A 114,195-nucleotide genomic window follows, 5' to 3' on the forward strand; every position below is an offset into this window, starting at 1 on the left:
CTCCAAGAGTGCTCTGTTTACTACTTCCCCCCGATCATTGGTCCAAGGTCTTTGTTTTTCCTCAGCACCCGAAGGTTCTGGTTGTAGACGAGGAATGTTGTTATCATCACCATCAACGTTGGCGTGGTCATCGTCGTCGTTGTCGACTGGTTGACCCCCGACTTGTGCATTGTTGTGTGTTGTGCAATGATGATTCCACATCAGACGTCTGTTGGGGAATGTTTCCCCACAGAGGCGACATTTAATTCCTATTTTATTGGGAGACGACTTGCAAACACGGGAATGCACACTTAAACCCCGTTTTTGTGCAAACCTTTTCCCACAGTCTGTGCATGTGTGAGTCGGGGGGTTGTGGGTGGTGTTGCACAGACTCGTGTGAGCGTTAAAATTGTTTTTTGAGGTGAAAGTCAAACCACACGAGTTACACTTAAAAACGCTGATTTTAAGTGTGGGAGCGGGATTCACACAACCGCTATTCACATGAGTATCCAATCCTCGATAATTATCAAACCTTAAATGACACTTTACACATTCAAAGAAACGTTTCTCGCGCCGACTGCATCGTCTGTAACGTTTATTAAACTCACTACGACGCTTCACCCAGTCATTGCATAATTTGCATCTGATTAATACGATCGATCTAACACTACTACTATCTTCTTCTTTCGAAGTGGTTGCCATAGCAACTGGTGGTGTGTTTTTTTTCCCTTCTTGCATTACGCCTCATCCGGCTTCGGGATGTCAGCAAATGCATTGATGTGGGTAATGAGCTTCATCGCGTCCTCTGCTGCGAAACACACTCCATTATCTCTCTGGTAAACGTCACCCCTCGGGCTGGTGAATTTCCTCACATCTACATACCAGTAGCTGTTTAGCTTACTGTACGCTATCTTAAACCACGGGTGTTTTGATAGCTTGAAGCCTTTGATCAGTCCGGCGCGATTCCGCTTCCTATACTTCTTCTTCAACTTGCTCAGCTCTCTTTTCACGCGGCCAACCCTTGATATCAACTGTAATAATAATAGAAATGAATGAGATCAATAGTAACAGTTTATGAGGATATAGTAAGAACCGCTCTATTCACACACCATATCTCGGCTTCATCCCACCACTTCACGTATATCTCTATAGTAGTGTCTAAGTGAATTGGTTTATAACACCCACCGTTAGAGAGGGAAATAACCCCATTGTTAGATAAATGGGTTGAAGGTTAACACGGTTTATGGAGGAAATAATAACAACCACTCTATTCACACAACATATCTCAACTACGCCTCACCACTTCATGTATATCTATAGTAGTGTCTAAGTGAGTGGATATAACAACCCAGTGTAAGAGCGGGAAATTAACTGTGGTTTATCGTGGCGTTTCATTGTAAATTATAGTGCCTAAGTAAACAATATAGTCCCATCGTTAGAGAAAATGGAATTGAAGAAAGGTTAACCCGGTTTATGGGATAAATGTTCCACACCCTTTCGATTACTACAACATCAACAAAACCTTTCCGTGACGTTCTGGGGCATTTTCAACCTCTTCGGTTCTTCATGTGAATTTCTTTTACTCACCCGCACGTAGTGGGAGTCCACTTTTATCTTCAGAGCCGTCAAAACGGTACCTTTGATGGTGACCCACTCGTCTAATTTTGGATTGACGACGACGTGGACATCATCATCATCACCCTCCTCCTCGCTGTTTAGCGAGTGATAGTCGGTGTTGTCGTCGTCGTTCAACACAGAAACAGTATCATTGGAATCTTCTGAATCGGGTTGAACATTTACGTTTTCACAACCCCACGGGGTTTCATCCCCCCTCATTTCCTTTGTGTTGATTCCGTCATTTGGCTTGGGTTGGGGTGTTCGTTTCACCGCGTTGGGGCTTTCATTGCTGCTTATTTCCTCAATAACCATAAAATCATCCATCTTGGATTGTGTTGTTCTTCGTTTCGCGAGGGGTAGCGCATCGCTCTCGGCATCTTGCGATCTCTTCTCGGCTCTTTTAGTGGAAGTAGTTGAGACGTCCATGCTAATGATTTAATAGATGTGTGACTTCGGTAGATAAACAACCACGTGTAGTCTGTCTCTCTCTCTCTCTCTCTCTCTCTCTCTCTCTCTCTCTCTCTCTCTCTCTCTCTCTCTCTCTCTCTCTCTCTCTCTCTCTCTCTCACACACACACATCACCACCGTGGAATACCTATATATATATATATGAGTGGTCGAATACCATGACACCGCAGTTCTTATTCATTGATTTTATTGGAGTGTTTGTGTGCTCGAGATATATTCGCATGTATCCACAACAACCCAATTCTTATTCATCGGAGTTTTATTGGTGTGTTTGTGTCACAAAAATATATACAAGTGTAATCATGACATCGCGGTTTTTATTCAACTCTGTTTTAATGGGTGTATGTGTGTCACCTATATATTCGTATATGTAACCATAACACCGCTGTTTTTATTCAGCTCTGTTTTAATGGTTGTATATGTAACCATGACACTGCTGATCTTATCCTTTGAGGATTTTTATTGGGGTGTTTGAGTCACCTATAATGTATAATGCACTCACAACACCGTATTTCTTCTTCCGTTAATTTCTAATTGATGTGCAGGTACCCGCACCAGTGGTTTGATGGGTAACATGATGTGTATCGCAAGCAATCACCACTGACCAGTTGGTTTATTTTACGAGAGGAGCAAGATAGATACTTGGTCCCACAACCCATCAACACGGTTGATTTAATACTAGGTCCAGCCCAAGTCCAGTTTGTGATTGTTACAAGTCTGAATGTTTTGTTTAGGAGGGTGAGTGGATACAGAGGGTTAGGTCGTGCGTAATCAATCTCTCACACAAACACACACACACACATACACATACAAACACAACACCCCCGGACGAAAGCCGAAGAAGCTCCCATCACGAGATTCAACTCTGAAACCCCACCATGAACTCCACAACCAAACCACCAACCACCCAAAAAAAAAGATCGCTCTGTTTGTGTGGTGAAACCAAGGGACGCCTACGGCCACATCATCGGGGTGTCAAGAGAGAGGTGAGAGAGAGAGAATGGTGCGCCGCATACCGTGAGAGAAAGACTGTTATTATCATAGTTGGAATTACCGTGCTGATTGTGCGGTGCATACCACATTTCTATCATTCGCGTGTTCCATTATTCCACAGACAGGATGACATGACCGCGGATCAGTGGGTGGGTGGAGGGGGAAGGGACCAACAACAACCACTAGAGGAAAATAGGTAAGTATAAAAACGTTCATTTCATCACCAATTATCCACCGCAAAGTAGTTCGTGTGATATTATGTTATATTCGGGTCGATCAACCACATCATTCTGTTATCCCACAGGTCGGGGGTGAATACCCAACCCACTCGGGATGGTACTCAAAGAGGGAGAGGCGCCCTAACAAGAACAGATCGACAACCCCTAGGTAGAGGGAGGTCGTCGTTGGTACAGATCGTTTTAGGGAGAAATGGGTAAGTATTAAAACGTTCATTCTTCATAATCAATAACTCGAAGTGAGTAGCGGAGTTTGCGGTTGTTATAACATTACTTATTGTGTTACAAATGTAAAATAACCATTGAGCTACCTTCGTTGATCAAATGGGGGGCGTGGTTGTGTCGCGTTTGAGTAAATCATATCACCACGTCACACACACACACACACACACACACACACACACATAAAACCCAGGGTGAGCAACCACCTCGACACAAAATCACCCAGAACCTTGCTGCAGAACATGTCGTCCGACAGTCTCGTGAAGTCAGTTATCGCTATAGAGGGGTTGATAGAGAGTGGAAAATCCACACTCCTACGATGTTTAACAGAATGTACTACTAAAGAGCAGCTCAGGGATACGGTTTGACTCCAATCAAAAATCAAACTCAGTCGCCCTTCAGTTGCATATTATGGACTCGTTTGTGAAACAAATGTCAAAGGTTTCTCTGAATAAATACAACACGGTTTTAATGGACAGAGGACTACACTCTTCTGACATTTTCATCAACGCAAATCGTGATTTTGGAAACTTGTCAAGTTTTTCCTCCACCTATCTACTGAGTCAGCTATCTCAGCTCACGGAAACGTGGAAGGAGTGGAAGTGTCGGTATATATTTTTTATTGACACAGAGATATCTTTATGTAAGGCACCCAAGACTCGATTCCTGTAAGACAATTATGTTGGTATAAGTTCGTTTTTTATTACGGGTGGTTTGATTAAACACACCAACAATACAGCGATGATGGTGGTGATTACGATTCTTACCTTTAAACGGTAGTAGTAGTTGTATCATCGAATTCCATTCCTGAGTTTAGCGGGTGATGCGACTTTGGTTTTATTATACATACATAACACATCCAGTCGGTAGAATTGCGTTGATAACATATAGCTGTGGTTACGCCGACAAAGTGACCACCACCATCTTGCGTCTGTAACATAGCGCTGTTTATTGTGTGATTACAATCATTCCTGCGAAAACGAAGTATTTTCAACATTATCGCGGACTTCTTCGTACATATGGTAAGATTCATTAAACCCGGTGTCATCCCATTCCATATTATCAGATAAAGAACCCCGATCGTGAGTAAATGCGTCAAACCCGGATCGTAGCTCGCTCACGTTTGGTAATTGTTGTCTCATATGGATATACCTGATTTTACTTTTCATACGACGAATAGAAATAAATATCAGAGTCTGACTTAAAGACAAAATCACTAACACGACCATATAAATAGTTAAGTTATACATATTGACTCCATTGCTGTGTGGTGTTGGTGGGGTATGTGTACCTGGTGCATTATATGACCGTTTTATCATTATGCTTTCCTTCGATGTTGGAGGAGCTGAATGATGATGGTTTGAGGGTGAATATATCTAGGGCTGAAGTAACCGTTCCTGCGATGTAGTGGGTGTTGATAGACACGTTGATGCGGCCGGCGGTGAACATAGCAGTAATAACACCAGTTGGGATGGAATTTGTAACTGGAAGCATAAAATCATCATCATCATATATAATATATATATATCATGAGATAGATATATATACACTATACGAACTTAATTCGGAAACTCAATAAACTCGATATTAACCGTCGACGAGTGCTTCGGTGGTGCTTGTGAGCCGGTCGTTGATAGTGGTGGTGTGGGTGTGCTCTTTATCGGTGGTGTCTTCAGTTTGCCTTCGGTGTGAGTCTGTTAAGAAATTGATACGAGTAAACAACAGTCACGGTTGGTTGAATATCGTCATACAACATCACATAATAATAATAAACAATCACCATCACATAATAAACAAACAATACCAACCAGATGGAATGTGGGAAGAATCAACACCGGTTTCAGTGGTTGAGGCAGAGTGTGTGAGTCTTGTTGAATGGGGGGATGAAGAGACCACTGTTGTCGTGAATGGTGATGGTGAAGTAGTCTTCCTCCGCGGAGATGAGCGTAAGTCCGTTGTCTGTGAATAAATTAATATTATCTGATATGATGTATCCACCATTAAGACAGGATCGAATCATGAACATCGAGGTGCGTTAATAATCATAAACACTCACCGATTGACACACAGCTCTGTGAAGGATGTTGATGGTGATGGATGGTGGTCTCACAATTCCTTCACAAGTGACGTGAGTATCCGAGAGCTCCACATATCTCAACCTGGGGTAGGCTCGGATGTCAATCCTCAACGGGGAATCCCATCCTTGACCCCTCATGCGCACAACCGCGGGGTGGTATCCACCCACCAGGTTGCGGGATCCGGTGCCGAAGCTCCCCATGAAAATCCGATGACGGATCACACATCGTTTAGGAACGTCCAGCGATTTTGTGAGCACAACGCTCAAAACCAAAACAACAATAACAATTAATGAGTCCATAAGTGAGGTGGGTGTGTAATGGAGAGGTGACCAGTGGTAAGTGGGTCAATGGTCCGCGGCAGATAACGGTGCGGGGTCGTGACCCGAGTCCAGTTCATTAGTTACGTCATTATCACCTCTCTAATTGGTCATTAGACCTCACGGTGATCTCATTACGGGTGTATCCTGCATTCATTGGTTGATGCTGTTCTTATATCATTCTTTATGTGTTGGTGTAATGTGAGAGTGGTGGAAATGATATGTTATTCAGATGCGTATTTGTTCTTTAATGTTTGGTGATCATCTAGAGGTTGAATGGTTTGGTGGAACAATAGATCATACTGTAGGATATCTTGTGATAACATTGACACTAACGCCGATAATATTGCTTACCTATATATATACTATTTGCGGTGAATACACGTCGACCACGTCTCTAAGTGATGCGGTGTGTTGGTGAAACGACGCACGAGAGTGGAAATATTGTTACGCCTAAATTCACAACATGGAAAGACTGGATCAGTATCAATGGATAAAACGAGAGTGCGAATGTAGGAACAGTGTGGTATTTACGACTAAATTCAACTCCGCTTCGAGGCGTCTTGTAGGTGGGATTTTACATTGAGCGATATAATAAAAATATAAACCACTTGATAATTATTGTGTTCGCACATTCGCGTTCGTCGAACAGATCGGGGTTAACATCAGTAGATGAAACGAGTGCGCGAACGAAGGGACACAATGGTTGAAGGAACAGCGTGTTGTGTACGACTCAATTCAACTTCACTTCGACGCGTCTTGTTTGGAAGGAATATAGATTGAGTGATATATGAGACACTTAACTAAACCCTCGGTCGCGTAAACGAAACTCAATTATATAACTCACGATATAACTATATTTCGGCATCGCCAATATAATGTTAAATGTGCGGCTATATAACCACCGGTATACGTCCCCAATTCGTCAAACACAGTACTGTTATCCCCTAAACATGTATGCATGGTGATTATAAGTTAACACATTAAACAAGAACAGTAGAAAATTTGTTCTTGTTGAATTCCTTAATTTCCATCAGAGATGTTGCTACAACGGCGTGAGGCAAGCACACATTGCAAGGGTAATTGTATTTTCGAGTCTTGCAGTTGAACGTATGAGAAAGGACTACACGCCTTATAAATATAAAGAATGACGAAGTACAAAAGCTGCAGCGTTTTTTTGCAAATACGAGTGAATGCCACATGCATATGGATGTTTTCCCCGTCTCCACTTCTTGCACGATAATTCGTGAACATATTTTACGGATACTTCAGTGACTATTTAAGTTTCAGATCGTTGGTACATGTTTCCGCCGACTGTGGTAACATTTCGTCCACTTCAAAATGGAAGTCCTTTACATGGTGTACCGACTGCATTTGTAGATTCGCACCCAATAGTAAAGAGAGATACTTTTAACCACTAGGCTACCCAACCGCCTCTGTTCAACAGTAGTATGGTTTCATTCAAATCTTCAAAGTGGCACAGAACAGTGTATGCGAAAAGCTCCGAAAATGAATATGTGTAGGAAATATTACCACAAAGATGAAAGTCAACTTCTTGCATAATGTGTTTATATGGGTTCACATAACAAATATCACACAGCTGCTGTGTTATTGTTACCGTCATTTCCACGGGTTGTAGGGAAACCTTTCAAAAATAATATAATTAACAGGTGATCATCTCACCACACATTAGCAAATATATCTTGTTCAACGGCTCGGTATCTTTCTTAAGAGAAAGGGTTGTGCAACATTTCAAGGCAGTTATGCGTTATTGTTGCTAAAAGAAGATGCGGTCAGATAGCCTTGGCGTTAAAAGCATCTCTCGTTACGGTTCGACTCTATAAATGCAGTTTCCGGAATATTACAACGTAAACCTGTACCAACGATATCAAACGTAAGAATTTTCCAGGCATTTCTCACATACTGTTCTGAGTTATCGTGAAGCATTGCATTTTGGGATATTTCTTAATACAAGAATTCATGCCTACAGAGATTGGTTGCTTGGTCGGTTGTTTAACGCCGCACTCAGACATTTTCAAGCTATATGGCGGAGGTCTGTAAATAATTGAGTCTGATCCAGACAATTCAGTAATCGACATTATGAGCATCGTCCCACGCAATTGGGATACGATGGCATGTGTCAAACAAGTCAGCGATCCTAACCGTCCGATCCCGTTAGTCGCCTCATACGACCAGTCCTGAAGACCAACTTACACCGGCAGTATTCGAGCTATATCGTGTGTAACACAACAAAATTAGTCAGACACAATTAGTTATAAACAATAGAACCTGTCATCAACTGACAGTAAAACAACGAGAGGGTCAGGGATATAGTTATACTATGACCAGAAATGATTGCAAATTTTAGGAATATGTTCAACTGGATTTTTAGTATAAACAACCTTGACCAGCTATCAAGTGCTTGGTTTCATTCAAGAGAGACAACTCCGTTAATCCTTTTTCATTAGTTTGTGAAGAGTTACCCCCCTTTGTTTACTTGCTAGCAGACGACATTTTCAGTGGTCCTCAGTATGGATGATTTAGAGAACAGGAAGCTCATTATAGAGTATTAAAACAAGGACTTCAGATCAGCTAAAGTGATTTCAAGTAGAACAGGCATCCCTTTGTTTTGAAAAATATTGCAAATGTATATGGCATTGAGCAGCAGGGAGGCACAGGTAGGCCCAGAAAATTGACTGTCGGTGACAGGGGGCGGCTTGGTATTCTTGTATAACAAACGAAGGAGTTTAGAAAACTTAAGGCTGGATATGACTGATAGAGGAACTGTGGATGTCTGTTAGGAGACAATTTGAACTGAGCTGCATGCAATGGGTTGGCAGAAAAGTCGAGGAATTCCACCACCGATCATGAAACCTGAACAAAAGGAGCGAAGGTTGAACTGGTGTTTACAGCATTGAAATTTTAACTGGGACAATGTGATTTTCTCAGATGAAAGTTCTGTGTGGCTGTGTCCTAATACACTTAAATTCTAGACCAAACAAACTGAAAAACCTTTCTATCAGCGCCCAAAGTAGAGTATTAAAACAAGGACATCAGATCAGCTAAAGTGATTTAAAGTAGAACAGGCATCCTTTGTTTTGAAAAATATTGCAAATGGATATGACATTGAGCAGCAGGGAGGCACAGGTAGGCCCAGAAAACGCCCCTCTGTGTATTTAAAGGGAATATGAACAGTGAGCGGTACACAGATATTCTCGAGGGACATTTACTTCCACCTGCTCACGTGTTCTATGGAAGTTTTTTGATTTTCCAGCAGGACAACGACCCAAAACATCGTTCAAAGCATTCACAGGCCTGGTTTCGGACCCAAAATATGACATTATTAGATTGGCCAAGCTAATTGTATGTTGACCTAAATCCAATAGAAAATGTTTTGGGACTCATAAAGGAAAGTGTCAATAAGAAAAATCTGACAAATATTGCTGAAATGGAAATGGTCCGATATTGGGACAGCATGGACCACGTCTTTTTTGATCAGTAGTATGCCCCGCCGCATTGAAGCCTGCATTGCTGACCATGGTGACTTGACAAAATACTAAATGTTCACGTGTGTTTGAATCTGAAGTTATGTTATGTTAATATTCACATTTAATACGTGAGTAATAAGTGATTTTTTTTTTTATAAATTACAATCTTAAATTCTCAATAATTTCTGGTTGTACTGTATAAAACTGAGTATGTACGCAGTAAGCAGTAAGTCTTATGTTAAATATAGCTTTTCACAACGATGCATTACTTACTGTATTATCGATCAACAGCAGCCAGAGTTCATTACAGCATAGCTGTGATATGATACTAGAATGATTCTGTTGTGACGTTGTGTCTGAGCAGAAGTCTTCTATTTATAGTGCCAGTATTGCGACTGTCGTTGACGTTTGGTATTGTAATGTCAGCATTGCGACTGGCGTACACGATTGGTATTGTAATGTAAGCATTGTCATTGGCGTATGAGTTTAGTATTGTAATGTTAGTATTGTAACTGACGTTGACGTTTGGTGTTGAAATGTTAGAATTGCGACTTTTTAAAGCGAAACTGTTCACATGACTACAAATAACACAGTGTCACCTTGGCCACGTTGACATTTTGGGCTCAACTGATTGTGAGTTCGAATCAAAACCCGATTATTACATTGTTGGTATCATATCCCAGATCGTGGGTATCATGGGAGTGTAAAAATTTTGCAGGAACTCACCCGCTGTCACCGATGAGCTTTAAAGATCCAATCATATAATTTCCAACACTAAAGCACCGTGGGTGTCCTGTGTAAATGTCTTAAACCTGGGTCAACGTGGACCGCAGTCCAGACTATGGGAGGGACCATGAGCTACTCCAAAGCGAACACCAAAACGCTAAATGTATATGGCGAAAGATGTACATTGAAAATGTAGCCAGCCAGCAAGTACATTTAATGTTATATTTATCTGCAGTCTTAGTATCCGATATATGCACTTGAAGAAGCAAATTACTCACGGTTACATTACATTTAATATATAGTTCAAAGGTCAAATGAACTGGAGCTCGCGTCTCCCGGAGTAGGTAACGTCGATCTGGAACACTGTCACTGCTGTAATCTCTAGTCTCGGTCTGACAAGACTGACTAGCTTCTTGAGACTCTGGAACACTGTCACTGCTGTAATCTCTAGTCTCGGTCTGACAAGGCTGACTAGCCTCTTGAGACTCTGGAACACTGTCACTGCTGTAATCTCTAGTCTCTGTCTGACAAGGCTGACTAGCTTCTTGAGACTTTGGTATGTTGACTGGCCTTTCTTTTTCAGCTAACATTGTAACTGCCGGATTCTGACAAGTTACAATTTGATCCGCATGTCTCCTCCATACTGTTTGAGGAGCCACTTGTACCTCATATGACACTCGACCAGTTTTTCTCACAGCGCTACCTGGTACCCACTTTTCTCCTACTCGATAGTTCCTTGCTAGAACTGCTTATTCTATCTCGAACTTCTGTCTTCCCTCTGTCGTCTATCTGCCTCTGTTGTTTATCTTCCACTGTAGTAACGATTGACGGCTTCAACAAGTCAAGTCATGACCTTAGTCGACGTCTCATTATAACTACTTCTTGCGCTTTTGTCGTGGTGTGAGGTGTGTTTCGGTACATCATTAGAAACGTACACACCATTTATCGTGGTGTGAGGTGTGTTTCGGAACATCATTATAAACGTACACACCATTTATCGTGGTGTGAGGTGTGTTGAAGTTGATCATCCATAAAGTTGTGTCATCTCCAGCCATATCGTGACTTAAAAGGGTCATTTTTCAATAATATATAATGTTATATCTTAAAATGTGTCTGCCAAGGACACTTTAAGAACTAGAATATCTCAGTTAGGGATTTTATAAATAGCTTGTAAGTAAGAAGTATATACTATTTAAGACATTACAGTATAAAAACAGACAACAGACCAGCAACAACTGAAGGTAGCTCATCATACCAGGGACCATGGAGACTTACGGAGCCTTTGCTATCTGCATGGATCCTAGCTGGACTTACACCATCCCTTCAGCCACTGGTGTTTGTAGGGAAATTTAGACATTATTTAAAAGAACAAGTGCTCTACGATTAAAACTTTGTAGGTCGAAACTGACTTTCAAAGTTTTGGGGCTTAGGAAACGAAATTAAAATATCTGCAAGAAAGGGTTTCCTATCTGTATATTAACAGTTAAATATGATTGCTTCACTGTGCATATATAGTGTCAGGAGAAAACGTGATCTAGTCCATGTATTTTGATACAAAATATTATACTCACAATGTGTCTATATTTCTGTACTTGAAGCCCATCCATTTCTTTGGTCAGTCTCTTTACGCAACTCTATGTACTAATTCTGGAACAAATCAAAGAACATATATAAAGTGTCGAACGACGATAAATTCGTATTTCGATAGATATAATATTTCTGGGGTTATATATGTAAATATGTAAAATAATGATTTTGTTGCATCTTTGACAAAATTATTTCTATCGACAATAAAAAATTCCCTCCCGCATATCCTAACGATAAATGGAATGAAATCTATATTCATTTGGACGTTTCATACATGATTGACCCAATAAATACAACAAATAAAAATGTCGTCACTCCGACGCTGCTTACCAGCCGCAGTTTTTGGGTCCGGTGTGCATGAGTAACTAAATCAGCCATGTTGACTCAAATTACAGTGAGCTTAACATTGTTTACATGCAATCTTCACGTTCCTTGTTCATCTGCGTTTCCGTTGTAAGACACTTATGTACTTTGTCTGGGTATACAGATCCACTCTGTGGGTGTTTATTGTACGCAGCAATTTAGAATATGAACTGTAAATATGACATATATGTTGTATGAATATTTTTGTTGACGTCCTGTGTCCACCATTTGATAACCGACGTAACACACGCTATATCCGGAGTAGTGACTTATCAGATAATTCAATGTGACTCAATGCTAAGGTCAAAATGTAACACTCTGTAAGTTTTATTGCTGCATTCTGATTATGTTACACCGCTTGAATAAAGGTACACTTACTAAGCTATGAATTCCGAGCATTACAATATCATTATAGCGAGAAATTATTCGTATTTTCCTCATGCATTTCACATATTTTGTAGGTATACCTCTAAAGTATGACAAAGGCAGTGTCAGTCTCGACAAAGTCCACATCAACACAGAAGGAGACCTGGCCAACAGGAAGTCGGACACCGCAGAAGAGAGGAGACTGAAGAAGTACAAGGGCACATGCACCACTGCCCCCCTCCCCCCATGATGGCTGTCCCCAGTACTGGGAGATAGAGAACAGGGTCAGTGTGGTCAGACTACTCCCAGGGAACGATCTCATCCTGGAGGTTGGAGTATGTAGGGAGGAGGAGAGGGACGTACATCATTGTATAGATAAACGTCCTTACTCCTACTGTATGAACGTTACCCACCTTACTAAGCACATCGGGTTATGCAACAGTATCTGGAAGGAAGGGAAGTGTGTGCTTCATCTGCCTGACCCTCTCCCCAACACAGCAGGGGGCACCACACACACTACATTACGGTGTTGTCTATGATGGCGCCAGGAAGAAGATCGTCTTCATTGACGAAGAGGAGAAGAAAGTCATGTCGACGTTAGACAATGTAGACTGTAGTGAACCACTGTGGCCGATGTTCGGGATGTATAACGCCCATCTCCTCACTGTCAGCATGAGACTTGTAGTGGGCAGTGACATCAACATGACGGAGGAGAAGAAAGCGATGATTGTCAAGTCACTGTCGTGATGGTGACACTGATGGTGATTTGAACTCACAGACATTCGAATTGAATTCTACCAAGGAATACTTCATAACTTGATAATATCTTCTCTTTGAAAAAGGACGTTTACAATGATAACGTACATGGCATCGCCATGTATTTACATACACCTCTGTCAAAGTGTACTATTTACACAACACAAAGCCAATAGTAGCTACTACATCCAGTGTGTATAATTATGAAATATGAAATGCATGATTCTAATTCAACTTAGTATGTAACACGAGTTCTGATTGGTCAATGCTATAAATTTCCGACCGTATAATCAGCATATACGGTCGCAGTTTGAAAACCGATTCACTAAAACCTCCCTATCCAGCTAAATGGGTGGAATGTGTGTTAAAAAAGACAAAACAGTATCATAAATTTAATTTTAAGTTAAAACAACTTACTGGCAAAGGACTGTTGACCCAACACTGTTAGATCATGAAACAAGATTTATGACGTCACTATGACGTCCTTTCATAACAGAACTGATAATTGCTCGTAGTTGAGGAATCAGCGGGCCGCTTATTTCTGATAACTAGAGAATGGTTTCATCATAATTCCGTCCTTTTTATCTACAACACTATGATTTATTCATCAGATTTAGACAGTGTGCACATAATTAACGTGTTGAAGTTTGAATAGGGAACTACTTTTTCTAGCAATGGTGTAAGTTCAAGGAGTGATGTGATTAACCTTTGACCTAGAGGAACTTTGACCTGGTTTAAATAATGAAAAAAACAGTGTAAAACGAGTTGAATTAGAATTTGGATAACTGTACTGTGTTTTGACGAATAGGGGACATATACCGGTGGTTATATAGCCGCAAATTTAACGTTATATCGGCTCCGATTCAGCGTCGCCGATATAACTAAATTTCGGCGTCGCCAATATAATGTTAAATTGAATATGTTAGGAAATATCACCACAAAGATGAAAGTAAACTTCTTGCGTTATGTGTTTATATGGGTTCACATATCAAATATCACACAGCTCCTTTGTTATTGTTACCGTCATTTCCACGGGTTGGAAGGTAACCTTTCAAACATAATATAATTAATAGGTTATCATCTCATCAAATATATCTTGTTTAAATGTTTGGTATCATTCTAAAGAGAAAGGGTTGTGCAACATTTCAAGGCAGTTATGCGTTATTGTTGCTAAAAGAAGAGGCGGTCAGATAGCCTTGGCGTTAAAAGCATCTCTCGTTACGGTTCGACTCTATAAATGCAGTTGCCGGAATATTACAACCTAAACCTGTACCAACGATATCAAACGTAAAAAATTTCCGAGCATTTTTATACACTGTTCTGAGTTACCCTCAAGCTTTGAATAAAATCAAACAACTGTCTGACTTTTGCATTTTGGGATATTTCTTAACGCCGAAATCTGCCATTTTTCAGATATATGTCGGAGGTCTGTAAATAATTGAGTCTCAACCAGACAATCCAGTGATCAACACTATGAGCATCGTTCCGACCAATTGGGATATACGATGGCATATGTGAAGAAATGTCAGCGAGTCTGACCACCCGATGCCGTTAGTCGCCTCATACGACCAGCATGGCTTCTGAAGACCAGTTCACACCGGCAGTATTCGAGTCACATCGTGACTAACACAACAACATTAATCATACATTATAAACAATAGAACCTGTCAACAACAGACAATAAAATACGAGAGGGTCAAAGATATAGATATAAAACTGAGTATGTAAGCAGTAAGCAGTAAGTGTTATGTAAAATATGGCTATTCACAACGATGCATGGCTACCTGTGCTATCGATCATCCGCAGTTCATTTCAGCATAGCTGTGATATGATACTAGAATATTTCTGTTGTGACGTTGTGTCTGAGCAGAAGTCTTCTATTTATAATGTTGACTGGCGTTGACGTTTGGTATTGCAATGTTAGCATTGTAACTGACGTTGACGTTTGGTATTGTAATGTCAGTATTGAGACTGGCGTTGACGTTTAATGTTGTTATGTCAGTTTTGTAACTGGCGTTGACGTTTGGTGTTGTAATATCACTATTGTAACTGACGTTCACATTTGCTATTAAAATGTCAGTATTGTAACCGACGTTCACGTTTGGTATTGTAATATCAGTGTTGTAACTGACGTTCACGTTTGGTATTGTTTTGTAAGTTTTGTAACTGACGTTGACGTTTCGTATTGTAATGTCAGTATTGTAACTGACGTTCACGTCTGCTATTGCAATGTCAGTATTGTAACCGTCGTTCACGTTTGCTATTGTAATGCAGTATTGCAAGTGCCGTTCACGTTTGGTATTGTAATGTCAGTATTGTAACTGCCATTGACGTTTGGTATTGTAATGTCAGTATTGTGACTCACGTTGACGTTTGCTATTGTTATGCCAGTATTGTGACTGCCGTTGACGTTTGGTATTGTAATATCAGTATTGTAACTGACGTTGACGATTGGTATTGTAATGTCAGTATTGTAACTGCCGTTGACGTTTGGTTTTGTAATGTCAGTATTGTAACTGCCGTTGACGTTTGGTGTTGTAATGTCAATATTGTAAGTGCCGTTGACGTTTGCAATTGTAATGTGATTATTGTAACTGACGTTCACGTTTGGTATTGTAATGTCAATATTGTAACTAACGTTCACGTTTCTTGTGAAGTCAGTATTGTAACCGTTGTTCACGTTTCCTATTGTAATGTCAGTATTGTAACTGCCGTTCACGTTTTCTATTGTAATGTTAGTTTTGTAACTGACGTTGACGTTTGGTATTGTAATGTCAGTATTGTAAGCGCCGTTGACGTTTGGTATTGTAATGCCAGTATTGTAAGTGCCGTTGACGTTTGGTATTGTAATGCCAGTATTGTAAGTGCCGTTGACGTTTGGTATTGTAACGTCTGTTTTGTAACTGACGTTGACGTTTGGTATTGTAATGTCAGTATTGCAAGTGCCGTTGACGTTTGGTATTGTAATATCAGTATTGCAACTGCCATTGACGTTTGGTATTGTAATGTCAGTATTGTTACTGACGTTGACGTTTGGTATTGTTAAGTATTGTGACTGCCGTTGACGTTTGGTATTGTAATATCAGTACTGTAACTGACGTTGACGTTTGCTAGAGTAATGTCAGTATTGTAACTGCCGTTCACGCTTGCTATTGTAATGTCAGTATTGTAAGTGCCGTTCATGTTTGATATTGTAATGTCAGTATTGTGACGGCCGTTGACGTTTGGTATTGTAATGTCAGTATTGTAACTGACGTTCACGTTTGGTATTGTAATGTCAGTATTGTAACTAACGTTCACGTTTGGTATTGTAATGTCAGTATTATAACTGTTGTTCACGTTTGCTATTGTAATGTCAGTTTTGTAACTGCCGTTCACGTTTGGTATTGTAATGTCAGTATTGTAACTGACGTTGACGTTTGGTTTTGTAATGTCAGTATTGTAAGTGACGTTGACGTTTGGAAATGTAATGCCAGTATTGTAAGTGCCGTTGACGTTTGGTATTGTAATGTCAGTATTGTAAGCGCCGTTGACGTTTGGTATTGTAATGCCAGTATTGTAAGTGCCGTTGACGTTTGGTATTGTAATGCCAGTATTGTAAGTGCCGTTGACGTTTGGTATTGTAATGTCAGTATTGTCAATGACATTGACGTTTGGTATTGTTATGCCAGTATTGTGAGTGACGTTGACGTTTGGTATTGTTATGCCAGTATTGTGACTGCGGTTGAACTTTGGTATTGTAATATCAGCTTTATAACTGACGTTGACGTTTGGTATTGTAATGTGAGTATTGTAAGTGCCGTTGACGTTTCGTATTGAAATATCAGTATTGCAAGTGCCATTGACGTTTGGTGTTGTAATGTCAGTATTGTGACGGCCGTTGACGTTTGGTATTGTAAGTGTCATTGATGTTTGAGATTGTAATGTCAGTATTGTGACTGCCGTTGACGTTTGGTATTGTAATGCCTGTATTGTTAGTGTCGTTCACGTTTGGTATTGTAGTGTCAGTATTGTAACTGCCATTGACGTTTGGTATTGTAATGTCAGTATTGTGACTGACGTTGACGTTTGGTATTGTTATGTCGGTATTGTGAGTGCCGTTGACGTTTGGTTATTGTAATGTCAGTATTGTAACTGACGTTGACGTTTGGTATTGTATTGTCAGTATTGTAACTGACGTTGACGTTTTTTGGTATTGTAATGTCAGTATTTGTAACTGACGTTGACGTTTGGTATTGTAATGTCAGTATTGTAAGCGCCGTTGACGTTTGGTATTGTAATGCCAGTATTGTAAGTGCCGTTGACGTTTGGTATTGTAATGTCAGTATTGTAACTGACGTTCACGTCTGGTATTGTAATGTCAGTATTGTAACTGCTGTTGAGTCCCACAAGTTACAATTTGATCCGATGTCTCCCCCATACTATTTGAGGAGCAACCTGGCCCTCATATGACACTGGACCATTTTTCTCACAGCGCTTCCTGGTACCCACTTTTGTCCTTCCCGATAGTTCCTTTCTATAACTGCTTGTTCTATCTCGAACTTCCGTGTTCCCTCTGTCGTCTATCTGCCTCTGTCGTCTATCTGCCTCTGTTGAGCATCCTCCACTGTAGTAGTGATTGACGGATTTATCAAGTCAAGTCATGACCTTAGTCGACGTCACATCATAGCTACTGCTGGCGCTTTTGTCGTGGAGTGAGGTGTGTTTCGGTACATCATTAGAAACGTACACACCATTTGTCTTGGAGTGAGGTGTGTTTCGGTACATCATTAGAAACGTACATACCATTTGTCATGGTGTGAGGTGTGTTTCGGTACATCATTAGGAACGTACACACCATTTGTTTTGGAGTGATGTGTGTTTCGGTACATCATTAGAAACGTACACACCATTTGTCTTGGTGTGAGGTGTGTTTCGGTACATCATTAGAAACGTACACACCATTTATCTTGGTGTGAGATGTGTTTCGGTACACCATTAGAAACATACACGCCATTAGCGGAAACTCGAAATCTTTGTTCTGAAACCTAAAACCTTGTTTCAGTGTTTGCACAAATCGTTCAGCTGATCCGTTGCTGGCAGGAAGGTATAGCGCTGGTGTGATATGCTTGAAGCCGTTCATTATTTTACATGAATAACGTAAACTCGTGGGCAGCAAACAGAGGGCCATTATCACTGATCAGTTGATGTGGCAACCCGTACTTGCTGAAAATCTCACGCAAAACCGAAATGTTTTTTTATGCCATTGTAGAACCAATGATGGTAACTTCAGGCCACTTACTGAACGTATCGACGGCCACAAACAGCACCTTGATATGGTTGACGCCATCCTTCACTTTTTGTCGCAGCCCCCCTTTCTGCTTCTTTTGTCCTAGTTTGACTCATAGTGGAACAAAAGTGTATAAATAAACCAAAATTGCGTGATTGAGTTAAATGAATAGTCACTTCGGCAATATTTCAGCCATAATGTGACTTAAAAGCGTCATTTTTAAATAATTTATAAATGTTATAAATAAATTTCGTCTGTTAAGGACCGTTTTAGACTGACTGACTGAGTTTGGTTTTACGGCGCTTTTAGCAATATTCCAGCAACATCACGGTGGGACAATTTAAGAACTAGAATATCACAGTTAGAGATTTGAAACTAGCTTGTGACTAAACAGTATATACTGTTTAGGATATTACAACATAAAACAGGCTATAGATCACCAACAACTGAAGGCAGATCAGCAACAACTGAAGGCAGATCACCATACTAAGGACAATGGGAACTTGCTTTGTTACCTGCATGGACCCAAGCTGGATTTACACCATCCCTTCAGCCACTGGTGATTATAGTGAAATTTAGCCATTATTCAAAATAACAATTATTCTGCAATTAAAATGTTGTAGGTCGAAACTGATTTTCAAAATTTGGGGGCTTAGGAAACCAAAATTACAATATGTGAGAAAATAGTTGTCTTATCTGTAAATTTTGAGTTAAATATGATTGCTTCACTGTGCAGATATAGTGTCGGGAGAAACAAATGATTTATTCATTGAAAGAAGTATTTATTTTAATACAAAATATTATATCCACAATATTTCACCTCTTACTTGTAGTCCAACCATTTCTTTGGTCAGTCTCTTTACACAACTCATTGCACTAATTCTGGAACACATCAATGAACATTTATAAAATGTCGAATGAAAAGCGTTAATTTGTATTTCGACAGATCTGTGTTGTTAGTAAATTGTATACAGAGTTAGGGGTTAGAGAAAGAACACGTCTCCTCTCGTCCAAACGACAGATAGAGTGCTGTCCCTTTCTAAGTGTCCAAAATGGCTTCCCTTGTCACCGCAGCGCATATATCCTTCGCATCAAGGTATCACTACTGAATTAAAATGACGCTGACAGATCAGTGTAACGGATCATAGATACTAAGAGGCTATTACATGACAGTTTTCCTTTCGCCAGTCATATGAGTTCGAGAGTACCATATCAGCTCGACGGCCGAAGTCCAAGATTAGAACTCATACCTCCCCCATTTCTCGACGGACATCAACTCGAGAAGACAACGCAAGCGACGATACTCTAATAAAACTAGGCTCCGTCTATTACTGTTTCGAGTGTTTGAGTGTATTCATTCCGTACCAGCCTAGTAGCCAGGCAATACAGCTGATGTGGATTTTCGGCCTTGGGCTGATGTGTCTTATATGCATTTTCGGCCCGGGTGCTCAATATGGACATATGTTGACAGCCAGTATAGCATGTGCACAATGGTTCATATTATTGATAGGTATATGATAAATACAGATATTCACCGGCAGTACGCTTTCTTCCTCGTTGAATATCCAAAGCAAGTTATCGATGTTTTATTTGATCACTACTTACATGCTTCAACTCAAGTTAAACCACATACATGACACATGCAATACGAGGATTTACTCACCTGTGTGAAGTGTCCTCTGTCTCCCTCTTGTTGTTGTTAGCCAAATTGTTGGCTAAAGAAGAAAACAGCAGGATTTTAATTTTTTTTGACATTCGATGAGAACGGCTAACTGGTTGTGAGTAGAGTTTTCGCTCCTTGGTCGTTTCCCCTTAGATGACTGGACAGACTCCGTTTTGTGGGGAATGGAACCCGGGTTCTCGGCGTGACGCTTTAACCATTGAGCTACACCACCGCCCCAGATATAAAGTGCTACCTTTGCTACATACCCTTGAAGATCCAGGTCAGAGTCCTCAGAAACTCATGCTGAGACTAACGGGGTCGGGTGGTCAGCATAGCTGACTTGGTTGACACATGTCATCGTGTCCCAATTGCATAGATCGATGCTTATGTTGTTGATAACTGGATTGTCTGGTCCTGACTCGTTCATTTACAGACCGTCGCCATATAGCAGGAACATTGCTGAGTGTGGTGTAAAACTAAACTCACTCGCTCACCTTTGCTACAGCTATATTACAGGTGGAAAACATACAGGCGACGTCCGGAATCCGAGAATAGTATATACGTTACGAAAGGAATATTATCTTCACGAGAAAGTTAAAGATATGCATAAAAGACAATCATTAACGATTGACTGGGCATGACAGATTATCTATCCCGAGTTGTAATAATTACGTAATTACCGAACCTTGGTGAGAGAATTATATAATTAGTATAACTAGGGAAAGATAACCTGTCATTCCCCGTCACGAGTTGGTTACTGTTTTTATTACTCATATCGGTTTTCGATCAAAAAACGCTCAAATAGAAACAGCAGTTTCTCTCTAAGGAAATCCGCGAAATGGAGAACACCCATATCTCTACGCGTATGATGTGGCTTCATTTCCACGAATTTTATCGCATTACCACTATCTTAAACGGTTGTATTACGGGAGACTAAATAGTCACTTAGAAAAAAGTGCTATTCTCAACAAACGTAACTGTACAGTTTCTTAAACAATAACACATAGAATACATGTCACAAATCAGGTGAAGATAAGCAACGTTGGCCACAGAGAATCCTCGGATGAGTGACCGTGTTTGGCAGTTTGACTCCTGAGATTTCATACGACTATAATATCCTGCACCACAACGAAGCACACGTGGTTTCACCTTAGGCAAGTGCGTTTGTTCAAAAGTGCCGCAGTTCACCCAGCAGAAAATGAGTAACGGGTGGATAATATAATTTGTATCCTTCTCTCGAGGGTAATACAGTCTGATGTACGCCTCTTTGTAGCAGTGTCACCCGAGCCGGTAGGCGCACGGCATGCGTCATATTATGACGTCATTCGATTGTTAGCGCTTGTTAGCGGAGAGTTTGGCGGTTACCGTGGCAGCGGGTAATATTTTTTTCCAGTTGTCACCCTCCTGCGAGGGGTGACACGGAAACTTGTTAAAGCGTTATTTACCAATGAAATTAAAGTATTTTACATGAAGGTAAAGATAAGTCATGTTACTAGTCATGTCAGTTATCCGGGGTAATAATATCCACCATGTTGTATGCGGTACGAGCATATCCCTGAGGGGTGGGGTTCTGCACTACATCACTGGCCTCATTTTTATTCAAGATTATAAAAAGACTGAATGGAGAATGTCTGGTGATCGATAATAAAGCTTGACTGAACACGCTTATCTGTGTTTTTCAAACAGCGATACTAGGCCTTTGCTACAAGCAGCTGGAGTGTGTACTGCTACATATAAGTGTGCGTGTGTGGGAGAGAGTCTGAGTGTCAGTGTCTGTGAACAGTACAATAAACAGAGTGACATGCTGTTAGCGAGAAATAGAAATGTTTGCCAAGATATTGGCTAGAAAAGATTTTTCAAACTCGCTTTTGAGGTGTGACAGGTCAAACGTATTTCGGTTGCTTACAGCTAATCAGATAACAAGCAGCTGTGCAGCAAATCTTCCACTGGCTTCTGTTTCTGAGGCAACAGGTACAACTCTCCTACTTAAACGTTAAATAGAGTGAGTTCACGAAATTAAACAACTCTACTATTAGCTGAGACGGCTACTTGGGTTAGATGGATGATTTTTGGGTGATTAGATGAATGACTCAGAGAATGTGGGTTCGAAACTCGCATGGGACTCCCCAAACTAAAGTATTAGAATCTGTACTTTACTGAGAAAGTGTAATCCCCAATATAACATTACATTTGACCACTTTCTAAATGGCATTGTGTATTCATATTCATTACAGACTTGCACAAATAAACAGAAGATAATTTGGATAATGAAATATAAACTGATACATTTGAGGCATACTTCGTAAAAGAAATAGATATAACCATTAAAATAAACATACACACGTGCCACATCTAACAATTGCAATGAGATAACTGTCCAGCGTCATCACTGGAAGTGACGTACGTGTCAACGGTAGAGGGAGTGACCAGTCCAGGTAGGTGTGTTGTGTTTCGTCTCTCACTTTGCCTTCCTGTAAAATGGTAACTGTTTGATATTAAGGGTCAAATATAGTCTGATTATGTCACTATACTGCCATGGTGCTGAAATAGGCAGCTATACTTTCCTTTATGCAGCATATACCCTGGAAATAAGTGTTATATTACCACACAAATTCCTACTTTCGCTTTAGAACTAGGTCGGGCTTCATTCACGATAGCCATGATTCAGTATTGTTATCTTGTGGGAATGTGACACTCGACGGGCTGAGATACTGTCAAATCGTTCCTATCTTTCTTTTGTTATAGCTTAAAGTACAAGTCCTTCGTTATTCATCCAAACTACAACCCACCTTACCGCTGATACTATGTATACAGGTAAACCTCGTTCGTGCGGGATAACCTGAGATGGTTTGTGTAACGAGATATTCACCGATATTATATGTATTAAGATGACACATACTAGATAAAAGGTGACTTTTGCTTAGGTGATAAGTTTGCTCGCTGGGTTGTTATGGGCGAACTTTTTGTACCCAGGGGTGATAACTCTTTAGAAATTATTCAAGCGAGGGTCTAACGTCTCGCTGCTGATCTGGTGACCAACTCAATGTCGCTGCGTCAACTTGCGACAAGTAAAGACAGAGCCCAGTTCATTTCAAAACGACCGCTTGCAGCGAAACACGTTTAACATGTTTTGCAGTGATTGTTAATTCAGAGTGAGGGAGTATTTTTGCAGGTATTTGCCATGAGAGACGTATTTTGTTTTGCAGTATATAAGACTATAAAATCAATAACGTATCAGTCAAAAATTGAAGGCTATGCTGGTTGGTGTAATAGTAACACGATATGGAAATGTTTGTGTTGTGGCTACTGGTTGTGTGCAATGAGTATTGGGTAACATATGTTATATTTGGGATTACACTTTCTTAGTAAGGGGCATTGTTTGTTGTAACTTAACGGTTGTCTCTTCTGTGATATCTGAATATAAAATACATTATTTCGCTGATATCAGAGTGGTCATTTCATTATCGTTAGCATATTTTAGGAACATTATCAACGCCGTGATCAGACAACTCTAACTCCATCAAAGTGATCATCATCAAATCTAGGTCCTTCTATCATTACATTCACCATGTTGTCACCTTGCTATATATTTGTCAGATAAAATGATTAATCCAAGGACGGCTTTGTTATGGTGTGTTATAGTATGTTTATGTTCTTATATGTATGTCCGCGAAGTCGATGTTGTAGTGCAATAGACACTGAATGAATGTACGCTATTATTGTTTTGTACTGAATATGATGAAGACTGTCATGGGCAATGTTCATATTACAATGCACTGGATGGACGTATGTTGAATCGTACAGTTATGTGCAGTAAAGGATAACTTGACAAAGATCTATATGGATCACAACGTTGATCAAAAACATTTCTTTGGATGCTAATATGCTGTTTATTTCTTCCAGAATGGAAGACTTCCCCAAGTGTTCTGTCTGTCAGCAGCAGTATACCCTGAAAGGCGCCGCCCCCTACCTACTGCCCTGTCTACACGCTGTGTGTGAGACGTGTGTGACATCTGCAGCTGGTGGTGTGATATCATGCTCTACTTGTCAGAGGGAAGTCAACCTCACAGACACACACCTCCAGAAGGATACAGTGAGACAGAAAGAAATATTCCATCTGACGGTCAAACATCGCCCTACAGAGCTTATCTGTACACACGAAGATGATGGCAACCAGGCTGTGTGTTGGTGTCAGGACTGTGAAGAGTTACTCTGTGAATACTGCCAGAACATGCACAGCAACTTCAAAGTTACCAGAAGCCATGTAGTTCAAATTTTCGCCGACTTGCAACCGACTATCTCGACCGTTCCAAAATTTTGCAGCATCCATAAATATCACCCCCTGTATCTGTTTGATAAAAGCTGCAGGAAATTAATCTGTGCGAGATGCAGAATTCAAGATCATGCCGACCACGAAGTTGAGAAGGTTGATGTGGCTGCTGAAACTGTAACAAAGCAACTGGAATATCATAAGAATGAGCTATCAACGTTACAGACTCGCCACCAGGCATACATGCAGAGTATCAGGCAAGGAACCGAATCCACTGACGAAACACACAATTCTTTGAATGAAAATATTCGTCACATTTTCCAATCTTTGAGATCACAACTTGATCAAAGAGAGAAGGAACTTCTCTTCGATCTGGAAAATCATACGAAGGAGACAAAGGCAACACAGCATTCTCTTCTCACCGCCTGTGAAGAAGACAAGAAGGCCTGCACAAGGGTGTTAGACTACATCAATAATGTCGTCCACTATGCCTCAAAGTCAGACATCCTCGGCCTGGAGAGATATGTTGGGGAGATGACTCGGACCTGCTTGGACACTGCCGCGTCTCAAACATATGCAGTACCCTCAGCTGTCTTCAACACCAACAGTTTGTCAAAACTGAAAGCGACTCTATCAGGATTTGGTGCCATTTTGACGATGGATATGGACGGAAAATCGGAAATAATTGCTGGTAACCTAATCATTTCATCTCTAACGTTGGTTACAGTGTTTGTGTCTGTTAATGCAATATCCTGCCGCCTTTCTTCATGAATCTATATGATAATCACGTTATGGCTGACATACTGCCAGTGTGACTTAAGATCTTAATTTTATCTCACCCACTCATGAATCTATAATTGGAAATCCACTCGGTTAGGTGAAGACTTAGGATTTGTTCTTAAATATGTAGCGTTTGTAACATGCATAGAAACATAGTTCCACTGTCTATACATCTAAATCCTATTTGTGTTGTTTCAGACAGGGGTACTCAGACTGATGATGACTTTATGGCAGACGTGGAAATGAAACACAAAATGGTGAGTGAAGGAAGTTATAGTACATCATACTCAGGCTCACAAAGTGCCCAAGAGGCGACTAGTGGGTTCGGGCGGACTTGATTGACACATGTCACCAATCCATGTTTGCATGGATCGATAATCAGACCCATGAAGTTAGGGGTTAGAATCGGTCTTCAGCAATCCATGCTTGTCGTAAGAGCCAGCTAACGGGATCGAGTTGTCACGCTCATTTAATTAGTGGACACATGTCATCGTATCACAGTTGTGTAGATCGATGCTTATGTTGTTGATAACTGGATTATCTGATTATTTACATATCGTCGCCATACAACTGAAATACTGCTGAGTGTTAAACAACATACCAACCAAAAAATCCCCACCAAGATCGATGATCATGATGTTGATTACTGGATATCAAGAATCCTTATGTACAGAGCGTTGCAATATTGCTCAGTTGGGCTTTAGATAACAGGCAAACAAAGTTTATCACAAAGGAGACGTTATGATGCAATGCTTCTCAACAGTCATGGCTAGAATTATTCTTTCCATGAAACGTTTCGGGTATTTTTGCCAACATTGTATGAACAAGATGATAAATAACATGACGGAAATATACCATATGTCATATTATATCTTGCAGGACATGGAAGAACTAAAGACGAAAATCGATTCAGACGAAAAGCACATTGAAAGCCTTACAACGCTGACAGACAAGCTCAATTCAGAAATCGAAAGCTTGAAATCAGTATGTCCATTAATCTAATTATGGAATAATTTTGTCTCATTTATCTGCATGTTTCATACCTTTAGATATGTCAGCAACTAAAAGTATTTTAACTCTATAAACTAAAGGGCAAAAGAAAGCTGTCACCTAAATCAAAACTAGAAACAACGACATATTTGAGATTTATGTTAGTTACTTTCCAAGCAGAAATATTTCCATCACAATTTGACTGAATATTTATTTAATGCTAGTAATGCATTTGCCGCAATACATTTAGAAAACGACAACAGGAAAAAAAATAAAACAATACACAGATCATTCAAAAAGTACATGGATAGTCACATAATGAGTCAGGGTATACACACCTGTCGTCTATCGGCTAATTATGTCAGCAGGAATCCTGGTGAGGTGGTACACGCACTCTCAGCTGACGGTCGTGGTTTCAGAGATGTTCAATAGGGTTCATGTCATGAGTTCTGTTGTCGAATGAAGGGCACCACAAAAGACCAAACACTTCATCCCTGCATCGCTGGACATTCCGATCTCCTCGGGTGAATACCAGTCTCGTTGTTCTCTGGCCACAAATGCCATCCCATATTGTGACGCCCCCTCAATCAAACTTCTTATACGCAGTTTGGCGTCAGTCGCTCTCCTTTCAGTAAAAACTCTCGAACTCTGCCATCGTTTCTGAACCGACTGAATCGACTTTCATCTGTAAGGAGGGCTCTCTCTTATTGACGTCGCTTTCACCGACGTACATTGGTGACGGTGTAGACGGGTCAAGGCCATTCCACGGAAAGCCGTAGAAGGACTGTTCGTCTGCTGATGGTGTGTCTTATTGCTGTCCGTCCCTGATGTTGACTTCGCCGTCACGAATTGTTCCAAAGGTGGATCTGCCGGATATAGCGACCTTCGGCCTGTGTAGTGCCTCTTGGACTACCTGATCCTGGTCGGTATTGGATCTGGCCTGTTTGCTAGAAGCAGTCTATCAGTTTCCTGATGGTGGCCTGACTGCATTTGAAGGTTCTTACCAGTGGCGTTGTGAAGTCCCCATATTGGACATACCGATCGTCCTGTCTCGTTGCGCTTACATTAATCTTGGCATATTCATGGTGTTCCTTCGGGGCTACAGCATGCTGGCTCTGTCCAGCATCGATATTTATGCCACAATCATGCAGGTGCATGTGACACAATGACGTCTTTTACGTTTTGAAAAATGCACTGTCATAGAGCTGCATTGTCATAGAAGGCCTAGGGTCTAGCCGAATGTCTTCTGCTTCGGTTCAAAACTAAATTGTTTACACAATGTTTCACTTTCATTCATTTCCCAAATCTGTTTCATGACCTGTTGTGTGCATCTGAGTAAATTGTCACCACCTTGTTAAAGTCTCCGTTATGTAATCGTTCATAACTGCATTCTTTAATGCATGCAGACATGCCTTTGTTGGAAATAGTACCCTTGCGACAGAGACAACGGCAAGATATTTCTTGATCTCATGATATATGCATGTATGTTGTTCTTTCAGCGCATTGATGAGAAAGAAGCCATTGAGAAGAAGGATGCCAAAAGAATAGATCTATTGCTTGGTAAATTCATGTTTTCCTTCTGCTAAGGAGAAGGCTGAATATCAGATTCGAATACCGCTTGTCTAATCCACTGGGTCCCGAACATGATCTCAGTGCATCTTCATATCGAATGATTCTTTTGGCTTAAACTTATCAAGCATCACCTCACTAATGATATAACATCAAAAGTCCCTATGTCTCATAACACGTGTGTGGTGATGTGCCTATTGATGTTTCAGGTGTAGCCAGAGAATGTGGTGTTCACCTCCTGAAGCCAGGGGCTGTAGATAGATCTTTCATGCTGAAGTGTGAGTACATTTATCATGTATTCCTATTTACATATTTTGATGTTCAAACCTGTTCTTCCAAGTAATGTTAAAAGTGTACTAAAATATAAAGGCAGTGTCAAATGTTCATTCATGGGGATGGTGAAGGCTCACTCGCTTGGTTGCTGCATGTCATTCCTTCCCATTTGCATAGACCGACGCTCAAGGTATCAGTCACTGGATTGTCTGGCCCAAACTCGACTATCAACAGACTGCTGCCATATGTGCTAATACCGATGTGATGTTTAAAAACAAACTACATGTAGGTGGAGATCAAAGTAATCTGGCCTGTGGCGTTCAAACGGGTGTAGCATTAGTTGTACTCCACAATAAATCTCTGTTACTGTATCCTGATTTCGTCTCACTGAGGTAATCGACAGACACAGACCCAATCGTTTTCAATGAAACGATGTGAGCGTATTGGTCCACGTTTCACAATCAATATCATAGTAGAGTTTGCTTATTTATTTCATAGAATGGACGTAAAATTGACGACTTTGTAAATGGCGTAATGTATTCATAGTTTTCGGTCGTGGGAACCCTGACAATTTTCACTGGTCAGAGGGGTACACAATGCACGTGATCCAGGCAACCAGTTGTCAGACTTCCGTTTGTGTGAAAGTAGTGGAACCTGTACTTTACTGATAAAGTGTAGTTCTGGCTACAATGTTTTACTGACGTCTACCATTCCAGATATTTAGGATTTACAGTGACTATTATAAACTCTAACATATACATGTACTTAAACAAGGGACGGTAGGGTGGCCTACTAGTTAAAGCGTTCGCTCGCCACGCCGGAGACCCGGGTTCGATTCTCCACATGGTTCAATGTGTGAAGCCCATTTCTGTTGTCCCGCGACGTGATACTGCGATAAAATTGCTAAAAACATACTCACTCACTCACTCACTATGATTAAAAAGGTGACTACCAGGTGCCGGAGAGTCGCAACAGCTATGTGTATAGCTGTGAAACGCGACTGTGATGGGGTAGCCACTTCTTGACTACTTCATAACGTTGTCATTTTACCTTCCATCCCCGCAACGCCTTCAATACTGTCCGTCCGCCCGCCAAGAACTGATGCCTTCTGACGTTCAGATGGTGTACCATGGTCAGCCAAGTATGACTAAGGGCAATTCCAGATACAATTGCAACCTAAGATTGAATAAAAAATGGCAACCAGGAGCCTCTCTCTCTTTTTTTCTGTGTGTGTGTGTGTGTGTGTGTTTTGTAGAACTGCAATGACACACCAGTGTGATGAGGTAACAAAGCGTTTCGTTGATGATGCCTTAACATTTTTAAAACATTTAATTCTTCAGGTCTACAATGTATTTTCACAAAAGATAATTGCTCCTCCAGTAGTATATACAATGGGGGTTTTGGATCACTTTCAACAAAAGCCTCTGCAAAGCCTTATTTCACAAAGAAGGCTTTGGTCGGATCCTTAGCTCTTGCTACCATTACCCCTACTATTAAAAAGTTTGAGACGGCAGCGGGATACGAACGCCCAATGTTATACCTCACAACCCGCACCACTGAGCTACCGGGAACTTGGCTGAAGTATGTTGGTTTAACGGGTCTATCCTGGGATAGCTCCACTTGCCGCTATGCTGTGTTGACAGGAGGTAACATTGTGCCGTACGGTACGATCAATAATTCCTGTCTAACAAGCCCTCTACCTGGCCCATCCCTCAAGTAGTACAAGTTAGGCTCGTCTGCTTTCATGTCCACTTTATCTATGTTGTAAGTTTTGACTGACCATATAAGATTGGTGGCTCGCTTATGGCTATCACCCTCGTGTTCCCCTGGCTGGTATAGGTACCTCACTAGGGCCCTATATGGTATCTGTTTCTCATTCCCACGCAATGGAGCAGCCGACTCTGCCACTATTGATTTTAGTTTGATAGCGTCTGCCGGTTTCTTGCCGGTGAGACGGGTGGCTTCATGGTTGATTGCTGACACCACCTTGGGTAACCTAGCGACCCATTCAGTCGATCGCTTCCCCAGGGTGGTCATCTCCCTAGCATACTGATGTCCGAATAAGCGCTCAGCCAAAGTTCTATTGAATCTCTCAACTATGGCTTGGCTTCGATGGGCTCCAGCCATGCCACGCCTGACCTTTGTATCGTGTTTGTCTAACAGGTGTGACATGACATCCATGAACTCCCGCCCGGGGTCAACTTGCAGCTCTGTTGGCCACGTCAGCGGACTGCGTTTGTATATGCATTCGAATCCTCTGGCTACCTGGGCCGAATCTTTTGCAGTCAAGGGTTCGGCTTCCTTGTAGCGACTGGCTACGTCCACTACGGTTAAGGCATACTTGTACCTCTTGTCGTGAGGTAGGAACAGTAGGTCTGCCTGGTGAACGCTATTAGGTATGTTAATACCAAACTTCCTTCTAGGCACGTAGCATGGTGGCGGCAAATAAATCTGCCAAAGTGCTTGTTTTTCAAGCCACGCTTTGGCCTCCTCCGGGGGTACTCGCGCCATTTTAGCCAGTTTATGTACAGCGCTAGCTCCTTTCCAATACCCACGTGGGCTGGTTCCGTGACATGTCATATTTATATACCTATATTCTTGGTTCAATTTTCTCATGCCCGTACGCGTACGTGTTTATCCCATCAATAGCTATCCAACGTTTAGTGTCCATCGGCGACAGGGACGTCTTGTTTATAGTCAGTCTGTATATCCTATGGCCATCACTACTAAGTGTGTTCATTTTATGTCTAAAGGTACGGGTCTTGAACAGGGCTTCCTTGAATCTGGTGTGTTTGATGTGTTGTTTTACCACGTACTTCTTAACACCCTTAGCCTTCCGGATCTCACCATTGTCGGCTTTCAGTATGGAGTACATCTTAGGCCTCAAACCTATGTACTCGGCTATGGTCGTGCCAGCACACTCGTCCTTCATCTTACCTAGGACTTTTTTTATTTACCGTGCTGTGTATGGCATGGTCCTTGGGGTAGTCGCTGGTGTCGTACAAATCGAGGTGTTTTTTCATGTCCTCGTACACGTCCTCGGTTTGAATCTCCATCAGCAGGGAATCTGTATCAGTGTACAGCACTTCACACCTGTCGTCGTACTGTTTCTTAAGCTCGTTGTAGTAAAAGTCGTACATCAGGTGTTTGGATAAATCGAGGATGCTCATCTCCACGTAAACAGGCCGGTTGAATTTGATGTGGCTTTTCTTCATGTGTAGGGCAACTAGGTCATCGGTGAATATCTTGCTACGGTTGAATGCCGGACTGGCTATCAGTCTCCTGAGCTTGTCTTCCTCATTCGACCGAACCAGCTTCACGGTCACACGTTTCCTAAGGTTCTCCATAGTCTTACCAAACACCGAGTTGTTCATGAGCTTGTAGAGGTTCTTCTCAAAGTCACTGGTGGCCAGCTTTCGGAGGTCTGTGTTCATTCTGATGTAAGGCTCCATCCAGGGGCTCTGGTTGAAAACGAGCACCCTGTGTATTTTGGTCAGCCTCATACCCAACGACATGTACAGCTGTAGGTTGCGATAGTGAACGATGTACTTGGTCTTATTCATTAAGTTGGGCACGAGTTTTTCAACGTCGGCCAGCCGCCCACCTAACAAGTTATGTTGGTACTCAGACATCCAGTCTGGGTTAACCCTCATACGTTCGGGGGCCAGGGGTAGCTGTTGTGTGATGTGTAATGCCTTGGGGTATTCCAAGTCAACCTCGAGGATATAACCTTTGTTCGAATCTGGTGCGATGCTCATAACATCGACCTCGTGCGATTCCCATTCGAATCCCCTGTGGGTAGATACTGGCTCATGGCCCAGCCGTACAGGTTGTTGGCGTCGAGGTAGAGAATATGATTGGTTGGCTTGCTAGGGTCGTAGCCCTTCACGTATTGATTATTTGCTTTCACGTATCGTTTGGTTGCCATGGAAATCCCACCTCGCAAGCCTTTCTCAATGAATAGGTGCATGTCGTAATCTGTGAGCAATTCCAACTTAACTTCGGTCTTTTTAAGCAAGGCATCCCACGACAGACCTGGGCTGGTGTAATACCATGCGGGGTCGAGTTTATACTGCTTGAAACATGTCCGCCTAAACGTCTCAAACACGTCGGCTAACAGTAGTACATCTGTCCTCAAGTACAGGTCGTGGTAGTCACCCAGATTCTTACAACCCAGTTTATTCCATACGTTAATAGCTTGTGAGTAATCGTCTTGGGATATTTCCGAGTCTGTGAGATTGCTGTAAAATTCTCTGATGGGGGGTAGTCTGGTCTCGGCGAACTTGGCCCAACCATCCATGTACTCGTAGAGGTACACACCCTTCCTCATCAGCAGGGGTCTAGTCTCGGCGTCTGTGTATCGATCGGTAATAGGGAAGGTATCGTTGGCCTTGACCAGACTGTCGAGTGACGACAGGAGGAACTGAACCGAGTCGATGAACCTAAGGCCGTTTAAGCTGTAGGAAATGTATCTCTCCATGTTGTTGGGGATGCACGTTATATTGCCATCGATTTTCGCGATGGCCTGCATGATTAAGTGAGAGTCGTACCCTCTCAAGTTGTGAAAGACCACGGGGATGTTTATTGTCTTAGGGATGATTCTAAGCTTGAGGTTACACGCGCTGTGAGCGGCGCCTCTATACTTACCGGTTACGTGGCAGTGATCTCTCACTGAATCACCGTTAAGTGGTGAATCACACACGTGGCAGTTAGTGCTACAGGCGTGAGCTAGCCTGTCGGCTTGGGTCATACGCATGGGAGCGACTCTATACAGTGCATTCCTGATAATTTTTTCTTCCTCCCGCAAACACTTTAGAAACCTTTCAGCCGCGTCAGGACCCCTATACACTACCGGAGCTTTCGTTTCCCCATCACAACGGACGACTACGTATCCAAACCCCAGGCTTCATGCTCTTGTGTTTTCTGTGTGGTTGGGGTACCCCCAACAGCCTCAACAGGTTTGACCAAGGCTTCAAAGTCGGCGTATATGATATAAGGCACAGACATTTGGTTCTTGTGGTTACCGAATTTTAGGATATTATCACCTTTCTTAGGCATGTCGACTTGTATAGCCGTCTGCCCCACACCTTGGCAATCCTCCCGGTGGGATTCTAATAAATCAGCTCGTGTGAAGCCATGTAGGCACCGTCCGCAGAAGTGGGTCTTTTCTCTGTGTGCCGATTGGTCATACAACAGCCTGCTAAAGTGTTTTATCCATGCGTAGTGGTACTTGTCACCTCGCTGGATCATGAATATATTGATAACACGGTGGGGTCTCCCCAGTTGGGGTTTCCCCAACGATGGGCTGACTCTGTGCACAATTGTTGTGTTACCTTCGTTACCTTCGTGTCCAAAGACATTTATAGCTAGATTATTCTGTTTTTTCTATTTTAGTTATCTGGGATATGGGGGTTGGTTCATCTATACCATCCCAGTTGAGCCCATCGTCTTGGGGATAACTAGAAGGCCTGTTCGAATTAGTGTCAGCTGGAAACAAGGCTGACCTGATAGCTAACCTCAGGCAATCGTCTCCTCTATTCCTGACGTTGACCATGGCATGTTTTTTCCTATAGTAGGGGGGGGCAAGTCTAGGTATGACCCGCCTCTGAACGGCACGTAGTTAGCTATGTCTAGATAGACATTATCGATTTTATCTACAGCCCACCCGGACCCCAAGTGTGTGTAGCGTTCTAGGTATTCTCGTATCTGCTGAAAACTGGTATCGATTGATGCGTCTATGGTCTCTATATGGGTCACGACCTCTTGCCTACCTCTGAAGTAAGGCTGAACGTACTCAGTGACCTCTCCCCCCACCTGCTTATCGAGCGACATTTTCATTGTGATCTGAAATTTGATACTTCCCAGACTGTTTAGTTCCTGGTTTATTTTATCAGCTGTCAGAGGCTTGATATCTGTGATGTCTATATTCCTATCAACATGCATGCGCCAGCCTCTCAAATAGTTGACTACAGCGCGCTCAGTGCGCACGAACTGTAGGTCAATAGCTCTATTCTGCGGGTAATAGTTCTACAAGCTGTGGTTTCCTAAAAAACGAGAATACCCACCGAAACCCAAATCGCGAACCTCGGCTTTTAATTGTTTTACAGTGGGAGGTTTTGCTACGGGGGCATGTGATAACAATGCGATTAACCCGGCTCTCCCCAGGTTTGAATAACCCGTGAGCCCAAGCTGTTTTGCCTGGACTTTTAATTGTTTTACCGTGGGAGGGGCTTCTAAACCTAGTAATTTCAACAAGGCTGGCTTCCTCATTCGAGAATACCCGATTACACCTCTCTGCCTGGCGATCCGCTTAAGTACATCAACAGTAGCCATAGTTGCGTATACACCTAAGAAGATCAATCTCTAATTGGACCGCCGTAAAGGTAAAAAATATAATGAGGCGCTCATAAAATCACTAGATGGGCCGTTTCGACCCAGTACTCACACTGTTGGAAATAGTATTCCTTGAAGTTGTGCATGTATTCATATATACTTGAAAAACAATTTATCTGGTATTGAGTCGTGATGTCCCGCCCACATGTGAAGGGCCGAGTATACTTAACACCCTCCTTAATCCATGCCACTTCCAATATGACCTGAAATCTGAAGCGTCCCCATAAGTTCAGTTCATCTTTGAGTATGTTTTTGACCAGAGATTCGATGCCGGGTATACTTTCCCTGGGGTCAATTTCCACAAACATAGTTATACCTAGGTGTTCACAGTCTCTAATTGGGGGTTTATCTTGAGGAGGCGCCTACGTTCTTTTATGTAGGCCTTTTTATTCTTGTAGATGAGGTGATGTCTGACTACGTTCGCTCCGTGAGCTTTACATAGGCAGTAGTGCCCTTTAACCCCTATACCACACACAGAACACATGTAGTTAGGGCTTCCCATGTGGAAACAACAGTACCCCTTAGTCCTGCATCTCCTACCACAGGCTTCTTTCTTCCCCATAAGTATGTATTCGCATTTGTACGGAGCAGGCCTCATCTTTTGGTATACTTATACGAGTATTTAGTCTAATTGTTTTGCAACCAACGCAGTCGCTGCTATACCCAGAGCGATGAAGACCAGTTCACGGTCCATTTGCCCCTTGGATGGTGTGTAGTACTGAGCGAGTGTGGGTTTATTGAGTGGTTGCAACCGTTTACCAGTTAGTAGGTAGTATTCTCTCGCTGCGTCATCGACATCGTGGAATGTTTGAACGGCATGGCTCTCACGCCTGAGTTGTTCGTTAATGTAATCGATCCTCTGGAGGCGTTTTTTAGCGTACTCGGATTGTGCGGCCTGTAATTTCTCAATAGCGAGGTTATGTCGCTTCCTTTCTTCCTGTATTTCAGCCGCTTGTGACTCTCATAGTTTCGAGAAGAGGAAATTACTCCCGGAAAATGCTAGGGCATTTACTAACGCCCCACCAACCATCATGGCGATCGTAGCCATCCTATATTTACTTCATAATATTTTCAGGTAGTATCCCTTGTTTTACTAGGATGTCTTTTGTAGCCATCGCCATACCAAGGTTCATTATGAGCATACCCATATCCTGCAGGTTGAAATCTAGCTTGATAGTTGGTTGTTTAAGCACCATTTGGTCAACCGCACGTACCCTACGGCTAGACTGGCGACCACGGTGGAGTGGTATGCGTCGTTGACGAACGTTTTCCCCTCAGACATTATGTATATGATATAAAAATATTAAATTATAACATGATATGTGGGTCGACCTCTAATTGTGGGGGCTCCCTGTGAGGGTTTCCCTCACTGTGTCGTGTATATAACCATGAGATAGCCACGGCAGCAGTTACGCCTACAACCAACAATAGTCGAGCCGGGTGAGTCACCGTGATAATTTTATGTTGGTTACACCACCGTTTTTTACCGGCAGCTACTCTCTTAGGATTCTTCTGCCTGGTGACCTCCCTGGGGGTCTCCTCTGAAGGGGTCTGGGGTGGGGTTTCCCCCTGGAGGTTTCCTCCATCTCCTCCTGCACAGCATCCATCTATACTATTATTATTATTTTTCCTCTCAAATTGACAATGCTTTGCCGTGAGAATCGCCGCCGTCACCGGGGCTAACAACATACAATATTTGTGGTACAGCTCGCAGCTGATAGAGCTCAAGGCGTGTTCGATAAAAGGGTCTTTCTCGAGGTCCTCCCACAGGTAAAGTCGGCGCTCCGGGGGGATGGGAAGGAAGTACGACGCAATACCAGTGTATATCTGGGTCATAGCCGATCCTATTGTGTTTGTCATCTCTGCCACGAGCCGGGACTCGTATCTAGCGTACAGCTTATCGATTTCTTCGGCTGACATTTTGTGAAGTTTATCGGGAGTGTTGTCTCCAAAGTAATGTTTGGCTTTGCTGCCAACAGCGAACGCCACCAGTTTCTCTCGCTTGTCATCGTCCACTGGCACCAACAATTGTTCGAGCAGTTCATCACACTCCATCTTATAATGTGATAAGTAAGTTTTAGTTTTAATTATATAATATACGATACAGTTAAGTTGCACACGACAAACACTTCAAATACCATAGCTATAACTATAACTGATAAGTGCTAAACGCTAAGAGCTAAGTATTGCTTAGCTTTGCTAAGCTTTGCTAAGCATTTACTAAGCTTTGCTAAGCTTTTGCTAAGCATTGCTAAGCTAAAACACCCTATAAGCCACGGGTTGGTCGGTCTTGAGCACGAGCTTAGCGTGTTTAGTTTCAGCGAGCTGTTTCTTCACACGTTCCCTATCATTTTTGCTCATCACATCGTTCTCTCTCAAACACTCTTCGAACGAATCCCTGTCCTTGCAGTGAAATAAGGCCACCCATCGCGTCTGCTCCCTGAGGTCTTTCAACAACGAGTTGAACTTCTGCGTTAGCACCCAGACGCTGTGATTTGCATGCCGGCCAGAGAAGGCCAGGTACGATAGCACGTCTCTCTTTTTTGTTATCTCGCGATTAGCGCTGCAGTCGTCTAGTATGAACAACGTCGACTCCCCTTTAAATTTCTCGTGAAGAGCTTTCAACCAGTCCTGCAGGCGTGTTCCCGGGTCGACTTTGTGTACGTCCGGGTCCGTCATCACCCAAGGTCTTTCCGTGTACGTTTTATTCATGCTCAGAGTAGGGCACATGATAACGATGTTGTCGAACACATTCCTGTAGTACACCTCCAACATATCCAGCATGAAAACGGTCTTCCCACAGCCAGTCTGCCCACACACTATGGCGCAGTGTGGGTCGCGGGGTAAATCAGTAGGCAGTGGCCTAGTAGATGGCTTGCACGAATCTCCCATTGTCTATATTAAGTTGCGCGTCCATAATCACGTACAGATATAATTTCAACTTGCCCGCGGGTTGAGCCTTCTTGGTAATCTGGATAGTTATCCCCTCGCTACCGTTGTCTATGCAGGGACCGCTACCGTGTAGTTTATCGTCATCCGTGGATCGCATGTCCAACCATAGGGCGTACTTGGTTGTCAGGTATTCACCGATCTGCACGGAGGATAGGTCCAGGTCCTTGGTTATGTATGGGTGTTGTTTGATGGCTGGTAGCTTTTTTTATCTCATCCCACTGCTGGTATGCCCTCATACCATGACTGAACAGCTGGTTGGGCACGCCCTCTATGGTCACTTCCACCTTTTCAATCTCGGGGTTGAAAAACTTCTCGCTGTCCCTTCGAAACGGCTCGTAATCCTCCACGGGGACGACCAGGATGACTTTCAGCGATCGCGCCGGCACGTTCAGGTTGATATTCCACACAGTGTCGCTCTTATCTCGCACGACCGATCTATGCCTCAGTATACGATCGTACAGGATGGCCACCTTCCCCGAGTACTGGCTTTGAACCTGCCTGGCCAGCTCCGGGCTAGTGACCATGTCGAACTCCAGAGAGATGTTGTCTATGACGTAACTGGCCTCATCACCGTTCAGCGTACGCACTACTTTGCTGTAGTCGTTAAACGTGAGCTCGCATTCAAGCCTATCACCCAGCGTGGCCTGGTAAAACGGTGCGTGTCCCGTGAGCAACTCGAAGTCGAGCGGCACGCAGAACCTGTTCCCGTACGCTTGAGCGATGGCCTTTTCACCGTCCGTGATCTTGTCTAGCTGGTCTTGCGTGAAGCCATACCCCATGCGCAACCGGGTCGATTTGCTGATACCTTGGTACACGTCATTGACGCGTTCTCCCCTCGCTTTTCCAGAGGTCCCCATAGCAGTGAAACACGTCGCTGTCGTGGATGCTCAGCACTTCGTTACCGCTGATCTTGATGGTGGTTTTCTTGATGATGGCTCGACCTACGTTCCGCACTAGCTCACGTTTGTCGTTGGTGGAGGTCAACGTGAGGTTGAACGCCAGTCGAACCGTGCCTGGTACAATGAGGTCATTCTCGCCAAGTTTTCGGAATCTAACCAGCAGCGTTTGGTTTTGGCCTATCTTGCTGGGATTGTTGGTGATGGTCACCGACTGGCACACGGCTCTGACGCCTAGAGGCTCTCTTGATCTTCTGAAAGGATCTAGCTTCCTACCATACATTGTTATATAAATGAAATATATAAGTCTTAATATTAAATAATGGCTAAATACATACCTATGGATGATATGTGGGATGATAGTGCCCAGGCATTCGAGGATGACACCACATTCACGGAAGGCAACGAACTCGTGAAGCAGGCCGTCAACGGGTTTTACGATGGTTTAAAAGGGGATAAAAATTATGTAGAGCCGTGGGAGCGAGTCTATTCCAAGTTTTTTGTTGATGACAATGGCACGCTGCGACTGAGGGGTCGCCCGGAGATCGATCTCATGAATAAGCACACTAGAGAACCGCTTGCCTTATCAACACTCGCCATGGGAGTGACTTTATCTGCGATGAACTAGGCTTCATAGATTACGGTGGCGAAAGGCCTTAGCTTCCAAAGGAGGCCGTTCAAGATCTGCAAGACGTCAGGGGCGCCACATCGGACAAAGACATGACTGATAACATTGAAAAGCTGTTTGCCACCTACCATAACAAACCCTTACCCGGGTTCGAATTTACCGTTCGGGAACTACGGGGGCTGGACAAGGCCATGCAAACCATTCGCGGCCATCTCGTGAACAACACGGCCAAACTGGACGCGATAGACGACCACATCGCCCATGAAAAGGCCAAATTCGGTGAAACGGAGGACGAGTCTCTGAAAGCCACCATCGAGGAACGAATACGTAATTTGGAAGAGGAAAGGAAGACCCGGCTGGAAACGGCATCCTCCTTCCGAGACCAGCTTCGATCCCAGGTCAGCCGTGCTCGGGAAACCATCGATCGAGTCCTCTACCAGGACACCACGCTAGCTGACAGGATTCGGATACTGTTCCGGGAGCAAGGGATCACCATCGCCAGCATTCTGACAGCATTGGGCTTCATCATATCAACCCTCTAGGTGGCATTGACAGGGGGTACCCCCACGCCTGCCGGCACACCACCAAGTGGTGGGGGCGTCAAATCCTGGATAAAAAAAAACTAGGGGGGGCCCTGGCTAAACTCACTGGTAAGGCCGCCGAAGCCCTGCCCGGCATCCTGGGCAGCATCGTCTCGTGGCTGCTGAGCGCTCTGGCTAAAACTGCCACGTGGCTTAGTCAAAACCTGTGGACAGCCATTGTCGCCATGCCGGGTTTGGTGTACGTAGCGGCTAAGGAATTTTTAACCAAATAAGTCCCAAAGCTACCCCACCAACCACCAGGGCTGTTTTACGATCGATGTGCTGCTGTGGGGGTGACCCCACAGGGGGTGTGTGTTGAACCCTGGGTTCCGGGGATGGCGCCACTATACCCGTTTCACCGGTCATGGGTGGTGGGACGTGGGGGACCATTGACATCGAGGTTGACGCCCAACTTTTGGTCCACCATGGCTATGACTATTTCGTTGTTGTAGCCTACCACTTTTTTTTACTCTCAGTTGCATATCGCTCGGGGCCATGTACAGTCCCACGTCGAACACGTAGTCAACTTTCGACCTGGCGTATTCCAACACGTCTTGGTAGCGTTTGATGGCACTCGGGAGATCAACTGGAGAATTGATAGCATCCTCAACGTTAACAACGAACTGTTTCTGAGCGTCGTAAGCAGTCCCCTTACCGAGGATGTATGAACGCGTTTGCATCTGAGCCCCCAACAGCGCCCACACGTACGTTCGAATAGAGTCGTTCAACCTGATTACCCCGGCACGAGTAAACCCTTTCGACGTGTCCAACATCAACTTCCCCCAGTCATCCGCTGCCCCCTGCTCGAACCTCCAGACTCGGTAATCCTTGCTGTTGTTGAAAGCCATGTAACGGTCATCCCACTCGTTGGTTGTGAGGTGATGATACGACTTGTATCCCCATTCTTTCAACTTCTCGCTGGCCTCCACGAGATGCATGTTGTGAACGATGGGGATACCCAACCCGTGGTTCGGTCCCGGCAAACGCCAATCCGTCATCGGGTTTAGTTCGAATTCCTTGCAAATACGTTCGTAGGCCCGTCTATCGTACTTGTTGTTTACTGCGTTCCATGCGTTGTCCTGTGGGACCGGAGCGCTGATTTCTTTAAGGATACGCCTGACCTGGTAGTACACGTGGAACGTGAACACAGACTGACTCAGCGGTCCACGCCGAGTGTCGGTCAATGTCACACCACACCCCGTTGTAGCGCACCACACGGCGAAGTTGAGTTGATTCTGCCAAAACTGCATTGGGTTGTGAACTACATGAACTACCTTAGCGTTAGTCACCGAAAAGTTATACAGGCTGAACACATCTAAAAGCTGGGCGTTGAAATACATCCCATCAGCGACCGCGATCTTCATGGGCGAGAAATCTACGTCCAGTTTAGGGTAAAACACTCCAGGGGAGTAAGACACTCCTGGGGAATACATTTTAAAACTATATAATGAGTATATATACTCTAACATGCACATAACACTTCCAGGAATAACGAGCGGCGAGGCCGTTCAGCTGACGCACGCGATCGATAATACGTCGGGTCAACTCGAAGTCGCACTCTGCGATATCACCTACCTACCGCAATGGGCTAACATCAACGCCAGCAACAATAAGCTGTTCGACAGTGGAGCTCACAGCCAGATAACTGACGGCTACTACAGCGTGTGCTCGCTAAGCGACGAGGTCTTCAAACCCCTGGGAGCCGAACTCAAGATGAACGACTCAAACGGTACATTGGTGTTAATCAACAACGGAAGAAACTCCTTGAGACTCGGTCGAACATTGGCGAGGACACTAGGTATGTCGCCTGACGAGATAAAACCAACAACTACCGTCACAGGCACGAAGTTACCCGACCTAGTACCGTAACGAGAGCTGTACATTCATCTCGGCCAGGTGAGCACAACGTACAACATTCAAGGGGGTCACCCTTCCACTATACTGAGAGCAGTGCTGGTTAAAACGGAGAAATACAACGACGGTAGAACCAAGTCGTTTTCACCGCAGCAGTATAAGAGGTTGACTCAGGGCAACATACCTGAGCTGATAATATCGGTGTTAGATATAAATTATAATCCCGTCAATATAGGATACCTCAGCTTAACGCTTCACATAAAATGACCAGCGCACAAGGGCCCGGGGTGAAAAAATGCATCAATGTGGGGATCTCCGACCTCGGGGACACACGCGGATTCAACGCTCCCGGAGTAGATGGTAAATTGTATGCCTTGCAACTGAAAAACAACATTTACAAACGCGTTGAAGTCCCCTACGGTGCTCTGAGAGCAGTGCTGGTTAAAACGGAGAAATACAACGACGGTAGAACCAAGTCTTTTTCACCGCAGCAGTATAAGAGGTTGACTCAGGGCAACATACCTGAGCTGATAATATCGGTGTTAGATATAAATTATAATCCCGTCAATATAGGATACCTCAGCTTAACGCTTCACATAAAATGACCAGCGCACAAGGGCCCGGGGTGAAAAAATGCATCAATGTGGGGATCTCCGACCTCGGGGACACACGCGGATTCAACGCTCCCGGAGTAGATGGTAAATTGTATGCCTTGCAACTGAAAAACAACATTTACAAACGCGTTGAAGTCCCCTCCGGTGGAGCCCTAGGTGATATAGTAGATACCACAAGAGCGACAGTCAACACTCGGTACACCCTAGTCACCACCGGGGATGATAAATGGATAATATACCCATCGTTCGGGGTCAAACTGTTCGACTTAGACGATGTTGAGAGCACTACCGTCGCCCGAAACAAGCCATATACGCTCGTCTTCACCGAAGATGACAAGTGGGTGTTGTTACCCGATAAAGACGACTGGTTTCTTAATATTAGGCTCGGCTCCCCCTACGTGTTCACGGATAACAGAGACAACCACCTAAACAAAGTCGTGAACAACGGAACCCTACTCGTGGCTTACGTCCCGACTCAGAGACGTAGCATAATCATCAGCCCAGTCGCCAGTATGGCAGCCCACATGCTATCGAGTAAATCGGGAATGCAAAACGTGACATTGCAGTTGGTGTCTGAATTCGAAGGCGTGATCACCATCCTGGAGAGTCTAACGGCGAACTCAACACTGATCATGAAAGTCTACCTGGGGGAACCATCACAGGGTGATGTCGAGATCGTGAAGGTGATCAAACTCGGGTGGGCTAAACGACACCAGTATCACGTTTGCACAGTTTACGTACGGGTGGGTGTCGGCCCCAACACCAGTCTGCAGGGTGTCGTGGAAAACACGTGGAAAACACGATATCACTAACCAAGATCTTCCTACCCGACAACATACACTTCATGGGGGTGAAGTTAACCCCTGAACTATTATCAGAAAACCACTTGGAAACTATATCGTAATAGTATTATAGCAATGACCAGTCATCGTCCCAACACTACGCTTAACGATCTAGGGGACACGGAGGGATTCGACCAGCCTGGTGAGGAAGACACCTTATACATCCTGCACTTCAAAAACAACGTGTATAGGCGGGTGCCGTTATCAGATTTTAAAGAGCCTGAATGGTTAGTCAACTTAACCCTCACCTCACCTTACATCTCCTTGAAACAAAATGATGCTATCACCGAGATTAAGAACAACGGCATAATTATAGGATCGTTCGTTCCGGAATCTAGTGTACATATCTTACCAATACCAGACAACCGCGCAGGCAACATGTTAACTTCCAGTGGGAAGGTGAAGACAGAGATCAAATTACTCAGTTACCAAGAGAATCTTAGAACTGTCTTGGGAGACTTCACATTCATCATAGACGTCTTTCTCGGAGATATAAGTTTGACTAATAATTATATTCACATTATAGATGATATGATGATAGGTTGGGAAGCCAGGTGTAATAACAAACGTTGCCGTATTACTAAGGTATCGGGAAACGAACCTTTAGCAAGCCTTGATGGGGTTCGCCTCCTTAATGGAAGTAGAGCTAAGACCCCGCTTTTTTATGTGCAAATTAATCTAAGTATTATCGGCTTTAAGTACATTAATCAAAGGTTAAATGAAACCCAATTGAAATATCTTTTGTAATATATATATATTATAGGATGGGTCTATACCCAGTCGTAGAGGAAGTAGCGAAGACCCTGGAAACTGTAGACGGGTTCCGTTTGAGACAGTTATGTGATGTGAAACGCCAACTAGAACAAGACCGCAACACGCGTAAAGCACTATGTAAGAAGTACCATAGAGCTTTCAATATCGTGGACGGAGCTGATACTGCCCTTATGACAACCAGCATGGGGCTGGGGGCGGCAGGTGTTGGGTTGTTAGCTACCATCGTGGCAACCCCCGTAGTGCTAGGCATTGAAATAACAGCTGGGGTGGCAGGGGTGTTAGGGTTGGTGCTTAAGTTTGCATCACGCAGACTGCATCGTAAGGCATTGAAACACGACGAGATCAGGGTTCTGGCTGAAGCAAAGCTGAACTCAGTAAGTGAGCGTATATCCACGGCACTCACTGACAGTAAGATCTCCGAGGAGGAGTTTCGTTCAATCCTCTCTGAACTCACAAAATATAATAAAATGAAACAAGAGATTCGATCCAAGTCTCGTAAGTCTGCTATCAGTGAGGACGAGAAAAAAAAGTACATAGAACAAGGGGTGAAAAAAGCCCAGCAAGCCTTTATTACAAACACCAAAGAGATCATAGGAGATTCACATTAAACTGTTTCATCGAGGTCAACGCGGCATAGCGGCACAGTAGTGCCATAACGGCACGTTAGACGCAGCCCAGCTTTGGGTGATGCAATCTCAGGATAGACCCGTTAAACCAACATACTTCAGCCAAGTCCCCGGTAGCTCAGTGGTGCGAGTTGTGAGGTATAACATTGGGCTTTCGTATCCCACTGGCGTCTCAAACTTTTTTATAGTAGGGGTAATGGTAGCAAGAGCTAAGGGTCCGACCAAAGCCTTATTTGTGAAATAAGGCTTTGCAGAGGCTTTTGTTGAAAGTGATCCAAAACCCCCATTGTATATACTACTACTCCTGTGGATATTCATGATGTTGTTCTATTTAATACATGCATGTTGACAAGAAATATGAAATAGCGATGTCAAATAATGATTGGAGTTGCATCATTGACAACATTATTTCTATCAACAATCAAAAAGTCCCTTGCGCATATCTTTATGATTAATGGAATGAAATCCATATTCATGTGCACGTTTTATACATGATTGACCCAATAAATACAACAAATAAAAACGTCGTCACTCTGACGCTGCTGCTTACCAGCCGCAAAGTTTGTGTTTGGTGTGCATGGGTAACTAAATCAGCCATGTTGACTCAAATTACAGTGAGCTTAACATTGTTTACATGCAATCTTCACGTTCCTCGTTATACCGCGTTCGTCTGCGTTTCCGTTGTAAGACACTAATGAACTGTGTCTGGGTATACAGATCCACTCTCTGGGTGTTTATTGTGTGCAGCAATTTAGAATATGAACTGTAAATAGGAAATATATGTTGTATGAATATTTTTGTTGACGTCCTGTGTCCACCGTTTGATAACCGACGGAACACAAGCTATATCCGGAGTAGTGGCTTATCAGTTAATTCAATGTGACTCAGTGCTAAGGTCAAAATGCAACACTCAGTAGATTTTATTGCTGCATTCCGATTATGTTACACTGCTTGGATAAAGGTACATTTACTAAGCTGTGAATTCCAAACATTACAATATCATTACAGCGAGAGTTATTCATATAATTCTCATTCATTTCACATCCATATTTTGTAGGTGTACCTCTAAAGTATGACAAAGACAGAGTCAGTCTCGCCTACGTCCACATCAACACGGAAGGAGACCTGGTCAACAGGAAGTCGGACACCAGACCTGCAGGGAAGGGCAGACTGAAGAAGTACTCGGGCACATGCAGTACTGACCCCCTCCCCCAGGATGGTTGTCACCAGTACTGGGAGGTGGAGAACAGGGTCAGTCTGGACAAACCACTCCCAGAAAACTGGCTCATCCTGGAGGTTGGAGTATGTAGGCAGGAGCAGATGGACGTGCATCATTGTACAGGTTTACGTCCTTACTCCTACTGTATGAACGTTGCCCAGTGTACTACACACGGCGGGACATGCAGGAGGATATGGAAGGAGGGGCAGTATGTGCTTCATCTGCCTGACACTCTTCCCAACACAGCAGGGACATCACACACACTACATTACGGTGTTGTCTATGATGACGCCAGGAAGAAAATTGTCTTCATTGATGTGAAGGAGAAGAAAGTCATGTCGACGTTAGACAATGTAGACTTTAGTGAACCACTGTGGCCGATGTTCGGGGTGTATAACCGAAATTTCCTCACTGTCAGCATGAGACTTGTAGTGGGCAGCGACATCAACATGACGGAGGAGAAGAAAGCCATGATTGTCAAGGCTCTGTCGTGATGCTGACAGTGATGGTGATTTGAACTCACAGACACTCGAATTGAGTGCTTCTAAGGAATACTTCATAACTTGATAATATCTTCTCTATGAAGAAGGACGTTTACAATGATCACGTACATGGCATCGCCATGTATTTACATACATCTCTGTCAAAGTGTACTATTTACACAACACAAAGCCAGTAGTAGCTACTACATCCAGTGTGTATAATTATGAAATATGAAATACTTGATTCTAATTCAACTTAGTATGTAACACGAGTTCTGATTGGTCAATGCTATACAATTTCCGACCATATAATCAGCATATACGGTCGCAATTTGAAAACCGATTTACCAAAACCTGCCTATCCAGCTAAATGGGTTGAATGTGTGTTAAAAAAAGACAAAACAGTATCATAAATTTAATTTTAAGTTAAAACAACTTACTGGCAACGGGCTGTTGACCCAACACTGTTAGATCATGAAACAAGATTTATGACGTCACTATGACGTCATTCCACAACATAACTTATAATGGCCTGTAGTTGAGGAATCAGCGGGCCGCTCATTTCTGTTAGCGAGAGAGTGGTTTCATCATAATTCCGTCCTTTCTATCTACAACACTATGATTTATTCATCAGATTTAGACAGTGTGCACATAATAAACGTGTTGAAGTTTGAATAGGGAACTACTTTTTCTAGCGATGGTGTAAGTTCAAGAAGTGATTAACCTTTGACCTAGAGGAACTTAAATAATGAAAAAAACAGTGTAAAACGAGTTGAATTAGAATGGGGATAACTGTACTGTGTTTTGACGCATGGGGCACGTATACCGGTGGTTATATAGCCGCAAATTTTACGTTATGTCGGCTCTGCTTCAGGGTCGCCGATATAACTAAATTTCGGCGTTGCCAATATAATGTTAAATTTGCGGCTATATAACCACCGGTATACGTCCCCAATTCGTCAAACACAGTACAGTTATCCCCTAAATATGTATGCGTGGTGATTATAAGCTAACTCATTAAAAAAAAAACAGTAGAAAATTTGTTCTTGTTGAATTCCCTAATTCCCATCAGAGATGTTGCTACAATGGCGTGAGGCAAGCACACATTGCAAGGGTAATTGTTTTTTCGAGTCTTGCAGTTGAACGTATGAGAAAAGACTACACGCCTTACAAATATAATGAGTGACGAAGTACAAAAGCTGCAGCATTGTTTTGCAAATACGAGTGAATGCCACATGCACGTGGATGTCTTCCCCGTCTCCACTTCTTGCAAGATAATTCGGATACTTCAGTGACTATCGTTGGTACAAGTTTCAGATCGTTGGTACATGTTTCCACCGACTGTAGTAATATTTCGTCCATTTAAAAATGGAACTCCTTTATGGTGTACCCACTGCATTTGTAGATTGACGTTGACGTTGGTGTTGTAATGTCAGTATTGCGACTGGCGATGACGTTTAGTGTTCTTATGTCAGTTTTGTAACTGGCGTTGACGTTTGGTGTTGTTATGTCAGTTTTGTAACAGGCGTTGACGTTTGGTATTGCTATGTCAGTTTTGTAACTGACGTTGACATTTGGTGTTGTAATGTCAGTATTGTAACTGACGTTCACGTTTGGTATTGTAATGTTAGTATTGTGACTGCTGTTGACGTTTGGTATTGTAATGTCAGTATTGTAACTGACGTTCACGTTTGGTATTGTAATGTCACACTACAAAAATAAGTTTGTTTGAACACTGAAACTGAGAAGAAACGACATGGAAACCACCATTTCCAGTTGGTTTCCATGTAGTTTTCTATAGTTTCATTGTGGTTTCCATGAAAACTGAAACTGAAGTTTGCAACCATTTCCGGCTGGTTTCCAGTGCGTTTCATTACCAACTCCTCCAAGCCAGATCCAGCTAGTTTCCGTGTTTTCGTTTATTGTAGGTTTCAACCTGGTTTCCATGTTTTAGTTTGTTGTAGGTTTCAACCTGGTTTACACGGTTTAGTTAGTTGTAGGTTTCAACCTAGTTCCCAAGTTATAACCTAGTTTCCACTAAAACTGAAACTACATTTTGCAACAGTATCTGGATAGTATGCATGTCGGGACCTTGCCCACTCGTTAATGGGGGCTCCTGCTGGTGCTTAGTTTATTGTTGTTTCCAACCTAGCTCCCGGCTTATAACCTGGTTTCCATGAAACTGAATCTGTTGTGCTGGCCCATTACCCGCTCCTTCAGAAAAGAGGTTGTGTTTCATGCAACACAAATCAGGTATTTTATACAATTGCACAATGGTAAAACCGTCATGTCAGGATGACAAATAACAGAATAAAACACAAAGTCATGATAGCTTTATTTGTATTCAATAATTTGCTGATGAACAACTGATATTTGAAAGTTCACATCAATAAAAACTGAAATTTCAAAATGCATAAATAATAAAAAGCAATAAGGGAATACATAGCAGTGTGTATGGGATGTTTTCTTAAACTTATCAATGTAGATGAATCCATATTATTTGGTTTTCCAATTTGAGAAATGTTAACTCTTTCCCCAAGAGAGGAATAACTTTCTGTTTCTTCTCCGGACAGTCAATCGTTGTCCAGCTTCTGAAAAAGTTAGAAAACAATAAACATTCAGTACAAACAAGCATTCGTTAACACTATCGTTAGCTGGAGAAAGGAAAACTGTGCAATGTTCCTTAAGCTAAAGGAAATATAAACTGTAACCACTGTCCAATAAGCACGAAGTTCAATAAATCAAAACTGATCATTTGACCTGAAAAGTGACAAAAGTTCCAATCGCAGAAGAACTTAATGAGTAGAGAGACAAGCGAGAGATTGACGTATTCCCTTAGCCTGGGTTGGACATTTGATGACTGACAAAAAAGATTTTCTTTCAATAAATAACAGTTTTGACTTATATAGAAAACATTGACATTGAATTAATAACATTTCGTAGGAATGCACACTAAATTCATGCTATCATAGCCTATATTTCCGAGGAATTCTTATGTGAAAGCTATAACTGATTTTCTGAATGTTACATGCATTATGCTTTTATATTATATGTATAGAACTACGAATTATCAATTAATCTGAAAATAATGTGAAAAGAAATATTTGGGTTTTAAAAATAACAAAATAATTTGGGTTCATTCTGGCAGACAAGAAATTGAATGGGGTCATAGGCGGACCTCCATAACTAATATCTCATACTGCTATTGACAATGTGTTTGCAGCTACTATTTAGTGGGGTCTTGTTAATAAATTGTTAATTGATATGTGCAAGGTGAAATATGTCCGGACCAAAACATTATGTACATTGGAAAATATTTCCAGTTGGAAGCTACAAAAATAGTGGTTGTGTAATTTTTATGTATTTTTCTGATTCATAGGATTTACATTATTTGGATAATTGTATGTACATCATTTACTGAAGGGTTTGGATTACACATACCTGTTGCAGGTAAATATCAGTTAGTCATCTTCAGTTTTTCCAACACTGCCCCAATGGAATGCTGGAAATTAAGGGGAAAATCAGGAACTTTCGAAGTGATATTGTACTCTTGATAACAATAAGGCATGAAAATAGAAGAATAGATATCAATTTGCAAGGTGTAGATATGCTAATATCAAAAGAAGCAAAATTAACAAGTTCATATAATTTTAGGTTGACAATGTACATCAATTTATCCCCAACATATCCTATTAAACGTTCTATATATCCAACTTTCTTTGCAAACTGTTTTTGTGGATCTAACAAAATCCACATCTCTTCATTCAGAGTTAAATATCTTGACATTCAGATGATTAACTTAAATTTCCTCATACATCAGTAATCTATCCTGTACTGACTTGAAAACCTATAAATGCAAAATGACTCACTCTCCCCCACTGAATTGTTTTGAGTGGTACAAATATCAAAAGTAATTTTCAATAACAAACTTTAAAATAGAACTTCCAATCATTGGATTTCTTGCAATAATATTCGAATATTTCTAAATACGTTTGGAAGTTATCTTGAGTCGTGACATTGCTGGATATATTTGTGGTTCATATTCTTCTTGCAAAGACAATATTTCATATATTACGATAATGAACCATTTAGTCGTATGTTACCTGATCCAAATCACAATCGAGTTCTTGAGTTGACTAAGTAAAGGAAGCCATATCTCTTGCCAACATTTCGACACGCAAGTACTTATCGAGTTCCATCAAGTCTATAACTTTAAATACATATGTATTGTCCTAGCTACTTATGTACATTAAACGTTACACATAACATGAGCTATTGCTTAATTCAAGAAATGTACACTGTACCTGACATGGTCGTGGAATGTTCCCTTTCTCCCTCCGCGATCGACGACTGCTCCTTTTTTCAAGTTTTCACGTACCCGAGCCTCCAAAGATTCTAGCGTTAATTGCATTGCTATTTTCTTCATTCAGATAACATGGACAAGCGAAGGAATAATTCATTGTACTGGGTGACTTGTTGTGTTAAAAACGGTAGACACTTTGGCCCACTTTCAAAACAACTTCTCATGAGTTCAAGTGACAAAATGGCGGCAATTGTGTGTAGGGGCATTGTGGGTAATAACAAACACCTAATCCCTTTTCGATTGGAAGGTATGAAAACATTATCTGACCCAATTTGGTTGTGATTTCAAGACATAAAAGACGAAAATGACCACTTCAGTACATAAAAACATTGCTTTTATGAAATGTCACGAGTTCGCGCGTGCCCACGGATTACCGACTCATTACTTCTACAGCAATTCAATCTTGATAATAGGTGCCCGTTAAGACGAGACAACCCCACGGGAGCCGACACACAGGCCCCGACATACAAATGACATGACACTGATTGTTTGTCAAGTACTTGAACTCACTGTCAAAGCTTATACTAACTTTAAATGCTTTTAATGGTAAACATTACTCACAACCTCAATTCATAGTACAATTCCATGATATTCTAGTTATTGAGAAATCCGTAATGTATGTACCGGATTGACAATTGTTTGAATTACATTATACTAAACTTCCTGAATGCTTATACTCTTTCACATTCTAAAGCAGAAATAATTCAACCGAGTTTTCCCTCAAATTTCACTTTTTGACGTTTAAGCTTTTTCATTACTACAGTGAAAATTGTTACTCATCGTAGAATATCATCCATCTATTTAGATTTTCAAAATTCCCCATGATATGAAATGACGATAAATAATTGGTATTTAATAACAATTCAGATTGTAATAAATGATAAAATTTGATAACTGAGGATTGTTCATCTAAGCTTTTCAGACTTCACAGTTATTGTCGAACACAAGTGAAACACTTCATGAGTCATATATATCTAAATTATAACAGTATAGTGATTTGGTGTCCCACACACTCAACATCTTGTTCAACAAAAACAGGTAAATATAAAGTTGACCAATACGTCACCAACTATTTGGGGTAACCTTTCTTCTTGTTCATCTAAGCAATTTTACAAATTACGTACTCTTTCAAATGTAAATCTGCTGTTCCTTCCCCAGGCATATTCAATTTGAATTTTAAGACCTCATAATTATTCTACGCCATAACTGATAATGTAATATGACATGAAAGTAGTTTATCTTCAATAGTATTGTGGAAACCAACAAGAAACATATAACCTTGGTTCTTGTTCGTTTGAAATGCAAAAATCAAAGAATCCAAAATGTAGATGGAAACTTAGTCAGTTTCAGTGAATAACTGATTCCCCATTTACCCAGTATACGGATGGTTTCCAGATTTCAGGAAACCAAGTCATTTTTGTAGTGTCAGTATTGTAACCGTCGTTCACGTTTGCTATTGTAATGCCAGTATTGTAACTGCCTTTGACGTTTGGTATTGTAACTGCCGTTGACGTTTGGTATTGTAATGTCAGTATTGTGACTGACATTGGCGTTTGGTATTGTAATGTCAGTATTGTGACTGACGTTGACGTTTGGTATTGTAATATCAGTATTGTAACAGCCCTTGAAGTTTGGTATTGTAATGTTAGTATTGTGACTGACGTTGACGTTTGGTATTGTAATGTCAGTATTGTGACTGCCATTGATGTTGGTATTGTAATATCAGTATTGTAAGTGCTGTTGACGTTTGGTATTATAATGTCAGTATTGTGACTGACGTTGACGTTTGGTATTGTAATATCAGTATTGTAACTGCCATTGACGTTTGGTATTGTAATATCAGTATTGTAAGTGCTGTTGACGTTTGGTATTGTAATGTCAGTATTGTAAATGCTGTTGACGTTTGGTATTGTAACGTCAGTATTGTGAATGACGTTGACGTTTGGTATTGTAATATCAGTATTGTAACTGCCATTGACGTTTGGTATTGTAATATCAGTATTGTAAGTGCTGTTGACGTTTGGTATTGTAATGTCAGTATTGTAACTGCCATTGACGTTTGGTATTGTAATGCCAGTATTGTGACTGCCATTGACGTTTGGTATTGTAATATCACTATTGTAACTGCCATTGACGTTTGGTATTGTAACATCAGTATTGTAAGTGCTGTTGACGTTTGGTATTGTAATGTCAGTATTGTAACTGCCCTTGACGTTTGGTATTGTAATGTCAGTATTGTAACTGCCCTTGACGTTTGGTATTGTAATGTCAGTATTGTAACTGACGTTGACGTTTGCATTGTAATGTTAGTATTGTGACTGCCGTCGACGTTTGGAATTGTAATGTGATTATTGTAACTGACGTTCACGTTTGGTATGGTAATGTCAGTATTGTAACTAACGTTGACGTTTGGTATTGTAATGGCAGTATTGTGACTGACGTTGACGTTTGGTATTGTAATGTCAGTATTGTGACTGCCATTGATGTTGGTATTGTAATATCAGTATTGTAAGTGCTGTTGACGTTTGGTATTATAATGTCAGTATTGTGACTGACGTTGACGTTTGGTATTGTAATATCAGTATTGTAACTGCCATTGACGTTTGGTATTGTAATATCAGTATTGTAAGTGCTGTTGACGTTTGGTATTGTAATGTCAGTATTGTAAATGCTGTTGACGTTTGGTATTGTAACGTCAGTATTGTGAATGACGTTGACGTTTGGTATTGTAATATCAGTATTGTAACTGCCATTGACGTTTGGTATTGTAATATCAGTATTGTAAGTGCTGTTGACGTTTGGTATTGTAATGTCAGTATTGTAACTGCCATTGACGTTTGGTATTGTAATGCCAGTATTGTGACTGCCATTGACGTTTGGTATTGTAATATCAGTATTGTAACTGCCATTGACGTTTGGTATTGTAACATCAGTATTGTAAGTGCTGTTGACGTTTGGTATTGTAATGTCAGTATTGTGACTGCCATTGATGTTGGTATTGTAATGTCAGTAATGTAACTGCCATTGACGTTTGGTATTGTAATGCCAGTATTGTAACTGCCATTGACGTTTGGTATTGTAATATCAGTATTGTAACTGCCCTTGACGTTTGGTATTGTAACATCAGTATTCAGTATTATAAGTGCTGTTGACGTTTGGTATTGTAATGTCAGTATTGTAACTGCCCTTGACGTTTGGTATTGTAATATCAGTATTGTAAGTGCTGTTGACGTTTGGTATTGTAATGTCAGTATTGTAACTGCCGTTGACGTTTGGTATTGTAATGTCAGTATTGTGACTGCCCTTGACGTTTGGTATTGTAATATCAGTATTGTAACTGCCATTGACGTTTGGTATTGTAACATCAGTATTGTGCCGTTGACGTTTGGTATTGTAATGCCAGTATTTGACGTTTGGTATTGTAATGTCAGTATTGTAACTGCCATTGACGTTTGGTATTGTAATGTCAGTATTGTAACTGCCGTTGACGTTTGGTATTGTAATGTCAGTATTGTGACTGCCATTGACGTTTGGTATTGTAATATCAGTATTGTAACTGCCATTGACGTTTGGTATTGTAATATCAGTATTGTAACTGCCATTGACGTTTGGTATTGTAACATCAGTATTGTAAGTGCTGTTGACGTTTGGTATTGTAATGTCAGTATTGTAACCTGCCCTTGACGTTTGGTATTGTAATGTCAGTATTGTAACTGCCCTTGACGTTTGGTATTGTAATGTCAGTATTGTAACTGACGCTGACGTTGACGTTTGTAATGTTTGTAATGTTAGTATTGTGACTGCCGTCGACGTTTGGAATTGTAATGTGATTATTGTAACTGACGTTGACGTTTGGTATGGTAATGTCAGTATTGTAACTAACGTTGACGTTTGGTATTGTAATGTCAGTATTGTGACTGACGTTGACGTTTGGTATTGTAATGTCAGTATTGTGACTGCCATTGACGTTTGGCATTGTAATATCAGTATTGTGAAGTGCTGTTGACGTTTGTAATAAATGTCATTGTAACTGACGTTGACGTTTGGTATTGTAATGTCAGTATTGTAACTGCCGTTGACGTTTGGTATTGTAATGTCAGTATTGTAACTGCCATTGACGTTTGGTATTGTAATATCAGTATTGTAACTGACGTTGACGTTTGGTATTGTAATATCAGTATTGTAACTGCCATTGACGTTTGGTATTGTAATATCAGTATATTGTAAGTATATGAACGTGTTGACGTTTGGTATTGTAATGTGTAAGTGCTGTTGACGTTTGGTATTGTAATGTCAGTATTGTGACTGCCATTGACGTTTGGTATTGTAATATCAGTATTGTAACTGCCATTGACGTTTGGTATTGTAATATCAGTATTGTAACTGCTGTTGACGTTTGGTATTGTAATGTCAGTATTGTAACTGCCGTTGACGTTTGGTATTGTAATGTCAGTATTGTAACTGCCGTTGACGTTTGGTATTGTAATGTCAGTATTGTAACTGACGTTGACGTTTGGTATTGTAATGTCAGTATTGTAACTGCCGTTGACGTTTGGAATTGTAATATCAGTATTGTAACTGACGTTGACGTTTGGTATTGTAATGTCAGTATTGTAACGTTGAACGTTGACGTTTGGTATTGTAATGTCAGTATTGTATTGTGACTGACGTTGACGTTTGGTATTGTAAATCAGCATTGTAACTGCCATTGACGTTTGGTATTGTAATATCAGTATTGTAAGTGCTGTTGACGTTTGGTATTGTAATGTCAGTATTGTAACTGACGTTGACGTTTCAGTATTGTAATATCAGTATTTGTATTGTAACTGCCATTGACGTTTGGTATTGTAATATCAGTATTGTAACTGCTGTTGACGTTTGGTATTGTATTGTAACATCAGTATTGTAAGTGCTGTTGACGTTTGGTATTGTAATGTCAGTATTGTAACTGCCCTTGACGTTTGGTATTGTAATGTCAGTATTGTAACTGCCCTTGACGTTTGGTATTGTAATGTCAGTATTGTAAACGTTGACGTATTGACGTTTTGTAATTGTTGACGTTTGGTATTGTTAGTATTGTGACTGCCGTCGACGTTTGGAATTGTAATGTGATTATTGTAACTGACGTTGACGTTTGGTATTGTAATGTCAGTATTGTAACTAACGTTGACGTTTGGTATTGTAATGTCAGTATTGTGACTGACGTTGACGTTTGGTATTGTAATGTCAGTATTGTGACTGCCATTGACGTTGGTTGGTATTGTAATATCAGTATTGTAAGTGCTGTTGACGTTTGGTATTATAATGTCAGTATTGTGTGACGTTGACGTTGACGTTGACGTTTGGTATTGTAATATCAGTATTGTAACTGCCATTGACGTTTGGTATTGTAATATCAGTATTGTAAGTGCTGTTGACGTTTGGTATTGTAATGTCAGTATTGTTGGTATTGTAATGTTGACGTTTGGTATTGGTATTGTAACGTCAGTATTGTGACTGACGTTGACGTTTTGGTATTGTAATATCAGTATTGTAACTGCTGTTGACGTTTGGTATTGTAATATCAGTATTGTAACTGCTGTTGACGTTTGGTATTGTAATGTCAGTATTGTAACTGCCGTTGACGTTTGGTATTGTAATATCAGTATTGTGCCATTGCTGTTGACGTTTGGTATTGTAATATCAGTATTGTAACTGCTATTGACGTTTGGTATTGTAATGTCAGTATTGTGACTGCCATTGACGTTTGGTATTGTAATATCAGTATTGTAACTGCCATTGACGTTTGGTATTGTAATATCAGTATTGTAACTGCCCTTGACGTTTGGTATTGTAACATCAGTATTGTAAGTGCTGTTGACGTTTGGTATTGTAATGTCAGTATTGTAACTGCCCTTGACGTTTGGTATTGTAATGTCAGTATTGTAACTGCCCTTGACGTTTGGTATTGTAATGTCAGTATTGTAACTGACGTTTGACGTTTGGTATTGTAATGTCAGTATTGTAATGTGATTATTGTTGACGTTCACATTGTAATGTCAGTATTGTGACGTTGACGTTTGGACGTTTGTTAGTATTGTGAATGACGTTTGGTATTGTAATATCAATTGTAACCGACGTTCACGTTTGGTATTGTAATGTCAGTATTGTAACTGCTGTTGACGTTTGGTATTGTTATGCCAGTATTGTAACTGCCGTTGACGTTTGGTATTGTAATGATCAGTATTGTCTGCCATTGATATTTGGTATTGTAATGTCAGTCATTGACACTGACCATTGACGTTTGGTAGCGCTAATGGTCAGTTTTTCCTTCCTGATAGTTGACTCGAACTTCCGTATTCCCTCTGTCGTCTATCTGCCTCTGTTGAGCATCCTCCACTGTAGTAGTGATTGACGGATTTATCAAGTCAAGTCATAAACTTAGTCGACGTCCCATCATAGCTCCTGCTGGCGTTTTTGTCGTGGTGTGAGGTGTGTTTCGGTACACCATTAGAAACATACACACCATTTGTGGAAACTCGAAATCTTTGTTCTGAAACCTAAAACCTTGTTTCAGTGTTTGCACAATTCGTTCAGCTGATCCTTTGCTGGCAGGATGGTATAGCGCCGATGTGATATGCTTGAAGCCGTTCATTGACATGAATAGCGTAAACTCGTGGGCAGCAAACAGAGGGCCATTATCACTGATCAGTTGATGTGGCAACCCGTACTTGCTGAAAATCTCACGCAAAACCGTTTTTTTTTTAATATGCCGTTGTAGAACCAGTGATGGTAACTTCAGGCCACTTACTGAACGTATCGACGGCCACAAACAGCACCTTGATATGGTTGACGCCATCCTTCACTTTTTGTCGCAGCCCTCCTTTCTGCTTCTTTTGTCCTAGTTTGACTCATAGTGGAACAAAAGTGTATAAATACACCAAAATTGCGTGATTGAGTTAAATTAATATTCACTTCGGCAATATTTCAGCCATATTGTGACTTAAAAGCGTCATTTTTAAATAATTTATAAATGTTATAAATAGATTTTGTCTGTTAAGGACAGTTTAAGACTGACTGACTGAGTTTGGTTTTACGCCGCTTTTAGCAATATTCCAGCAACATCATGGCGGGACAGTTTAAGAACTAGAATACCACAGTTAGAGATTTGAAACTAGCTTGGGACTAAACAGTATATACTGTTTAGGATATTACAACATAAAACAGGCTATAGATGACCAACAACTGAAGGCAGATCACCATACTAAGGACAATGGGAACTTGCTTTGTTACCTGCATGGACCCAAGCTGGATTTACACCATCCCTTCAGCCACTGGTGATTATAGTGAAATTTAGCCATTATTCAAAATAACAAGTATTCTGCAATTAAAATGTTGTAGGTCGAAACTGATTTTCAAAATTTTGGGGCTTAGGAAACCAAAATTAAAATATGTGAAAAAATAGTTGTCTTATCTGTAAATTTACAGTTAAATATGATTGCTTCACTGTGCAGATATAGTGTCGGGAGAAACAAATGATTTATTCATTGAAAGAAGTATTTATTTTAATACAAAATATTATATCCACAATATTTCACCTCTTACTTGTAGTCCAACCATTTCTTTGGTCAGTCTCTTTACACAACTCATTGCACTAATTCTGGAACACATCAATGAATATTTATAAAATGTCAAATGAAAAGCGTTAATTTGTATTTCGACAGATCTGTGTTGTTAGTACATTGTATACCGAGTTAGGGATTAGAGAAAGAACACGTCTCCTCTCGTCCAAAATACAGATAGAGTGCTGTCCCTTTCTAAGTGTCCAAAATGGCTTCCCTTGTCACCGCAGCGCATATATCCTTCGCATCAAGGTATCACTACTGAATTAAAACGACGCTGACAGATCAGTGTAACGGATCATAGATACTAAGAGGCTATTACATGACAGTTTTCCTTTCGCCAGTGATATGAGTCCGAGAGTACCATATCAGCTCGACGGCCGAGGTCCCCGAGAGCTGATATGACGGGCGAAATGGAAACCGTCATATCAGAAGCTTTTCATCATATACCACATCTGTAAACATTGAAACAGTCAGAAAGGATCAAGAGCAGCTAAAACAACGCCGCCAAGATTAGAACACATACCTCCCCCTTTTCTTGATGGACATCAACTCGAGAAGACAACGCAAGCGACGTCACTCTAATAAAAATAGGCTCCGTTTATTACTGTTTCGAGTGTTTGAGTGTATTCATTCCGTACCAGCCTTGTAACCAGGCAATACAGCTGATGCGGATTTTCGGCCTTGGGCTGATGTGGCTTATATGCATTTTCGGCCCGGGTGCTCAATATGGACATATGTTGACAGCCAGTATAGCATGTGCACAATGGTTCATATTATTGATAGGTATTTGATAAATACAGATATTCACCCGCAGTACGCTTTCTTCCTCGTTGAATATCCAAAGCAAGTTATCGATGTTTTACTTGATCACTATTTACATGCTTCAAGTTAGCACACACATGACACATGCAATACGAGGATATACTCACCTGTGTGAAGTGTCCTCTGTCTCCCTCTTGTTGTTGTTAGCCAAATTGTTGGCTAAAGAAGAGGACAGCAGGATTTTAATTTTTTTTTTATATTCGATGAGAACGGCTAACTGGTTGTGAGTAGAGTTTTCGCTCCTTGGTCGTTTCCCCTTAGATGACTGGACAGACTCCGTTTTGTGGGGAATGGAACCCGGGTTCTCGGCGTGACGCTTTAACCATTGAGCTACACCACCGCCCCAGATATAAAGTGCTACCTTTGCTACATACCCTTGAAGATCCAGGTCAGAATTGATCCTCAGTAACTCATGCTGAGACTAACGGGGTCGGGTGGTCAGCATAGCTGACTTGGTTGACACATGTCATCGTGTCCCAATTGCATAGATCGATGCTTATGTTGTTGATCACTGGATTGTCTGGTCCAGACTCGTTCATTTACAGACCGTCGCCATATAGCAGGAACATTGCTGAGTGTGGCGTAAAACTAAACTCAATCACCTTTGCTACAGCTATATTACAGGTGGAAAACATACAGGCGACGTCCGGAATCTGAGAATAGTATACACATTACGAAAGGAATATTCTCGTCACAAGAAAGTTAAAGATATGCATAAAAGACAATCATTAACGATTGACTGGGCATGACAGATTATCTATCCCGAGTTGTAATAATTACGTAATTATCGAACCTTGGTGAGAGAATGACATAATTAGTATAACTAGGGAAAGATAACCTGTCATTCCCCGTCACGAGTTGGTTACTGTTTTTATTACTCATATCGGTTTTCGATCAAAAAACGCTAAAATAGAAACAGCAGTTTCTCTCTAAGGAAATCCGCGAAATGGAGAACACCTACATCTCTACGCGTATGATGTGGCTTCATTTCCAAGAATTTCATCGCATTACCACTCTCTTAAACGGTTGTATTACGCGAGACTAAATAGTCACTTAGAAAAAAGTGCTATTCTCAACAAACGTAACTGTACAGTTTCTTAAACAATAACACATAGAGTGAGTGAGTTAATATTTAACGTCACATGGGCAATATTTCAGCCATATCGTGACGAGAACATTCGATATTGAAATGAAATATATGTATATTATAAAAACCTGCCGACGAAGGACAGTAAAACAACTAGAATATCACAGATATGTATGTAAAACTAGTAATTAAATCTAAAACGTTATAACTATAGGGGAAAACAATACAATTTAATGCATGTAAGACGTGGGTAATAAATAAAATACCACACTCGGTCTCATTACATACGAATTATACGAATCTCGTGACCTTCCTATGATATCTGACCTCGCTTTCGCTCGGTCAGATACCATAGGAAGGACACTCGTTTCGTATAATTCGTATGTAATGAGACCTCGTGTAGTATTCTCTATATATGTATTATATTTACTTTTTAATTGATGATATTCTTGTTTATATTGTAATTCATTAGTGTCTGCTTTTTTAAATGCTGTTAATGTTAGGTCAGCTTGTGGCCTAACCAATTGCCAAGGAGGAGAAGAAAGAAGACGGGAAGCAGCTATATTTTCCAGCTCAATGCCGGAAGCAGCAATAAATGGCTTAATTCTGAGCCCAAGAGGCGGAACAAGAGAAGGTTTTTTGTTATACAAATCCTCATCAAGGGGATTAAAGACACAGTGAAATGCAGGATTAGTCTCGTTAGAATATAATTTCGTAATATATTGTAAAGATAATTTTATACGGCGTTGGTTAAGAGAAGGTTCATCTGCCTCGACGTAAAGACGCTCAACAGGAGAGGTTCTAAAGGACCCAAGACAAAGTCTTAGGCCTTGGTGATGGACAGAATCCAGTAGTTTTAGGTTGCTTTTGCAGGCTCCACCATATACGATGGAGCCATAATCAAGTTTCGAGCGGACCAATGAGCTATATAGGTGGAGGAGGGTAGCTTGATCTCCTCCCCACTTTGAGTTGGAAACAACTTTCAACAAATCAAGGGCCTTCAGGCATTTAGCTTTAAGGATTTAATATGTGGCAAAAGGTTAAATGGGAGTCAAAGATTAGACCCAAGAACTTGGCCTCCTTCACAACTTTGATGGGAGTGCCATTTAAAGATAGTTCTGGGTCTTTATGCGGCTTATATTTTCTACAAAAGTGTAGACAATTAGTTTTGGACTTGGAAATTGTAAAGCCGTTTTCAAGACACCATTTATTTATTTTATTTAAACACAACTGCAATTGCCGTTCAATAGTATGCATATTTTACGACGACAAGAAATATTAAAATCATCCACAAAAAGCGATCCATCGATTGAATCGTTTAAAACCTTGATAAACTGTTGATCTTGATATTTAAATAAAGTGACAGACAAAATACTGCCTTGAGGGACACCCTGATCCTGATTGTAATGATCAGACAGGGTTGAACCCACTCGGACTTGAAATTGTCTGTCTTTTAAAAACCGTGATATGAAAAGAGGCAAACGGCCTCTTAAACCAAAATCATGTAAATCCTTCAAAATGCCATGCTTCCAGGTCGTATCATAAGCTTTCTCAAGATCAAAGAAAATTGATACAGCATGTTGTTTATTTACTATAGCATTCTTAACAAAGGATTCTAAACGTACCAAATGATCAATGGTACTACGATTTTTCCTGAAACCACATTGAATATTGCTTATAAGGTTATTGGTTTCAAGATACCAAGTTAATCTATTATTCACCATACGTTCCATGGTTTTACACACACAGCTAGTTAGAGAGATCGGTCTGTAATTAGACGGATCGGTATGATCCTTGCCAGGCTTTGGTATTGGGACTACAATGGCATTACGCCATGAAGAAGGAAATTCTCCAGACGTCCATATTTTGTCAAAGATATCTAAAAGTGTCATCAGACACGGTTCCGGTAAGTGTTTCAGTAGCTGGTAATGTATATTGTCATCACCCGCTGCAGTGTCATGAGCTTGCTCAAGAGCAGTATGTAGCTCATGTAATGAAAACACTTCATTATAATCTTCACCGTTATGCGAGTCAAAATTAAGTTTCGTCTTTTCCTGTTGTTTCTGATATCTCTGAAACTCAGGGACATAATTTGCCGATGATGAATTTTGGCAAGAGTTTCGCCAATTTTATTTGCAATGTTGCATTTGTCAGTTATTAAATTGTCACCATCTTTAAGATGATGAACAGCAGATTTGGAGCCTTTGCCTTTTATTCTCTGAACCATGTTCCACACCTTAGACATTGGCGTGCGTGAATTAATATTGGAGACATATTTCCTCCAAGATTGTCGTTTGTTTTGTTTGAAGGTACGACGTGCCTTTGCATTGAGTATTTTGAATTTATTTAAATTATGGACCGTTGGATGGTGGCGGAAATAATGTTCTGCCTTCTTCCTCGCTTTTCTGGCTTGTCTACAGTCTGTATTAAACCATGGTTTCCGTACATGTGGGGTTGTAGAGGATTTCGGTATACACTCGTCAGCTATTTCATTTAAAACGTCAGCAAAAATCTGAATGGGATCAGTTATATCACTGAAACATTCAGGTCGCAATTTAGATTTACATAAAGTTTGATATAAAGACCAGTTCGCCTTCGAAAAGTTCCATCTTGTATACGATGGAGAATCAGATGGAGTTATTTCTGAAAGTGTAGTTGGGAAGTGGTCACTTCCACAAAGGTCACTGTGGACAGACCAATCAAATTGATTGAATATGTTAGAATCTGCAAGAGACAAATCCAGAGAAGAGTAAGTGCCAGTTGCAGGATGTAGATAAGTATTTGAATCATCATTATATATGCACAAGTCATTATTAGAAATGAAATCTTCTAGTATTTTACCTTTAGTATTAGTGTTGTTACTACCCCAGAGGGGATTGTGACCGTTAAGGTCACCCATAATAACACAGGGCTTCGGAAGTTGATCATAGAGTGACTGAAGTTCAGTCTGCTGAAGTGCAGAGGAAGGTGAAATATACAGAGAGCATAATGTAAATGCTACACCCAGAGTAAGTCTCACTGCAACAGCTTGAAGATTAGTTTTAAGTACAACAGGACTGTGAATAACATCTTGTCGCACAAGAATAGAAGATCCTCCAGTGGCCCTATCACCCAGAGGAGAAAAATAATGATAGGCATTGAACTGGCGTAAAGTAAGAGTATCTGTCTGTTTCAGATATGTTTCTTGCAGACAGAATGCTGATGGTGTTAAATCCTGGACTAATAGCTGTAGTTCGTTAAAATTTGTCCGTAGTCCTCTACAGTTCCACTGCACGATAGTAGTAAAATGACCTATCTTTTAGGTGGATTGATAGGGGACCTACCCCTCACCTTTTTGGATGGCGACAAGCTATGTGCCCTGGGATGGATGTTCTCTGACACATCCATCTCCTCGAGTGAACCATATTTATTGAATAAGTTTATTGGATTTTCTGAACCCTTGGGTGGTCTGCCACTCGTTTTCCCAGTTCCCCTTCTCGGTTTGCCAGTACTTTTTGACTTCGAACTTGTTTCAGAACGAGTCTGATCTGTAGATTGTGACACTGTGCGTTCTTCATCCTGAACTGTAGATATCATCATAGTGTTAACACTTGCGTCTGAAGTCTGAGTAGATTGCTCAGGTGTGAGAAGTGTAGGGTTATCAGTTTTAACCCAAGTCATTGTTTGACATTGAATTGACAAAGTGGATACTTTAGGCATGGTTTCGGAAGGTAATCTGACGACTGATGCATAAGTTTCGTTAGGTAGTGTTGATTCCACAATCTTTTTAGCATCAGTAAAGCTAATGTTTTGAGTGAATTTAGCTTTGTTTATTTCCATTTGCTTTTGCCACATTTTACAATCCTTGGAAAAGGATGAATGATTGCCTGAACAATTTGTGCATTTTTTAACAGTACTAGTGCAGTCTTCCGTCACATGAGACCTCTCGCTACAATGAGCACACGTCACTGGCCGTGTACAGGTGTTAACACCATGACCATACTTTTGGCATCGAAAACATCTCAATGGATTTGGGATGTAGACTGCAACTGTGATACTACAGTAACCAACTTTAACAGACTGAGGGAGACTTGGAGTTGAGAATGAAAATAGGTATGTGTTGGTCGGAATCAGTTCGTTGTTTTTGCGGGTGGTAAATCGTTTGACATATGTCACACCCTGATCCTTCATTTCCGATACAATGTCCAGTTCTGACATGTCAGCTAACAAACGGTCTATGTCTCTTATAATGCCTTTGCAGGTGTTCAAGGTTCTATGGGCAGTGACTGAAACAGGGATGCCAGCAAAAATTTTCATTGTCAATAGGTTAGATGCCTGCTGTTTTCTACTGCACTCAATCAGTAGAGAGCCTGAACGTAAGCGTTTGATGTTCTTAACGTCGCCTGCAATGCCATATATCCCCTTAGAAATAATAAAAGGGTTCAACTTGAGTGGAGTCTTGTCAACAGTGTCAAGAACTAGGAAACGTGGCCAATTTTCTGTTAGCGTGGATTCATTCTCTACATTGTCATTGTCTAGTTGTCGTTTGGTCTTTTTCGAGGGAGTTTGGTAAGCCATGTTGAATAACACATAGAATACATGTCACAAATCAGGTGAAGATAAGCAACGTTGGCCACAGAGAATCCTCAGATGAGTGACCGTGTTTGGCAGTTTGACTCCTGAGATTTCATACGACTATAATATCCTGCACCACAACGAAGCACACGTGGTTTCACCTTAGGCAAGTGCGTTTGTTCAAAAGTGCCGCAGTTCACCCAGCAGAAAATGGGTAACGGGTGGATAATATAATGTGTATGCTTCTCTCGAGGGTAATACGGTCTGATGTACGCCTCTTTGTAGCAGTGTCACCCGAGCCGGTAGGCGCACGGCATGCGTCATATTATGACGTTATTGGATAGTTAGCGCTTGTTAGCGGAGAGTTTGGCGGTTACCGTGGCAGCGGGTAATATTTTTTTCCAGTTGTCACCCTCCTGGGAGGGGTGACACGGAAACTTGTTAAAGCGTTATTTACCAATGAAATTAAAGTATTTTACATGAAGGTAAAGATAGGTCATGTTACTAGTCATGTCAGTTATCCGGGGTGATAATATCCACCATGTTGTATGCGGTACGAGCATATCCCTGAGGGGTGGGGTTCTGCACTACATCACTGGCCTCATTTTTATTCAAGATTATAAAAAGGCTGAATGGAGAAGGTCTGGTGAACGATAATAAAGCTTGTCTGAAAACCCTTATCTGTGTTTTTCAAACAGCGATACTAGGCCTTTGCTACAAGTAGCTGGAGTGTGTACTACTACATATAAGTGTGCGTGTGTGGGAGAGAGTCTGAGTGTCAGTGTCTGTGAACAGTACACTAAGCAGAGTGACATGCTGTTAGCGAGAAATAGAAATGTTTGCCAAGATATTGGCTAGAAAAGATTTTTCAAACTCGCTTTGACGTGTGACAGGTCAAACGTATTTCGGTTGCTTACAGCTAATCAGATAACAAGCAGCTGTGCAGCAAATCTTCCACTGGCTTCTGTGTCTGAGGCAACAGGTACAACTTTCCAACTTTAACGTTAAATAGAGTGAGTTCACGAAATTAAACAACTCTACTATTAGCTGAGACGGCTACTTGGGTTAGATGGATGATTTTTGGGTGATTAGATGAATGACTCAGAGAATGTGGGTTCGAAACCGGCATGGGACTCCCCCAACTGAAGTATTAGAGTCTGTACTTTACTGAGAAAGTGTAACCCCAAATATAACATTACATTTGACCACTTTCTAAATGGCATTGTGTATTCATATTCATTACAGACTTGCGCAAATAAACAGAAGATAATTTGGATAATGAAATATAAACTGATACATTTGCGGCATACTTCGTAAAAGAAATAGATATAACCATTAAAATAAACATACACACGTGCCACATCTAACAATTGCAATGAGATAACTGTCCAGCGTCATCACCGGAAGTGACGTACGTGTCAACGGTAGAGGGAGTGACCAGTCCAGGTAGGTGTGTTGTGTTTCGTCCCTCACTTTAAATGTTAACTGTTTGATATTAAGGGTCAAATATTGTCTGATTATGTCACTATGCTGCCATGGTGCTGAAACAGGCAGCTATACTTTCCTTTATGCAGCATATACCCTGGTAATAAGTGTTAAATTACCACACAAATTCCTACTTTCGCTTTAGAACTAGACCGGGCTTCATTCACAATAGCCATAGTTCAGTATTGTTATCTTGTGGGTATGTGACACTCGACGGGCTGAGATACTGTCAAATCGTTCCTATCTTTCTTTTGTTATAGCTTAAAGTACAAGTCCTTCGTTATTCATCCAAACTACAAACTGCTTTACTGCTGATACTATGTATACAGGTAAACCTCGTTGGTGCAGGAGAACATAAGATGCTTTGTGTAACGAGATATTCACCGATATTATTTGTATTAAGATGACACATACTAGAGAAAAGGTGACTTTTGCTTAGGTGATAAGTTTGCTCGTTGGGTTGTTAGGGGCGAACTGTTTGTACCTAGGGGTGATAACTCTTTAGAAATTATTCAAGCGAGGGTCTAACGTCTCGCTGCTGATCTGGTGACCAATTCAATGTCGCTGCGTCAACTTGCGACAAGTAAAGACAGAGCCCAGTTCATTTCAAAACGACCGCTTGGAGCGAAATACGTTTAACATGTTTTGCAGTGATTGTTAATTCAGAGTGAGGGAGTATTTTTGCAGGTATTTGCCGTGAGAGACATAGTTTGTTTTGCAGTATGTAAGACTATGAAATCACTAAAATATCAGTCATTAATTGAAGGCTATGCTGGTTACCTGTCTCTAAGTGTAATAGTAACACGATGTGGAAATGGTTGTGTTGTGGCTACTAGTTGTGTGCAATGAGCATTGGGTAACATATGTTATATTTGGGATTACACTTTCTTAGTAAGGGGCATGGGTTGTTGTAACTTAACGGTTGTCTCTTCTGTGATTTCTGAATATAAAATACATTATTTCGCTGATATCAGAGTGGTCATTTCATTATCGTTAGCATATTTTAGGAACATTATCAACGCCGTGATCAGACAACTCTAACTCCATCAAAGTGATCATCATCAAATCTAGGTCCTTCTATCATTACATGCACCATGTTGTCACCTTGCTATATATTTTTCAGATAAAACGATTAATCCAAAAACGGCTTTGTTATGGTGTGTTATAGTATGTTTATGCTCTTATATGTATGTCCGCGAAGTCGATGTACTGCAATAGACACAGGATGAATGTACGCTATGATTGTTTTGTACTGAATATGATGAAGACTCTCGTGGGCAATGTTGATATTACAGTGCACTGGATAGACGTATGTGGAATCGTACAGTTATGTGCAGTAAAGGACACGTTGACAAAGATCTATATGGATCACAACGTTGATCAAAAACATTTCTTTGGATCCTAATATGCGGTTTATGTCTTCCAGAATGGACTCCTTCCCCAAGTGTTCTGTCTGTCAGCAGCAGTTTACACTGAATGGCCCCGCCCCCTACCTACTGCCCTGTCTACATGTTGTGTGTGAGACATGTGTGACATCTGCAGCTGGTGGTGTGATATCATGCTCTACTTGTCAGAGGGAAGTCAACCTCACAGACACACACTTCCAGAAGGACGTAGTGAGACAGAAAGAAATATTCCACCTGACGGTCAAACATCGCCCCACAGAGCTTCTCTGTACACACGAAGATGATGGCAACCAGGCTGTGTGTTGGTGTCAGGACTGTGAAGATTTACTCTGTGAATACTGCCAGAACATGCACAGCAACTTCAAAGTTACCAGAAGCCATGTAGTCCAAAACTTCGCCGACTTGGAACCGACTTTCTGGACTGTTCAAAATTTTTGCAGCATTCATAAATACGAGCCCCTCTATCTGTTTGATAAAAGCTGCAGGAAATTAATCTGTGCGAGATGTAGAATTGAAGATCATGTCGACCACGAAGTTGAGAAGGTTGATGTGGCTGCTGAAACTCTAACACAACAACTGGAATATCATAAGAATGAGCTATCAACGTTACAGACTCGCCACCAGGCATACATGCAGAGTATCAGGCAAGGAACCGAATCCACTGACGCCACACACAATTCTTTGAAAGAAAATATTCGTCACATTTTCCAGTCTTTGAGATCACAACTTGATCAAAGAGAGAAGGACATTCTCATCGATCTGGAAAATCATACGAAGGAGACAAAGGCAACACAACATGCTCTTCTCACCGCCTGTGAAGAAGACAAGAAGACCTGTACAAGGGTGTTAGACTACATCAACAATGTCTTCCTCTTTGCCTCAAAGTCAGACATCCTCGGCCTGGAGAGATATGTTGGGGAGATGACTCGGACCTGCCTGGACACTGCCGCGCCTCAAACATATGCAGTACCCACAGCTGTCTTCAACACCAACAGTTTGTCAAAACTGAAAGCGACTGTATCAGGATTTGGTGCCATTTTGACGATGGATATGGACGGAAAATCGGAAATAATTGCTGGTAACTTAAGCATTTCATCTCTAACATTGGTTTCAGTGTTTGTGTCTATTAGTGCATATCCTGCCGCCTTTCTTCATGAATCTATATAATAGTCACGATATGAATCTATAATTGGAAATCCACTCGGTTAGATGATTTGTTCTTAAACACGCAACGTTTGTACCATGCATAGAAATACAGTTCCACTGTCTAACCATGTAAATATTTTTGTGTGTGTTGTTTCAGACAGGGGTACTCAGACTGATGATGACTTTATGGCAGACGTGGAAATGAAACACAAAATGGTGTGTGAAGGAAGCTGTAGTACATCATACTCAGGCTCACAAAGTGCCCAAGAGGCGACTGATGGGATCGGGTGGACTTGATTGACACATGTCACCAATCCCTGTTTGCATAGATCAATGATCAGACCCATCAAGTTAGGGGTTAGAATTGGTCTTCAGCAATCCATGCTTGTCGTAAGAGCCAGCTAACGGGATCGAGTTGTCACGCTAATTTATTTAGGTGACACATGTCATCGTATCACAGTTGTGTAGATCGATGCTTATGTTGTTGATGACTGGATAATCTGATTATTTACAGACAGTCGCCATACAACTGGAATACTACTGAGTGTTAAACAACATACCAACAACAAAATCCCCACCAAGATCGAGGATCAGGATGTTGATTACTGTATTGTCAAGAATCCTTATCTACAGAGCGTTGCAATATTGATTCGTTGGGCTTTAGATAACAGGAAATCAAAGTTTATCACAATGGAGACGTTATGATGCAATGCTTCTCAACAGTCATGACTAGTATTATTCATTACATGAAACGTTTCAGGTAATTTGGCAATATCGTATGCACAAGATGATAAACTTACATGACGGAAATATACCATATGTCATATCTTATGTTGCAGGACATGGAAGAACTAAAGACGAAAATCGACTCAGACGAAAAGCACATTGAAAGCCTTACAAAGCTGTCAGACAAGCTCAATTCAGAAATCGAAAGCTTGAAATCAGTATGTCGATTGATCTAATTATGGAATAGTCTCTTTTATCTGCATGTTTCATACCTTTAGATATGTCAGCATCTAAAAGTATTTTAACGCATCGTTATTAACACTATAAACTAAAGGGCAAAACAAAGCTGTCACTTAAATCAAAACTAGAAACAACGACATATTTGAGATTTATGTTAGTTACTTTACAAGCGGAAATATTTCCCTCACAATTTGACTGAATATTTATTTAATGCGGGTATTTTATTTGCCGCAATACATTTAGAAAAAGACAACAGGAAAATAATGAGTCAGGGTATACACACCTGTCGTCTATCGGCTGATTATGTCAGCAGGAATCCTATTCCATAAGTCCAGGAGTGTCAGCGTAACTTCCTGTGGGTTCACTGGAGGTGGTATGCGCAGTCTCAGCTGACGTTCGTGGTTTCAGAGATGTCCATAGGGGTTTCATTTAACGCGTTCTCTTGTCGAATGAAGGGCATCACAAAAGACCAAACACTTCATCCCTGCATCGCTGGACATTCAGATCTCCACGGGTGAATACCAGTCTTGTTGTTCTCTGGCCACAAATGCCATCCCATATTGTGACGCCCCCTCAATCAAACTTCTTATCCGCTGTTTGGCATATAGAATCTGAGTAAAAACTCTCTAACTCTGCAATCGTTCCTGAACCGACCGAACCGACTTTCATCTGTAAGGAGCGCCCTCTCTTAGTCACATCGCTTCCACTGACATACATTGGTGACGGTGCAGACGGGTCAAGGCCATTCCACGGAAAGGGCTCGTATACCAGCCATACCAAGTCGTTGAAGGACTGTTCGTCTGCTGATGGTCTGTCCTATTGCTGTCCCTGACGTTGACGTCGCTGTCACGAATTTGTTCCGAAGGTGGATCTGCCAGATATAGCGTTCTTCGGCCTGTGTAGTGCCTCTTGGTCTACCTGGCGGTATTGGATCCGGCCTGTTTGCTAGAAGCAGTTTATCAGTTTGCTGATGGTGGCCTGACTGCATTTGAAGGTTCTTACCAGTGGTGTTGTGAAGTCCCCATATTGGACATACCGATCGTCCTGTCTCGTTGCGCTTACGTTAATCTTGGCATATTCATGGCGTTCTTTCTGGGCTATTGCATGCTTGCGCTGTCCAGCATCGATATTTATGCAACAATCATGCAGGTGCATGTGACACAATTACGTCTTTCACGTTTTGAAAAATGCACGATTCAAACGAAGTTTATGGACAGCTGCATTGTCTTCTACTTCGGTTCAAAACTGTACCAACGTTAATAAAAAAAATTATGTATACAAATACTTTAAAAGCGATAACTCTCTTTTGTCTGGTAGTTTATATACTCATCCCATGACATTTGCTAAATTTGTTAACACAAAGATTTTTCATTTCCCAAATCTGATTCATGACCTGTTGTGTGTATCTGAGTAAATTGTCACCACCTTATTCGAGTCTCCGTTGTGAATTCGTTCATAACTGCATTCTTTAATGCATGGAGACATGCCTTTGTTGGAAATAATACTCATGTGACACAGGCAACGGCAAGATATTTATTGATCTCATGGTATATACATGAATGTTGTACTTTCAGCGCATTGATGAGAAAGAAGCCATTGAGAAGAAGGATGCCAAAACAATAGATTTCTTGCTTGGTAAATTCGTGTTTTCTTTCTGTTAAAGAGAGGACTGAATATCAGACTTGAATACCCTTTGTCTAAGCCACTGGTTCCCGAATATGATGTCAGTGCCTCTTTATATTGAATGATTCTTTTGGCTTAAACCTATCAAGTATCATCTCACCAATGATATAACATCAAACGTTCATATGTCTCATCACAAGTGTGTGGTGATGTGCCAACTGGTGTTGCAGGTGTTACGGGTGTGGTCGGAGAATGTGATGTTCATCTGCTGAAGACGGGAGCTGTAGACAGATCTTTCATGCTGAAGTGTGAGTACATTTATCATCTATTACAGTATTATTTACATATTTTGATGTTCAAACCTGTTCTTCCAAGTAATGTTAAAAGAATACTAAATATAAAGGCAGTTTCAAATGTTCATCCATGGGGATGGTGACGGCTCGCTGGTTTGGATGATGCACATCATTCCTTCCCATTTGCCTAGACCGACGCTCAAGGTATCACTCACTGGATTGTCTGGTCCAAACTCGACTATCAACAGAATGCTGCCATTTGTGCTAATACCGAATCGGTGTTTAAAAACAAACTAGGGGTGGAGGTGGGGGATCATAGTCATCTACTCCATAGCTGTACTCCACAATAAATATCTGTTACTGTATCCTGATTTCGCCTTACTGAGGTGAAGTGAAGTGAAATCGGGTTTAACGTCGTGCTTGAGAATATTTCGCCCATATGACGACGTGCATGCGTGTGTATGTGTATGTGCGGCTGCTTGTACTAGCCCAGACTTAAGCTGGTTTTATAGTGCTAGCCCACTGAGATACCATGCCGCAGTGAAGCATGAATACCCCACTCAGACACATTATACTGACTCCGAGACGACCAGTCCTTGTTGTACCCATTAATGCTGAGCGCCAGGCAGGGACCAACAAGTACCATAGTTTAACGTCTTTTGGTATGACGCGGTCGGGGATCGAACCCGCGACCTTCCGCTCTCCGGGCAGACGCTCTAACCACTACACCACGGAGGCGGTCGCCTCACTGAGGTAATCGACAGACACAGACCCAATCGTTTTAATGACAGGATGTGAGCGTATTAGATCCACGTTTCACAATCAATATCATAGTTGAGTTTGCTTATTTTAAGATATTGATTTCATAGAATGGACTTAATATTGACGTGATGGCGTAATATATTCATAGTTTTCGGTTGTGGGAGCCCTAACAATTGTCACTGGTCAGAGGGGTACACAATGTACGTGATTCAGACAACCAGTTGTCCGACTTCCATTTGTGTGAAAGTACTAGAATCTGTACTTTACTGATAAAGTGTAGTTCTGGCTTCCATGTTTTACTGAAGTCTACCAGGCCAGATATTTAGCATTTACAGTGACTATGATATCAAACTGCAACGTAACATATACATTTACTTAAACAAGGGACGGTAGGGTGGCCTAGTGGTTAAAGCGTTCGCTCGCCAGGCCGAAGACCAGGGTTCGATTCCCCACATGGGTTCAATGTGTGAAGCCCATTTCTGTTCTTCCCCGACGTGATACTGCTATAAAATTGCTAAAACCATACTCACTCACTGACTATGATTAAAAAGGTGTCTACCAGGTGACGCCGAGTCGAAACAGCTATGTGTATAGCTATGAAACACGACTGTGATGGGGTAGCCAGTGCTTGACTACTTGATAACACTGTCATTTTACCTTCCATCCCTGCTACGCCTTCATTACTGTCCGTCCGCCAGCCCCACCGTGCAAGATATTGCAGATCTTGGAACCTGTACAGTATTTCGTCACCAAACGACGTTAACTTGGCAGATGGATTGACCTAATAAGAAAGTGATGCCTTCTGAATTTCAAATAGTGTACCATCGTCAGCCAAGTATAACTAAGGGCAATTTCAGATACGACCTAAGATTGCATAAAAAATGACAACCAGTAGCCTCTTTGTGCGTGCGCGTGTGTGTGTGTGTGTGCTGTAAAACTGCAATGACACGCCAGTGTGATGAGGTAAAAAGCGTTTCGTTGCTGATGCCTTTAAATTTGTAGAACATATAATTATTCACGTCTTCAATGTATGTTCACGAAATATAATTGCTGTTCCGGTGGATATTCATTATGTTGTTCTATTTAATACATGCATTTTCACAAAGATATCAAATAGTCATATAAAATAATGATTTGGCTTGCATCTTTGACAAAAATATGTTATCAACAATCAAAAGTTCCCTAGCGATGTAAAATAATGATTGGAGTTGCAACATTGACAACATTATTTGTATCAACAATCAACAATTCCCTCGCGCATATCTTAATGATAAATGGAATGAAATCTATATTCATTTGGACGTGTTATACATGATTGACCCAATAAATAGAAGAAATAAAAATGTTGTCATTCTGACGATGCTTACCAGCCGCAGGTTTTGGGTTCAGTGTGCATGGACAACTTAAATCAACCATGTTGACTCAAATTACAGTGAGCTTACATTGTTTGACATGCAGTCTACACGTTCCTCGTAATACCACGTTCGTCTGCGTTTCTGACGAATGTACTGAGTCTAGGTATACAGATCCGCTCTCTGGGTGTCTATTGTACGCAGCAATTTAGAATCTGAACTGTAAATATGGCACATATGTTGATAACCAACGAAATACACGCTATATCCGGAGTAGTGACTTATCAGTGACTTCAATGTGACTCTATGCTAAGGTCAAAATGCAACACTCGGTACGTTTTATTGCTGCATTCTGATTATATTACACTGTTTGAATATAGGTTCATTTTAGTAATCTGTGAATTCCAAACATTAAAATATCATTATAGCGAGAAATTATTCGTATTCTTCTCATGCATTTCACATCCATATTTTGTAGGTATACCTCTAAAGTATGACAAAGACAGAGTCAATCTCGACTGCGTCCACATCAACACAGAAGGAGACCTGGTCAACAGTAAGCCGGGCACCAGACCTGCAGGAGAGGGGAGACTGAAGAAGTACGAGGGCACATGCAGCACTGCCCCCCTCCTCATGGATGGGTGTCCCCAGTACTGGGAGGTAGAGAACAGGGTCAGTCTGGACAAACCACTCCCAAAGACCTGGCTGATCCTGGAGGTTGGAGTATGCAGGGAGGAGCAGAGGGATGTGACCCATTGGATAGGTAGGCGTCCTCACTCCTACTGTATGATCGTCTCCCACTGTACTACACACAGTGGGATATGCAGGAAGATATGGAAGGAGGGGAAGCGTGTGCTTCATCTGCCTGACACTCTCCCCAACACAGCAGGGGCATCACACACACTACATTACGGTGTTGTCTATGATGGCGCCAGGAAGAAGATTGTCTTCATTGATGTGAAGGAGAAGAAAGTCATGTCGACGTTAGACAATGTAGACTGTAGTGAACCACTGTGGCCGATGTTCGGGGTGTATAACGCCCATCTCCTCACTGTCAGCATGAGACTTGTAGTGGGCAGCGACATCAACATGACGGAGGAGAAGAAAGCCATGATTGTCAAGTCACTGTCGTGATGGTGACAGTGATGGTGATTTGAACTCACAGACATTCGAATTGAATTCTACCAAGGAACACTTCATAACTTGATAATATCTTCTCTATGAAAAAAGACGTTTACAATGATAACGTACATGGCGTCGCCATGTATTTACATACAACTCTGTCAAAGTGTACTATTTACACAACACAAAGCCAATAGTAGCAACTACATCCAGTGTGTATAATTATGAATTATGAAATGCATGATTCTAATTGAACTTAATATGTAACACGAGTTCTGATTGGTGAATGTTAAAAATTTCCGACCGTATAATCAGCATATACGGTCGCAGTTTGAATTATAATTGAATATAATTGAATATTGGCGTCGCCAATATAACGTTAAATTTGCGGCTATATAACAACCGGTATACGTCCCCAATTTGTCAAACACAGTACAGTTATCCCCTAAATACCTATGCGTGGTGATTATAAATTAACACATTAAACAAAAACAGTAGACAATTTGTTCTTGTTGAAATTCCTTAATTTCCATCAGAGATGTTGCTACAATGGCGTGAGGCAAGCACATGTTGCAATGGTAATTGTGTTTTCGAGTCTTGCAGTGGTACGTATGAGAAAGGACTACACGCCTTATAAATATAAAGAGTGACGAAGTACAAAAGCTACCGCGTTGTTTTGGAAATACGAGTGAATGCCACATGCACGTGGATGTTTTCCCCGTCTCCACTTCTTGCAAGATAATTCGTGAACATATTTTACGGATACTTCAGCGACTATTTAAGTTTCAGATCGTTGGTACATGTTTCCGCCGACTGTGGTAATATTTCGTCCATTTAAAAATGGAAGTCCTTCACATGGTGTACCAACAGCATTTGAAGATTCGCACCCAAGAGTAAAGAGAGATGCTTTTAACCGCTAGGCTACCGCTAGGAAATATTACCACAAAGATGAAAGTAAATTTCTTGCTAATATGTATATATGGGTACACAAAACAAATATCACACAGCTCCTGTGTTATTGTTACCGTCATTTCCACAAGTTGTAAGGAAACCTTTCAAATATCATATAATTGACAGGTGATCATCTCACCACACATTAGCAAATATATCTTGTTCAAGGGATTGGTATATTTCTTAAGAGAAAGGGTTGTGCAACATTTCAAGGCAGTTATCCGTTATATTTGCTAAAAAGAGAGGCGGTCTGATAGCCTTGGGGTTCAAAGCATCTCTCGTTACGCTCGGGTTCGACTCTATAAATGCAGTTGCTGGAATATTACAACCATTGACGTAAACCTGTACCAACGATATCAAACGTAAGAATTTTCCGAGCATTTCTCATATACTGTTCTGAGTTATCCCGAAGTATTGAATAAAATCTAACGGCTGTGTGACTTTTGCATTTTGGGATATTTCTTAATATAAGAATTCATGCCTGCAGAGATTGGTTGCTTGGTTGGATGTATAACGCCGCACTCAGACATTTGCAAGCTATATGGCGGAGGTATGTAAATAATTGCGTCCCACGCAATTGTGATATGCGATGGCATGTGTCAACCAAGTCAGCGAGCCTAACCGTCCAATCCCGTTAGTCGCCTCGTACGACCAGTTCTGAAGACCAACTAACACCGGCAGTATTCGAGCTATATCGTGTCTAACTCAACAACACTAATCATACATTATAAACAATATAACCTGTCAACAACGGACAGTAAAATAACAAGAGGGTCACAAATATAGGTATAGTATGACCTCAAATTATTGAGAATTTTAGGAATATGTTCAATTGGAATTCTAGTATAAACAACCTTGACCAGCTATCAAGTGCTTGGTTTCGTTCAATAGAGACAACTCCGTTAATCCTTTTTCATTAGTTTGTGAAGAGTCATTCCCCTTTGTTTACTTGCTAGCAGACAACATTTTCAGTGATCCTCAGTATGGATGATTTAGAGAACAGGAAGTTGATTTAAGAGTATTTTAACAAGGACATCAGATCAGCTAAAGTGATTTCAAGTAGAACAGGCATCCCTTTGTCCACTGTTTATCGTGTTTTGAAACATATCGCAAATGGATATGGCATTGAGCACCAGGGAGGCGAAGGTAGGCCCCGAAAATTGACTGTCGGTGACAGAAAGCGGCTTGGTATTCTTGTTTCTAAAAACAAACGAAGGAGTTTAGAAAACTTAAGGCTGGATATCACTGATAGAGGAACTGTGGCTGTCTGTAAGGAGACAATTTGAACTGAGCTGCATGCAATGGGTTGGCAGAAGAGTCGAGGAATTCCACCACCGATCATGAAACCTGAACAAAAGGAGCTAAGGTTGAACTGGTGCTTACAGCATAGAAATGTGATTTTCCCAGATGAAAGTTATGTGTGGCTGTTTCCTAATACACTGAAATTCTGGACCAAACAAACTGAAAAACCTTTGTATCAGCGCCCAAAGTACAGTCCGAAATTTAACGTGTGGGTGGCATATCTGTGTTAGGGGCAACGCCTCTCTGTGTATTTAAAGGGAATATGAACAGTGAGCGATTCACAGATATTCTCGAGGGACATTTATTTCCATCTGCTCACGTGTTCTATGGAAGTTTTTGGATTTTCCAGCAGGACAACGACCCAAGACATCGTTCAAAGCATTCACAGGCTTGGTTTCGGACCCAAAATATGACATTATTAGATTGGCCAAGCTTTAGCCCTGAGCTAAATCCAATAGAAAATGTTTGGGGACTTAAGAAGGAAAGTGTCAATAAGACAAATCTGACAAATATTGCTGAAATGAAAGAAGAGGTGGTCTGATATTGAGACAGCATGGACCACGACTTTCTAACTTTTTTGATCAGTAGTATGCCCCGCCGCATTGAAGCCTGCATTGCTGTCCATGGTGACTTGACAAAATACTAAATATTCACCTGGCTTTGAATCTGGAGTTATGTTTTGCCAATATTCACATTTTATACGTGAGTAATGAGTGAACATTTAAAAAAAAAATTACGATCTTAAATTCTCAATAATTTCTGGTTGTACTGTATAAAACTGAGTATGTACGCAGTAAGTGTTATGCTAAATATAGCTTTTCACAACGATGCATTACTAACTGTACTATCGATCAACAGCAGCCAGAGTTAATTTCAGCATAGCTGTGATATGATGCTAGAATGTTTCTGTTGTGACGTTGTGTCTGAGCTGGTGTTCTATTTAAAGTGTTATAGTATCAGTATTGTAACTGACGTTCACGGCTGGTATTGAAATGTTAGAATTGCGACTTTTGAAAGCGAAACTGTTGACTACAAATAACACAGTGTCACCTTGGCCACGTTGACGTTTCAGGCTCAACTGGTTGTGAGTTCGAATCTAAACCCGATCATTACATGGTTGGTATCATATCCCACACCGTGGGTTTCATCGCAAGCGAAAATATTTAGCATGAACACAGCCGCTGTCACCGATGAGCTTTAATGACCCATTTATATAAATTCCAACACTAAAGCACCGTGGGTGTCCTGTGTAAATGTTTATAATCCGAGTCAGTCCCGCCTATGGGAGGGAACATGAGCTACCCCTAAAGTGAACACCAAATCCATGCTAAATGTACATGGCGAATGTTGGACATCGAAAATATAGCCAGCCAGCAAGTACATTTAATGTTATAATTATTTGCAGTTTTACTATCCGAAATACATCGTAGTTCAAAGGTCAAGGTGAACTGGAGCTCGCCTCTCCCGGAGTGGGTGACGTCACTCTGGAACAGTGTCACTGTTGAAATCTCTAGTCTACGTCTGACAAGGCTGACTAGCTTCTTGACACTCTGGAATGTTCACTGACGTTTCGTCTTCAGCTGACATTGTAACTTCAGGATTCTGACAAATTTGATCCGCATGTCTCCCGCATACTGTTTGAGGAGCTACCTGTACCTCATATGACACTGGACCAGTTTTTCTCACAACACTACCTGGTACCCACTTTTCTCCTTACCGGTAGTTACTTGATAGAACTGCTTGTTCTATCTCGAACTTCTGTATTCCATTTGTCGTGGTGTGGGGGGTGTTTCGGTACATCATTAGAAACATACACACCATTTGTCATGGTGTGAGGTGTGTTTCGGTACATCATTAGAAACATACACACCGTTTGTCATGGTGTGAGGTGTGTTTCGGTACATCATTAGAAACATACACACCGTTTGGCGTGGTGTGAGGTGTGTTTCTGTACACCATTTGTCTCGGTGTGAGGTGTGTTTCGGTACATCATTAGAAACATACACACCATTTGTCTCGGTGTGAGGTGTGCTTTGATACATCATTAGAAACGTACACACCATTTGTCGTGGTGTGAGGTGTGTTTCGGTGTATCATTAGAAACATACACACCATTTGTCGTGGTGTGAGGTGTGTTTCGGTACATCATTAGAAACGTACACACCATTTGTCGTGGTGTGAGGTGTGTTTCGGTGTATCATTAGAAACATACACACCATTTGTCGTGGTGTGAGGTGTGTTTCGGTACATCATTAGAAACGTACACACCATTTGTCTCGGAGTGAGGTGTGTTTCTGTACACCATTAGAAACGTGCACACCATTTGTCATGGAGTGAGGTGTGTTTCGGTACATCATTAGAAACATACACACCATTTGTCGTGGTGTGAGGTGTGTTTCTGTACACCATTAGAAACGTACACACAATTTGCGGAAAACCGACATCTTTGTTCTGAGTCCTAATACATTGTTTCAGTGTTTGCACAAATCGTTCAGCTGACCCGCTGCTGGCAGGATGGTATAGCGGCGATGTGATTGGCTTCTTTGATGCCGTTTATTTCCATGACTAGCCTAAACTCGTCGGCAGCAAACGTCGACGCCTTTGTAGATTCTATGATGGCAACGTCATACCACTTACTGAACGCATCGACGGCCACAAACAACATCTAGATATGGTTGAGGTCATCCTTAACCTGTTGTCGCATCCCTCATTTCTGATTCTTTTGTCCTGGTTTGACTCATAGTGACAAAAGGGTATGCTTAAACCAAACTTGAGTGAGTGAGTTAAAGGTTATAATCACTTTGGCAGTATTTCAGCCATATCATGACTTACAAGGGTCATGTTAAAATAATGTTTAATGTTATATCTTAAAATCTGTCTGCGAAGGACAGCAAAAGGACTGGAATATCACAAACTTAAAACTAGCGTGTGAAGTTGATACTACTTAGGACATAACAATATAAAAACAGGCTATAGATCACCAACTGACTGACTGAGTTAAGTTTTACGCCGCTTTTAGCAATATTCAAGCAATGTCACGACGGGGGATACCAGAAATGGGCTTCACACATTGTGCCCATGTGGGGAATTGAACCCGGGTCTTCAGCGTGACGAGCCAACGCTTTAACCACTAGGCTACCCCGTCGCCCCAGATCACCAACAACTGAAGGTATATCACATTACTAGGGACCATGGGGACTTAGAGTCCCTTTGCTACCTGCATGGACCCCAGCTGGATTTACACCATCCCTTTAGCAACTGGTTATTCTTGTGAAATTTAACCATTATTTAAAACAACAAACTTATTCTACGATTAAAATGTCGTGGGTCGAAACTGACTTTGAAAGTTTTGGGATTAACAAAACCAATATTGAGTGAATGAGTGAGTTAATATCTAACGTCACATCGGCAATATCTCAGCCATATTGTGACGAAAACAATTAATACAATACGAAAAATGAAAACATTGTGAAGAGTTAAACCTGTCGACGATGGACAGTAGAAATACTAGAGTATCACAGATATGAACATAAAACTAGCATGTAAAACTAAAACAGTGAAATTAAAGAAGACAATACAATATAAAACAGTCCCCTTGCTACCTGCATGGACCCTAGCTGGATTTACACCATCCCTTTAGCAACTAGTTTTTGTAGTAAAATTTAACCAGTATTGAAAACAACAAATATTTTACGATAAAAATTTCGGGGGTCGAAACTGACCTTGAAAGTTTTGGGACTTTCGAAGCCAAAATTGAAATGTCTGCATTTTTATCAGTATATAAACTGTTAAATACGATTGCTTCAATGTGCATACATAGTGTCAGGACAAACACGTGATGTATTCCATAAATATGTTTTAATACAAAATATTATATTTTCAATGTGTCAATATTTAAGCACTTACTTGTAGCCCAATCATTTCTTTGGTCAATCTATTTACACAACTCATTGCACTAATTCTGGAAGAAATCAATGAACATTTGTAAAATATCGTATGAAAAAGGTTAATTTGATATTTTGATAGATCTATGTTGTTAGTACATTGTATACAGTGTTAGGGGTTGGATACAGAACCCGTCTCGTCTCGTCTGAAAGACGGATAGAGTGGTGTCTCTTTTTTGAGTGTCCAAAATGGCTTCCCTTCCACTGCAGCGCTAGTTTCAACTTACATATCCTTCGCATTAACGTATAACTACTGAAGTAAAACGGTGTCGGTATGACAGATTATAGATACTAAAAGGTGATTACATGACAGTTTTCCTTTCGCCAGTCGTATCAGCCCAAGACTACCATATCAGCCCGAGGGCCGGAGTCTTCGAGGGCTGACATTGTTGTCAAGGGGTGATATGACTGGCGAAATGAAATCGTCATATCATACCATTTTCATCCTACACCACATCTGTAAATATTGAAACAGTCAAATAAGTGTCAAGATTAGAAGTCATACTTCCACCATTATCACGGCGGGGTACATCAGAAATGGGGTTTTCTCATTGTCCAAATGATGAAACTTGCTTTAACCACTTAAAATTCCACGGCACCAACATTTATTGAGCAGAGTGTCAAGGGCTCAGATGTGTACTGAACCATGTTTTTTTTTTGTGTGCTCTAGCTTGGGAAGACATACAGAAAGTAAGTGCAACTTTTGATACAGATATGTTACATGTAGACCACATACAGACGTCGAAGGCAGAGACTAGGTTATGCATTATCAAAGAAATAACGTCCTCGTGCGAAAGTTAGTGGGCGAGTTTATTTTTATGCCGCAATCAGCAGCCTTCCAGCTATATGGAAGTGGTCTGTGAATAATCGAGTCTGGATCAGGCAATCCACTGATCTACAGCATGAGCATCGTTCTACGCAGCGAGCCTGACCACCCGATCCCGTTAGTCGCCTCTTTCGACAAGAATGGGTTTCTGAAGTTCAATTCTAACATGGATCTTCACAAGTACAAGTGATAGTTAAAGATATGAATAGAATATCCTCGTATAAAATTCACCAAATCTATAACGCACTAGATATACTTGTCTAGATATACTAGATAATATATGCTAAGAGGGTTTGGGCCACGTAGAAACACCTTAGATTTGACACAAAAAAATTTATGTACTCTATTTCATAGATTGCATTTCTGAAACAAGTCACAGATTCAATATTAAAAGAGGTTGAATGGAGAAGGTCTTGAGAACGACAACACAGCTTGATAAGAACGATAACAAGGGGCTAGAGAGTGTCGGACTACAAACTAGTGTGCGTGTGTGTGGGAGATTCTGAGTGTCAGTGTCTGTTGACAATATAATAAAGAATTGTTAGCGAGAATGATATCGGCTAGAACAGACGCTTTTGGACGTGTGAGTGGTCAGACGTGAGCAGCTATGCTCCAAATCTTTCATTGCGTTACATTTCTGAGAGAACAGGTACAACTTAACTGCTTAAAGGTTAAAGCATTCCCTACAAAGTGAGAGTTCACATAATTAAACGACTCTACTAATAGCCGCGAGCGACGGCTGAGTGGGTTAGATGGCTAAAGTGTAGTCCCAAATATAACGTGTGTTACATTTGACCATTTTCTAAATGGCATTGCGTATTCATATCTATTGCACTCTTACACAATTAAACAGAAGATAATTTGTATGATGACATATAGACTTATACGTTTGAGGCAACCTTCGCTTGCAAAAGAAATATATGTTTCCTTTTAAATCAACATAAAAATAGCTTTCAAATATGCATCAGATCAAATAACTGTAATGAGATAAGGTTCGCTCGTCTTCATCCGGAAGTGACGTACAGTGGAGGGAGTTACCAGTCCAGGTAGGTGTGTTGTGTTTCGTTTCTCACTTTGTCTTCCTGTAAACTGTTAACGTACGATATTAAGGGTAAAATATTGTCTCTATATGTCACTATACTGCCAGGATGCTGAAAATGGCAGCTATACTTTCATTTATGCAGCAAATAGCCTGGAAATAAGAAAATTGCCACACAAATTCCTACTTTCGCTTTAGAACTAGGCCGGGCTTCATTCACGATAACCATGACTCACTATTATTATCTTGTGGGTATGTGACACTCGACCGTTTGAGATACTGTCAAATTGTTTCTATTGAGTACAGGTATTACGTTATTCATGCAGACCACAGCCCACACTTTGACTGCTGATACTATGTGCAAAGATTAAACTCGTTGGTGAAGGATAACCTTAGATGCTCTGTGGATAGACATATATACCAATATGGATTGTGTTAAGATGACACACACTAATGAAAAGGCGATTTTTGTTTAGGTGATATGTTTGCTTGTTGGGTTGTTATGGGCAGTATTTGAGTACCCAGGGGCGATAACTCCCGTTTAGAAATTATGTAAGCGTAGGCCCAACGTCCCCCTACCGGTCTTGTTAGCAACTTGCGACAAGTAAAGAGCCCAGTTTCTAACGAATTTATTACAACGAAATACGTTTAACATGTTTTGCAGTGAGTGTGAGTTTAGTGAGTGAGTGATTGAGTAGTTTTGCAACTATTCTCGATAAGAGGTGTATTTTGTTTTAAAATATGTTAGACTATAAAAGTCACGTTTTAAATCATGAATATATCAGTCGTTAATTGAAGGCTATGCTGGTTAACTGTCTCTAAGTGTAATAGTAACACGTACAATGCATACGTTATGTGTTATCATTTTAAGGTTGCACAGCCCGGGACAGCACTACTAACGGGTTAGTGGAGATAACATACATTGATAAAAGATCGCTCATTTTCCTTGTGCAGACTGAAGGTATTTTGAGCTGCTTTACTTGAGTTCAGTGCATGGTGTCTCAAGACCTACACATGGATATGGAAATGGTTGTGTTGTGGTTACTGGTTACGTGCAATGGGCATCGGGTGTTATAACTTAATAGTTGTCTCTTCTGTGATTTCTGAATCTAAAATACATTATTTCGTTTGGAAATGTCAACATCGTTAGTATTTGTTTAGGAACATTATCATCACCGTACCAGACACCGCTAACTGCATCATTTTGAAGTGATTAATCAAATCCTCGACCTACTGTCACTACATTAACCATACCGTCACCTTGCAATATCTGTGTTTGATAAAATGATTAAATGATATCTATCGAAGGAGGGTTTTTATGGTGTATTACAGTATACTTATGCTGTTGGATGGAAGTCATTGTTGTACTGCGATAGACGCAGACTGAAGACTGAATGTATGTTAAGATGCTTTTTGGCTCAGTAGGACATAAACTAATGTAAATAATTTGGTGCCCTGGATAGACGTATGTGGAATCGTACAGTTATGTGTAGCAAATAATTAGTTGACAATCATCCATACTGATCACAACGTTAATCAAAAATATTTCTTTGAATGCTAATATGTGGTTTCTGTCTTCCAGAATGGACGACCTCCCCAAATGTTCTGTTTGTCAGCAGCAGTTTAGCCTTAATGGACCCGCCCCCTACCTACTGCCCTGTCTACACGCTGTGTGTGAGACATGTGTGACATCTGCAGCTGTCGGTGTGATATCATGCTCCACATGTCGGAGTGAAGTCCACCTGACAGACACAACCCTCCAGAAGGATACAGTGAGACAGAATGAAATATTCCACCTGACAGTCAAACATCGCCCTACAGAGCTTCTCTGTACACATGAAGATGACGGCAACCAGGCTGTATGTTGGTGTCAGGACTGTGAAGAGTTACTCTGTGAATACTGCCAGAACATGCACAGCAACTTCAAAGTTACCAGAAACCATGTAGTTCAAATTTTCGCCGACTTGGAACCGACTATCTCGACCGTTCCAAAATTTTGCAGCATCCATAAATACGACCCTGTTACGACGTAAATTGTAATAAAAACGCAAATTGTAATACTTGCAGCAAATTGTAATAAACTTGACGTAAATTGTAATAAAAACGTAAATTGTAATAAAAATTGACGTAAATTGTAATACGCAAATTGTAATAAAAATTGACGTAAATTGTAATAATTTTCCTTGCGCTAAAATGTAATAAATATTTACGTAAATTGTAATAACAGTTTTAATCACTCGTAAATACGCGTGTGTTTGTTTTTCGTTGCATTTCATACATCAAATAAGTTTGTAAGGGCGATAACTCAAGAAAGAAATGATGGATTTTGTTCAAATTTGGTACCAAGGTATATTGGCGAGATTCACCGACACAAGTGAAATGGAGTGACCTTGAGATAATTTTCAAGGTCACAGCAATAATCTGAGGATTTTGCCAATATAAAGATTGTTAACCCGATAACCCAAGAATGAATTGACATGTCTTAGCTAAATAACGAAAATGACATTCGTCCTGATACATATCGATATAAAGTGTCCTCTGTATCATGTCTTTTCGCAAATATCTACATGTATATACTATATACATATAAAGTGGGGTAGGGGTAGGGGTGGGTTTCTAACAGGTATATCTAACACACTTGCATGCATGTAGAGTCGGAGAGGTGGGTGGGTGTTCTAACGGGTATAACTACGAGGGACGTTCAAATAGTAGTCAGCCTCACCTAGAATATGATACAAATACATCTGTTTATATGTTTTATATTTATACATATTATCTGTCAGCCTCAAGCAAATTGGTTTTGCTATGTTGCAGCCTCACGACCCCATTTTGTGAGACTTTGTATCTTGGCTCGGTACTCCCCAAAAACGTAAAATCTGCAATAAAATGCATCACAAACTTCAGGAAACAAAATATGCTATGTTTGAGATTGGTAGAAGTCGGCTAGAATCAAACTTAGATATTAAACTGCACAAAAAGGCAATTTCAAAACTACAATCGCTTGTTCAAATGAATCCCCATTCTGTTTACTGAAAGAACTCGAGAAAGAAATGATGGATTTTGTTCAAATTTGGTACCAAGGTTTATTGACTGGAGATTGGAGATTTACCGACACCACTTGAATTTAGTGACCTTGAGGTCATTTTAAAGGTCACAGCGAAGGTTTAACAGTTTTGCACATGCCAAGCTTGATAGCCGCGAACTCATGAAAGTATTAATAGATTTTGATCCAATTTTATATCAAGGTGTATTGGCGGGATTCCCCCAACACCAATTGATTGGGAAACTTGTGCTCATTTTAAGTTCACAGTGAAAAGTCTTTTGTACAGGTCTAACTTGTTAGTGCGAAAATACAAGACAGAATTAATATGTTTTGCTTAAAGGTAGTACCAAGATGCGTTGGGAGTATCGTCTAACGCCAGTCGAATTCAGTGACCTTCGGATTATTTTCAAGGTCACAGCGAGTATTCTTGCGATATCTCCAAACCTAATGGATGGAATTTTGTATCAAGGCATCAGATGACAGTTTCGGTAACGTTTACATAATTCTCAGGGTCAGACAGAGGATAATTGCGACATTCAGATATCGTGGCGGGGGTAATAGCTATGTTTGTGACAAACGCATTGTCATTACTAATTTTCAAATTTTTGGTACCATATGGTTTCTAGAATTTTATGTTAATTCTACCAGCTGTGAAATTATTCGTGACACGTCTTAAAAAAGCCAGAAATTATTTGTGTATGTTTCGAAAATTAAAGTTAATTGTTTTTCATTATGGAGTTATTTTCGATGTTGACGCAAGGACATATTTTACGAGCAATAGCTTTCAATAATTTAATGTTATCTCTATTACATTTTGAAGTTCTTCATAGCATATCCCAAAATAACAGGATATTGTTTGTTTACGCTTTGAAATGTACGTTTCTTTTTCTTCATTTTCGAATTATTTTCAATGTTGACACAATGACATATTTGAAGTTAATTTAATGTTTTAATCATATGTGATTTATTATGATTTATGTTTCGATCATACATTCATGTATTGCGTTGTCATAGTTTAACCTGGTTCGTATTATATTCTTCATCATATTACTAGACATATTATTGTATTTTCTTATGAGAGGGAATTTTAAGTTACATTTGCTAAGGATATCATAAATCGCTGGCACCTGGTTATTCCTTGCCACATAGCAGTCAATCTGTCTACTCAAGTGTTGTATTTGATTGATGCATTTAAAATAAAATGTAGAAATGATATTGAATTGTATCATTTGCTTCAAGGAATCGATCAGATGTGCTCGTTATCAAAGTAAAGTCAAAACTTCTTTCTTTAAGGTATACAGTGGAACATCTTAATTGTTATGGGTAGACCAAAGAAATCATTTATTTAGTTTCACCGCTCAAAATACAACAAAGAATTCAACGGGTGGCATTAACCTCAAAGAATGACTGTAAGGTATACAGTGGAACACCTTAATTGTTATGGGTAGACCAAAGAAATCATTTATTTAGTTTCACCACTCAAAATACAACAAACAATTCAACGGGTGGCATTAACCTCAAAGAATGATCATAGCTATGCTTATAACCTACGAGGGCAAACATATAGGGGGTAATTTGTTTTCATGCGATATGCACCGGGTAAAATATACATAGTGACATGACATCATGAACAATGTTATGACGTCACGTTGCTTCTAAGATGCCGCCTTCTAAATACAACGATGACGGGGAGCCTGCCTTTGTTGGAAAGTAGATTATCGCGTAATTTTCGCAATTAAAGACTTCGGTAATGAATAGAAAATTATATTCGTGGCCATAATATGCTAGATTAACGACCTAAATATCGGCATATCCCTTTTCTGGTTCCGAAAATACCAAGATTTAGGCAGTTGTGTTGTAAACTGATATTTATCTTCTATAAAGTCGGCTATATTCAAACCATGAGAAATGTCGTCAGATAATGTCTGATGACAGTTATCAACGTCCCAATAGTGTCCATATATTTTAGAAATCTATAACAATAAAGCACAACCTCACTACTTTTTTTTTATAAATGACAAAGGATTAATCAACCATATTTAAAAGGTTTTCAGGCTTGAAGGACGAAGCTCATTAATATCTATCGCCAGCTCCCTTTTAGAGACTGATAAAAGGTTCGAAAATGTGGGTCATAAATGCATGAAAGTTTTTATTGTTGTTCATACCCGTTAGGCCTGCCGCCTCTACATGTATTTGAGATATAACCGTTAGAACCACCACCACCCCCTCTATGTCTTAAAGTATGCTAGATATAACACCACACAACACCACACCACTTTTCTGCCCATTTATTCAATTGGGCTAAATTATAGTTGATAGTTGCTTCTATGGATTTTACATATTTTCCCGCAACACCGATTGATGTGTCATCGGCCAACATTATTGTGATATTTTGAAAATGTCCAGGTAAATCATTGATATATACAAGGAACACAAATTAACCAAGGGCAGATCCTTGAGGAACCCCTGCAGTAACATTTAGTTTTCATAATGTTCCATTAACAGAGACACACTGTCGTCTATCAGAACCCGGTTGTTCAAAACTCGGTTATCTTTTAACCAGCCGTTAAGTACATTTAACCGACTGTTACCTAATAACAGAGGGTTATCTTGTTGTTCAAAACTCTGTTAACTTTTAACAGGCTGTTAACGTGACGTTAAGTTAACACACCTAAGGACCGCCGCTAACTTTTTAACTGTGGTTAACTCGCAAATGGCGTTCATGGCTAACACTGCTTTCATGATGCCAGTTCAGCAAAGAAAGGATAAGGTGTATCGTGGACTGGACTTCGATATTGGAAATTATTCTCACGAAGAGTTACATACGAAACTGTATCTATGCACATCATAGGAACTAAAATACATGTTGTACAAGTACATGATGCCTACGTTTCATCTTTTAACACTTGTGGAAAGGTTTATATATGCTTTACTCCACTAAAAGTGTGAATTTCTTCTGTAAATATTATTCAACAAACACTTTCAAAGAATATAACACGTACACCCTATACCCACGTATGATATGATATTGAACACGGCTACATGTAGATATTTTCTTTGAGAGGCATTTTAGAAGTTGTGAAGATGAAGGAAAACTGATTTGTATGGATAATCAACTATCCATACAAATCAGTTTTCCTACATGTAGATAATTAAATCAGTTTCATGAAAAAATATCCGAACGATTACATTATGATACTGAAAGTGTAATCGGCTGGATATGGTGATTGTTTATACTCTTATTCTACCGACCTTCACCTCAGAGAAATTGCCAAATACACTCCTATTTTAAGAAAGAGAAGCCAGAAATGCCGATTATTACCGTTGTCGTTCTGCGTGATTTTGCGTCAGTCATGGCGTCACGCAGCACAGAAACTTTACAGTTTAATGTAAACACATGTATTGTATCTATTTTTAATTTCCTATTTCTTGCTAATATGCTCTTTCCATGCAAATGCGTGTCTGAAAATTTGAGAAAATGCTACACAGTGTAAATCTGAAGTTTTCTTTGTTTACATTTCAAACAGGTGTTGTCTTTCGAGCACAGCAGTTGTTTCCACCCCCATTTCTTTCGTTTCACTTTATCTAGACACTTGGTATTGGTGCCAAAAAGACCAGTTGTAATTAGATTCTAAAATGAATGAGGAATTCAGTAGGGCTGGGACGAGAAGGAAACAATGGAATCGAGTACCCGCATGTACGTACCCGAATCGGAATCGAGTACCCGGAAATGTAAGAAATACATTCGGGTCAACTTTCTGAATATTCAATCACGATTTGACAGAGATTATTGTAGAAAACTTGAACAGTTGGTAAAAAGACATTAAAACTGGCCTCAAGCTATTTAATTTACGTCTGTTTAACCAATATAGAGAGTAACACTTTACTTACATTCCTCGTTATAACAACGAACGCTTTGTTCCTGCTGCTACTGTAACTTAACTACTCACTGCTCATGCACAGATAAATTACAGTCATTAAAACTATGCTCCATTAATCGGATAATACCAATGATGTAAAAACCCGTGAATTTCCGGGTTAGAATTTGGATCTTCAGTAACCCATGCTTGTCGTAAGAGGCGACTAACGGGATCGGGTGGTCAGACTCGCTGACTTGGTTGACACGTGTCATCGGTTCCCAATTGCGCACACCGATGCTCATGTTGTTGATTACTGGATTGTCTGGTCCAGACTCGATTATTTACAGACCGCCGCCATATAGCTGGAATATTGCTGAGTGCCGTGTAAAACTAAACTAAACTCACTCACTCACTCACTCAAAAATGAAAAAGACAAGCTATTGTTTGCCCTTGTCATTACAGAGCTCTCTCCCTTTCTGGATACTCGATTCCTAGAAGTAGGACTCGATTCCAGCTGTACCCGACCCGGATTCGAGTACCCGAGTACCCGTCCCAGCCTTAGAATTCAGTGATTCATTTGTCGCCGCTGAATAAGAAATATAAGTGATGTAATTGGCGTTTCAATACCGGCCTTCGCGAAACGTGATTTTGTAAACACTATCCAATAGGGCGCAAAGTGAAACATCTGAACACGATTCCAGGTTTATCGGAAACGTTTCAGAATTATTAATGATTTTATGAAAAACTGATATCATTGTTAATTAATCTGCTATTTTGGAAAGTCTATACTCCAAGTAATTATCCGATTTTGTTTGGATATGTCCGTCTGGCATCCCTTCCCATACATGGATTTTAATTATATTTTTACTAATCATTTCAGCAATAGGCCTAATTTCTTTTTCATTCTTCGAATGTTTTAATTGAAGCAAATCATCTTTTAAAAATGCTATATAAAGTGACGAAAACTTAGTTAGCATAAACATTGCTCTCGCAACTGATGTGTAGGAAAAGAAACAAAACATTATTATGTATCTATTTCTGTTGTGCGTGATATGCAGGCCTACTTCGTAGTCACTTTGATGAAATGTTATATTTGAATATCGAAATCTTTTTGTCACAGCGAACACAACACTATCTCTTGTCATATTACACGATAATATTTGGAATTTTTAACTTATTTTATAACAATATCTGAATGCTAATGTTATACACTGATAGGTTCATATAAGGAATACACTGGCACAATAGTATTTCTCTGCCGAATCGTTGCAGCTTTCTATAATACACTTTTGAAATATAATACATGTTTTCCGTTCTTGAAGACATTGAAAAGAACTATCTATGCATTAAATGGAGGTTCACCTGATTAATGGGTATCGAAGAAATTATGTCCATCTACTACAGCGTTCTGTAATACACTTATGAAATATACTCTCCAAAAAAGAAACGCATCATGAAAACGTGATTCATTTTACAAAAGGTTTTGCTCTGTTTATGAGTCCTATTGTGTTTATGGTTTGAAACATCACAACAAAACGCACCATCCGTAAAATACCCGTATTTAACAGCATGATTTTCAATTTCGGCGTGTAGTATCACAGAATACACAATTCACATGCAATGTACGTGAAAGTTGGGGATCAGATAGTTTCAATCATGGGTATAAAAGGTTGATCGCTGTCTGTCGATTATTCACTGTATTTGGAATATTGTTGACGAACGCAAAATGCCACCGTCTAAGTGAAGCCAACCGTCATATCGCCATTGGTTTGCTTGAAGCTGGCCAGTCTCAACGTGGGTGAGGTATCGCCGGCAGAATGCGGTAGCAGATGCCCCTCGTAGTGGGCGACCTCGAGCGACCACTGCGGCGCAGGATGGCTACATCCGGGTACATCACCTGCGTCTACGGTGACCAGTACCGCTCGACAAATACCCGGATTGAGGAGGATTTCTGCACAGACCGTCAGGAACAGGTTTACGTGCCAGAAGACCTTGTTTTGGCCCTGTGCTTCGACAACAACATCGTCGACATCGAGTTCAATGGTAGGCCTGGAACCTACCGAATTGGCGTAGAATCTGGTTCAGTGATGAATCACGATTTCTATTGGAACGACGAGATGGAAGAATGCGGGTGTACAGACGTCGACGTGGACGTTTCGCCGAGGCATGCGTTCCCCAGGTGGACAGATTCGGCCGTGGAAGTGTTATGATGTGGGGGGAGATCACCTGCCGCAGGAGAAGTGATTTGGTGATGATCCAGGGCAACCTGACAACTCAACGGTACTGTGACGAAATCCTACGCCCGCACCGAGGTATTGACTTCAGCACCACCACACGTCTCCATGTGACACTCAAACTGACTTTCCTCGAGTTGGTGCCAAAGACGGATAAGTCTGCATTCCCAGTGTGCAATTTCGCTATATTTCACTGTCTCATAAAGCCTGCAAGATGTTTCAAAATAAACGTTCAGTTAATACAGTTGAAATTCCTATATGCGTTTTTTTTTGGGGGGGAGAGTATATGATACATGTTTTCCGACCGTGAAGTCATTTAAAAGAATTATGCATTTTATGCAGTCACTTGTGAATTGAACTAAATGAAGGTCCATCTGATTAATGAGTATCGAGGAAATTATGTTATCTATAAATTAGACGCAGCTTCATGCTTTCAAGACATCTCTCCGGAATATGCGTCTGTGAAGGCGTTCAGATAATGACAATATTGCACAGTATTATTCACTAGATTCCTGTCAACAGAAAGGTCGGATAAAAGATAATTTTTTATTCAGCAGTGTTGGCCCTGAGGCCTATAGTACAATTACAGTTTGATCTGCTTGCACGTGGTGCTAGTAACATATTAAGTTTCTATTGGCATTGAATGCATATTTCAGATAAAAGCTAATGGTATTATTGTCACAACATCTATATTGTTTGATGTTAAAAGATTTGGCAATGTGCGTTCATACATTACACTTTTTGACAGACTTGGCAAATAATTAATAAATGATATTGATAGCATCTTCACGACTTGGCCATACAGTCATGACAATTTAAGGAGTGAAACGTGAGTGATAGGTCTTGTGGGAATTCAAAGATTCATTCAGACTGTAGCCGTCTAAGCTTAACTCTGTGTGTAATATTTATACATTTTCTATCCACGGACAACATGCTTCTAATATTAATATTATTTCCATGGATTCATCATATTTTATCTATAGCTGTGCCATAGTTTTTCATTAAAATGTCTTTTCTGTTGTTGGAATTGAAGTAAGTCCTACACAGAGCTGGGATCATATGTCTTTGAAATATAAATTACACAAACGGCTGGAACCTTGTGTTCCAATACAAAACGTTCGTAACGCTACGACATTCGCATGCCTATGATAAACTATAGAGTTGGCCTCAACCATTGACTGGATTACATTCTCTTCGTCAGCAGAGAAATTTCGACTTCTCTTTCTCCTTGGGGTGCAGGCGACATTTTGCGTTTTCACTTTTTGTAAACCGGAAGTGAACTGAAAACGGAACTATGGGATATATGGAAGCTAACCAGTGACGTTAACCACACTGTTAAACTTTGACGGCGACGTTAGCTAACGGCATGACTAACCATGATTTGAACAACGCATATTTAACGTTCGGTTACCTAACGGAGGGTTAAGGATTTAACCAGCCGTTAGGAGTTAACCGACGGTTAAGATAACCGAGTATTGAACAACCGGGACCAGATAGATAGTTAGTTAACCAACTAAGTACGTTACCACGAACACCATCATTTTCTAATTTGTGCAATAAACCTTAATGCCATGCCCTGTAAAAAGCGTTTGAAATATCACAAAACAGCATACAGTAAAGGTGGTGATTATCTAGGACTTAGCATATATTATTATAAATGTCTAGTAGAATGACTAGCAGTAAAACCTGACTGGAATTTACTTAAAATGTTATGTTCATGGAAGTGGTCGTGCACATGCTTTACCATTATTCTTTCAAGGATTTTCCAAAGGATAGGTATTAAACTAATAGGTCTGTAATTAGTTGGGAGGGAAGCATTTCCTTCTTTCAAAATAGGAGTAACAACCCGTTTTAGACATTGTGGGAAATACAGTCACTCAGTGATATATTATACAACAAACAAAGAGGTTCAGCTAGAGATGTACAAATTCGTTTTTAACACTCTCATGTTAATGCCATCAGGTCCACTAGATTTGTTTGCTGGTAAGGTCTTATCAGATACCTCCTTTTCGGTTACAATGACATTTGTTATACTGTTAACACAGCGATGGCTAACAGCTGGCAAAGTCTTGTCGCCATCAGTAACATTTGAATCATATACAAAATATTCATTTAATGTTTGAGCTGTATCCAAATCTGTAAAAACTGAAGGTATCCCAGAATCATCAGTGACAAGAAGGGGAATGGGTCCCGATGAAGTAGTAACCATCTGATTGAGTAGACTGAGGTGATAAATAGTTATCAAAAATAGATTAAAAGTTTCCCTTGGTTATTCTTTTTCAGATTTTTTACTTTATTCCTTTGCTTTTTGTATTTTAATAGCTCAGAAGTATTCAGAGATCGACAGTATTTTTCCTTAGACGTTCTCATTTCTTTTAAACTCCCTGGGGACTGTACAGCCATGCTGCCTGTTAGGCGCAATGAACTAAACACTCACATTGCCAGCACATACTCACGGGTACCCATTTTACAGCTGGGTGAACTGAGACAGTGTAGATCTAAGTATCCTGTCCAAGGATACTACGCAAATGTGCCCATCTCGGGAACCGAACCTCGGTGCCTCCTCGAAACATGGCCTTCAGCGTGATAGGCAGACGCCTTACAACTGCACTATTGCGCTATCTCTTGGATAATGGTATACCCTCAGATAGTATCATATAAAATATGTTCAGCATAGTATTGGATGACTTCCCGTCATCATCAACATTCAAAGATTTGGATTGCTTGATTTACATTTAGACGGGGACTGTTTTTTTAGGACACCCTCATTTTAAAATTTCAAAAACATTGTGTCCAGATATACAACATATTGAGAGCTGACACTTGTGTGACCATTCAGTATTTAGTTTGAACCCTTGACACCATGTATGAATAAGTGAAAACTTTAGGATGAGTTATATCCTTATGATGACGTCAACTGAAAGGGGGTGAGTAGTGTCTCCAAAACAAGCCCTCTCAGTAAACATGAAGTCACTTGAACAAGGGATTGTAGTTTCAAATTGCCTTTTTGTGCAGTTTAATATCTAAGTTTGATTCTAGCCGACCTCTACCAATCTCAAACATAGCATATTTTGTTTCCTGAAGTTTGTGATGCATTTTATTGCAGATTTTCCGGTTTTTTTGGAGTACCGAGCCAAGATACAAAGTCTCAAAAAATGGGGATCGTGAGGCTGCAACATAGCAAAACCAATTTTTGTTTCCTGAAGTTTAATTAGTGATGCATTTCATTGAGACAGATCATTTAGCAGACCCAGTGCTGTACTCTGGAACTGATTACCTGAAAATGTCAGAAAATCAGAAAATATCAACAGTTTCCGATCTTGTCTCAAAACCATCCTCTTCAAACGAGCGTTTGACTAAGTGCACATGAGCAGGACTCTGGATATGTAGCGCTATACAAATGTCTAATTTGATTTGATTTGATTTGATATACCCGTTAGAAACCCACCCCAATCCCATCCCACCCCACTGTATATTTATACATATCAAAACCTCAACAGATATTTGCGAAAAGACATGATACAGAGGACAGTAAGAGATTTTATATCGATTATGTACCAGGATGAATGTCATTTTCGTCATTTGGCTAAGATTTATCAAGTCTTTCTTGGGGTTATCGCGCTAACAATCTTTATATTGGCAAAACCCTCAGATTATTGCTGTGACCTTGAAAATTATCTCAAGGTCACTCCATTTCATTTGTGTCGGTGAATCTCGCCAATATACCTTGGTACCAAATTTGAACAAAATCCATCATTTCTTTCTTGAGTTATCGCCCTAACAAGCTTATTTGATGTATGAAATGCAACGAAAAACAAACACCCGCGTATTTACGAGTGATTAAAACTGTTATTACAATTTACGTAAATATTTATTACATTTTACCGCAAGGAAAATTATTACAAGTTACGTCAATTTTTATTATAATTTGCGTATTACAATTTACGTCAAATTTTATTAGAATTTACGTTTTTATTACAATTTACGTCAAGTTTATTACAATTTGCTGCAAGTATTACAATTTGCGTTTTTATTACAATTTACGTCGTAACAGACCCCCTTTATCTGTTTGATAAAAGTTGCAGGAAATTAATCTGTGCGAGATGCAGATTTGAAGATCATGCTGACCACGAAGTGGGGGAAGGTTGATGTGGCTGCTGAAACTGTAACAAAACAAATGGAATATCATAAGAATGAACTATCAACGTTACAGACTCGCCATCAGGCATACGTGCAGAGCATCAGGCAAGGAACCGAAGCCACTGACAAAACACACCATTCTTTGAATGAAAATATTCGTCACATTTTCCAATCTTTGAGATCACAACTTGATCGAAGAGAGAAAGAACTTCTCGTCGATCTGGAAAATCATACGAAGGATACAAAGGCAACACAGCATGCTCTTCTCACCACCTGTGACGAAGACAAAAAGACCTGCACACGGGTTTTAGACTACATCAGCAATATCTTTCTCTTTGCCTCAAAGTCAGACATCCTGGGCCTGGAGAAATATGTTGGGGAGATGACTCGGACCTGCCTAGACAATGCCGCGCCTCAAACAGATTATGCAGTACCCACAGCTGACTTCAACACCAACGGCTTGTCAAAGCTGAAAGCGAATGTGTCCGGATTTGGTGCCATTTTGACGATGGATATGGACGGAGAATCGGTGAATGGTAATCTTTTGAGGGTCATTGCTGGTCAGTTAATTATGTTCTGTCTAACATTTGTGTATGTTTTTGGGTCTACTATTACTGTATGCTACAGCCTTTCTTTACATTAGTTTCTAATTGGAAGTTCAGTGGGTTTAGTGAAGATTTATGATTTGTTATCAAACCTGTGGCGTTGGTAACATGCACAAAATTTTGTTCCACTGTCTATCCATGTAAATCTTCCGGACCATGCCAAATTTTTGTGTTGTTTCAGACAGGGGTACTCAGACTGATGATGGCTTTATGGCAGACGTGGAACTGAAACGCAAAATGGTGAGAGTACATCATACTCATACTCACATCGTGCCTAAGAGGCGACTGATGGGATCGAGCAGTCAGGGTTAGAGCACTTCGAGCAGCGAAGACCAGGGTCAAAATTAGTCTTCAGCAATCCATGCTTGTTGTAAGTGGACACTAACGGGATCGAGTGGTAATGCTGACTGAATTAGTGGACTCGTGTCATCGTATCACAGTTGTGTAAATCGATGCTCATGTTGTGCATCACTGGATTGTGTGATCCAGACTCGATTATTTACAGGCCGTCTCCATACAGCTGGAAGACTGCCGAGTGCGGCGTTAAACAACATACCAACAAAAAGTCCCCACCAAGATCGATGATCATGATGTTGATTACTGGTGATCTTGTCAAGAATCATTAATCACAGACTGCTGTAATATTGCTGTAATAGTGCGGCTTAAGATAACCAACAAACACAGTTTAACGCAATGGAGACGTTACGTTCTTTTCGGGATCATGTTTTGTTTTGGCGTATGTTTTCAGCTTGGGTTCAAGCCTATACCATCGGGTTTGTTTATGCAGTTACATTAAAGGTTCGTTATTTTACCTTGTAGTTTTTGTACTCATACCATTGTAGTTGCTAAATTGTAAACAGAAGGTTTCACTTTCATTCATTTCACAAGTCTGATTCGTGACCTGATGTGTGCCACCAATATTCTTGTCGCAGTTGTGTAATCGTCCATAACTGCCTTATTTAATGCATACAGATATGCCTTTGTTGTAAATAATACCCCTGTGGCACAGACAACGGGGAAAAAAGAACCTATCATATGAACAAGAAGATAAGATCCCATCCGTTTTAGTCACGCTAATCAGGAATGTTGACAGAAATTGAGAACGTTCTTGAGAAAATTCTTGATTTTTTCTAATTTAATTTTGTGCTGCCAGAAATGTTTCAAAAAGTCTAATATTGTACAGGGTTTTCTTCACAGTGTTTATATTTTTATTGAGGCGGATCACCTCATCAATATCAGTTTCTGATACCTGGCGGAGTCGATTTGTCGTCTGCTTTATGGTGATTTCCTTTGTTGGCAACTTTGTTAGACGATCGCCTTTCAATTGTGCCTCATAATCCGTTCCTTTTGAACAAAGTACTCAGTTTCATGGTTCCCAAAGTAAATTACTGCAGTAACGACCCCATAACCTCTGTCGTCAATTCTTACGTAATCACCAATTTTGATAATGGGGGAAGCCATGTTTATTTACAAACTCGCCCACCAAACTAGAAAAAAACTGTAAACTCGCAAAGACGTAATCAATGAAAGATTTACCTCTTAGGATTCGTATGGCGTGTATGGAGTTTTGTGAAAGTAGTTCGTGTATTGACGTCATTTGCATAGTTATCAGATTTGAATGCCAAGTTTATCAGATTGCTTTATTGCACCGATAACACCCTCCATTAGATGATAAACAACTTTATCATTATCTTATGTTCCAGGACATGGAAAAACTAAAGACGAAAATCGATTCAGATGAGAATAAGATTGGAAGCCTTACAAAGCTTACAGACAAGCTTCATTCCGAAATCAAAAGCTTGAAAATGGTGTGTCTATTATTCTAATTATAGAATAGTGTTGTCGCATGTATCCTGATGTTTCATATCGTTAGCTATATCAGTATCTACCCTTATTTTTAACGCAGTGTTATTAAATATATAAACTACCAGGCAAAAGAAAGCTATCACTAAATAGAAACAAAGCCTAATGTGAGATTTATGATAATTATTTTACAAACATAAATATTTTTTGCAATTATGTAACTGATCATTACTTGTGAAGCTGGTATTGTATTTCCAGCAATTCAATTAGAAAGAGTCAAAGGGACAAAAGAGTTCAGAGTTCATTAAAAAAACAAAAACAACATAAACAGTGACAAAATGAGACGTGTGTGTCCCCTCATTGACGTCGTCAACTGGCAGATGACGTCAGCAGGAATCCTATTCCCTAAGTCCAAGACAGTCCGTTCAAGTTCCTGTTGGGTGACTAAGGATGGCACACAGTCTCTGTCCAATTTCAGTATTATGCCACAATTTTACAGATGCATGTTCTATAATTACGTTTACCACGTTTTGAAAAAGTTTTCGGACAGCTGCGTTCTTTTCGGATCATGTTTTGTTTTAGCGTATGTTTACTGCTGGGTTCAAACCTATACCAGCGTTTTTTCTTATACAATTACATTAAAGGTACGTTCTTTTCCCTGGTAGTTTATGTACTCACCCCATTGCAGTTGCTAATTGTAAGCAGAATGTTTCACTTCCATTCTTTTTACAAGTCTGATTCGTAAACCTGTTGTGTGCCACCATTATTCTTGTCGCGGTTGCGTAATCGTTCATAACTGCATTATTTAATGCATACAGACATGTCTTTGTTGTAAATAATACCCCTGTGGCACAGACGCAGACAAGATATTTTTGATCTCATGATATATACATGTATGTTGTACTTTTAACGGATTGATGAGAAAGAAACCACCGAGAAGAGGGATGCCAAAACAATAGATTTCTTGCTTGGTAAATCCATGTTTTCCTTCTTTTAATGAGAAGATTGAATATGAGACTCGAATATCCCTTTTTCTAATCCACTGGTTCCCGAATATTATCTCAGTGCATCTTTATATCGAATTATTGTTTTGGCTTAGACTTATCAAGTATCATCTCACCAATGATATGACATAAAAGTTCCTATGTCTCATCACACGTGTGTGGTGATGTGACGGCTGGTGTTGCAGGTGTAGCCAGAGAATGTGGTGTCCATCTGCTGAAGCCAGGAGCTGTAGACAGATCTTGCATACTGAAGTGTGAGTATATTTACCTTGTTTTCCTATTTACATAATTGAAGTCCTAAGTAATGTTAAAAGAATACTGAAACATAAGGGCAGTTCATGTCATTCCGTCTCATTTGCGCGCTCGATGCTCAAGGTATCAGTCACTAGATTCAGGGTTTATGCTTTTGTGTAAACATGTATTTATAGATCTATATGCATGGACACATTTTGATAATCTCTGTATTAAATGTATAATAAACAACTTCAAAATGTCTCGTCTTCGATTTTGAAGACCTTGAGCAATTTTCCTTTCGGATTATGTTAACTGTGGAAGATGTATTTAGAGATACTGGTCCCGGAGTAAGTCCGATGCTCGTTATCAATGTGACCCTTGGCAGGTTTAGATTGAGGAATGTGTCAGTTCGTCTGTAATATTTCTAGTTTTCAATAACACCTAGCGGTATAAAATATTGGTAAAAGTTTATCTAATTTTTCCGTGTTAATACATGTATAGGTTTATATCACCTCCTAACACGGGTTACAACAAGGGGGAGTATTAACTGCTGTATTGCATGTGAAAAACTTATGGGCCGACACTGTTTTGAGAATACGAACAGAACTTCATTGTTGCATAAGAAATATATATAAACATTTGCTGTGTGCTAAAACTGTATGTACCTATTTACCCAAGTAAATTTTCAGATTCTTCTAGCAATGGCATCGTGGGGTTGTTTAGTTTACGGATTCAACTAAATCAAATGTCAATTTTTAATATCATACCTAATAGACGTCCTATTTTTACGTGACATGATTAAATATCGAGGTGGAAAAAAAAGCAAAGGGATCAATTTATAACAGTCATCATACCATCCAGGCATAAGAAAACCTGAAAACATCACAACACCAAAGTGCGCGGCGGCGAGATAGCATGTGGTGACAGGGTTTGAGCCACGATAAAAACACGTAAATTTGACACAAACATTATTTATATATTAAATTTCATAGACAGGATTTAGCGCACGTCACAAATCAGGTGAAGATACCAACGTTGGTCACGGAGAGTCCTTGGATGGGTGACCTGTTTGGCAGCTTGACTCCTGACGGTTTCTAGGACTACTCTCCTGCCCTACAACTAAGCACACGTGGTCTCACCTTAGGCAAGAGTGTTGTTCAAAACTGCCTCTGTTCACCCATCAGAAAATGGGTACCAGGTGAGATAAGTCATATGACTATTTACCTTCTAGCGCTTCAAAGGTAGCTTGAGTATCCGGAGTAATGATATCTATCATGTTGTATGCGCTTAGAGCAGGTCCCTGCGTCGTGGAGTTCAGTGCTATATAAGCGGCCTTATCATTATTCAAGATTTAAGAAGGTGGAACGCAGAAGGTCTGGTGAACGATACCAACGCTTGACTGAACATTCTGTGTCATTCAAACAGTGACAATAGGCCTTTGCTGAAAGCAGCTTGAGTGCGTAATACTACAGACTAGTGTGCGTGTGTGGGAGGGAGTCTGAGTGTCAGTGTCTGTGAACAGTACAGTAAGCAGTGTGACATGCTGTTAACGAGAAACAGAAATAGAAATGTTTGCCGAGATATTGGTGAGAATAGAGTTTTCAAACTCGCTTAACGTGTGATTGGTCAGACGTATTTCGGTTGCTTACTGATAATCAGATAAGTAGCAGATATGCTCCAAATCTCTCATTGATTGCTGTTCCTGACAGTCAGTGAGTGAGTGAGTGAGTTTAGTTTTACGCCGCACTCAGGAATATTCCAGCTATATGGGGGCGATCTGTAAGAAATCGAGTCGGGACCAGACAATTCAGTAGTCAACAGCATGAGCATCGATCTACGTAATTGGGATACGATGACGTGTCAACCAAGTCAGCGAGCCTGACCACCCGATCCCGTTAGTCGACCATTGCGACAAGCATTGGTTACTGAAGATCAATTCTAACTCGGATCTTCACAGGTTTGTTTCTAGGAGAATAGGACACTACTTAAACATTAAAAACATATCATACAAACATTGCGTATACGAACTTAAACGACTCTACTCGGCTGAGTGGGTTAGTAAGTGAGTGAGTGAGTTATTATTTAACGTCACATCGGCAATATTTCAGCCATATCGTGACTAAAACTAGTTCTAAATTCATACAACATACATATAATATATACAACCCTGTCAACGAAGGACGGTAAAACATTTAGATTATCACAGATTGGGCTGAGTGGGTTAGATGGCAGAGTTTGCGTGCTGGCGGTTAGGTTCCCGACTCTGAGAACGAGGCTTCTAATCCCGGATGGGGATCAAACTAACCAAAGAACAGTACTAGAATATTTACTTTACTGAGAAAGTGTAAATCCAAATATAATGCGTGACTCAAATATTGTTTCGCTTGCAGTATGGAGCGAATGGCGAGGAGTAGATTTAATATATTTGTAGGACACCTTTCAGTTCATTGGATTCTATATGCACTGGAAAAAAAACAGAATATGCGGACAAGACCAATATGACGTCTTACAGATTGAAGTATGACTTGTGACTGGTCAGTGATAACGATGCTATGATTCAACGTATTTACATTCACAATGCCGAGACAGTTAATATACACAACAGTGCATGCAGACAGACAGACAGACAGATAAGTTTACTCAGTTTCACCCCGTGACTTCGTTTAAAAAAACATATAAATTAAACATAAATGTAGATTGATGCTCACGACGTCCACCACTAGTGTGTTCGGTCCAGACTGATGTTGCAGACTGCCGTCATAAAGCTGGAATATTGTTAAGTGAAGGCTTACACAAAACAGACGATACATTAGACGACGAAATATAAACTGCTACTTTTGAGGCAAACTTCGTCAGTAAACGAAATATATGTCACCGTTAAAATAAACATAAACACGTATCGTATTTACTATTGTAATGCGATAACTATCCCACGCCATCGTCCGGAAGTGACGTACGTGTCAACAGTGGAGGGCGTTACCAGTCCAGGTAGGTGTGTTGTGTTTCGTCTCTCACTTTGTCTTCCTGTTAACTGTTCGATATTGTGGGTCAAATATTGCGTACATATGTCACAAAGATACCAGGATGCTGAACATGACAGCTATACTTTCATGTATGCAGCATATAGCCTGGAAATAAGCGTTAAATTGCCATACATATTCCTACTCTTGCTTTAGAACTAGGTCGGGCTTCATTCACGATAGTCATGACTCACTTAACTACTGTTATGTTGTGGGTGGGTGACACGCGGTTGTTGGGAACAATGTCAACGCGGCTTTGAAAGGCGTGCATGTCTTAATGCCACGTGGGTATTTCACTGGGTGTATTTAAATGACAAATACTGTACGAAAACAGACTATAGCCGAGACATTACATTTGTCTGACTGCCACACAACACGTTCCTATGCTTTGTATCAAAACTGCTGTGTCCCTGTAGACCTACTGTCACTGCATTCACCATTCATCTTTCAATATATTTGCTTGATAATATGATTAAATGATATTTATCCAAGGCGGCTTTTGTTATGGTGTATTACAGTATATTTATTCTGTTAGATGGAAGTCGATTTGTACTGTGATAGCCACAGAATGAATGTGCGTTATGATGGTTTAGTGCTCAGAGGATGTAGTGTGGCGTGGGTAATTTTGATATTGCTGGATATGTACTGGATGGACGTATTTGGAATCGTACAGTTATGTGCAGTAAACGTTAAGTTGACAAAGATCCATTCGGATCACAACGTTGATCAAAACTGTTTCTTTAGATGCAAATATGCGGTTTATGTCTACCAGAATGGACGCCTTCCCCAAGTGTTCTGTCTGTCAGCAGCAGTTTACCCCGAAGGGCCCCGCCCCCTTCCTACTGCCCTGTCTACACGCTGTGTGTGAGACGTGTGTGACATCTGCAGCTGGCGGTGTGATATCATGCTCTACATGTCAGAGGGAGGTCAACCTCACAGACACAAACCTCCAGAAGGATACAGTGAGACAGAAGGTAATATTCCATCTGACGGTCAAACATCGCCCCACAGAGCTTCTCTGTACAAATGAAGATGACGGCAACCAGGCTGTGTGTTGGTGTCAGGACTGTGAAGAGTTACTCTGTGAATACTGCCAGAACATGCACAGCAGCGTTAAACTTACCAGAAGCCATGTAGTCCAAAACTTCTGTGACATGGAGCCAACTGCCTCGAACATTCCAAAATTTTGCAGCATCCATAAATACGACCCCCTTTATCTGTTTGATAAAAGCTGCAAGAGATTAATCTGTGCGAGATGCAGATTTGAAGACCATGCTGACCACGAAGTTGAGAAGGTTGATGTGGCCGCTGAAACTGTAACAAAACAACTGGAATATCATAAGAATGAACTATCAACCTTACAGACTCGCTACCAGGCATACATGAAGAGCATCAGGCAAGGAACCAAAGCCACTGACGAAACACACAATTCTTTGAAAGATAATACTCGTCACATTTTCCAATCTTTGAGATCACAACTTGATCAAAGAGAGAAGGAAATTCTCGTAGATATGGAAAATCATGTAAAGAAGACAAAGGCAACACATCATGCTCTTCTCACCGCCTGTGAAGAAGACAAGAAGACCTGTACAAGGGTTTTAGACTACATCAACAAAGTCTTCCTCTTTGCCTCAAAGTCAGACATCCTGGGCCTGGAGAGATATGTTGGGGAGATGACTCGGACCTGCCTGGACACTGCCGCGCCTCAAACATATGCAGTACCCACAGCTGTCTTCAATACCAACAGTTTGTCAAAGCTGAAAGCGAATGTATCCGGATTTGGTGCCATTTTGACGATGGATATGGACGGAAAATCGGAAATAATTGCTGGTAACTTAATCATTTCATCTCTAACATTGGTTCAAATGTTTCCGTCTGTTAGTGCAACATGCTGCAGCCTTTCTTCATGAATCTATATGGTAGTTAAGATATGGCTGACATACTGCCAACGTGACTTAAATTTTTAGTTTTAATTCACTCACTCATGAATCTATAATATATATATATATTTGGAAATCCACTCGGTTAGGTGAAGACTTATGATTTGTTCTTAAACATGTAGCGTTTGTAACATGCACAGAAACATAGTTCCACTGTCTATCCATGTAAATCTGTTTTGTGTTGTTTCAGATAGGGGTACTCAGACTGATGATGACTTTATGGCAGACGTGGAAATGAAACACAAAATGGTGAGTGAAGGAAGTTGTAGTACATCATACTCAGGCTCACAAAGTGCCCAAGAGGCGACTAGTGGGATCGGGTGGACTTGATTGACACATGTCACCAATCCCTGTTTGCATAGACGGATGATCAGACCCATGAAGTTAAGGGTTAGAATTTGTCTTCAGCAGTCCATGCTTGCTCTAACAGCCAACTAGTGGTCACGCTCATTTAATTAGTGGACACATGTCATCGTATCACAGTTGTGTAGATCGATGCTTATGTTGCTGATCACTGGATTATCTGATCCAGACGCGATTATTTACAGACCGCCGCCATACAACTGAAATACTGCTGAGTGTGGCGTTAAACAACATACCAAAAACAAAATCCCCACCAAGATCGATGATCATGATGTTGATTACTGTATTGTGAAGAATTATTACCTACAGAACATTGCAATATTGCTGAGTTGGGCTTTAGATAACAGGCAAACAAAGTTTATTACAATGGAGACGTTATGATGCAATGCTTCTCAACAGTCATGACTAGTATTATTCATTCCATGAAACGTTTCAGGTATTTTTGCCAATATTGTATGCACAAGATGATAAAATTACATGACGGAAATATACCATATGTCATATCATATGTTGCAGGACATGGAAGAACTAAAGACGAAAATCGACTCAGACGAAAAGCACATTGAAAGCCTTACAAAGCTTACAGACAAGCTCAATTCAGAAATCGAGAGCTTGAAATCAGTAAGTCCATTAATCTAATTATAGAATAGTCTCATTTATCTGCATGTTTCATACCTTTAGATATGTCAGCATCTTAAAGTATTTTAACGCATTGTTATTCAGAAATATTTGTCTCACAATTTGACTGAATATTTATTTAAAGCGGGTCTTGCATTTGCCGCAATCAATTTAGAAAAAGACAACTGAGCAAAATTCAAAAATGCCTAGATCATTTAAAAAGTGCATAAGTAGTCACATAATGAGACTCACATAATGAGTCAGCGTATACACACGTCTCCTCAATGACGTTGTCAATTGGCGAATTATGTCAGCAGGAATCCTATTCCGTAATTCCAGGGCCCTTATTCTCCAAACGGTCGTAGCTCTAAGATTTCTTAACTTTGATCGTAGTCAATGTGCTAAGATGACTTAAGATGTTCATAGGGCTAGGAACAGTTCGAAAATAACTAGCCAGGAGTGTCAGCTCAAGTTCCTGTGGGTTCACTGGGGGTGGTACACGCAGTCTCAGCTGACGGTCATAATTCCAGAGATGTTCATTAGGGTTCATGTCACACGTTCTGTTATGGAATGAAGGGCATCACAAAAGACCAAACACTTCATCCCTGCATCGCTGGACATTCAGATCTCCTCGGGTGAATACCAGTCTTGTTGTTCTCTGGCCATAAATGCCATCCCATATTGTGACGCCCCCTCAATCAAACTTCTTATACGCTGTTTGGCGTATAACATCTAAATAAAACATCTCGAACACTGCCATCGTTTCTGAACCGTCTGAACCGACTTTCATCTGTAAGGAGCGCCCTCTCTTAGTCAAGTCGCTTCCACTGACATACATTGGTGACGGTATAGACGGGTCAATGCCATTCCACGGAAAGGGCTCGTATACCAGCCGTACCAAGTCGTAGAAGGACTGTTCGTCTGCTGATGGTGTGTCCTTTTGCTGTCCCTAACGTTGACGTCGGCGTCACGAATTTGTTTTGAAGGTGGATCTTCCGGATATAGTGGTCTTCGGCCTGACTAGTGCCTCTTGGACTACCTGATCCTGGTCGGTATTGAATCTGGCCTGTTTGCTAGAAGCATTCTATCAAATTCCTGATGGTAGCCTGACTGCATTTGAAGGTTCTTACCAGTGGCGTTGTGAAGTCCCCATATTGGACATACCGATCGTCCTGTCTCGTTGCGCTTACGTTAATCTTGGGATATTCATGGCGTTATTTCGGGGCTACAGCATGCTTGCTCTGTCCAGCATCGGTATTAATGTCACAATCATGCTGGTGCATGTGACACAATTACGTCTTTCACGTTTTGAAAAATACACGATTCAAACGAAGTTTATGGACAGCTGCATTGTCATAGAGGGCCTTCTGTGTCTGGCCGAATGTCTTTTGCTTCGGTTCAAAACTGTACCAGCGTTAATATTTTTGTTTTTTTTATGTATACAAATACTTTAAAAGCGATTATTCTCTTTTGTCTGGTAGTTTATATACAGACAGGCGTAAAACCTGGCGACGTTCCAAATGCAAAATCCTGTACTTCTTTTCTTCAATCCCTGGGGATGTTTTGTCCACCGCCGAACTGCAACAGGCGGACTTCAGTGTGAGTCTGCTCCTTTGCAAGAAACTTGATCATTTCAAAGATATTGGGGTTCACCTTCCCCACCAATCTCTTGAGACGAGAGTGCCACCCTTCTAAATGGTATGTGGGGCCATCAGAATCATGGTGGTTCCACTGTGGTCTATGGAGGTCACCCTCGATCGAGTAGCTGGTGATGTAGTCACTGATGTCTCGGCATCGTGGGTCGTCGGGCATGGTTGCTAATGTGTCCAGCCACAGCTCCCCAACCTTTGGAGTTACAGTTCTTTTCTGTGCACTTCCAAGATATCCAATCTCTCTTCCTCTTATTCACACGATACATAAAGCCACCAACACACAGGTATCTGCCACCACGAGATGTAGGAAGAAATCGCTGATTCAACTGTGCATTTGCCATTTCGAAACTGAATGTAAACTACCTAAAGTTCTTTCCTTATATATATCCAAATTGAATGAAATGTGTTCATCATTGTAAAAATCACTCTCATATGATAACATTTATGACATTGATGACATTTTGTGTGAACTACGTGGGTGAACTATGTTCACGCCTTTTGCACGCCCAAGTTATCGACAATCTTAAAACAACACCCACTGGCGGATTAGTGTGACTCTAACAACACCTTCGCCATCAAAGTTAGCCGCAGGTCGACTTCGTGTCCATAGCGAAAATTCAAAAGGTCGACTTCGTGTCCATAAACCGACTCAAATTACACTGAGCTTAACATTGTTCGTCTGCGTTTCTGTTATAAGACACCAATGTACTGTGTCTGGGTATACAAATCCCTTTTACTGGGTGTTTATTGTACGCAGCAATTTAGAATCTGAACTGTAAATATGACATATATGTTGTATGAATATTTTTGTTGACGTCCTGTGTCCACCATTTTTGATACCCGACGAAACACACGCTATGTCCGGAGTAGTGACTTATCAGTTAATTCAATGTGATTCAGTGCTAAGGCCAAAATGTAACACTCAATAGGTTTTATTGCTGCATTCTGATTACTAGTATATTACACTGTTTGAATATAGGTGCATTGTACTAAGCTGTGAATTCCTAGCATTAAAATATCATTATAGCGAGAAATTATTCGTATTTTTCTCATGCATTATACATCCATATTTTGTAGGTTTACCTCTAAAGAATGACAAAGACAGATTCAGTCTTGCCTACGTCCACATCAACACAGAAGGAGACCTGGTCAACAGGAAGTCGGTCATTAGACCTGCAGGAGAGGGGAGACTGAAGAAGTACACCGGCACATGCAGCACTGCCCCCCTTCCCCAGGATGGCTGTCCCCAGTACTGGGAGTTGGAGAACAGGGTCAGTGTGAACAAACCACTCTCAGGGGACCGTCTCATCCTGGAGGTTGGAGTATGCAGGGAGGAGCAGAGGGATGTGACCCATTGTATAGGTGGACGTCCTCACTCCTACAGTATGAACGTCGCCCACTGTCCTACACACGGCGGGATATGCAGGAGCATATGGAAGGAGGAGAAGTATGTGCTGTGTCGGCCTTACACTCTCCCCAACACAGCAGGGACATCACACACACTACATTACGGTGTTGTCTATGATGACGCCAGGAAGAAGATTGTCTTCATTGATGTGAAGGAGAAGAAAGTCATGTCAACGCTAGACAATGTAGACTGTAGTGAACCACTGTGGCCGATGTTCGGGGTGTATAACCCAGATTGGATCACTGTCTGCATGAGACTTGTAGTGGGCAGCGACATCAACATGACGGAGGAGAAGAAAGCGATGATTGTCAAGGCGCTGTCGTGATGGTGACAGTGACATTGATTTTAAACATTTACATTTGAAGGAGATACTTAATACTAAGGAATGCAGAAAGCAAATGCACTGTAAGTCCCCATGATCCCTTGTATATTGAGCTACCTTCAGTTGTTGGCAATAAGTAGTCTGTTTTTATATTGTATTGTCTTCTATAGTTAAAAGTTTTTAGTTTTTCTTACTAGTTTTATATCTATATCTGTGGTTATCTAGTTATTTTACTTTCCTTCGTTGACAGGGTTTTATCATTTGACTTAATTTATTACGATTTTATTTATTATTCAAATCCTCGTCACGATATGGCTGCATGTGACGTTATATTTTAACTCACTCACCCAGTACTACTAAGGAACACTAAAGCTAGATATTGTTCTATATGTAAAAAGACCATTGATCACGTACATGGTACCATCATGTGTTAACATAACACTCTTACGATGAACTGCACCCCCAGCACCTATAATTGTGAAATGATACGACATGCAGGAATATGGATGCGTGGTGACCATAATTGTAAACTATTAAAAAAGGGAATTCACAAATTTTTTCTTGTTAAAATTCCGTATTGAAATCAGAAGTTTCGCCACATTAAGATGAGGCAAGGACATTTTGGAAGGGTAATTATATTACCTAGTAAGGATTGGAAAGCCACAATATGACTGTCATTAACTCGGTTCGCCTAGTGGCTGCAAGAGGTGTATGCCTCCCAGGGAGTTGAGACTGATAATACATTGTGCCGTTCGAATTTGACATCCAGTGATTGAGGGAAAATCAAAGCGCCCTTGAGCAGCTGAGCTGGATATCGGAGCTATACAAAAGATAACATAATAATTTCGAGTCTTGCAGTTGAAAGTATGAGAAAGTACTACATACCTGTTGTAAACATACAGAGTGACGAAGAGCGAAAACTGCAGCGTTGTTTTGCAAATACTATTTAGAGATACATGCAAATGGGTGATACTTCCCCTTCAGCTATTTCTTGCAAGAAAATTCGTGAATATATTTTACGGATACTTACGGATGTAAGACCGCCATAAAGCTGGAATATTGCTGAGCGCGGCGTGAAACTAAACTCACTCACTCTTGCAAGAAAATTTGTGAACATATTCTACGGATACTTCAGTGACTATTTAAGTTCCAGATCGTTGGAACAGGTTTCCACCGACTGTCGTAGTATTTCGTCCACTTCAAAATGGAAGTCCTTAACATGCATTTGTAGATTCGCACCCGAAAGTAAAGTGAGATGCTTTTATCCACTAGGCTACCCAACCGCCTCTGTTCAACAGTGGTATGGTTTCATTCAAATCTTTAAAGTGACACAGAACAGTGTATGCGAAAAGCTCCGAAAATGAATATATGTAGGAAATATTACCACGAAGATGAAAGTCAACTTCTTGCGTAATGTGTTTATACGGGTTCACATAACAAACATCACACAGCTGCTGCGTTATTGTTACCGGCATTTCCACAGGTTGTAAGGAAACCTTTCAAATATAATATAATTAACATGTGACCTCACCTCACATTAGCAAATATATCAAGGGATTGGTATTTTTTAAGAGAAAGGGTTGTGCAACATTTCAAGGCAGTTATCCGTTATTTTTGCTAACAGAGGCGGTCGGATAGCCTTGGGGTTAAAAGCATCTCTCGTTACGCTTGGGTTCGACTCTGTAAATGCAGTTGCCGGTATATTACCTCAGTCGACGTAAACCTGCGCCAACGATCTCAAACGTAAGCATTTTCGGAGCTTTTCTCAAACACTGTTATGAGTTGTCCTGAAGCTTTGAATAAAATCAAACCACTGCATTACTTTTGCATTTTGGGATATTTCTTAGTATATCAATTCATGCCTAAAGAGATTGGTTGCTTGGTTGCTTGGTTGGTTGTTTAACGCCGCACTCGGACATTTTCCAGCTATATGGCAGAGGTCTGTAAATAATTGAGTCTCAACCAGACAATCCAGGGATCAACACTATGAGCATCGTTCCACGCAACTGGGATACGGTGGCCTGTGTGAACGAATTCAGCGAACCTGACCGTCCAATCCGGTTAGTCGCCTCATACGACCAGCATGGGTTCCGAAGACCAACTTACACGGGCAGTATTCGAGCCATATCGTGACTAACACAGCCAAATTAATCACACATTTTGAAGTGTTATGTAAAATATGGCAATTTACAAGGATGCATTGCTAACTGTGCTATCGATCAACATCAATCAGAGTTAATTTCAGCATAGCTGTGATATGATACTAGAATATTTCTGTTGTGACGTTGTGTCTGAGCTGGTCTTCTATTTAAAGTGTTATAGTATCAGTATTGTAACTGACGTTCAAGTCTGGAATTGAAATGTTAGAATTGCGACTTTTGAAAGCGAAACTGTTGACTACAAATAACACAGTGTCACCTTGACCACGTTGACGTTTCAGGCTCAACTGATTGTGAGTTCGAATCTAAACCCGATCGTTACATGGTTGGTATCATATCCCACACCCTGGGTTTCATCGTAAGCGAAAATATTTAGCATGAACACACCCGCCGACACCGATGAGCTTTAATGATCCATTCATATAAATTCCAACACTAAAGCACCGTGGGTGTCCTGTGTAAATGTCTATAACCCGAGTCACCGTGGACCGCAGTCCCGAAGATAGGACAGAACATGAGCTACCCCTAAAGCGAACACCAAATCCATGTTAAATGTATATGGCGAATGCTGAACATCGAAAATATAGCCAGCCAGCGGGTACATTTGATGTTTTAATTATTTGCAGTTTTACTATCCGAAATGTGCCCTTGAAGAAGCAAATTACTTGGGTTCTATTACGTTTGCTATAAAGTTCATCGAACAGCACTTGATAATAGACTGTCACTGACATGACAGTTCAAAGGTCAAGGTGAACTGGAGCTCGCGTCTCCCGGAGTGGGTAACGTCGCTCTGGAACACTGTCACTGCTGAAAATCTCTAGTCTCGGTCTGACAAGGCTGACTAGCGTCTTGAGATTCTGGAATATTCACTGACGTTTCTTTTTCAGCTGACATTGTAGCTTCCGGATTCTGACAAGTAACAGTTTGTTCCGCATGTCTCCCTTATACTATTTGAGGAGCTACCTGAACCTCATATGACACTGGACCAGTTTTTCTCACAGCGCTACCTGGTACCCACTTTTGTCCTTCCCGATAGTTCCCTGCTAGAACTGCTTGTTCTATCTCGAACTTCTGCCTTCCCTCTGTCGTCTATCTGCCTCTGTCGTCTATCTGCCTCTGTCGTCTATCTGCCTCTGTTGAGCATCCTCCACTGTAGTAGTGATTGACGGATTTATCAAGTCAAGTCATGACCTTAGTCGACGTCCCATCATATATTCTGCTGGCGCTTTTGTCGTGGTGTGAGGTGTGTTTCGGTACATCATTAGAAACATACACACCATTTGTCGTGGTGTGAGGTGCGTTTCTGTACATCATTAGAAACATACACCCCATTTGACGTGGTGTGAGGTGTGTTTCGGTACATCATTAAAAACATACACCCCATTTGTGCTGGTGACTAGATGCCTGACTCTGAGAATGTGGCTTCTGATCCCGGATGGGACTCAACCTAACTAAAGAACTAGAATATATTCTTTACTGAGAAAGTGTAACTCCAAATATAACGCGTGACTCTACCACTGTAATAGTAATAGAAAGTGAATGGCAAGGAGTAGATTTAATATATTTATTAGAAACAGTTCATTGGATTCTATATGCCCTGAAAACAAACTAACGTTACACCCCGATTATGTGCACAAGACCAAAATGATGTTTCACGGATTGGAGTTAAGTATGGTTTGTGACTGGTAACGATGCTATGATTCAAGTATGGTTTGTGACTGGTAATGATGCTATGATACAAATATGGTTTGTGACTGGTAACGATGCTATGATACAAGTATGGTTTGTGACTGGTAACGATGCTATGATACAAGCATGGCTTGTGACTGGTAACGATGCTATGATACACGTATGGTTTGTGACTGGTAACGATGCTATGATACAAGTATGGTTTGTGACTGGTAATGATGCTATGATACAAGTATGATTTGTGACTGGTAACGATGCTATGATACAAGTATGGTTTGTGACTGGTAACGATGCTATGATTCAGTGTGATCCGATTCACAAAGCCGTTGTAGTTACTCTACATTACTGTGCATACATGGGCGTAACAAAACCTGGTTGTATCTGTACAATGTAGCAGGAATTGTATACAGTGGCGATGTAATCACAATCTGCATAATAACAATTACCTCTTATTTATGAAAATACTTGACACCTGTGTGTCACTGTAATTGTTTGTTAAAATGTATTTCTCATAGTTTCTCTTATGTTCTTCTTATATCCTACTTATGTTGTTGGAATTTCTTGTGCGCGTGTGCATTTTGTGATGATGTAAAGACAATATGCAAAATAATATTTACCTCTTGTCTATGAAAAGAATTAACATCTGAGTGTGTATTTATTTCTTGGTTGTTCTTCTAACATGTGGTTTTTGATTTTGTAAATATTTTGTTTTGTTTGTTTTATTTTGTATTGTTTTTGTGTGTTATTTAGTGTGATTATCTTCCCAATGGCGCAGATGGATGCCCATGACGTCCACTACTAGTGTGTTCGGTCTAGACTGGTGTTGCAGACCGCCGTCATAAAGATTGAATATTGCTAAGCGCAGACTTACACAGATAGACAGATGATACTGTAGATAATGAAATATTAGCTGATACGTTTGAGACATACTTCGTCTGTAAAAGAAATAGATGTCTCCATTAACATAACCATAAACACGTATTAGATTTAACAATTGTAATGCTACAGATGTCCCGTTAGGCCAGGAGCATTAGACATGACATATGAAAAAAATAGTAGAAACCTGAATTTTTCAGGAAAGCTTCAGAACATCATTGCCATGTGAAGATACAAAGTTCTGCAAATTCTACCTTGTGGCATTTTCAAAATGGCCGCCAATTTCAAGGTGGCCGCCAAAATCATTAAAATGATTATGCAAACAGTTATTTTGTAAATAATTATGCCATGTTATATATTAAATGAAAGTTCATCTCACAGGGATTCCAAATATATTGATATCATGCCTTGTGTCATATTCAAAATGGCCAGCATTGTCCTTAAAATAATCAAAATAATCTCACGAAAATATTTCTTTTTAATTAACCATACCTTGTGATATATATTAAAAGAAAGCCCTTCTCACAAGGTATCTAAACATATTACTTTTAACACCGCACATACATAAGACAATTTATTATGGCATGATAACCACACATTTTATGCTTGTGCTTTTGATACCAGACGTCAAAATGGCTACTCATGGTTGGTTAATCAAGACAGCTGTGGTCATCAAATTGATGGTAAATCACTTGTACAATTATCAA

At 40.7% G+C, this 114,195-nt stretch overlaps 4 protein-coding genes and 2 long non-coding RNA genes across 8 annotated transcripts; 5 read left to right on the forward strand and 1 right to left on the reverse strand.

Moving 5' to 3' along the window:
* The first annotated feature begins 1,994 nt into the window (after positions 1–1,994).
* On the forward strand, positions 1,995–3,492 carry LOC124268550. Its single transcript, XR_006896308.1, has 3 exons — positions 1,995–2,005; positions 3,064–3,067; positions 3,362–3,492. It is a non-coding gene; the product is annotated as an uncharacterized LOC124268550 (long non-coding RNA).
* Positions 3,493–24,009: 20,517 nt separating this feature from the next.
* Positions 24,010–45,941, forward strand: LOC124268546. The gene is made up of 6 exons (XM_046703540.1): positions 24,010–25,089; positions 25,377–25,435; positions 26,058–26,162; positions 27,668–27,728; positions 27,947–28,015; positions 45,228–45,941. The coding sequence occupies exons 1-6, from the start codon at positions 24,012–24,014 to the stop codon at positions 45,881–45,883; spliced, it is 2,028 nt and encodes a 675-aa protein (XP_046559496.1). The 5' UTR covers positions 24,010–24,011; the 3' UTR covers positions 45,884–45,941.
* A 2,397-nt stretch (positions 45,942–48,338) lies between these two features.
* Positions 48,339–49,504, reverse strand: LOC124268551. Its single transcript, XR_006896309.1, has 2 exons — positions 49,313–49,504; positions 48,339–48,462 (listed from the first exon to the last, which is right to left on the reverse strand). It is a non-coding gene; the product is annotated as an uncharacterized LOC124268551 (long non-coding RNA).
* Positions 49,505–67,142: 17,638 nt separating this feature from the next.
* On the forward strand, positions 67,143–75,847 carry LOC124268545. Of its 2 annotated transcripts, XM_046703538.1 has the most exons (6): positions 67,148–68,270; positions 68,496–68,554; positions 69,178–69,282; positions 70,879–70,939; positions 71,158–71,235; positions 73,813–75,847. In XM_046703538.1, exons 1-6 carry the CDS (start codon positions 67,193–67,195, stop codon positions 74,466–74,468), a joined length of 2,037 nt encoding a protein of 678 aa, XP_046559494.1. In that variant the 5' UTR covers positions 67,148–67,192; the 3' UTR covers positions 74,469–75,847. The 2 variants fall into 2 exon arrangements, with proteins under 2 accessions (XP_046559495.1, XP_046559494.1); XM_046703539.1 differs by lacking the exon at positions 69,178–69,282 and having other exon boundaries at positions 67,143–68,270.
* A 19,928-nt stretch (positions 75,848–95,775) lies between these two features.
* On the forward strand, positions 95,776–108,919 carry LOC124268568. Its single transcript, XM_046703561.1, has 4 exons — positions 95,776–96,355; positions 98,149–98,208; positions 99,393–99,461; positions 108,112–108,919. Exons 1-4 carry the CDS (start codon positions 95,776–95,778, stop codon positions 108,765–108,767), a joined length of 1,365 nt encoding a protein of 454 aa, XP_046559517.1. The 3' UTR covers positions 108,768–108,919.
* LOC124268548 (transcription intermediary factor 1-beta-like) lies at positions 102,868–105,903 on the forward strand. Of its 2 annotated transcripts, none has more exons than XM_046703543.1 (3): positions 102,868–104,291; positions 104,596–104,650; positions 105,281–105,363. In XM_046703543.1, exons 1-2 carry the CDS (start codon positions 103,214–103,216, stop codon positions 104,637–104,639), a joined length of 1,122 nt encoding a protein of 373 aa, XP_046559499.1. In that variant the 5' UTR covers positions 102,868–103,213; the 3' UTR covers positions 104,640–104,650; positions 105,281–105,363. The 2 variants fall into 2 exon arrangements, with proteins under 2 accessions (XP_046559499.1, XP_046559498.1); XM_046703542.1 differs by having other exon boundaries at positions 102,869–104,291; positions 104,592–104,650; positions 105,281–105,903.
* Positions 108,920–114,195: the final 5,276 nt, after the last annotated feature.

Source organism: Haliotis rubra, unplaced genomic scaffold (genome assembly GCF_003918875.1).
Source record: "Haliotis rubra isolate DU_JTF1 unplaced genomic scaffold, ASM391887v1 Scf139, whole genome shotgun sequence".
Classification (NCBI taxonomy): domain Eukaryota; kingdom Metazoa; phylum Mollusca; class Gastropoda; order Lepetellida; family Haliotidae; genus Haliotis; species Haliotis rubra.

Excerpts from the sequence above, each read along its gene's own strand:
- LOC124268546 (XM_046703540.1), top strand. The coding sequence starts at position 24,012 with ATGCTGTTTATTTCTTCCAGAATGGAAGACTTCCCCAAGTGTTCTGTC. Across the intron at positions 25,436-26,057 it reads TGGAAATGAAACACAAAATG|GACATGGAAGAACTAAAGAC; the intron begins GTGAGTGAAGGA and ends TATATCTTGCAG. Across the intron at positions 26,163-27,667 it reads AAATCGAAAGCTTGAAATCA|CGCATTGATGAGAAAGAAGC; the intron begins GTATGTCCATTA and ends TTGTTCTTTCAG.
- LOC124268568 (XM_046703561.1), top strand. The coding sequence starts at position 95,776 with ATGCTGACCACGAAGTGGGGGAAGGTTGATGTGGCTGCTGAAACTGTA. Across the intron at positions 96,356-98,148 it reads TCTTTTGAGGGTCATTGCTG|ATTGGAAGCCTTACAAAGCT; the intron begins GTCAGTTAATTA and ends GATGAGAATAAG. Across the intron at positions 99,462-108,111 it reads CAGATCTTGCATACTGAAGT|GTTTACCTCTAAAGAATGAC; the intron begins GTGAGTATATTT and ends CATATTTTGTAG.
- LOC124268548 (XM_046703542.1), top strand. The coding sequence starts at position 103,214 with ATGCGGTTTATGTCTACCAGAATGGACGCCTTCCCCAAGTGTTCTGTC. Across the intron at positions 104,292-104,591 it reads AAAATCGGAAATAATTGCTG|ATAGGGGTACTCAGACTGAT; the intron begins GTAACTTAATCA and ends GTGTTGTTTCAG. Across the intron at positions 104,651-105,280 it reads TGGAAATGAAACACAAAATG|GACATGGAAGAACTAAAGAC; the intron begins GTGAGTGAAGGA and ends CATATGTTGCAG.
- LOC124268545 (XM_046703538.1), top strand. The coding sequence starts at position 67,193 with ATGCGGTTTATGTCTTCCAGAATGGACTCCTTCCCCAAGTGTTCTGTC. Across the intron at positions 69,283-70,878 it reads AAATCGAAAGCTTGAAATCA|CGCATTGATGAGAAAGAAGC; the intron begins GTATGTCGATTG and ends TTGTACTTTCAG. Across the intron at positions 70,940-71,157 it reads AACAATAGATTTCTTGCTTG|GTGTTACGGGTGTGGTCGGA; the intron begins GTAAATTCGTGT and ends CTGGTGTTGCAG.